At 51.9% G+C, this 141828-nt stretch overlaps 2 protein-coding genes across 4 annotated transcripts; one reads left to right on the top strand and one right to left on the bottom strand.

Moving 5' to 3' along the window:
• The first annotated feature begins 36126 nt into the window (after window positions 1-36126).
• On the top strand, window positions 36127-45407 carry MOCS2 (molybdenum cofactor synthesis 2). 2 transcript variants are annotated; one of them, XM_037038490.1, is made up of 6 exons: window positions 36127-36164; window positions 38817-38961; window positions 41460-41587; window positions 42357-42507; window positions 43278-43401; window positions 45010-45407. In XM_037038490.1, exons 2-6 carry the CDS (start codon window positions 38864-38866, stop codon window positions 45076-45078), a joined length of 570 nt encoding a protein of 189 aa, XP_036894385.1. In that variant the 5' UTR covers window positions 36127-36164; window positions 38817-38863; the 3' UTR covers window positions 45079-45407. The 2 variants fall into 2 exon arrangements, with proteins under 2 accessions (XP_036894385.1, XP_036894384.1); XM_037038489.1 differs by lacking the exon at window positions 36127-36164 and adding an exon at window positions 37411-37493.
• A 6017-nt stretch (window positions 45408-51424) lies between these two features.
• Window positions 51425-130264, bottom strand: ITGA2 (integrin subunit alpha 2). Of its 2 annotated transcripts, none has more exons than XM_037038486.1 (30): window positions 130076-130264; window positions 113931-114051; window positions 103479-103588; window positions 100855-100946; window positions 97859-97973; window positions 97558-97685; window positions 94946-95094; window positions 91862-92012; window positions 91176-91341; window positions 89256-89332; window positions 87484-87617; window positions 86504-86654; window positions 84771-84914; window positions 82729-82932; window positions 81912-82048; window positions 79598-79737; window positions 76247-76398; window positions 73316-73426; window positions 72665-72747; window positions 71893-72034; window positions 70816-70908; window positions 70144-70220; window positions 69981-70064; window positions 66309-66411; window positions 64805-64915; window positions 63818-63922; window positions 62606-62719; window positions 58992-59081; window positions 55791-55907; window positions 51425-55135 (listed from the first exon to the last, which is right to left on the bottom strand). In XM_037038486.1, the coding sequence occupies exons 1-30, from the start codon at window positions 130131-130133 to the stop codon at window positions 55055-55057; spliced, it is 3540 nt and encodes a 1179-aa protein (XP_036894381.1). In that variant the 5' UTR covers window positions 130134-130264; the 3' UTR covers window positions 51425-55054. The 2 variants fall into 2 exon arrangements, with proteins under 2 accessions (XP_036894381.1, XP_036894380.1); XM_037038485.1 differs by having other exon boundaries at window positions 86504-86649; window positions 87479-87617; window positions 130076-130263.
• Between the last annotated feature and the right edge of the window lie 11564 nt (window positions 130265-141828).

The following is a 141828-nucleotide window of genomic DNA, read 5'->3' as shown; positions in this document are numbered from 1 at the left end:
AGCGATACTGTCACGACCGATGAAACACATGGGATGCAATTGCCCTTCCGGGTCCTCAGGAACGGATTTGCCTCGCAGGAAGTGGCAAGAAGGACAGGGGACCTGGCTGCCCCCCCCCAGGGAAAGCCCTCCCCCCGCCCCTCTGGCAGTCCACGGGCATCTGGGGGGGTCGCTGGAGAAGCCCGAGGAGACCTGACTTCTGCCTTCGACTCGCCCGTGTCACAAAAGGATGAGTCCCACCTCCCATTTATCTCACTCTTGGCAAAATTCTCCAAAGGCAGATGTCACTTCCATCCCAATGCTTCCAGGCTCCTCAGGGGCTGGGCGGCCAACTCGCTTTTCCATAGGCACCTCTCAAACCTGGGAGCTGAAAACGCTGTGCAGTGGCCCGAGTGCCCGCCAGGGTGTGATTTATGAACAGGACATCACTGGTTTTGATCTGTGTGGTCACATCACGCTTTCTTTTGATTCTGAGGGGTTTCTGTGTATCTTTAAGACTGTGTCACGTGTCTTGTTTGCCTGTTCCTTCCCCTGGTCACTGCCCCATGGCACCCGGTCCAGTTGACTTCCTTCCTCTCGGTAGATTGACTGGAAGGGAATAGGACCAATGAATGTCTTTGTGGACTGTTCCTATTTCGACCTTGATTCACAGGGTCAGAGTTAACTTCCGTTTGCCTAATTTCATTCCTTTATCTCTAATTTTGTCCATCATCACATCAACTCCACATCCACCGTTTGTTTGTAGAACTCTCTGTTTCTGCTAGTTTCTAACCCCTTCAAGGAAGATATTTTGTTTTCTTCTGACAAAATTTATATCTGTTCTTCTCCCTTCCAGTGGACTGAGAAAAAAAGTGTCCTGGGAGAGGGGGAAGGGAGAGAAATATTCGATGTGAAAGACTTCTATTCTATGACCTCATCTGGACTTTCTGATTTGGACAGTGCACAGTAAAACTTGATTATTTTGGAGGGTTGAAAAGGATGTGTTTGGGGTGACTTCGCCTATGATAATCCAGTGCTTTACGAATGGGTGGAAGCCACTGCTTGTTGGCGAGGACGTCGCCGGGCTCGGAAAACCATGTGAGGCGTTGCATACACCCTTTTAGTGATGAAATAAAAGTGCCATTTAGAACATCTGAGGTTTCTCCAGAGTCCCTGTGCGCTTGCTGCAGACCCTCTCTAGTAGGCAGAGTGGGCGTCCTCTGTATCTTTAAGACCGCGTCACGTTTCTTGTCTGTTCCTCCGCGTGGTCACGGCCCCATGACTCGGGGCCCAGCCAGCTCCCATCCGCAAGGATCCGACTTTGCCCACGGCTCTGTCTCCCCGCTCTGTCCCTGATTCCAGTTCTTCGTCCTGTTCTCTGTGTCCTCAGCTGCAGCCTGTCCCTGGAGCCGCTCCAGCGTGAGGAACTGGCCAGGAGGAGCCGACCCACGAGACGGCAGGGATAGAAGAGGGATTCCTCAGTGCTCTCCAGCATTTTGGATCCGTGAGGCTGTGGCGGCAGGCAGGGCGCCAGGTCAGCCCCCAGCAGGGCCCTGGCACTCTCCTGATGGACAGTGGGTCCCTCAGATCTTCACAACAACCCCATAATGTAGACCGTCTGTACGTTAATAGATAATGAAGATTATCTATGAAATGTTTCTACTACCATGGAAACCAAGATGTCAGGGGGACACCGTGAAAAAGACGCAGAGCTGGGATTTGAACCCAGGAGCCCCTGACTCCAGGAACCCTGCCCTTCATCACAGCCAGGCACCGCGTCCCAGACCCCCTGTGGAACAAACAGCCAGGACAATGTTCCAGAGTGCCCACTGAGATGAGTGAAACGCAATCCAAGCATTCGAATTGACTGTGTCTTGTTTAAGATATTTGGAGTTCAGGGCCCTTTGAATTTAACATACACATTTCTAGTAGCTGCTATTTTTTGAGTGGTTATTACCTGCGAGGCACTGGGGCTTCCCACATATTTTCTTATTTTAAATCTCAAAGCCACCATGTAGGAAAGTAGGTACTATTACTCTTTGCACTGAAAAAAATGGAAAACAGGCAGAGCACGCTTAAATGCCTAGCCCCACACCAGAGCATTGCAGGGGGGTTTCTTATCTCCTGCACTGGACCACTCGGGGTAGAATCTGATGGCTTCCTCGGGAGTCTGTGATGGGGGCAGGTGTCATAGCGCATTGTTGCGGCATCCTCACTGAGCCCTCGTACCCACCTCGGCGGGCGGGGCTGCTCCCACCTGGTACAGCTGCAGACGCCAGGGGTGGGGGTGTTCTGTGATGCCACAGCGGGAAGTGGGAAGCCTGGGATTTGAACCCAGATCTGATCCAGTGAGTTGACGCATATGGGAAATAATCAGAAAAACAAACCACGGCCCCCGAAGTAACTTTTAAAGTTCCTCAAGGGGAGATTCCCCTCAAACCCTCCTTGTTCTCTCGGCAAGTGCGTTCATCTTGGGTGTCCTTGGGGCCCCCACTTTGCTGTAGCCCACGAGCAGGACTGATGGGCAGTGGCAGCGTCCCAGTCACTGAAAAAGTATTCGCTGGACTGGACTCTGCCTGTGGGTCCCAGGGAAGCAGCCGTGGCCTTCGGGTTTTATTTTTACCTTCCCTTTGAGGGACTCTCTGATCCCCTGGAACGTCTGACTCTGAATGGCGCACAGGTTGACTGTTGCAGGCAGCCCATTAAAATGCCTGTCACCGGCCACCTCCTCCGTCTTCCTGGAGTCCAAGAACCTTTCCACTGAGAGAGGCGTCCAGTCACCTGAGGCCGACGGATCTGCTAACACAGCCTGGCTTTTCTGGAAAGTGCCTGCAGCTGGCTCTGTGGCCTCACATGGCCACTGACCTGATGTACCCTCTGCGGGCTCCTTACAGCCCCGCAAGCCACACGCTCTGGCCGGCGTGGTGTTTGCAAACACGCCAAGTTTTTGTCTTTGCTCTTGGAAGTGGCAGACCCTTTCTGGGAATGAAAAGGACTGTGATTTTTGTTACTTGCTCCTTTTTCTTTTCTCCCTTCAGGCGAGATTTTGGACAACTTCCCTTTTTCATGTAGAAACTCCCATTTGTGGGTCTACGTTGAATCCCATTTCAGGATTCTCTGCCACATTTTCAGCCCCTTTTCCGCAGCGCAGGACATGGTCTATCGTTACAAGTTAAACAGCTGCCAACTCGACACATTTATCAAACCAGCAGGGGACCCAGTTTACCCCCCACCCCGCACCAGACCACGAATGAAGATGTTAGATCCACCGGGTTCCATTCCAACCCCACCAAGCCCTGGCTGGGCACCCTCCCCCGTCTGGGAGGCCGTCCATCACTGCTTTTGGATGGGGTACACTGGCTCGTTTTCAGCCGTGGGACGGGGCTTCCACACAAATAAATCCACTTCCAGGGAGGTTTCATACTGCAATGTATTACCTGCGATAGTACAGATGGGTTCTACTGAAGTCCTTCCTTCACGCTAATTTTGGTAATTCCTCCAAAAGAGCGATGAAGTGCACCTGAAATTACGCACAGTGTATTTTGTCTAGAGTTCTGTTCCTCTAGGCGTTCGGCAAAGCAGTTGTGGGCACCTTCGAGGAGAAAACGACACTGTTCCCCGGCACCCTGCTGTGTGTATGAGTGCTGGAAGTAGTATAGACATACATATATGCCTATACGTACATGTCTGCAAGTATATGTGCACACAGATGAGTCTACATATAAATCGGAGATGAAGTCTAGCTGAGGCAGGGTGTGTTTTGTAGTCGTGCTCACCAAGGCACAACTACAAAACAGAGAGAGCACCTAACAGGTTGTCGAGAGAGAGAGCGCTTCTGCCCCAGTCCCTGACACTACGCAGTCGTGTAGTGTCACACGACTACACGACCTAATTTAAGATGGCGGGTCTCGTAAAGCCCTGGTCTCTTCACAAAGTCCTATGAAATGAAGGTGAGTCCAAATTCTTCCCAATGTCCACCACGGCATCTAAAAGTCCGGCTGCGTACCCTTTTAATCTTCAGCATTTTTAGCCAACCAACAACGCTCCTTTGAGACAGCTGGGGGAGGCTCACAGGTCACAGCTGAGCCCTTTTCTTGCAGCCCTGGACGAGGGGCTCAGGCTTTCCTGGTGCACGAGCGGAGGAGCCTTGATTCCGGATGCAGAACACGGAGTTGAAGGCAAGGAGGCGTGGCCGTCACTGCGTGTGCAGAACAGAGGGGCCAGGTCCCGTGCCCTGGCCTGGAAGAGCCCCGCTGAGAGGGTCCCGGAGAATGAAATGGAAACTCGGTGCCTCTGCAGAGCCTCTGCAGAGCCTGTGCTTTGGAGATGAGCAGAGTTTAGAGCGAGGGGATGTCGGAAGCTCAGCTATCCAGCCTCTCCTTTTAGGAGGCCCCACACCCCGCAAGTCCCTGTGTAGGGCTCTTTCCTCTGCTGGCCAGGGAAGGGGCAGCAAGAGCAGCCTAGGAAGTGCAGCCAATCACATCGTAATACGGTGGGTGCCAGGTGGGTGCCGGAAAGACGGGGGGGCGGGTTGCTTTGTAAAGTGTACGATTGTCTAAACACCATGCTCTGTGGGCCTGAGTTCAAAGCAGAGGGGCGGTCCTAATGTCACTCTCTGCTCAGATAGGTCAGCAGGGGACGTCTCCATGCTCGGGAGGTGGTGTAGGGAGGAATGGCAGGCAGATCCACCAACCCCTCACTTCAAAACCAGAGCAGAAGACACTGTCCTTGGATTTCCATCAGGTCTTTGTTCACTATGTAAAGGCAAGAGCTTGCGGTGACCGTGACCTGCCACCCTGGTTCATCTCTCCAGGCTCAGAGTTCCGTGAAAACTAAGGTGAGTCAGACCCTGGGGGTGCAGCTTCCCGGCCCCAACCCAGAGGCAAGAGAGTTGTAAAGTTGTTTGTTCCCAAAAGCACTAAAACCAGGGAAAAGTCTGCCCTTTATTTCATTAAATGCGTGTCACTTGAAAGGCAAGTTTCCCAGAGTGAATTACGTCCACTTCTATTACCAGGAAAGTATTGCCCCGCTTTAATTAGGGCGTCCACTGCACACGGAGTAACGAGGAGTTGAAAGCGTCAAGAGTTATATGAGTACTTTGCAATCACCGGATAAAAACAGCTCCATGAATTTTCAAATGTGCTCCCTAAAAAGAGAGAAACTACCTCTCATTTCCATACAAATGCGTAACTGTATAGAAACTGGACGAGGCGAATGCTGACCAAACTATACAGTGTTTGTTTACCTTGGGGTGTAAAATTTGGGATGATTTCAACTTGCTCTTTAAACTTTTGTACACAGCTTCAACAGCCTAAGTGAAAATGCACTTTGTAATCTCAACTGGGGGAGCCAGTGTGTTCCGAGAACTGTTCATACGGAGCTACCGTGCCGGCGTCTGCAAGGCCCATGGGATCGGGGCTCCTGGCAGGTCCCCCCACTGCCCGGCCGTCCTGCCTCCTCTCCGAGGCCAGTCCCCTGCTCCTTGCTGACCCCCCTCCGAAGGGACTCTCTCTTCAATGCTCCTAATGACTTGGCCTTTCAGGAAAACCTGATGTTCTTCCATATATTCCAGTTCTCTGAACTTCGTGTGGCGCCGAAACCAGCCGGCCATGTGGTCTCTGAATATCTCCCTGCAGAATCGTCAGTCACGCGGACAAACGTTTCCCCATTCCGTGGGCACACTCCTCTTCGCTCTCACCAAACTGCATGTGCGCAGTTGTCTCTCTCTCTTTCCTCACTGTGTGGGTGAGCCCATCGGCCCCCCTGATTCTGACCACTTGGAATCCCACCGCCAGGAGTCCGAGGGCCACTGGGTGTTGGGCACAGTGCTGGGTGACAGGGACCCCATTATGGGCAAGACGCAGGGACTCACAGAAAAGGGAGAGACTATCAGGTTATGCAGTTTGCTCAGTTCGAAGGCAGACGTCGGGTGAGTGAGCCACAGCAGGAGTCCCTGCCACAGTCTGGAAGGGAAGAACGGCCTTCCAGAAGACGCAGCCTGCTTCGGACGCAGACCTGCTGAGCAAAGACGCAAAGACCTGAGGCAGCTTTTCGCGCAGGGCACACAGCCTCTGGGGCTGATGCACCCACAAGGCGGCCTTCAGGGAGTGCGGGTGAGAGAGGGTCTCCCGCACTGTGCTCCACAGAACTGTGCCTCCCAATTCACAGGCAGGAACCTGACCTTTCCTGTCAGGGTGCCTTTGAGGAAGTAACGCAGGTTAAACAAAGCCAGGGGAGGCAGGGCCCTGATCCGGTAGCATTTGAGCCTTAAGGAGAGATGCCAGAACCTTCTCCTCTTCCCCTGCCCCTTGAGGACACGGGGAGAAGGCACCATTCGCAAGCCAGGAAGAGCAGAGTGAGCCCACTAAACCCACCATCCTGCCGCCCTGACCTTGGACTTCCAGCCTCCAGAACTACGAGAGAGTGTATTTCGGCTGTATGAGCGGCCCAGCTTCCGGCACTTCATTTTGGCCGCCTGAGCCGAGGATGGCAGCAAGGGAGTCTGGACTCGATCCGTGCACCAGGGGCGTCTGGGGAACTGGACAGAGGGGTCTGGGGGCTGCAGCAGTGGTGGCGAGGGGCCGTTGGCACTGTCTGGGTAGAAGCTGAGGGTGCTGGGTGTCTTCCCCTTCACGACGTGAGGAGATGCCCCTCACCCACCAGACACTTGTGCAGGTAAAAACCCAGGGTCCCGACCTGGGGCCATGACCAGTCTCCACTGTACAGAAAACACCAAACACAATTCTGTATCTGTACAGTCTCCACTATACAGAATTCTTATAGGATTCAATACGCACTGCACTTTTCAGGAATGTCACTACCACGGAAACTGAGGGAATTTTAAAAAATTACTCGCAGCTTCAGAAAACTGTTGCCACCATTAAACCACTCTCGGAATTTGTGTTTCTGATAGGCAGCCCATGTCACCCAGCACATGTGATTGTCACACGGGTGGGGACTGAACGCAAAGGTATGTCTGTCTGTGTTATCATGCCTTTTTGCACTTTTGTGTCTAGGCATTTATTATTGGAAGTTATTATTTTATTGTAAGTTACTTTCTCTTTATCTCTCCATCAGCTAGAAAAAATGCTTTGTTTTGTTTTAAATGCGTATAGGAAGATTATATTTATCTGTACATTTTTTCTTTTTTTAAAAAATGTATTTTATTGATTATGCCATTACAGTTGTCCTATTCCCCTCTTCATTCCCCTCCACCCTGCACACCCCTCCCCCACCATGCCCCCCCATTCATTTATGTCCATGTGTCACAGGTTCTTTAGATTCTATATTTCCCATAGTATTCCTGCCCTCCCCCTGTCTATTTTCTCCTTACCATCTATGCTACTTATTTTCTGTGTCTTCTCCCCCCTTTTCCTCCTCCCACTCCCCAGTTGCTAACCCTCCACGTGATCTTCATTTCTATGGTTCGCTCCTGATCTAGCTGTCCTCTTGGTTTGCTTTTGTTTTAGGTGTGGTTGTTAATAACTGTGAGTTTGCTGTCCTTTCACTGTTCATATTTTTTATCTTCTTTTTCTTAGGTAAGTCCCTTTAACATTTCATATAATAAGGGCTTGGTGATGATGAATTCCTTGAACTTGACCTTATCGGAAAAGCACTTTATCTGCCCTTCCATTCTAAATTGAAGCTTTGCTGGATAGAACAATCTTGGATGTAGGCCACCCTCGTGAACACCTAAGGCCCCACCCCTCACACGTAACAGGTGTGAACAGACCAAAACATTGTGGCTCAAGAAGAACAGCTCAAAGCCCCAGAGCCAATACTTCTTATAAGTACCGCGCGCTAACCGATTGCGCCACTGGAGCTCCTGAGCCAATACTTCTAAGCGACCAAGAAATAGCCAACCTCTCAGATGCACAGTTCAAAACACTGGTGATCAGGATGCTCACAGAACTGGTTGATTTTAGTCACAAATTAGAGGAACAAATGAAAGCTAAACTGATTGAAATGAAGGGAAATGCACAGGAAACCAATAGTGATGGAAAAGAAACTGGGACTCAAATCAAGGGAGTGGACCAGAAGGAAGAAAAAGAATGAAGAAACAAGAATTCAAAAAAATGAGGAGAGGCTTAGGAACCTCCAAGACATCTTTAAACATATTAACATCTGAATTATAGAGGTACCAGAGGGGAAGAGGAAGACTGACAAGTGGAAAACTTATTTGAACAAATAAAGGAGAACTTCCCCAATCTGGCAAAGGCAATAGACTTCCAGGAAATCCAGGAAGCTCAGAGAGTCCCAAAGAACTTGGACACAAGAAGGAACACACCAAAGCACATCATCATTACATTAGCCAAGACTAAAATGAAGGAGAGAATCCTAGAAGCAGCAAGAGATAAGGGGACAGTCACCTACAAAGGAGTACCCATCAGACTGTCAGCGGATTTCTCAAAAGAGACCTTACATGCAAGAAGGGGCTGGAAAGAACTATTCCAAGTCATGAAATCTAAAGATGTACATTTTATTTCAAGACAATAAAAGGGACATTATGTGACATGTCCCTGGAGGGAGGGTTCCGAGTCTAGTGGGCTTCCAGGAGGTGGGGCTTTGCTCCAGTTCTGACAATGACAGATTGATTGGCATGCGCTGAATGTGATCAGTGGGTGGGCCAGGCTCACCGCCCACCTCAAGGCTCCAGCACTTGGGAGAGACAAGGACTTCGTCGCCAGGGGTGGGTGGCCAGGTGACCCATCCAGCAAGGGAGGCCTGGGGAAAGTTGGGGGTGCCAGGGACATGCTCCCCACTCCACCCTCCGACTGCATCGCCCCGGCTGCAGGTGCATGACTCTCCCTTCTCCTAAACCTGCAGCTCCTGCTGCTTCCTCTCCGCCCCCCCCACCCTCCCCCTCACCCCCACCCGCCAGCCTGGGCTGGGTTCTTCCACATGGCCCGCAGCCCCTCTGCCCTCCGGCCGCATTAAGCCTGACCCTCTGGAGGACTCCCAGCTCTGCTCCCCTTGCCTTGTCCCCCTGACCCCCCACCGTGGAAGGCTGTAAGTCCCACCCAGGCTCCAGCTTCAAGGCGAGAAGACACACAGCCCCGTCGGCCGACCTCTTTAAAGCCTTTGCAAGCGCGTCGACACACATTTAAGATGGAGTCTCATTAAGCTCCCAACGACAATTGCAAGGGAAAGAGGGTCTGCTGGGAAGAGGAAGCTCGCGGAGCTCCGCCTCTGGAAATGGACCGTGTCCTAAACACGGCCGGACTCTTTGAACGCGTATCAGTTTCCCAGATTCCTGAGCTCTTGCATCGGACCGTGGGACGCCCTCCAGAGAGATTTCACCCTCATCTGATTTTGGGAAGGTGATAAATGGAAGCTCTGGCGGTCATGCCTCGTCTAGCATGAGACACTCTGCACTGTGCTCGGGGGAGGCTGGGATGCTCCGCCCAGGCCCCACGCAGGAACGAAGGTTTACCACCCTCACTGCTGAGTGGGGTCAGGGAACAGCAGTCTGCAGCCTGCCTCCTTCAGGCAGGGAAAGAGCAGCCTCACTCGCGAGGCCTGCCACCCCCGGGTCCCGGGAGCCAACATTCAGTCTCGGGGGGCAAAGGCCTTCCTTCCCCCTGCCTCCGGATCTCTAGGAGGTGACTCCGTCTTCAGAATCTCCCAGAGGACCCGCCGAGGCCTCTAGGGGAGCCACCACCCAGCCTGGCTCTCCCTCCTGCCTGGCCCCTTCCCTTCCCTCTGCAGGATTTGACCCCAGGAGCCCTACCCAGCAGCATCCTGCCTGCCAGGGGTGGTTCCAGAGGGCACACCCTGGTCACCAAGCCAGAGTGCTCCGAGGAAGCAGATGCTGGGCTGTGACTTCGGGGCTGGCTCCCTGCCGTGGTCCCCAGCCAGGAGAAGAAGACCGGGCTGGACTCAGGGTGATGACAGGAGGAGCAGGAGCACAGGCTGGGCAAGGGACAAGGTGTCCACGTGGGGTATACAGCATTCCGCGTCCTGGTGGCGGTGCAGGCACATGGCCGGGATGGCTCTACCAGCGTGGGACAGCGGCGGCCCCGGCTCGCTGAGCTGGAATGCTTCGGCTGCTGGGGAAGGAGAGGCCGTGCCACAGTGGTCATCTTGCAAGGCAGACGCCTCCCAGACTCTGCCCAGGAAGGCCCAGAGGACACGGCACTGACTCCAGCAGTAAGGCAGGTGCAGAGACTGTGGCGCCCGCTGGTCACCATCGGTAAATGCTGCCCTCTGTAGGCAGGGATGGGTAGGCGCCCTTACAGAGCTGGGCTCCCACAGCAAAGTGAATGGCGGGACTCTCAGCCAACGTAGACCGGACGGTGCCACTTGGCCAACGGACTCGAGGTGGGCACAGTGATTGTAGTGAGGGGCAAAGGGCGAGGGGGAGAGTGCCACCCCCAGAGACTTGTAGGCGGGGCCCAAAGAACGCGGTGCTCCTGATGGGAAGTGGAATCGAGGATGGGTGGTTAAGGGCCTGGACGGTTTCTAACTCTCCTCTGACGCAGTTCTTGGCCCAGGAGCCCACTGACCAGGGAACGGGCGCCGTGGGTGACACCAGGCCCAGGGCAGGGAGGGGCTGCCCCCGCCCCTGGCTGCAGTGCGAACCGGCCATGGCACTGACCGTGTCGCTTTAAGACAGGAGACCCCAAGGTGTTAGGAGAAGGCTCCCTGGTTGGGAAAGAACCCGTGTGGAGCGTATGGAAAACTTCCATGGGAGAATCACGCCACAGACCCCTTCAGTTCCAGGGCAGAGTCATGCCATGGACAGAGTGAAACGATGCGCCTTCCCCAAACAGCTGCAGGTGTGCTATTGGGCCCTGGTGGGGACCGAGGACCTGACCGTGCGGCCTCAAAGGCCCATGTCACCAGAAGTACTCTCATGATGACTGTCAAATCCACCACGTCCCAAAGGGAAGTCAGCCCAACATCGGTCCCTCCTGGGGGAAGCAGTGCCTGCAACAGAAAGCATGGGTGGCCCAGCCGAGGAGACACAGGCTGGGACCTCCCGTGTCACCTGCCCCTGCTGCGCCTGTGCCTCACTGGGCTCACACCCCCGGGGGGGAGTCCTTAGGACCAGGACACGAAGGAGGGAAACCCCACACTCGGTCCCTGGGTAGATCGGGTTAGGGGTGTGAGTGCCAGCCGGCAGAGGACGCAGGTGCCCTGACCCTTGCCCGGCTGTGGCCTCGACCTCAGGGGTCAGGGGAGGTCATCAGAACGGACAGGGCTGCCCCCTCACACAGAAAGTGAGGTCGCCTGAGGTGTGGACACATGGGGGACGCACAGACTCACTGGCAGTGCCGCACAGTTGGCTCGGTCTCCCAGGAGCTCGGACTCGAGGAAGTTCCGAGCTGGAGACGGGTGCACAGGAAGTGTGAGCGTCTCTGTTCCGGCACGTTTCCTGTCCCCTGAAGAGCAGACCTCACAGAAGGGGCACAAAGCCATCAGGGGCTCACCGTGAGGCGGCCGGACACCTGAGCCAGATTCTGCCTCGGCCCCCAAGGCTGTCACGAGGGACACGGTGGTGGTGGGGATGGAAGCTGTGCACAGGCCCAGCAGCGTGGGGTCAGAAGGCTGAACTGACCACTCCTGTTACAGCAAAGACCGATGCTGGATCCCCAATGGACTGCTGGGTGGGTGGGCCTGGAACCTGGGAAAGAAGGGTGGGCTGGTGGAACAGCTTAGGAGCCATGGGGCCCAGAACGAGCGCCCCGAGGTGGGCCTCCATGGTGTGCACATTGTTTTAAGCTCCGGGCAGCTTTACCTGCGGGTTCAGGGGATCCTTTCCCCCCTGCCCTTCATTGCCTGGATGAGTTTGAAATGGAGTCCTTGCCCCCGAGAGATTATCAGTGATAACCTTCTCAGCCCCCTGTCTGGCAGGGCAAACATTTATTTTGCTAAACATTGGCTTTTCTTATCACCCTGCAATGGCCCTTTGAAGTCCCCAAGGTGCACGACCTCAGCCCTAGCTCAGGACGTCTCCTGCGCCCAGTTCCCCTCCTGTCTCCGATCCTCTCCTGCGTGTGGGGTCTCTGAGTGACTCATGGACGCGGTTCCCTTCACGGGCAGGTATTCAGTTTGGTGGTTTTCCCGTGCTCATCTGTCCCACGTCTGTCTGAGTCCTAGACCAGCCAGCAGAACCTCGAGGGAAGGGGGAAGTTTGTTCCCCCCACCAGCACTCCCCAGCACAGGGTTAGTGTGTTACGGGCTATGAGCAAGGGGCGAGGGTGTGGTAAGGACCAGGGAGTCGCTAAAGAATGGATCCAGGAAGAAAAACTTTAGAGGGGGGTTGAGAAGGAGCAACGGGGCAGTGAGAAGAAAAATAAATCAAGAGCCAGCTGAGGGAGGAGAGCTTCGTAAAGAAAAGGGTACAAATAGATTAAGTAACAAAGAAGGCAATTAAACAGTGTGGCTAGAGCAATTTCCAAGCAAGCTGGGGCCCAGGGGAGCTGAAGTGCAGTCGGGAGCTGGGAGGAATACAACGAGTGGGAGCTGAGTGTGAAAGCATGGCCAGTGTGGGGGACGGACTGAGAAAGCGGAACCTGGAGAGGAAGTGGTAAAAAGATCTGAAATTGTTACTATGGCAAAATGAGGAGGAAGGTCAACCATGTGTAGGCGTGAGGATCAGGAAAGCAGGGCTGAAGGCAGGCGGAGGTTCAAGTCCACAACTTTGGGCGGGCGGGCCTGGGTGGGGGCGGGGGTGGGGGAGCCAGAATGCCTTCGGCTTGGCCTAAGGATTGATATAAAAGTAAATGTCCACCTTGAGGGCAGAGATGCAGTGACACAGAGCTTTATTGGTCACCACCCTAGGCAGCCAGTGACTACAGGGCAAAGAGTCTGAAACCTTTTTATTCCTAAGAGGGGCTTTGCAGGGCAGCCTCTCCCCCGTTCCTGGGAGGAGCCTACAGACAGGAGAGGAGCAGACAGGAGGACATTGCATACTGCTGTGATTTTTAAAAAAATGGCGTTAGGGGCAAGAGAACTTCACTACATCAGGTAACAGCAGCTACTAGCCTTAGAGGAACAGGCAGGGCGCAAAGGAGCTGCCACAATGTATTTCTTTCTGGTCCACGCCGGAAGTGATGGTCTGAGACCACGTGTGGCCGCAGGACTCCTGGATGCAGTGTGCAGCTCGGCGGGGCCCCTCCTCTGGATCGCGAGGGACCGGCCCGGAAAGGAAGCCACGTTGCAGAGAGAACGTGCCCCTCGGCCAAGTGCATCTAATCCCCATCAGATTCCCCCCAAACCAATCACTGCTACTTTTATTAACTTGCGTAGGTGGATACTACTTGGCAAACTATGAAACAGTTTGTTTTCCTTTTTTAAAAAGTCAATAACACAACATCTGATTCTTTTTAACAAAAAGTTTCTTCCCTTGAATACTTTCATTACTTTTGTCTGTGGATTATAATAACCAGTTGTTATTTTCATGGAGTAACCCAACTCTTTTCTAGTTTCTGGCTCCACCTAACCGGAGCCCAGCAGACTTAAATTACATTCAAAGATGACTAGCAAGCCTTTGCCTCAGCTCGGAGCTGGGCGCGTGAGCGCGCCTCTCTGTGCATTAGCCACCGGATCTTTCACTCCACAGCCTACGTGTTGTCCTGAAGGAGAGGTTGTCCGTGTTCACGTGAAAAAAAATAGTGGAACGGGGTCCAGGAGGAGCCCCAGGGGATTCTCAAGTCATTAATTTTTGGATTAGGCCTTTACTTTGGCAACGTGTGTACAAATAAACAAGCATGATGAAATTAATTTATTGCATCAAGAGACATCTGTAATTCTGCAGTTACTCGGCAAGAAAAAATTAAACAACTTCAGCTTTGACCGTTTGTCTTGTTATTCCAGCTAAACAAACCCTGCCTTCCTAAGTCACTCGGCTCCTCTCTTCCAGCTCATAGGGAAACAAAGGGCCCCTCCATGAGCCTTTGTGTTTGTAAGTTGAATGCATATGGAAGGAACACAGGGAGGCCATCGGAGCGCCCTGGAAGGCCTGCTAGAGAGAGTTAGAGACGAACGGGGCTTCTCACGTCAGGTTGCGCTTGGGCCTCTTGCTGCGGGAGAGCCAGGGGTCAGGCTCGGCTCCTGGCCATTCTGAACTCTGGAGCCTAGGGTTTGCAGATCCCCCCTGAACGGCTTGTGGATTCTGGGGCGGTCAATTCAACAGGACAGCATTTCTGATCTTTTTCTCTTTTAATGTCCTTTCCTTTTACAAAAGGGGACACTGTGACTAAAGAAAGGAGGACGGTGCAGCCCATGGAACTGTCGTAGTGTGATGTGTCCCGGGGGGCACCCTCAGGAAAGCTGCAGGGACGACCGAAGGGCAGGGTGGCCTTGTCTGACCTGGGAAAGGTGACCAGAGGCCGGGGGGATGGCCAGTTCACTCTGGTGATTGACCAACTTCGTGCTCAAGAGCATCTGTGCGCTGTGGACTCAGAGGAGCCTTGAGATTTCTGCCAACGTCAGCAAACTTTTAACCCCCAAGCGGCTCACTGGGTACCAACACGAGCCATTGGAAGAGCAGGGAGAAGGGAGAGGCTAGGAGGAAGGTGTATGTAGGTGGTAGGATAAGGGAGGAGGAGGGAAGGGAGCCATGGGCAGAGGAAGCAGCAACCCATGGACGACGGGGAGAAAAGGCTTGCAAACCATGGATCCAGGGAGGGGTTGACATCCAAACTACACAAGGAACAGGGAACTCCACAACTCTACGGCGAAACAAAAACCAAACAAACAAAGAAACCCAAGACTCAATCTGGTTTAAAAATGAGCAAACCGCTTGAATATATTGGCTGACACACTACCAGGCAAGAGACATCTGAAAAGATGCTCCACATCACTAATCAGGAGGGGAAGTGCAAATGAAAACACCGTGAAATACTACCTCACACCTAGTAGGGTAGTCACGATCAGAATATTTAAACCCAAGTGTCGGTGAGGATGTGGTGAAAAGGAACCCGCGTGCACGAGCATTGTTAGTGAGAATATGGGTAAATTACAGAAAGTAGTACAGGTGTTCCTCAACACACCAAAAAGAGATCCACCGTCTCACCCAGCAACCCTACCTTGGGGTATTTATGCAGAGGGAACAAAATCAGTATCGGAGATACCCAATCTCCTCTGCCTGTTGTGGCATTGTTTACAGTGGCCGAGACCTGGAGACAAGCGCTTGTCAGTGGAGGAACTCGGGCTGTGAGTGTGCCACGGAGCACGGTTCAGCCTAGAGGAGAAGGAAACCCTGCTCTCCGCAGCCACGTGGGTGAGCCCGGAGGACGTTTTTGCCGAGGGAAGTGATCCAGACCCAGAAAGACTCACACTGTGCGATCTCACACGCGGAATCCTGAAAATGTCGATCAACTCGTAGCACGAACCAGGGCCTGGGGGCAGGGAAACGGGCAGGTGCTGGTCGGAGGAGCAAACTTCAGTCATAAGATGAGTGTATTCTGGGTGTCTAACGTACAGTGGTGGCTACAGCTAACCTACTTACTGTGCGCTGGGAGCCCAGTGAGTGCGCCTCAAGCGCTCTCACCTCAAATGCACACAAGCTTAGCTGTGCGAAGTGACAGGTGTGTTAATTAGCTTGATCACAGTAATCATTTTACAGTGTACACACATATGGAAACACATTGTACGTCTTAAACATACCCGTTTTTTCTTATCAACCACACCTCGACAAAGCCGGGGGAATAGGATGGTGTCGTTGTGGGTGGTACATGGTGACTTCAGGAACCCCGGTGAGCCCCGGGGCCGTAGACCTGGTGCAGGGTTTGAATGCCGGGGTATCGTTGTTACTCGCTCACTGTCGGTGAGGTGGGGTCCACAGACGAAAAGATATTTTAAGAGCGATTTTTTCCATACAAGAGCCCTTTCGTTACCAGGCGTTGTGTTGAGAGTTTTGTAGAAGTAAGTTGAATGGAGCAAGTTCCGTTTGTTAAATGCCTGCTGTGTACTGGCTGTCCAGACAGTACGGTGAGGGGCCCCACCCGGATCTGAGAGGTAAGGGGACTAACCCTCCGGGAGTCAAGAGACTTGCTCAAGTGACAGATGTCACACGAGACCTTGGCTTTGTCCTGGCTCTGGCTTCAAACCCCAGCCTCCTATCCCGCCCCCTCCAACAAGCCAACTGCCCCCACTGCAAACCAAAATGTCTGTGTCAGGTACTGAACCATTCGGCGAGGCTAGCTTTTTTTAGAAAGATTTAACCTTTAGTTATATGAAAATGTCTTCTTCACGTTATTTTCTCTCCATGGAGTGTTATTTTCTAGATTTGTTCAGGCCTTGGGTGACGACAGGGGGCGGAGTGGACAAACATGGGCCCTAAAAACAAAATCAAGGATGTCTCTTCGGCGTTGTTTGGACACGCTCGTGGTACAATGTTTGCGCTTTTATTTTATTTTAGCTTGTAGAGTTAAAATATGAAATGATACTGACTTAGAGTTCAAAATAGCTTATAACCCATCTTGCTCTAGAAAGAATTTCAGGTGACGTGAATCACAGTAAGCTAGGTATTTTTTCCTTTTCTAAAATTAAATTATCAGGGTGGCATTGCTTAATACAATTATACACAAGTATATACAAAAAGTATGTACAATTATATACGACAATACATTATGTAGACTTCTATGATACACTATTCATATATTGCATTGTCTATTTCCACCCAAAGTCAAATCCCCGTCTGTCACCATACACTTGACCCCCTACCCTTCACCTCTCACTACCCCCCACCCCACTTTCCTTCTGGGAACCACCATGCGGTCATCTGTGTCTATGAGTTTTTGCTTGTTCATTCATTTATTGCTCTCAGTTTTGTATCCCACATGTGAAGGAAGTCACATGGCTCTGGACCTTTCCTGTCTGACATATTTCGCCCCCTGAGTGCTTTTGGTCTTTCATTTCCCCTAACCACACTGTCACTCTTGGGGGCGTGGACCAGCCTCCCCCTCTCCCTTCGTCGGCAGTGCCGGGCGTCCTTCAGGCGGCGAGCAACCAACGTGTGCTGAGTGTGTTCCTGCCGGGACAGCTTGACAGGTGGACTGTGCAAGCAAGAGAGACCTCCACCGAGAAGAACCGTGCTGACTGTCCTCGGGGAGAAAGAGCGTCCTTTGGAATCAAGGCTACAGCCACCACGCACATTTCCGACTCTTCGTGGATTAGTGGATTAACCTCTGGAGTCTTTAAAGATCAATAATCACGCTGAATGGAGAACAGGTCTGTATTTTAACTCTACCCCCCACAGATATTTTCCTGGGCCAGCAGCAGTCATCACTGACCGCATCCTTACAGTGTCCCAGATGTCATTTCTGCCCTTTGATAAGAGAAACGAAGAGGCAGGTGCACCGCGGAGCCCTGGGCTCTGCTTCTACCTGCCGACAGCTTGGGGGGTGTCACGAGTAGGTTGCCTTCAGCCTCGATTCGTTTTGCTTTCTATTTGTTGACAGCTCTTGGTTTTACTTTATTCTTGCGTTCTTCTTCACTTGCGCAGGATGAGCGCTGTAATTAAAACGACGATTAAAAGTCAATGCTTTATGATCTGTCTCTACTGCTCTCTTTGTTGCCTGTGACGGTGCAAGGTGCACAGTAAAAGACCAATCAGTGATGGCGGATTGAGGGATTGATCTTCGTAACTACCCCGTGAAGCCTCAGCCCTGCAGCTCACTTGCTGGGGACTTCGGAGAACTGTATCAGCCCTCCGGCTTCCGACTTCGGCATCTGAGAAACGAAGAGACTAGAGAAAGGGATTTCTCAGGACCCTGGAGATGGCGGCGTCCTCTGGCCGACCGTGTGGTGCAGCTCAGCTCGTTACCTGTGTTTCTGCTGGGAGGTCCTGAAGTGCCTGGTTCGGCTCCATGGTGTGACGGTCAGCGATGCAGGAGGACTCCCACTGAGACCTTCGTCTCAACCGTTGGCCTTGCTACCCAACCGCCCGCATCCCATTCCTCCTCCGAGGGCTACAAGACATCGGAAATGGCATGGCCAGGATGGAGGCCCCACCCTTCTCTCTTACTGCGTCCCATACCCCGTCTCCTCAGTTCCTGTGCACGACTCCATCGTTCCGGTCTGGAGATTCATCCTCCACTCGTCACCATCCTCCCCACCCCCCACGCCTGGCCTCTGAGCAACCCCACGCCTCACCTGGGAGGCGGTTTCACCCCCTCCACTGCCGCCCCCTGCCCAAGCAGCTGTCCTCTCCTACCTGGCCATCCAAAGTCATTTGTATTTTATTTGTAATTCACAAATAAAAAAATTATCTGTTATTTACCTGTAATTTACCTGTTATTTGTATTTTACAGGCACAGATGAGTTTAGAACACAGCTTTTCCTTTTCTGCTTTTCTTAACCAGAGGCCAAATGCAGGGCACCTTGTACTGAGGGGCCTTCTGTGATGTCATAGACACTCTTCCTTCTTCAACCACTAGGGTGGGCCCAGGGGTCGGAGAACAGATTCCCTCTGGCACGCCCTCTCCCTGGCAGGGTCAAAGCTCTCAGAAACACTCCCACTTCCGCTGATGTTCAAGCCACTCTACCAAAAATGCGTTTAGCCTCCTGAAACTGCCCAGGAAACACACGAAACACCCAGCACCAACCTGACTTCAGGGGGGAACATCTACTGATCCAAACCTAAATTAGTTTGGAAGAAGTTAAACTCCTCCACAGGGGATTTCTAGACAAAGTCTGTGAAAGGGGCTACAATCGAGTGGGAAGGCTACTATGGTGAAGCTTGGGGGGGTCTGTACATTGTTCTCTAAGATGACTGATGATATTCTTGGTAACAACAGGACAAATTTTCAGCCAGGGAATTAGCAGGGTTGATAGCTGATATCCAAGCAAGTTAACATGAAAAAGAAAATGGAAAAGAACACTTGCTTATCATAAGCCCCAATAAAATACCCACCATTCCCCTCTTCTTTTTAGCAAATACTTTCAACGTGACTTTCCTTCTGGGCCTCAGTTTCATGAATTTGGTGACACGTGGTCAAAGGTGTAATGCCCTCCAGTGGTGGGGTGAATGGCCAAAGCCAGACAGGGGGGTGTTTTCCAGCTTAGATGACCCGGAGGCTCAGGAAATGGGTTCTAGGGGCCACGGGGTGAACTGGGATCGCGCTGCGGCGACGGGCGACTGGGGCTTTGCGCGTACCACTCACACGCACTGGCTGCCGTGTGCGCCGCGATGCGGAAAGCCCTCCAGGGAGCCCCTCACGCGTCTGCTTACTCTGGGACACTCGTGTCCCTTAACGAGCAATAAAGTAGTTGCTCATCATTGGCAAATGACACCGATCAACTCTATGTATGTTTGAACTCTATTTGCATATTATGTGGGAATAAATATGTCCTTTGTTGCTCCTTGCCATTGACCGTCTAAGCATACAAGTTTGGAATTCACGTTTAAGTATATGCCTAGGTGCCAGTGTTTAGATTTTTGAAGAAAAAGCATAGTTTAGATAAAAATGTCTCCCGAGTGGGGGAGTGAACAACCATTTATATCTCTTATGGAACGTGTCGTGATAGCCTGCCCACCTGCTTCGATATTTTGTTCGGCTCTCCGTAGAAAGCACGGACTACTCAGAGAATGTGCCCCCTTCCCGGGACAACCTGACTCTGGGCGACTTTTGTCCACAGGGGTTACACACCATCCCGACAGTTTACCCCAAGGGATGGGTCAAGCCTGCACAGTCTCCCCAAAACAAACGCGCGAAGATCCCAGCCAAACCGGGCCGGGAGATCTGCCTGCCAGGCCGCCGCCCTGCAGCGTCTGTCGGGCTTAGAAATCCTCAGGCTGCCCGTCTGCCCTGGACTCAAACGGCAAGAGGGCCACTTGCATTTATGTTAGAATTCGGAGGCCAGTGAGCCACTGTCGTGTGCGGAACACTGGGATGTGATGGAGTGGTGGGGAAGATTGGTAGACAGGCAGGCAGAGAGACTTCCGGATGGACAGAGGTCTCCAGAGGTCACGTTTGGTGGTATTAAATTCACCACAAAGAGAAATAACTCCTTTTAAAAACTCCTTCTCCAACTAATCTGTAGTCCCAGCGTATGAATAGAAATGGGAGGTGTCTGGGCCTCCCATGCCCTAATGAGTGCACCCTTGAGTGGGTTGGGCACAGGTCGGCACCGGAGAGTTGGCTTGTCTGTGCAGAGGGCTGCCCGGGTCTGGTTGGTACTTGCAACACGGCCTCCACACCGAGCTGTGGCGGGGACCACAGGAAAATCGAGACCGAAGGGCACGGTGCTGCATCTGCTCCGCATAAATGCTGTATTTCTCTTGGAGAAGGTTCAAATGTTTGGGAGCCCGCAGGTTTAGACTCTCAGAGACAGACGAATGAAGCTCCGGAACTTCCAGAGATAAGGAAGTGCTCAGTTCTTTCAGGGATAATTGAGAAACGTCTGTCTTATTTACAAAAGACGTGGTTATCTTCGAAGGCACACTTTGTTTGCCTTCTCCCTGCTTGCAGCCAACACACACATACTCTGCTTTCCTGGAGTTTCTTCACTCCTTCTGCCAAACTGCAGCCCAGCCTCCTTCCCAAACTATGTGCAAAACACACATCCTTCGGGGAGCTTTCTGGGCGAACTCACCAGGCTCCAGTCTCTCTCACACCATTTCTGCTGGGTTTCCTTTTTTTTTTTAAGATTCAATCATTCATTCATCGATTCATGGGACACAGGTGCCAACCCTATGCGGGGCATAGTTCTAGCACTCGGAATGTGTCGGCGGGCAAACCAAAGATTTCTTTTCTCAAAGAGCTTGTATCTCAGTCAAGAGAGGGTGATGTTGCATTTTATGTGTTACCTAACTCTGGCTGTGGCGCCCAGATCTTTGGTTGAACATTAGTCTAGATGTTTCTGCGAAGGCTGTTTTTCAGAGGAGATTCCTCAGGCTTTGAGTAAAGCAGAGTAGCCCGTGATTAGGGTGGATCCATCAAATAGGTGAAGCCCTTAGAGGCAAACCGCGAGGTTTCCTGCAGAAAGGGTTCTGTCTCCAAAGTGTCTTCAGGTTTGAGCTGTGTCCTCAGCTCTTCTGTGTGCCCACAGCCCGCCAGCCCACCCTGCTCAGACTCACCCTGCTCAGACTGCTCGCCCTGCTCAGACTCACTCACCTCTCCCATCGTGTGGGCCAAATCCTTAGAGTAAACCTCTCTCCATGCAGACACACACACACACACACACACACACACACGTATTTTATCGGCTTTGCTTTTCTGAAGAACCCTGAATAATACAGAGATACATACAATAAATAGGAAGTGTCATCATTAAGTAGGTTATATGGTATTTTGGAAGCTGATGAACACGAAAGAAAAAATTAAAAAGCAGAGCAGGAAAGGGGGCTGGGGATGTCGGGGGTGGGAATCAGCTATTTTATTCAGTGGAGGGGGCCTCCGTAAGAAGCTGGGGCTGGAGAACATGCCTGGAGACCCTGGGAGAGCCAGACAGGGGGCTTTCTGCAGACAGGGCCCTTCAGGCAGAGCGACACACTGGTGCCGAGCGAAGGCAGGAGGGTGGCATGTTCAAGGACGAGGAAGGAACCCCGTGCGGCTGGACTGAGTGGCCAGAGGCAGAGCCATAGTGATGTGGGCAGAGTGGCCGCAGGGGACCAGTGACCAGCACCCTAAGGCCACTGGGGAGAGCCACTTCAGGGTGCTCTGCAAAACTGACGGAGGCCGATGTGTGTTTTTCAACACAGTTCTTCCCGAGAACGGACCTGAGAGGCCACCAGGGACCTGTGTCAGGAAGGCGGACCCAACGGCTCTTGCTCTGTAACGACCCGCCCCACGCGCCCCTATTTCGGGGTCTGAGAACAAACACCGTTGTCTAACTCATAATTACATAGATTGGCAAATTGGAAGCCATGGTTTTTCAGAGGCTGAAGGCTGAGGAGTCGGTTCCACATCTTGATATTAATGTTTAAGTGTTTGCTTAGAAGCTACAAGCTGCGTTTCGAAGGGGTCGGCTGTAGTAAGGGGGATCTTTGCCGACATTCTGGGGGTGGTCTACCGCACAGGCCGTTTTGGATGGCCAGGTAGGAGAGGACAGCTGCTTGGGCAGGGGGCGGCAGTGGAGGGGGTGAAACCGCCTCCCAGGTGAGGCGTGCGGTTGCTCAGAAGCCAGGTGTGGGGGGTGGGGAGGATGGTGACGAGTGGAGGATGAGTCTCCAGACCGGAACGACAGAGTCGTGCACAGGAACTGAGGAGACGGGGTATGGGACGCAGTAAGAGAGAAGAGTGGGGCCTCCATCCTGGCCATGCCATTTCCGATGTCTTGTAGCCCTCGGAGGAGGAATGGGATGCGGGCTGTTGGGTAGCAAGGCCAATGGTTGAGACAAAGGTCTCAGTGGGAGTCCTCCTGCATCGCTGACCGTCACACCATGGAGCCGAACCAGGTGCTTCAGGAACGACCAGAGAGCACAGGGAAAACCCGGGGACGGAGCCCGGGTGCTGGTGCAGGGATGCTCACACCAACCCTACTGCCTCGGGCGCTGGGGGCTGAGAAGGGGAAGTGGGGGTGTGCGGAGATGCCAGACCGACACTGCAGTGCCCTGGGAGAAGGGCGCTGGGGCAGTGATGCGCCGGATGCGGCTGACAGGCCCCAGAGCGCGTTGCCAGCCAGACCGTCCGAGGACCTCTGCAAAAGCCAGCCTTGGGGCTTTCTTCCCCCTTTCTTTTCTGTCAAGTGAATGTTTCCTCCGTGGCTGTCACGGGAGTGGCAGTGGTAGAATGGCGGTGATGGGGCCACCGGCACAACTGCTAGCAGTGAGGGGGCAGGCGTAGTGTGGCCTGACCTTGGTTTCCACCTGAACCGCAGGGCAGCTGAGACACAGCCCGCGCAGCCGAGTGGAGAGCGAACAGCGAGGAGCTGGAGCGGACCCTCGCTGCCCCCCGCCCTGGACCCGGCCTTTCTCAGCACCTCCAGACATGCTTGCCAACCAGACTCAGAAGGTAACACACCCATTTTGACACACTCTTTCAGAATCGCCCCTTTTAAAAATAGAGTAATACACTTCTCATGACGTTTACGTCTAAATGTCACGTCAAGCTTTGCCCGGTGTACAGGCACAGTGTCAATGACAAACACGTCACCCTGTGGACGGCACCAACAGCGCCTTTTCCCACTCACGTTTGGCCTTCAAGCCACCTGTGTCTATTCGATATTCCTCTAAAATCTATACTAACTTCCTTCCTCATAGTGGGAAATGGTTCACCATAGTGCAAAACCATGCCTGCGGCCACACGTTTTTAAGGCCACAGTGGCCACTGGACTCCCTCGTGGGAAGAGATAAATTGGAGGTGGTGGAGGGGCACTCAGGGCGACGTCTGCAGACAGGTGCACGGGCATCGGTGGCTTTGGCTTGCGGCGCGCCACCTGCAGCTCAGTGCGGTGGGCCAAGGGCGCTCTGAAACCCTCTGAGAGGCAGGAGACAAAACCTGGCAACAATTCACACGCCCATGGCCAAACGCCACCCAACCTGGGGCTAACAAAACGATGTATAGATGAGATCTCAAAACAACGCGTGGCGGACTGGACATGTCCTCGATTTCCCCCCCTCCGTCTCTCAGCGCTAAGGTATTTTTCACATCACCGCCAGACCAACCCTATCGATTAAAGCTTCTCTCTGTGTGGTTTCTCTTCTGACAAGTCTGCAATGAGTCTCTGTTGCCTGGAAGGGCCATGAGCCACCCTCACGCCGGCAGGTTGTCTGGCTAAGGCCGCAGCCACCCCCACTGAAGAGGCTGGAAAACAGAAACTTTCCTGCTCTGCCTGTCTTTCAGCTGCAAGGAGCCACTGATGCACCTTCCGACAATGAGATACATGACTACTGGGGACCCTAAGAAAGACTTTGCCTTTCTGATAGAAAGAACATATGTGGTTTTTACTATTCTTCCTCCCTATTCCTTGTCTTGAAGGTAGATGTAATGCCTGGGGCTTCTGCATCCATCTTGCAGCTGTGAGGACACAGCTATAAGGATGCACAGTCGCCAAGAATGGCGGGGAAGAAGTAGGAAGTTCAGGCCCACGAGGCCTTGGTTCAGCCGCTGACATGCGCCCGAAGCTGCTTATTTCTTGGTCTCTTGTTCATGAAACGAGAACCGCTTCTGCGTTTTCATCAGGGTTTCTGTTTCTTGCAGATGACATTCTTGTTGATTCGGCTTGGCGTCCAAACACCTACACTATCTGATTTGAAGTTTTTCCTCCATACACACCTACCCCTTTTCTTGGGTGCCCGAGCCCTGGGTTTCAGAAAATTGTCACCAGTTTCCATCTCCCAAGCACTTCCCGGCCGTTCCCGCTTCAGTGGCTTAACCCTTGTTGCTTCCCCCACACAGAACTGCAACAACAGCCACCTCCTTTCTGGGTCTCTCGTCTGGCTCTCCAGTTTGGATGCCCAGCTCACACGTGACGTCCTCGGTCTTGCCCGAGTCTTTCTGAAGGTGATAGCGTCCTTCTCTGAATTCCTGGGGAGCTTGGCTCTGCACAGCAAAGCCCACACCAAGCCCACGAAGGGGACTATTTATGTACACACCGTCTCCTCTGCCCGAGTGTGACCCTTGACTCAAACTGGACTCGTTCCCTTTGTCATTATTTTTTCCTGGGAGAGATTGTACTTGGGTGGCCATTCACTCCCCGCCCCAATGAGTAGAGGGAATGGATCCCAAGTGTCCGATATATGAGGTGGGTTTTGAGTAACAGAACTCGAGAACTGGTGAAATGCAGAGGGCCCCCTCAATCGAGTCAATGAGCAGAGAGTTCTGTCACCGTAAAGGGACCGTACAGAGTCCCACCAATCCCAGGAAAACCGAAGTAAGGTGTTGGTGAACTGCAAGAAATGAAGAAACTCTTTGGTCTCCAGTCACATTTTTACGGCTGAGCTGTCAGGCTTTGTGAATAATTTTTGTTACATGTTGTGGGAATTAGGCACATAATTCTATATATTCTACAAGCAAAACTGGGCCCATGAAATAGTCTAATTATAAATTAAATTCTTTGTGGTTTTATTTGCATGTTTTCTTTGTATTATAACCTCATATACTTGCTTAGGAAAACACATTTCATTGTTTTTGAGTCATTTCCCCATCTTGAGTTTATTAAACTTGAATTAAAATAAATTACTCTAAAAAACAAAGCTCCATGTTCTACTTGAAAACCTTTTGAAACTAAATAGAGTTACAATTCAAAACATTAAGCAAATACAAGTCTTAAAAATGTTAAGAACTTGCCCATCTCAAACACAGAACTTTATGGCTGCGACATGGGAATCAGCTCGGCCCTGTGGTCTTTCCCAGGGGAAGCCGTTTGATTGATGCGAGGTCAGATGCCTCGGGTGAGGTAATGAATTAAACTACTCGTCCTGTGCGCAGCCCCGTCCTGTCCACTTAGGCGGCCAAGGGTGGTGGGGGGCTAAACAGCTCTGGGAGGGGAAGGAAGGCACGGCACGCGTGTGCACCAACAGACACATCTCCTGAAAGAGCGAAGGAGGGGAGGCACCTTTGGGAGGGAGCACCGCCATCCCATGCCTCTCTCTCGTCCCCCAACGTTTGTAAATAATGCATGGACAGAAGGAAAGAAGGCTCCCCAAATAAGGAAAGCCCACAAACACCCGCTAAGGCCCGCTGTCACCACCCGGTCTTGCTGAGAGCCAGCTCTCCGAAGAAACAGATCTAAACTATGGACTTTGTCGAAACGTTAAGAAATGAGGTCCTGACTGCAGACTCTGGCCCAGTCTCAGTAACAGTTGTTAGACATAATGTCCTCCTCTCGGTTGGAAACCCACCCATGGGCCTTTTGCTGGCCAAGTTCAGAGCAAATTTCTTCACGCAGGCCTGGAACCCGAGCGGTGCCTTTCTGATCTTTCGACAGTTTTCACCGAGTCAGCCTTCCTTCTTCCCAGAAAGCAAACACCCAGCCTTTGAACTTCGTGTCACTGACGTTACTCATCAGCGTGGAGGGACAGACGAGGGTAATCACGGTCTTTTAAATGGTGGCAGCTTCTTTCAAATTTGTCTCAGCAGCTCCCCAGCCTGTGGCTGTCGGTTTTCTCCTGTGATGGGAAGTTTCCTTACTTGGCTCATTCATTCATTCACTTCGATCAGCAGCTATTGACCAAGCACCTCCTATGTGCCAGGCACCGCTCCAGACTTGGGGGTTACACCAGTGGACAGCACTGAGGTGGAGTTCGCCTGCTCGTGGGAAGGGATGATTAGAAACAAGCAAGCAAAAGCAGTGTGCCAGGAAGTGGTAAGTGACACGGAAACGATCAGCAGAGTTTCTTGGGGGGGTTACTGTTTGTGCTGGGGGTGGTCAGTGGAGGCTGCTCCCAGGCTACCACTGAGCGGGGCTGGGGTGCACCGTGCAGGTATCCCGGAGGAGAGCCCTCAGGCGGAGGAAGCGGCAAGTGCGAAGGGCCCGCACCCTAGAACGCTGGAGGAAGGGCGGGGACTAACGCTGCTGGAGCAGCCCGGGCGATGCTGGGGTTCCAGGCAACGACATGACATAAGACACCGAGGGCCAGATCAGGCCCCGGTTTGTTCGTGGTGCGGCTCCGGGGCCAGCGTGTGGGTCTGACCTCGTTTCTGTACGTGCCCCAGCGTGTCCCCACCCCACCTCCTCCAAGTCGGCTTTTGTGATGCCGGCCTAGGGAGGCCGACACCGGCCTTTTGAGTCCCCAAGGCTCTTCCTCTGGGCTTCAGAGGCGTCCGCAGGAGCCCTGGGTTTGCGTCTTCCTTCTCTCGCGCGGTGTCCCTGATACCTCCGGGGTGGAGACTGCTCTTCCACCCCTTGCTCTATGTTTAAACTCTTCCTGGCCTCACCTGCGGCCCACTCGGCTGTGTGTTCACCAAGGCCGGTCTGGCTCCAGGTGGAGCTCACTGTCCCCCGGCCCCGGGCCCCTTCTCACCGAAGGGTCTGTCTGTAGCTGCTGTGTGCCCTGCGGCAAATGGCATCACCCTGGGGTCTCCAGGGCCACAGTCTTTCCTTTTAGCAGAATTTCCCCTGCCGCCCCTACCCCTCAGACCGCCTACAAAGTTCCAGTTTCCAGTCGGAGAGATGTTCTGGCCCGGAACTCATTCTGGGAGCAACAGTGATGGACAGGCCCCAAGCCTGCATGCCGTTTTCCAGTTCCGCCCACCTTCTCCCGTTACCTGTGCCAGAGGTCGCTGGCCGCTCACCCGCCTCTCAGCTTGCAGATGTTTCGTTTGGCCCGCACAGCGCTGTGGAAGAATGTTGAACAATCGCCAACACTTAAAATGATGAGCTTTATATGAAAATCTGAATTTTTCATTTCTCTGGAAACATGTCCACTGGGCAGCACGCTCACGTGGCAACGACGAGCTGGAACTCAGTGGCAGTCGCAGGGGGCGGGGAGGGGGGGGTGCGAGGGCTCTGCTTCCCCGGCCCCAGCCTGGCCGGGGCCCCTGCTGGCCGGGGCTGCCCGACATTTGAGTACAAAATCTATGGTTTCCACTCTCCTTCTATTTTCCTACCTCATTAGCCTTTCCAAAATGTTCTGGAGGGCCCCAATGCCCCTGAAGAGTTTTTAAAGATGAGACTAATCTTTCAAAATTGTACCTGAAGGTAAAAACAACACTATGTCCCAACAGACAAAAAAAAATGAGGCATAACTTTCCCGTGAGGAAGAATGACCAGTCTCTTAGATCTTTTCAAAACAAGACTCTAAGTCGATTTTAGTGAGTTGTCTAGTTTACTGTGTGCACTCTGGGTAACTGCTGGCCCCACACCTTGACCTCCGCCTTGGCCTGGCCCTCCCCCACCCCAGTCTGTGGTAGCACCACCTCCCGAAACAGGGTTTGCAGAAAGACCAACACTTCAATACAACTGTGGGCAGAGGTGCCGGCGCTGGACTTGCTGTTGCCACTTCAGACCTAACGACAGGGTCCCTGTTGCCCCCTGGTCTGTCTTCAGAGGCCTGTGTGGCGAAGGAGGGATTCTCCCACGTGTCCGCCCCCCGCCCCCCCCCCCGCCCCCGCCGCGCCCCAGCACTGAGCAGCCTCCAGTCAGTGGGGCGTGAATAGGCAGAGGTGGTATTTCCTCCAGCCACTGCCTTCGGCCGCCTCACTCACTCTCCCCTTCCTGCCTCTTCTATGACCTGCACTTGATCCCATAAATGTTCCATCACTTTGAGAGACCGAAACTCAGTTACTTTATTGCATCGATCTCACTTTTGATCTAAGTCCTTTCCTTGCCCTGTGGCCACTCTTGTGTGGCTTAGGGATGAGTCTTCCCGAGGTCCCCTCACTGAGCATTTCCCAGACCCGGAGGTCCAGCCGTCGTCCCACCCCCTTGCATTCGGTGGGCCACCACCCCACGGCCTCCTGCTCCCGGGCTCCCCTCTCCAGGAGGTCGCTACTGCGGGCAGGGCAGGCTGCCTACACCTGGCAGTGTTCTGTGGTCCCCACCTAACCCACAGTCAACTTGGCCATCTTTGCCACCAAACGGGCGTAAGGAACGTATGCCCTCTCGCCCCTGGCCCCTGCGGTCTCTCTTTAAGCGCTTTGTCTCTCACCTGCAAAGCACAGTGGCAAAGCGGCCAGCTCACTGCCCAGCGGACTCCTTCTCTCCAGGGCTCTGTCCCACCAGGGCTGCACAGCCTCGGTCCAGCTCAGAGCTCTTCTCTGGAGCATCTCTTTTGCTTGCCTCATGCGACAGCAGAATCCTCCTCTTTTCCCAGGAGAGAGAGTGGACCACCTCTTGTCTAAACCCTCCAGTTTCCTCCAGGACAAGGAACCTTCTCTCCCTGTCCCCTCCCAGTCCTTGGCCTGACACCTCGGTGCTGGGGGCTTCCCCCTGGGGAAGGTGTCTGCTGGTCTTCGGCCGCTGTCTTCAGAGGACAGGGGCAGCACACGTTCACAAGTGTTGCTCTCTGTGCTGAGCCTCAGTGCCAACTCTGGGACAGGCCTGCTCCGTGTGCCGCCACAGTGTTGTCATGGAGCCGGCTGAGTCATCAAGCGCACCGCCAGGACCAAGTGACAGACGGAGGACTCGATCCAAGGTGGCTCTGTCAGTGAGGAGGGACACCGTCCCGCTTAAGTCTGGGAAGGTCTGGCTTCAGGCTGTCCTGGCTCTGGGCTTCACTCTGGGGACCGGGTGAGACCCGGGGGTGGCAGTCTCAGGGTTCTTGGAGAGCCAGGCCAGCAGAGGCGTCGACTCCCCGGTCCCTCCAACAAAACCATGGAACGTGACTTAACTGCAGTTATTGGGTGCAGTGTTCCAGGTGGCAATCAGACCAAGTCCATTAATTGTATCCAAATCTTCTCTGCGCCTCCTGCTTCAGTCTGCTTATTTTGTAACAGGGTAGAGCCAGGAGGGGACCCCCACAGAGGGATTTGGAACGGGGTCCAGAAGAGCTTGGAGACCACCAGCTCCACACCACAGGGCCGCACAGGCCGGGAATGCCGGCTGCTGTGGCCAGTTGTGGGAGGAGCCGTAAATGGGGCTGCAGAGGAAGATGGGCGCTGGGATTTAAACGAGGTGCGGCAGCCATTGGGCATCTCTCTTTGGGGGACCCCATGTCTGTTTAGGTCTGCGTGGCTTGGGGGAGAGTCGGGACCACGCGGCTTTGGAGGTGCTCCCCTTCGCCATGTGGAGGGACCCGGGAGGACTGTGTGCATCTGTGGGGAACTTTAGTTTGTGTTATTTCAAATAAATAGTAAATTCCGTTCCTTTGCACTCATCTCTGGTATTAAGAGACGTCTTTCCTCAGGCGGCGGGCAAAACGAACCCAGTGGTTGGGCAGAAACCCCCGGAGAAAAAGGGGGGTCAGCACCTGCCCCCTGTCTGTTCTGTAACAGTTTGTCCATTACTGACAGACGTGTGTTAAGATCTCCACCTGTGATTGTGGATTTATCCACCTTTGCTTTTAGTTCTGTGGGTACTTGCTTTCTGTACTTTGAAGCCATGCTGTTTGGTACCTACTAACTGGGGTTGTTATCTCTTGAACTGAGCCTTTATCATGCTGTAATATCACTCTCCATCTCCTACCATGATCCCTGTCTTGACGTGTGCTCTGTGCTTTCTTTCTGGTTACTGCTGTTTCCTCAGAGTGTCCTTTCCCCATTCCTTTCCCTTTGTTCTGCTCGCTCTCTTCTTGAACTCCTGTTTGCGCCAGGGCTTGCAAAATGCCCTCCAAGAAGAAGCTGGAAGGAAGAGGAGGCTGCCTGCGACCTCCTGCTCCCTGGGCCCTGAGGCCTGCTGTCCGGGGTGTGACCTGACCTGCAGCGTCAATGCTCTCTGAGCAGGTCAGACTGGGTCCAGCCGCTGCACCGACGCCAGCACCGAAATCGGGCTCTCTACGGTCGCGTCCCCAAGGCTCTTCCTATTGCTGTCTCTCCCATGTTTCTCATCCTGTAGGTTTAGGCCTTTTTTCTCCCCGCACCACCATTTTGCAGGGAGAGAAGAGGTAAGCTTACCTGCCCTACCTGCCCTGTTTGGTCAGAATCCTCCTCCATGCTCTGCTGGAGCTTCCCCGAAGTGGCCTGTCTACCCCCCGACTTCCTGACCATGGTTTCCTTCGTAAGTCACCTTGACGTGATTTCTCATTTCAGGCTGTGCTGCTGGGGACCCGGGTCTGGGGAAATTGGGCTGCGATAATTGCATCTTAGGTTAAAACATATTTAGAGTCTCTAGCCACAGTTTTCAGGACTATTTAAGCTTGGTTAAATGGAGTCTGTGTTTTCCACCAGTCTCTTCTACAATGGCTTGGATGTCACTCTCCGTCGCACTGGATTTCACTGTGAGAAAGGTTCTGCGACAGGGCCTGTCCCTGTGCTCTATGCCCCGCGGGCCGTCCTCTCTGCCTGTTGCCTTTGCCGTTGACTGCCAGTGTGTTGGGATGCCGGGCATTTTAGGCTCGTTTCTTTCCCTTAGTGTTTCAAAGACCTTGACCATCATCCTCGGATGCTAAGCAATCCTGCGAGGAACTAAAGAAGTAGCTCCATTTTTAAGTAACGTTTTTATCCTCCCGGACACCTGAAGAAATTTTACCCTGAAAATTAATCAAAGACCAGGAAGTATTTCACTGTCCCTTATGAATATACCGCACCCTCGGCCTCGGCCATGTAAAGCCCTTTATTTGGGAAAATTATCTTTTGTTTTGGTTTGAAATGCATGCCCTGTTCCATGTGTTTAGATTTCTCCTCCAGCGACACAGATGATCCTTGTGCTCCTCGGTCTTTACAGCGACTCCGTGTCTACTGTGTCCTCTGTAATTGCCCACCCTCTCCTCTTTATCTGGGCTCACTGTACTTGTCCCCAGAGTTCCCTCTAGTCTACACTCACAGTTCCATGCGCAGCCACTAGCCGTAGGTGGCCATTTCAACCTCAGCTAATTAAAATTTTTTAATGCAAACTTCAGTTTCCTGATTGCACTAACCACACGCTGAGCATCCGGCTGGCACCACGGCCACTCTGTCACCGGTGCAGTTAGGGAGCACCCCAGGCCTCCTGCCAGTCCCCACCTGGGACTGCTCCCTGCCAGCCCTGCTCCGCTCCTGGTTGTACTTTGTCCCTTTCACATACATTTGTCACTTTCTTCCTTACTGGTCACACATTAATCCTCCCTACTTCCTGAGAACCTTTATTTCTAGTTTGCAGTTTATCATATCTTTGAAGTTTTATACAAATTTGGGTCCTTGTGAATTCTCCCAGAGTGTGCAGTCTGAAAATTTTCCCTTTAGTAGGGGTTTACATTCTATAGTCACGTGGTTCTCGCTATCATTTGCATACTGCAATTTTTCGCATTAGTTTTATTTAATTTTTGCTGAAATACATTTTCTCTTGTTTGCGTATATTTTGTTTTCTGTTTTACTGGTACTTAACACAAAAAGGTTTCTCCAGGCTGATTCATGCTGATTATCACGTGACTGAACGCTTCTTTGAAGAAATGTTCACCTTTTGTCCTGCTGAGCAGCATGGCCAAGGTCAGCGAACATGGCTCACGGCACACCTTGGCCCGTCTGCTGTTTTCATAAGCGATTTTCCTGACACAGCCACACTCCTTCATGGGTGGGTTGTCACGGGCTGCTTTCAGGAGGCACCAGCCGAGCCAGGTGGGACGTCTTGGGACGGCTTGGGACGTCTAAACATGTACCGTGTGGCCTTTCGCAGAAAGGCTGGCCCTGCCCTGAGGTACAGAGAAGGAGACAAGACCTGTAGCCTGGCCGAGGGTGGAAGGTGGGGCTGAGCCCCTTTAAGATCAGGAGGCCTTGGCCGGGCAGCTGTCTCTCCCTGCACCTGCCCCCGGTCAACTGTGTATTTCTGAGGGCTGGGCTTTCTGTATCTAGAAAGACTTCTGCTTCCAATGCCCTTGGGTATGATTTCCCAGATTTTTGTTTTCTTAGCTCTCTCTCTCTCTCTGAGTGAATATTAGGAGATGGGCACTGGGACCTCCCTAAAACAGCTTCGTTTTTCATTGAATAACGACCCTTGGGTGGTGTCTTTTTCTTTCTTTCTTTTTTTGGGGGTAACTAACTTGTTGTGCCTATCTTTGATTTTGCAGAAACAAAATGCTGAAGCCCAGCTTTGCTCTGCCAGCTGACACTGGAAGATGGCATATTGGCTATAGAATAAGGTCCGAGAAGAGCATGTTTACAAAAAGCCCTTGTGAGGTGAAGGATTTGCAATTGGAATGGCGGGCCACAAGGGGGAGTATTTCCTTTTACTTTCTCCGAATAAACTAAGCATACACAGTTCTTGCTTTTTTTTCTTTTTGATCGAGACGACCAGTGAATAAAATTACGTTAAGAAGAATGTGATATTTTGTAAATAATTTCATTCAATCACAAAGGTGAATCAACAATATTCTGTACACCTGCAGGGTGCCAGTCACCCCTATAAGCTGTGTGTTAGTTCACACTACACCCCATGTCTTTACAGGCCAGTTGTATAGAAAGGTGCTGGGAATTCTGGGTGATGCCTTCAAACAAGTAATTCCAAATGGGCTCATGTTGAACCAGTCTTTCAAGAAATAACTACCACATCTAGTTTCCCAAAATGAGGAGGGCAAATACCACCAAAGTCATGTTAAATGTCTTCGGATCTCACACCAGACGGTTCAAACTTCCTCAGGCAGAGATGTCTTTACTTGTCACAGATTCTGCCCCACGGCAGTACAGGGGTCCTGTGGACTGAGACCTGACGTTCAATTTCCTCTACTTTCTGGCACGGGAGCCCAGGCTTCCAGCTGCTTCAGGGAAGTCGCTGAAGCCGGGGAGCATTTCAGGAGGAATTCCTGATAATGAGCCGAAGCACAGGACCAGAAGCCTAGGACTAAATACTACTTAAGAGCTGAAAATGATGGCGGCAAATATTTGGGCAAAATAAGAAATTTATTAGCTCACATGGTTGAAAAGTCCATAGATCAAGCTTCGTTTCCTTCTCTTTTCCTGCTTGTGCCCAGGATCCTGAAACTGGCTTGGAGCGGATGCAGAATCCTGTCTTTAAAAGGCGTGGGGGGTGCGCATGTCCTCCCACTGAGAGTACTATAGAACAGCATCCAAATGGCTTTCAGGGCCCTCCGGGGTCTGTGTGTTCAGGTTCCCTGTCATCTCTTCAAAATCACCTCCCAGCCTCTCTCCCTTTTTCTTGCGTCTCAGCCACACTGGCCTCTCCTTCTTCTTCAAAGGTGCAGCGTCCTTGCCTGCCCCAAAGCCAGGTTGCTTCTCTCCAGACGCTCCGTCCCCACCCTACACATGGTGGCTCTGTCACCCCTCAGGTGTCTGCTCAGGCCAGGCCCTGTTCAGCCTTCCCTGACTCTCCCGCAGGTGCACCTGCTCCTTCCGGACTCACTCCGTCCTCAGCACCCATCACGCTGCCCTCATTCCTTGTCTAGCAGAGCAGACAGACCCATCTGTCTTCCTAACAAATGTAAGCTCCATGAGACAAGGACCTTATTTTTATAGTTCACAGATGTATCCTTGGTGCTTAAATAACAATACATATGTATAGGATAAACAAATTGCTTTAAAAATCAAGCAACACAAATTTGTTAAGAGGAAAGCAAAACTATTTTTAAATCATCTGCAATGTCACTCCCCATGTACGGTCACCATTACCATTTCAACAGTGCTACTATACCCCTTTCCTCTGTGCGTGAAGGTTGCATAGATACAGTTTTTTTTCATGCAACGACACTATACACTATTTGTCATTTTTTAGATTTCAATGTATTTGTACTTGAAGGTAACAACAAAATACCTGAAATGAAACTGAAGAAATTTGAAACCATCACATTTTTATTCAGAAGACATAGTTTTTTAGTTGCCCCTGATACATCTTTCTAAAACTAAGAAACATTGTGGAAAATATTGAGGCTTGAATCAATGTTTTGTAACTACATGTTCCAATTGGAGGCCATGTCTATTATGTTTTTACAAATATCCCAATATCCATCACATTCTATCCCATAACCGAAATCCCACGATTGATGTTTCTATTTTATATTTAAGTAAATTAAAATCTCTTTCCATTATTTATTTATTTTTTCCATTAACTTCTTTATTACTAATTTTTTTTTTTTTACTTTGCTTAGTCTCTTGATTGACTGGATCTTTGCAGAAGGAGATCTTTTCAGAAGGGCTCTTGGCTATTTTTTCTTTTTTCCAGTTGAGGCCCATCAGGCTTGACCTTTATCAGCAGCAGCCTGGCTGTATGTAATATTTGGCTCGTGCTTTTGTTCTCGGCCTTTTGTAGGCATTGCACACCGCCATGGTCTGACATTGCACGTCACAGATAAGTCCAAGGCCATTGTCATCCGTCCCATTCTTCTGTCTGAATGTGATTGGGATTATCTACCCTTGATGTTTACAAACGTTACCAGCATTAATGCTGGTGTTACTCCGTCCTTGTCAACTTTTGTTGCCCTGGGTTACAGTATCTTCAGCCTCATCCCCAGGCCTCCCTTGCAGGGGGCACCCAGCCTTAGCAAGTATTCTCCCTTCTGTGGCCTTACCATGCTGCTACCTCCCCCACCACCCCGCCCTCCAATGTGCTGCTGCGCATTCCAGCAGCTTTAGCTTGAGCCTCTCCCGAGTGAACACTTCCTCCAGCTCAGTCCTCAGGTGCGCAGCCACTTCCATGCAGCGCAACAGTATCCCTTGTATGACGCGTGGTTCCCTGAGTTAGCACTAATGCTGTGCGACAGTCTCACACCCCGGACGCTGAGCCACAAGGGGAAGGACGCTCTTTTTATACGCACATGACTGACCAGCAATTAAACCCAGAGTTCTCATCCGTAGAAAGCGGGAAGGTCGGATGGGTGGGTGCGGGCAAATTACAGGGCGGTCAGTAAACAGGGAAAGTGTAAACTGATACGCTGAGCGCTCTAAGTCTTTAAGGATCAGCAGCCGGCAGGTGGGGAAAAAAAGCGTTATTAAAGAGAAGCCTGCAGGTGAGCTGGAGGGGAAAGCCCAGCTTCCTAACGCAGGTGCTAAGCATCCAGGAGAGCCCGGTCCACTGTCCCACGCCTCGCGTCTTGTCTGCCGAGACGCGGGCACCCGGTCAGTCCTTGTCCCATCTCCGGACACCTTTAGCTCGCGTTGCCTTCGCAACCCACTAACGGATGGAAGCAAAACTATCCCGCGGCTCAAGCCGCCGGAACTGTGCCGGGTGTGGGGTGGGGGATGTGGGGTGTGAGGTGGGGGGCGGAGCTAGTTGTGTGCGGGGGAGGGGGAGGGCGCGGAGCTAGTTGTGCGCATGCCCGTGGCGGGCGGGCGGAAAGGCGGAGCCTCAGGTGCGCCTGCGCGGGCGGCGAATCTGCGTCTCCGCCTCCGCGGCGGGGATCCCGGACCCGGACCCGAGGCGGGATGGTGCGGCAGTGCCAGGTAAGGGTGACCGTCCCTCCTGGGCAGGTACGCCCCACCCCGTCCCTCTCCAACCCCGGCACCTTCCCCTTCGAGCACCCGTGCAGCTGCGATCCTTCCCGATCTCGGAGTCTGGGCCCCAGCGCTGGTCCCATCCAGTTCCCGGCGCCCGGATGCGTAAGGCACCCNGGGTGTGGGGTGTGGGGTGGGGGGTGGGGGGCGGAGCTAGTTGTGTGCGGGGGAGGAGGAGGGAGCGGAGCTAGTTGTGCGCATGCCCGTGGCGGGCGGGCGGGCGGGCGGGCAGGCGGGGCCTCAGGTGCGCCTGCGCGGGCGGCGAATCTGCGTCTCCGCCTCCGCGGCGGGGATCCCGGACCCGGGACCCGAGGCGGGATGGTGCGGCAGTGCCAGGTAAGGGTGACCGTCCCTCCTGGGCAGGTACGCCCCACCCCGTCCCTCTCCAACCCCGGCACCTTCCCCTTCGAGCACCCGTGCAGCTGCGATCCTTCCCGATCTCGGAGTCTGGGCCCCAGCGCTGGTCCCATCCAGTTCCCGGCGCCCGGATGCGTAAGGCACCCTTGACCTTTGCCCCTGTTTGAGGGTATTCGTCCGAAGACAAGTTTTATTTTAAAAAACACGCATTCTCTCTCTTTTCTTTTTTTTTCTTCCAGAGAGTGTGTACCTAGCTCACTTTATTTTATTTTCAGTTGCAGTTTACATTCAAAGTTACTTTGCATTAGTTTCAGGTCTGCAGATAGTGTTTAGGCAGTCATCTCCTTCAGCGGTCCCCAGCCTTTCTGACACCAGGGACCGGTTTTGGGGAAGACGCGGGTGGGGTGGGGGAGCGGGCAAACGACACAGGAGGCGTAGTTCAGGTGAGTTCGCTCGCGGCCGCGGGTTTTGGGGACCCCCTGATCAACTTTACAGGGTGATCCCCGCGAAAGATATACGCCCTTTTGGCATTCTTGTGACGGGCTTTCTCTGTGCATTTGCAAACCTCGGATTGTGCGGTAGAGAACAGCGCTCACCGAGGTCAGGTGGGCCCTTGCACCGGGCGATCCCTGAGATACCAGGCTGGCCGCGCAGATTCGTTCCGGGAAATGCCGGTTTAACCTGTGTCTCAATCGCACCATCTTTGGTAGGAATGTCGGCGTAGGTCCATTGCGTAACTTGGCCCTAGGCAGCTGGGTTCAGTGCAGCGCAGACTGGATTCAAAGGTCAGGTGACAGTGCGGTAGACATGTTTTTCACCTTTTTTTTTTGTCATTTACTTGACTTGTGTAATTCATCTCTTCACTTCGACACGTGTTCACTGCTAGAATTTCATGTCAGCTGAAGACCCATCTCACTGCACAGGCTCTAGCGTCAGGCTTTAGCTGCAGCACGATGATGTCTGCAAAACCAAAGAGCATTCCGAAGTTAGTGTGAATTGTGCTGCCCCCATAAACATTTTTCAAGATTGGAACTAGGAAATACAGTGACATTTTTATGGGCGACTTAATTTTCTCTAACTTACAAAATTTGTCTTCGATAAAAACCGCTGCATTTGGAAAACAAAGCTCAGCGCGGCAGCCGGTAAAGGACTCTGAGCTGCCGTGAAAGCATTCTCTGGCCCTCAGGTGGAGGTGCTGTACTTCGCCCAGAGTGCTGAAATCGCGGGGGTCCGGTCCGAGACCATTTCTGTGCTGCAGGAGATAAAAGCGTCGCAGCTGTGGAATGCGATAGAAGCGCGACACCCGGGGTAGGTCAACGAAGACGTGTTGATTAACCGTGTGTAATACTGGAAAATGCACAAATGAATAAGTGATAAAGTTAAAAACCAATTTTGATTTTCTTAATGTCAGAAGGGTCATTAGTTCTAATTTTCTGGAACTACACCGAAAATGAAAATTCTAGTATTTAAAAATGCACTACTCCTTAAGGACATTTTAAGGTATTTTACTGAAAAAAAAAACCCCAAAAACAGTGAGCTGAGATACTCCCAAAGGGACATGATTCTATGCACTTTTGTAATTTGCAAAATATTGGAAATGTAGATTTTGCATTTTTATAATGTTAAGTGAAATTGTTACAAATTCTGTTAAAAATGTGTGCTTTATACTTGAAGTCAAAATAGAAATGTCTAAGATTAAAAGAAAAATGAGAGGTAAGCCCTAGCCACTGCTGAATTTGTGTTTTGCAGTAGTTGATTTTTCCTGGTTTTGAAATTCGGTAATTTTATTGCTGTTGCTCCTACCTCGAGTTCTTTTTTGGAACAGACGATACAAGTGGACTATTCGAAGGTGATCAGGAATAGTAGTGTCATGTGAGCCCATGTAAATGTCTCACGTGTGAAAGATACTCCATGATGTTTGTTCAAAAGAAAAAACTGCCCTGGCTGGTAGATGGAGTGCCAGCCTACAAACCAAAGGGTCACCGGTTCGATTCTCAGGGCACATGCCTGGGTTGCAGGCCAGGCTCCCAGTTGGGGGTGCATGAGAGACAACTACACATTGATGTTTCTTTCCCTCTTTCTCCTTCCCCTTTCTAAAAAGAAATAAGTAAAATTTTTTACTTAAAAAGAGAAAAAAATACTTATTTTTAATTTTATATGTTTAAGTTGCTTCTAAAGTGCCCTAACAGTCAATGAATGACACGTGGTGGGATCTTTGTCCCACTTTACCTTTAACCTCTAACCTGCTGGGAGGTAGCTGGCGTGGGGGGAACTTCCAGGGTGTGCTTAGGATGCTTGTGTATTCAAAAGGGTCCTGAATGAGGAATTTTTCCTGTTTTCTTGCCTTTTTTTGGGGGGGGGGATTGGGTCTGAATGTTGTCTTCAGTCTAGTTTTTTGTTGGTTTAATTTCCCAAGACACATATCATCCAGGAAGGGGTTGTTAGCAGTTTAGTGTGTTTTTTGTGGTGAAAATCTGTGTTCTTCAGGGGTATGCCCTTTCTCTGGAGCAGATGGTACCTCTGCGTGCATTGCTTCAGGAAGTAATGTTTGTGTAGGATGTTTCATGGCAGCCAAGGCACTTGCTGTCTAACGCAGCACTGACACCTCTTGTTACGCCTGCTTCCTTCCAGGTTAGCTGATGTCAGAAACCAGGTGATCCTGGCTGTCCGTCAAGAGTATGTCGAGCTGGGGGACCAGCTCCTCCTGCTTCAGCCAGGAGACGAAGTCGCTGTCATCCCCCCCATCAGTGGAGGGTAGCGCTCTGGAGCCCACCGAGTATGTGAGATCCCATTTCCTTCCCTGGTCTTCAGGAGAGGGGCCAGCAGGTGGTGAGGCCTGCATGCAGTTCGCTTCTGCCGCTTGGTCTTTGTGAGTCTGTCGGCAGCAGTTCCCAGTTAAAGCTGCAGCCCTGTCGGTGCCAGTGGACTCACAAGTGCCACGTGTCATGCCGACATCAGCTCCCTGTAGGCAGTCGATGCCGGTTGGATGTGTTCGTCCCATTCACTTAACGCAGCCTGTCGAGGTTTCACTGTGTGCCAGGCGCCGTGTTGGGTGCTGGAGCGCTCAGGTCCCTGTTTTTCAGCGGGGGGAAACTGAGACTCAGAGAAATTGCAAAACTCGTCCGTGATCACGGAGCTAATAAGTGGCAGAGCCAGCGGAGAGCTCAGACTATTGGACTCTCTGTGTACTTTTTTATGAATGTGTTTATCAGTCTAGGTAACAGCGCTCCTGGGCAGAAATGGGGAAAAATTACAGAGCCAGGAAGGAGTAGGATCGTGTGCCTATGCCCATGTCCAGGGCCTTTGGGTCCATGTGAAGAACAGCGGTATTTTCACACCTGAGTTGCAGGTGGCCCCAGGACTCTGCCACGTCTCCGTCTTCCCAGGCAGCGCAGGCCACATCTGAGTCAGGTGACGTGTGAGCGCATCTCTTGGGACAGTCAAGAGAGACAGACAGACAGACAGAATGGGCTGACTTTACTGTTGGCCGCAGAGTAAATACCATAGAGATGATCAGTCGCTCCCAGTGAGAAACTTGGCTAGGTTAGTAGTGAAGGAAAACTGTCTCAGTTTGTTAGGGTTTTTCTCCAATATCGGGAGTAAATGTCATCCGTAGTGGTACAGCCTTGGTTGTATTAAAGGAAAGAGCAAGCCAAGGGCACCTGAGTATTTTTCCTCCCACTTCTCCCCGCCCCCTTCTGGAGCTCAGTGCCTGCAAAGTGAGTAGAGAGTGTGAAGCAAACGCCCAGCATGTCCGTGAGGCTGGAGCCTTCTGAGTCGTGCCATGCAGAAATACGAGAAGAATTCCTTGTTGGGCAGGCATCTGTCTTATTTGGGAGCTGTGGTCACCTTATCACCTGCACAGGTTTAGAAAAGTGCTATTTTGGGGGTTTGGAATTTGTTCAGAAAATGCTGGGCTACCATTGAAGTCGGCGGTGTGTGATTAGAGCTACTCTTTGGGAGGGTTAGGAAGTTTACTCAGCACCCGGTGGGTTGTTGGAGGGGGTCTGACGGGCTGGAAGTGAGTCGCTTTAGAATCCGGGTCCTCATGGAGTTGTGTTGTGGGAACATGGTGCTGTGTGAAGTTCTCAGACTGTGTTCGGGTTACCTGCCTCTCACTGCCAGAAAGGGGGCGGAGGGAGTCCAGGCGGCATGTGCAGGGGAGGAGCATCTGGCGGCAGCAGGGGTGCAGGGGTGCTCGCTTGTCCCTTCCCAGAGCTGGTGCAGATGGGGGGCAGTGCAGCCGGTTTAGGGAGGTTCCCTGGTTGGAACCAGTGTGAGTGAGCCCTCAGCTCCTGCGAGCCTTCCCTCACCCTTCTTTGCCTGTGGGCGGAGCCCCGCGGGATGTGGGGTTCACTCCAGACTGCTGGTGGCCCGTGCGCTTCCCCCTGCCTGCCCAGCCTCCGCCATCCATTCTGTCCCTTGCGCGTGGGGCTTCGAGCCTCCCCGTGGTGTCTGGGGCATGCTCGCTCTTGCCTGGCCTTTGTCATTCCCTCTGTCTCTGCTGGGCGGCCCAGGCAGGTGTCCACTCTAAGCATCAGCTCTAGAGAGAGTCCTCAGTCCTCTCACCTTACAGAGCCCGGCCCAGCCCCCGGCCCTCTCTGAGCCCTACTGGTAATGCTGTCCACCACTTGGTGTCCACCACTTGGTTTCCCTCATTCTGCAAGGGCCCCCTGAGTGTGGGGACCAAGTCTTTGTTCCCACAGTGTCGGGGGTGAGGGGGTGCCCTGCCCTTCCCTAGCGTGTACCAAACGCTGGGTGAGTGCAGAGGGGAGCTGGTGAAGGGCATGCAGTTCCTCCCTGTATTCCCTGGGTAGCTGCGCTGGGGTTGTGCCTGGTCCCTGTGGGGGGCCGCGTGTGCACTCCCCCCCCCCCCGCCGTCTTCGGATAAAGGAAGTGGCAGTGCTGGGCGCGCCGCGGGGGTAGGGTGGTCACGGGGAGGCGCCTGTGGGTGAGGGTGTCAAGGTGGGGACCGCACCCTGATGGGAGATCAGAGTGGCAGTTCCAGAGCTGGGGAGAAGTCGGCCTGTTAGCTGGATCGCGTTTTAAGTGATCACGTTAAAGGTAAATTCTCTTTTCTATCACACTTGATTCGTTTGGCATATTTGTAAATAGTACTGCTTTGCTAAAACTCGATACTGATTTTTATTATGCAGATCAAACCGTGCCTCCTGACTCAGCTCATGTAGGAAAGCTGTGCGTTGACACGCAGTCTGTAAGTTGGCGTTTTGCCCCTGTTACCACTGTTAAGGTTTATTACTGTCTCATTCCTAGGGAAGACATGAATGCAGCTGAAGAGAAATCTAAAGATATAGTCAAATTCACCACTGAGAAGCTGTCTGTCGAAGATGCCTCGCGGTTGGTGACTTCTCCGTGCTGTGGCGCTGTATCCCTGTTCGTGGGTGAGTTGGGGGAACGTCCCCATATCTGCGGATGGCCGAGGCAGCGGAGGCCGCAGAAGCTTCTGGAACTCGAAGTTCCTGAAGGATTTTCAGGGATGGAGCAGTGAGCCGTGGTGACCCGTGGTGATGAGGAGGAAGGGGCTCAGCTCTTGTTCGGTTTTAGTAAATCTTCAGATGAGCACATTACGGGCATAACCAGAGCAGGGCAGGAGTCCTTATTAGCAGAGAGAATTCTGTATTTTCCGAACACTTAGGGGAAAACGTGATGGTAATGACTTCAGGATAATCCTGGGACCATAATGTTTTCCTTCTTTTTTTTTAGTCCTCACCTGAGAACGTTTTTTCATTGCTTTTAGAGAGAAAGGAAGGGAGGGGTGGGAGAGAAACACTCATTGGTTGCCTCTCATAAGCTCCCCTCTGGGGATCAAATCCGCAACCTTTTGGTGTGCGGGACGATGCCCGACCAACCGAGCCACGCCAGCCAGGACCATAATATTTTCCTCTGAAGTACCAAATGCTTCTGGGAAAGAAATACATCCCAGTTTGCATGTGAGTCCATTAGCTTGCTTGGTTAGTGCACTTTATTTTCTTATCTTTGTGAAAAGTAGCTTTTGTTTTTCTCATCATTTTCATTTTTAGAATATTTCAAAGTGATTTTTAGACAAATTGGTATGCTCCTTGTCTATTCAAAAATAACCCTTTTGTGTTCTTTGAATGTGCAATTTTTATTATAAGGAGAAGCCTTATTTTAATTGTTTTTTCTTCTCAGGGACCACAAGAAACAACTTTGAAGGTAAACGAGTTGTTAGCTTAGAATACGAAGCCTACATTCCAATGGCAGAGAACGAAGTCCGAAGACTCTGCAGGGACCTCCGGCAGAGGTGGCCGCTCAGACATGTGGCTGTGCTCCACAGACTCGGGTGCGCCCGCCTTCGCCCGCCGAGCGGCCGCGTGTCGCTGCTGCCCGCCCTGTGTTGGCTGGGTCCCTTGAGACATGTGGGGACACGTGGGGAGCTCCTGGTGCCGGGACAGCGCCCAGGCGTGCGGAACCCCGGGGCCCGGAGTCGAATAAATAGCTGTTGCTCACGTGCGCAAGTCCTGAGGCCTTTTAACAACTGTTTTGCTGTCTGGATTCTTTATATAACAACAGCCTATTAAGAAAAACAGTTTCTAACATAAATGCCTTCGAAGTCATTAAATTAGTTTCCTTTTATGTACCATTAAGAAGAGTGGAGTTCGGGGCTTTAAAAAGAACCCAGCGACTTAGACTGTGTCTGTCATAGTTAGCTACTGAGTTATCCATGACTGTGATTTCATGAATAATTAACATTAGCGATTCCATTATGTACTGTCTGTTGCTGTTTGATATTCTAAAGTCCGTGCTGCACTCGGCACTGGGCGACCGCTTCTCCAGCATCACCCCGCACCGCACCTCGTCCGACCGAGCAGGGGCGCTGAGTCAGTGAACGGCCCTTTCCTCCCGGTGCTCGTGGCACGGGTCTGGTGGGCGGGCATGTGCTCACGGCCCCAGATGCGGCCTCCATCTGTTTTCCGATGGAGCTGGGCGTTCGGGTACGGGAGCGGTGGGTGTTAGTTCCAAGAGTGTGTCTCTGGATATTTTTTATGTGCAGTGGAGTCTCTAACTTGGGGCTTCAGAGAAGGTGGTGACCGCCCCTGTGTCTCGCCACAGCTTAGTGCCCGTGTCGGAAGTGAGCGTCGTCATCGCCGTGTCATCGGCCCACAGGGCTGCGTCCCTCGAGGCCCTGAGCTACGCCATCAACTCTTTGAAAGCCAGGGTGCCCATCTGGAAGAAGGTGCGTTAGGAATGTATCCGTTTTATGTGTGGTTTGTCTCGGGATTTTTGAGGGTCGGGGTAAGAGCACATTCGCACCATGTTTGTACTCATGGGTCTTCCTGACTATAAAGTCTCATTTTATCTGTGAAATAGGGTGTTTGCATAACAGCTTTTTTCCAAGGTTGTTTAGGCATGAAAACTATGTGCCCCCCAAGTGCGTGGCCCAGAGTCGGCCCCCGCAGGGGAAATGCCTCGTCCAGACTGTTGCCCTGGATGAGGACCCCCTGGAATGCAGGGGTCTTCTCTTTGGAGAGTGGGGGTAATGTGCAGCTCCTTAGGCGCCTGCTGAAACAGGTTCCTCTGGGCAGAGGAAAGGGTGGGGTGTCGGCTCTGCGGAGAAAGTGCATAGGGAGCACATTCAAAGATGCGTCCTGTTTCCCGTTGTATGTCCAGCCCACCCGTGAGCGCCGACAGTCCTCTGGGTCAGCAGAGCCCTCTGAGGACATGGAAAGCTGCCTCGTCTCTGCCCCGCTGCGGTGACAGGGACAGTGGGGCTGTCCTGTGCGCGCAGGCCCTCGGCTTGCCTGCGGCCATGAAGCTGTTGCAAAGCTTGGAGTGCGTGAGCCGCTTGGCCGAGTGGGGAGGCCGGAGCAGGGACCGGAGGGACAGAGCCTGTGGGGAGGCCAGCTGGACCCCGAGCCAGGGCCTGTGGGTTTGGTGGCCCTGCTTCCTGCAACAAAACCACAGCCCATTGTCGAAGGACCGGCAGGGGGTTAGTGGACGTGACGTGTGGAGGGACAGTGTCTCAGGGCAGCTTGGCCAAGGTTGCCGTGTGCCAGGCTTCCCAGTGCCCGTAGAGTTGTCACAGGTCCCTGGAGAGAGTGTGGCCAGAAAGCGCCCCAGAAGGAGTTGTGAGCCTGGGGGCAGGGGCAGAGGGACCGCCAGCCCACAGAGAGCCGATGAGGGGGCAGCCCCCCGTTATTTGGGTGCAGGTTTCAGAGGATGACTGATTTGGATTCCTTCCTGCAGAACAAGAACCGACTAGAGAGTAAGATGAGAAAGTGCTTCTTACTCCCCTGCCTTCTAGAAACTGCCTCAGTGCTTGTCTGGTTCCAGCTGTAGCCCGGGCTTAGCAGTGGGGGGCAGGAGGGAGGGAGGGTGCTCGCTTCCAGAGCAGCCCAGCCCATTGGGGACCTTCTGTAGGTGGCCCTGACTTCCCAGCTGGGGGAGCCCCCCCTTCTGCCCTTGGGGCAGCATGTTTAAGAAATGTGGGAGTGGGATGAGTGTGTGGAAGGAAAAAGTGTTTAAAACTGAACCCCCACCCGCTGTGTGTGTGACCTTGCCAGACTGTCCCCTGTGCTGTTGCCAGAACTCCAAGGGCTGTTCTGCCGGGTGGTCACCCCTTGCCTTGTTAAGGCTTCTTACCTGCTGTTTCTCCTGCTGGGCGTCCGGAGCGTCAGGAACGTGTTACTCCTCTTGCTGCTCTTGGTCCTCACGTGAATGCCCACTGCATCGCTGCAGGAGGGACGGCGTGAGGAGCTGTGATGCGCATTTGCCTTCTGTATGCAGGTGCGTCTGTGTTTATTTACATGCTTTGTTTGGAACACCTGTTTTGCTTCTGTTTTAGGAAATATATGAAGAGTCGTCATCATCCTGGAAGAGAAACAAAGAGTGTTTCTGGGCCACCAGCGAGTAACTGGCGTCGTGTTTAAAGGGCTAACGCTTACATTGGGTGAACTCGTCTCCGATCGTGTGCTCAGTTTTCTTCTGCAGAAGTCAAGCGAGTTTAGGACGAGGTCCTACGCTGGGACTAGAGACAGGACCGGCTTCGGGGGGAGTGGAAGAATGAGTTCAACGTAGGGAAGGCGTCCGTGGCAGACGGACCATTTCATGGCTACGTTCTCCTTGTCACTGGACTCACTGCCCTGTGGAGCTCGTCCCAGAACTCACCCCACCCCCCTCCCAGCCTGTGACGTCACTGTTACAGGAAGTGTCACCGGAGTGGTGGCAGGACTGGAGGGTGTACAGAGTCATTATCGGAGAGTCTCAATGTATTTTTAGAATTTCTATATTTAAAAAATCAAATAAACACATGATTAACAACATTTAAAAGCGGTATGCTTCTCTTTTTTAAAATTAAATGATAGGCCCTGGCTGGTGTGGCTCAGTGGATTGAATGCCAGCCTGTGAACCGAAGGGTCGCTGGTTCGACTCCCCAGTCAGGTCCCATGCCCGGGTTCATGCCAGGTTTACAGGCCAGGTCCCCAGTAGGGGGCACACAAGAGGCAACCGTGTATTGATGCTTCTCTCCCTCTTTCTCCTTCCTGTCCCCTCTCTCAAAATAAAAATATTTCAAGATTTTTAAATTAAACTGATAATGCTCAAAACAGGCATTTTATAATGGGAAATCTCTAGTATTTCAGAATCTGCCACTTTCCATTGCTTCCCATATCTTCTTCATCATTTTGTATCAGCACACAGATCAGCATGAAAGGGCTGTAACGTCGGGCAGACTGACGAGCACCGGGCTCGTTCGAGCTACGTTAGCTGACGCCTCAGACTTGACCCACAACCGGTCAGAAAGGAGCCGCGTGGTGGTTAATCACAGCATCTCCGGACGGGGTGCCCCCTGTCTGCCCGTGGAGCACGATCTCAGCGAAGCCGTCCGCAGACAACCTGCAAGGTCTTTATATGAAGCGGAGGCCCAGCCTCTGCGGGGTCGCCTGGGCTCTCCTCACAGCGCCTGTGCTGTAGGCCTTAGAGCCAACGGGCACTGACGTCACTTCCGGCGCTGACAGCACCCAAAATTGGCATGAGGTGCATCGGGAATAGAGGCTATCCTTTTCGACACTTAGGTTGATGGTATTTTTGCCAACATCGTTTGTTACATCCAGGGAGGTGTTTTTTACACGGGAATGCATTTTTTCAGCCCACACCAAATGCCTGTCTGCTGCCGGGACCCCCCTGGGGGTCCTGGTCCACCAACCCCACTTACCGCAGGGAAGGTCTGCATCTTGTCTTTTCCTGGGAGCGGCAGGACAGTCACACTGGCACCAGCGACCCCTGGTAAACCGGGCCCTTTCCTCTGCCTGTCCGGGGACGGGGCTGGAAGGGCCGCAGGCAGACGGAGCTCACCGACCACTCCCTTCCCCAGGGGGTGGCCCAGCCTGGTCCTGGCTGCTCTGAATCGGTGCTGCTTCCTCCTACCAAATCCCAGCCTGCCTGCCCCGGCCTTTTCCTCTAACTGTTCGGAAAGCACATGACCATGGCCTTCCTGGCCCACCGTAGCTATTCCTAATTCTGTACCCCTGTGGTTAGTTTATTATGTCACAGATGTTGACACCAGGTGTATGTGGATTTCGGGCTTTTTCCATTCCAACGTTTCCTTACAAGATCTTTATTGATGGTAATTATCTTTTTAGGAAACAAAACATTCTCCAAACGCGTTTTCAAACGGTACGGCCTCCGTGAAGGGGGCTGTCCTCTGCGTCTGGGACGCACTGTTCCGCTCCTCAGTCTCCAGTGCCATTCAGGAGCGCAGTGGGGGTGTACTGGAGTGCGGGGTGCATTGCCCTGGGTCGGAGGGGTCTCCGCCGATCCCGCTTTCTCAGGGGCGTCGGAGCTCCCTGGTGGTCGAGATACTGAGGGGCTGGAGGCGTCCTGACACGGCTCTCCCGTCTGCAGCTTGGCTGCTGGAGTGATGAGAAGAAAAATACCCCCTAAGCAGGTCGCCTGCGAGGTTTCAAAGTCCCCCTGGAACCGAGGCCGGGTGTCAGAGCCAGGTAAGCTCCCCTACGAAGTGGGATATTGAAATCACTTACATTTTAAGTACTGTTCAATAGGTAGAAAAAGGAAGGGAATTTTATCTTCTTTGATGGGAACAGCAGGTGTTCAGGGAGTGGTGTATTTTCTGATTGTGTGAGTATCGTTGTTCCTTAGATGGGCTGTCAAGGTGCATCCTCAGTGTGTTGTGAGAAGCCGGTAGTCTGGGTCTCGATCCCAGAATCCTGCGTGAAGCTCCCGGAGAATCAGAAAACAGACTCTGGGATGACTTTTGAGTTCAGCCACTTCTCCCTCCTTCTGCTGCGACCTCTGCTGTCCCAGGGCCAGCTGACCTGTCCCCTGCTCCGTCTCCCACGTAGGTCATTTCATATCCTAGGGACCTCCTGGTAGCTAATCACATCCGGGACTGAGAGTCCTCACCTGGCCTCCAGCCCCCCTGATCCACTGCACCCCACCTGCCCTCTGACCTCCTCTTGCTCAGGCTCCCAGCTGGTATGTGGAGGCTGCTTCTGCCGTAGGCCTGTTACCAAACAGAGGTCCGAGGGGTGGCAATATTTGGCCCACCCAGGGACACCAAAAACTGCTACAGAACAGCAACGGCCCCTCCCAAGGACAGTGTACTAATACCTACTGGGCTCGTCTGTCCGCTGCCAGAGGAAAGACATCTCTCAATGCCAGAGATTTGTGAAAAGGAAAGGAAAGGTTAATTTAAAGCTGTACAGACTGAAAGTAGTGACCTAACATCTTCATTAAAATACTAGAGTTTTTTCTGGATACCATCAGAGGCCCACAGTGCTTCCTTCTCCCCCTGCCCTAATTCGGGGTACCGTATCTCAGGAAAAGAAGCACACGTCCGTGTTTCAGGCCCCCAGCACCATCAACTGTGTTGCCGCCCGGGCAGGATCTCTAGTTAATCCAAAGCCATGTGGCACCTTCTCATGGTCCACTGGCGAGAGTCCTTTCCCCCTTCTTCCAGGCAAAGCCTCTCCTGCTTTCTAGACCACGTGGCAAAAGGGAGCACCCCAAAGTCGAGTGGGCCTCCTCTACCAGAGCTGCAGGGGTCTGCACTCTGCCAAAACCACGTGGTTCTTTCCTTCACGTGGCTGCAAGGGTCCCCTTTCTGGCCGAAAGCGTGTGATTCTCCTCCAATGGCTGCTGGGTCTGGGTTTAAATCCCCACACCGGTCCTCCTTTGCAGCCCCATTTCCGACTCCTCCCACAATCGGCTACACCTGCCAGGACTCCCATATCCTCCCAGCTTTACTGGGCGGCCGTAGTGAGTCTAGGCAGGCGTGGCCCCCATGGCGTGGAGCCAGTCAACTCCAAGTTCTCATGCAGGTGCTCTAACCAGGGGGTGTTGCCTCCCAATTACATCCTGGTGGAAGTCACTCCCTTCTCCCTGGCTCAAAGCAAGGCCACAGCTATTTAACATATCTATGAAACCAGTTAAAGGCTATAGATATGTTAAGTGACCATTCTAGAAGTCATCTGCAAAACCGTTGTTATCCAAAACAGCTCTCAATGACGCTGCTCTATGTGTCCCTTTCCCCAACTGACACCTGTTTGGGGGGTGGGTAAGGGGTCAGGACATCTTATATGTCTTTCTAATATTTCCTGGACACCTTGATCTCTGGACCCCATTCCAAATCCCTTTTTGGGGCCCCCCTCTTGGCTGTGCCCTGTTACGGGACCTCCCCCTGTCTTTGGAGAATGCCCTCCCTCCAGGTATTCCCAGTCGGCTCCCCAGAGGGCCTCCTCGGGGATCCTGCCACCCTACTCTTCCGCACTCTGTTCTGCTGCTTCCCGCTGCCTGCCAGCCGGCGTGCTTCGCCTGTCAGTTCATCTCCATCACGAGGCTCCATCTCGTCACTGAACTCCCCGAAGTCAGGGCTTCTGCCTCGGTCACCACAGTGAGCACATGGACTCCAAAGCACTGCTGGGCCCTGACCTGTGTGGCTCAGTGGGTTGGGCATCATCTGGAAAAGCAAAAGGCCGCCAGTTCGATTCCCAGTCAGGACACATACTTGGGTTGGGCCTGGGGCCTGGATCCTGGTTGGGGTGTGTGTGAGAGGCAACCAATCGATGTGTCCCTCCCTTCTCTCAATCTAAAGTGAAATAAATAAAACCTCTAAAAAACAAAAGGCACTGTTGATGATTTGTGCCCCAGATGCCACGCCCCAGTCTTGTGTAGCAGCACCCTTTCCAGGTACATGCCTGGACCGGGCTAAATGAACAGGTGGGCGGGGGCAGCCTTTCTCGCCCACCCCCTCCCTGCTCCCGTCCTGTGGTGGCAGCGCCGAGTCACTGAGCGCCAGGCACCAGGCAGCCCTCCCGGAGGGCAGACCCCAGGATGTTTCGTCCCCTGGCTGTTCTGCACCACGCTGCAGAGAGCGCGGGGCTGCGAACAGCTTTCAAGTTGGTGTTTCATTGTCTTTGGGTAAATACCCAGAAGTGGGATTGCCGAGTCATAGGGCAGCTTCATTTCAAGTTTGTGAGGACCCTCCACATTGGTTTCCACAGTGGCTACACCGGTCTGCACTCCCACCAACAGGGCATGGGGGTCCCCTTTCTCCACATCCTCTCCAGCACTTATTGTTTGTGGATTTACTGATGGGAACCATTCTGACAGGTGTGCGGTGTTATCTCATTGTGGTTTAATTTGCATGTCTCCGATGATTAGTGATGTTGAGCACCTTTTCACAGGCCTGTTGGCCACCTGTCCAACCTCTTTGGAAAAATGTTAAGTCCCCTGTCCAGTTTTTAATCATGTTTTGTTTTTGATATTAAGATGTGTAAACTCTTTTTATATTTTGGATGGTAACCTCTTACTAGATGTATGATTTTAGCTAAATGAAACAAGTCAGAGAAAAAGAAATACAGTGGGATCTCACACGTGGAATTTAAAAAACAGACTCATAGATGCAGGAAACAAACTAGCGGTCACCGGAACAGAGAGTGGTTAGGGGTGGGTGGATTCAGAGCTATAGATTCCCAGCTGTGCGTGTCACGGGGATGTAAAGTACAGCACCGGGAATATGTTGTATAGTGACAGATGGTGGTATCTGGAGTTAGGCAGTGATGATTTGTGTGATGTAGTTAGGTAGCTCTCCCAGCAGGGGGCAGTAGAGCCTGGGCTACAGTAAGAGCAATGCAAGTCAGATTTTAGTCGGTTACTTTTATTTTGCACAAGGCCAGAAAGTGCGGTGTGGTTATTAGCTATTTATTTTTAAAGTTAGGTTGGAGTGACTGTCAGTGAAAATTAGTCCCTGATTTTGAATAAGATGGTTTTCAATCTTTGATTGGTGTCCTAACTTAGGATATCAAAGGGTTATGGTGCAGTGAGAGCTTTCAAAAATGCTCTTTGTAGTTTTAAAAATGATGCGGAATAAGACAAGGAATTAATTTTAGAAAAATGGATAAATATCAGATAGTTCTCCAGTTGGGACAGAGTGGCAGCTTTAACGGAAGGCATTGGCAGCCCCTCTGGCCTCTGTGACAGAACCACCAGAAACTAATCTTCCTTTGGTCCGGAGGAGTCATGTGTTCATGCACAGCACACACCAGACACAGCCCCGGTGGGGTGCGCAGTGGGTCGCCCTAGGGACTCCATGCCTCGGCAGGGGCGGGAAGGGGTGGGAGAGGCCGCCCCACACGGGATGTCCGTGCGTGATGTAAACGGCGACTCATCATCCCGATGACGGCCAGTCTGTGAGCCTGAGATGCATCTTGTGCCACAGCCCCAGCACCTCCAACCCTTAAACACAAAGTTGAAGCCCTCCTGCCTGCTCCTGAAATGAGAAAACACAACCATGCCGATGGCTGTTCTCGCAGGTCGCGGCTGTTTGGCTGCCTTATTTTTCCTCTCGACTTTATTCCAAGCCCACGTTTTCCAGAGATAAGCTGTGCTACCGAGTGGGGCTTCTCACACTTGATCATAATAGGATTTACTTGAATGCAATAGGAATTATCCAAGTGATCGGGGATCCTGTTAAACTTCGGTTTGCACACAATAGTTCTGGGTGGCACCTGAGACTGCCCTTTGTAACTAGCAACCTGAGGAGCGAGGCTTGGCACCTGGACGCTGAGCTCTGTGGGCGGCTCAGGTCCCTAGGGAACACCTGGCCCCCGGCCCGTGGTGGGAGGGGGGATCCAGCCCCTCCCTTCTGCTGAGTGGAGCATGCGTGCTGAGGCAGGCGAGGACGTAAGACCAATAGAGCGAAATACAGAAGCCGTAAAATTCCGAATCCCACGGAAGTAGCATCATTCTCAAAACCACTTTAATGGTATCCAGGAACATGGTGTGGAAAGCGTGGTTCACAATTAGATTTCGCTTTTCCGCCCGTGCCCCGCACCTGAGCAGGAGAAAGGCCCTGAAGTCATTCTTGCTGATCACTCCTCCAGTTCCATTTTTATTTCTCAGAAATCAAGTGAACTCCACAGTTTCATGTACAAACACGCATACATTCGTTTTCATATTTTTGGTGGAGAGAAAAAACAAAAACTAGTCAATCAAAAACAATATACTTATTACATCCTACCTCACGTTTACACATTACGTCTGAAGGAACGTACCCAAGACAATGTGTCTTTTAAAAATATACAATTCTAATACAGCTGTGCAATATATACATTTATATAGCCTTTCTCTTCCAAAATGAATCAGGCACACATGAAATCATCTTTTTATATTTACACAATGGCTACATTTTCATTCTTTCAGTTGCCAAGTAGTTGACAGTTTAATGTATTTCAAACTTCACCCCATGTTTGCATTTACCGCACGAAGGTCAGTGTTTCAGATGGACTGCAGTGGGTCCGTGAAGGCCGTCGTCCTCACCTGTCGTGTGTGTAAGTATTTCCTGTGTGCAAACTGAAACAGCAAAGACGGACCAAGGAGATTCCTTGGAGGAATCCTGGTGTCTGTCAAATAATGTCTTAATTTATGAGATTTTCCTACTTGAATTTATTGCTGCGTATTGGAATAAATACAGTATAAAATTATACCTCTTGTAATAATGTTTAGTATAATCACTTGTGTGATTAGGATTCTTTAATTTTCATTTTCTTCACTCTTCACAGTTCATAGGTAATTCTGACTATTTAATGAAAACAGTGCCAGCTGGAAGGAAAATTCTGCCAGAAGTTCTCAGGTCGCTGCTGAAACGGACCACGCCAGTGTCGCCCCTCTGCAGTTAGTTCCTTCCCAAACTGCTTTCAAAGGGAGGAGCGTGCGGCAGCTCCGTTGTCAGCACGTGGGACAAACCTGTCGGAAGGCCATTTACCAAAGGCACCCTCGAAAAGGGCGTCTTTCAAGTCCCGCACTCTGCTTAGTTTCAAAACGGCAGTGTGGCTAAAGAGGAACACAAACTTCTTTTTCAGCAATTGAAACATTTCTCCGAGGAAGCCTCACTTCTGCGTCCAAGCGCCCAAGCGACACTCCCGTGCAGAGAGAGCGGCAGCGTGGACCTCAGCAGTCCCTCTGGGCAGAGGCAGTGCGCTTAGGCCATGCGTCACAGGCGCAGTGAGTCACAGTCGGGGTGCTTCTGCCTCCTGGGAGGTGGACACCGTGCCTCGAGACAGTTCTTGATGGTCACGACCACGGGGGAAGAGTGGTCCCAGCGTGTGGTGGGGAGAGGCCTGGAACGGCACTCAATGTCCCGAGAGGCCCAGGCCAGCCCATGGGAAAGGGTTACTCGGCTCCACCCACGCGCCAGTAGCGCCTCCCCCAGAGAGGCGGATGTGGTGTGAGATGGTGCAGACCTGCGCTCATTCACTTCGTTTATGGGAGTCACGCTGCTTGGTGGAAACGGTGCCGCGAGCGCAGCTCCCCGAGCGCAGCTCCCCGACTGGGGCTGGCCTGAGCTCCGGCTGCTGGGCACACGTGACCGACCTCGGCCCAGTGCTTACACCAGGGGGCGAGGCCAAGGCCACTGAGTCTTTGTCCAGCACGTGTATATACATACAGAAGTTACACAGTTCATAAACATTCTTTATCAGCTTAATGACCAGTTTCTTCCCTCAAATTTGTAAATAAAAAATACCTTGCAATGAAACAGGTTTCATCCAAACTGCTGTCAGAAAAACTGGGCTCTGGCTCGCTAGCTAGAGAGCACCATGGTGGGAGGGCTACAAACCCTGGCCTTCTGTGGCTGTTCTTATCTTCTTTGTTTCAGCAAATACAAAGAAATTATTAAGCCGTACACAGCTGCGACTGCCGAGGCAGGGGCCCGGCCAGGAGCACACAGGGAAGCACCTGCCACCCTCCGACTTCTTTTTGAAGCCAGACCTTGGAGGAGGGACTACGTGTGTTACAGGACATCCAGACCCCGGACTTTTAGAGCCAAGAGTGTCCCCATTGGGCCCCGACACCGTCTTCCCACCTCACCACGAGGACACTGACGTCCACAGAGGTGATGTGACTGGTCCCAAGTGTCCGTTCTGCAGTTGGACCTGGCACTGCCCCCACTGCTTTGCCCACGACCTCCTCCCCAGCCCCTCCCTGCAAGAACAGGTGCACTCAGAACCAGGAAAGAAGGTGCAGAGGAGGAGCGGGGGTGGGCCTCAAGGAGGTCCACTTGCCCGCACCGATGGGGGGCTTCTTCAACCAGGGGCTCCTGGGCCTCGTCCCCACCCAAGTAAGGAAGAGTCTCAGGCCTGGGGGTCCGAGAATCTAGCTTGTGAGCAAACGTGCCTAAGTGACAGCAGCCACTGTGGAAATACAGGTCCCCAGAACAAGACAGCACAGAGGTGCTCTGGCTAGTTCAAGGGCGCCGACCTGTCTCTGTACCTCCTGGCAAAGGGCCGAGCCGACATTCTGCTTTGCCTGCTTCGTGCCGCCTGACATTCCAGCCGCCAGAAATTCACTTGGGCTGTAGGTCCTGCTTGTGTAGCACTCAATGAAAAGAGCTCCCCCAAGTTCACCGGGTGTGTGAGTGGAACAGACAGGGCCTCCTCCTCACCCCGGATGCAGAGCTGCTGCCCGAGGGAGACGGATATTTGGACACAAGCAGAGGAAGGTGGGCCACCACGGACCCCTGGAGAGGAGGCAGGTTCAGGAGCTGCTAGAAGACGGGGCTCCTGGGGTCCAGTGTGGAAGGTGGTGACATGCCAGAGATGTGACCCCCTTTTAAAAATTCACAAGGTCCCTACCAGCCAGCCAGCCAGCCAGCCAGGGCAGCCAGTGTGAACACCAGCTGCTCTCCTATGGACCATAAATGTTGCCGCAACTCTGTGCTTTGGCCTCTCAGCTCCATCCGCCCACTGGACCGGAGACGCCCCCTGCTGGAGGCTCGTGCTGTCCAAGGTTTTCCTGAGTACATCACAGCAAGAAAGCCAGGAGAGGGGGCAGCCGGGGGTGATGACAGCAAATTTTACCTCGTTTGTCCAAAAATTTTCCCGTAAACTCTGTGACAACTTCAGGTAAGCAGCGTAGGTTGAAGACTGTTGGGTTTTTCCCCCCCAAACATCAATATCTGAGCAATTATCTCTCTACACCAAATCTACCTTTTTTTGTTGCTTAAAAACAATCATTTTACACAATTGGGTCTTCCCCCCTCTTCCCCCCAAAGTCTAAGAAAGGTTACATTTTTCTTTAAGACATGTCAGGTTTGAGAGCATTTCGCCTTTCTGACACAATGCACATTATAACGTAAACTCTGGACCAGCAGATAAAGATCACTTTTCCATATAAAATAACCCCCACCCGCACCTCCCAGTTCCTTGTTTCCAAACTGACCTGCAGTTTTCTTAAAATAAAATATCAGGCCAGTTCACCTATTGTTTTACAAAACACTGGGATTTTTTTTTTTTTTTAAATCCACGCCAACAGCAGACCCTGGCTGGGAGGCTGTCTGGTTCACGGCAGGTTCTCGGCAGGTTCATGGTGGGTGATCAGCTGTTGAGTTCTGTGGTCTCATCAACCTCATCTGGGTTTTTGGCCATTTTTTCGTATTTTCGTTTGAAGAAGCCAAGCTGTGGGACAATGTTGTGACAGTGTTACCATCTCTGGCTGGTTCTGGGCGGGGCCTCGGGCCCCCTTCGCTGCCACTTGTCCTAAAGTGAGAACCGCTGGGGCTCTGGACAGGGTGGTGTGCGGACCATCTGGGCATCAGCCCTTCGGGGGAGAAACTCACTCCCGAGAGGTGCACTGACCTACATCGACGGCAGCGTTTCAGGCTGCATTTGTCTGTGGTTAAACAAGACCTTCAGGGGTCCGCATGAAAGGAAGGTGGGGGGGTAGGCTGTGGACAGGACCAAGGGATGAAACCCCTCCTTGTTGCTTTCAAGGGGTGGGAGACTGCACACAGCCAGCACAGCCTTTTCCTTGTGATGGGGGGGGCCCAAATGAAGCGTAAGGTTGCTGTTTGATCAGGAAATTCAAGACCGAGGTCCTCAGGAGCCCTGTATATTTCTTAAAGATTTTATTTATTTATCTTTAAAGAGAGGAGAAAGACATCAGTGTGTGGTTGCCTCTTGTGTACCCCTCACTGGGGACCTTGGCCCCAGGCATGCGCCCTGACCGGGAATCGAACCTGTGACCCTCTGGTTTGCAGGCTGGCACTCAGTCCACTGAGCCACACCAGCCAGGGCAGGGGCCCCATATTTTTAAATAAGAAACCTTTCTTACCTTCCATAAAATCGCAACCAGAGCTAATAGCAACAGGATTCCAGCAATTACACTTCCCACTATGACTCCGGTTGGGACTTCGGCTTTCTCATGGGGCTTCATGATCGTAAGGGGAATCTGCAAATATACACACACAACAGCTGAGTTAACCCGTGCCAGCCCCCCAGAAAGATGGCTCCGCCAATCCCCCAATTTCGTAAATGGCGGTCACGTGACTTGCACAGGATTGTGTTCTTCGATCAAACACGGTGCAGGACGACTTCTAGACACACTGCCCCTGCAAAGCGCAGGCAAGGAACGGACGCTTTCTGGTTCCCTCCCTGTAACTGCATCCGTAGTAGCAGACGCGCCATCTCTGAGGACGTGGGACGCATTCCTTATTTATGAAGCAGAATGTCCGTGTCTCGCACACGGTTTTATCGCCAAGTGAAAGCATCAGGAGCCCAGTCCTGGGAGGGAGTCAAAGGCCTGTGATGAAGCCACAGACACAGCCCCTTGGAGGCGGCTCCCAACTTACCTCCCACTCACGCTGACCTGGTTCGTGCTGTTAAAAATAGGAGGACTATCTCAGGGCTCAGGTTGTCCTTTACAGCGATGAGATTGTCCTTGAGGCGACCTCTGATTCCTATGGCCGCTTCCCAGCAGTCTCTGTGACTTTGTAACGGAATGACTACCCTTTCTTTCACTTTTAATGGTAAAACCGTGTAGTCGATTTCTTTTAATTGTAGAAAGAATGACAACCACTTCCTCCATAAAGCATTGGGTTGGCCAAAAAGTCTGTATGGTTTTTCCCATAAAATAAAAGACACATTTTTCATTTTCACCAAAAACTTTATTGATTTGGATATTTTGAGTACGTCAGCTATCTCCTGTGTGGTAAAGCATTGATTGTTCTCAATTAGTGTCTTGATTTGATTGCTATCCACTCCAACTGGTCTGCTGACCTTGAAGTATTGTCAGCGAGAAATCTCTAGCACAAAACTTCGCACATCACTTTTGACATGTTCAATAAGTCACAGCGCCTTTTCCATACACTGCATTCATCTTTTTTGTATTTCAGTTGTGTTTTCACCTTTCTTGAAATAATAAAGTCTAAATGCTGAAAAGGTTGCATATCTTCTTTCATCTTCCATATTAAAATGGCTTCACATGCCCTGGCTGGTGTGGTTCAGTGGATTGAGTGCCATACCGGTTCAAATCCCAGTCAGGGCAGATGCCTGGGTTATGGGCAAGGTCCCCAGTTGGGGGCATGTGAAAGCCAACTGATTGATGTTTCTCTCTTTCCCTTCTCGTCTCTAACAATAAATAAATGAATCTTTAAAAAATGGCTGCATAAAAGTGCACCAATTTTGATAGGTTTTTAAAAATGCATACTAAATATGACAGCTATCACAATACAATGTAACAAAATTGTTTCAAATGAAGTTAAAAACAACTGAGTGCTTCTAGAGCCATCTTACAGATAAAACCAAACGACATTTTTGGCCAACCCAACATATTGCAAAGAGCTACAAGGGGACAAAGCCTAATTTATTTCCTTGCTTATACCCTGAATTAATAAGCATTTACTTGCTTATAGCCTTGTATCTTCAAGAGCTAAAATGAGGCTTTGTAAATTTGCGAGTGCAGCCATGCACTCACGCAGTCCACGCACTCACGCGGCTGCTTTCTGGCAGTCACGCTCCACTGCCCTCTACTCCCGAACCCCGCAGTCTGGGGTCCGCGGAGCCACAGGGGTCAGGGGTCCGTGAGTGTGAAGTTTTTGTATCAGATTTGTAAATGGGCCTGGGATTCAACCAAATGTAAGAGTCACATATTTACCTACAGGCATATGTTGATTTATTATTTGGGTTCCAAACATCATTTAAAAACTTATCTAATTTTCACTTGGATGCAAAGACTATTTTCACAGACACAACAATGTAGCAGCTAGCTCCTGTTATTTATCAGTATTGCTCAGAGAAAACCAGGGAAAGAAACATTTCCCACAGGGTTCCTTAAAATTGTTAATTTGAAGTTTCACTTGATACATTTATTCAAAACTGCTTTCAAAAAAAAAGAAAGAAAGAAAAGAAAGAAAACTTCAGCAAAGGCCCAGGCATTATCTGGACACCACATTTTTCTAAAATGAACTTTAAAAGTCTCTATGGTGCTTTCCCCCGAGTCTAAGTTCATAGCCCTTTGAACTTGAGGATGACGTTTCCTTTGGTTCTATTTCTGATTCTCCACACCCCCTGCCTCTGCTGCAGAGAGGGCGGGGTCCGCCGTGGGGGGGTCCAGGGACAGAAGAGCGGTCTCTGAGGCGTGGAGTCCCCTTCCCTGCCCTGAGAGTGGGACACCCCTGCTGTGACCCCCATGCTCAGGCAGTGAGAGGCCCAGGGCTCACAGGACACTGGCTCTGTCCTCAAGGTCACAGGCTGCAGCAGGGAACTGACGCCCAGCTGGTCTTGGGGGAGAGTCTGGAACTGCCGTCCAATTTCTAACAAAAGCTCTGGGAGGAAAGTGCCTGGGGCTGTGCCAGCAGAGAGCCGGGCGGGGCGCCGGGCAGGGCACCCTGCTGTCTCCGAACACGGAATCTTCTAGCCGGAGTTCCAGGGTGAGGGGGATGTGCCCCGGCCGCTCTCCGAACAGCGGGCCTTTGTTTTCTCCCAAAGTGCATTTCTTTGTGAAACTTTTGTTAATCAAGGGGAGCATTTAGAGTTTTCTAGACTGTCAGCCCTCATGAATGGACATTTCACTCAGTGTCAGTAAGAAGGCATACTGCTAAAAAAGAAAAAGAAGCCCTCTACTAAATGCCTTATTTATTCAGCGTGCTTCAGCACTTCTCTCTAAAAAATACTCTGCCAGATGCTTCAGGGAAGCAAGACTTGGATTTCAGGGGCGACGATCTGGGCCCTTCCGTGTGAGCACAGGAGAGGAAGGAGGGCTGGGGGTGCCGGTCCGGGCAGGGAGAAGGCAGCCACAGCAGCGGGGGTCCCGTGGGCTGTGCCTTGCACAGGACACTCCGCCTGACCCAGCTCTGTCCACGTGGGGGCAGGGAGGTGGGCCAGGAGCAAACACCCTTGCCCACAGCTCAACGTAATAAACACCGAGTGGTCAGCGATTCAGTAGCCGACGCTGTGCACCTGCAGGTGAGAAGCAGCCCTGCTCTGAGTTCTCAGAAGTGGACCCCGCGGCCCTGGGAGGGGCGGAAGCGCTCACCGTGACACCGTTGTCCTCGATCACGTACACCTGCGGGTTGTAGGTGTCGATTTCTGCAGAGGCCGTCAGCTGTATGGTCTGGAAAGTTGACTGCAACACAGAGCAGAGGACACGTGTCATCCCAGCAGAGGTTCAGGCATGAAGCTCGGCGCGTTTACGATTTATTAATCTCCCCGTGGAACGTTAACAGGAACAAAGACCAACGTGCAGACTCGAGACACTCAGTGTCCGGAACCGGTGACAGGAGACAGACCATATGGCGAGTACCCCGGGACTTCCACGTGCAGGTGGCGGGTCTGCGTAGCAAATGAACCCCAGACTCCCCAGGTCGAGGCCACACATCTCTCCCAATGATGGCGACCTTCAAACGGCGCTGCACAGCGTTTGGAAGCGAAGTTTTTAACACGGGAAAAACTTAGGTTGGCAACACGAGGGGGAAATCACAAACCGTTGTTTTTAGAGAGACAGACTCATACAGACAGAGGACAGACTGACGGTTGCCCGAGGGGAGGGGTGGGGAGACTGGGCGACAAGGGGAAGGGACTGAGAACTGCAAACCGGCAGTAACAGGTCAGGCACGAAGACGTAAAGTGCAGGGCAGGGGACACAGTCAGAATCATCGTGGTCACTCTGCGTGGTGCCCGGCAGGGGTGGGGGTGTCAGGGAGCCCCTTTGTAAAGTGCCTGACTGTCCACCCACTGTGCTGTGCACCTGGAATAATACCAAATAACACTGCAGGTCAACCGAGACTGGAAAATTTTAAAAAAGCACACTCGATTTTTTAACCTATTTCCTTCAGTAAGGGATATGACGAAGCAGGAGGTCAGATTAAAAAGAAACAGAACTGTGCTTTTTGTGTGCACGTGTGTAAAACAGTGCTGCTCCACAGGACACTTGAACTTGACCAGGCTCGTCCGCAGCAGACGACCCCCGAGCGTGTCATGTACGTAACAGGGCTCCTCATTTCAGATTTCCTAATCCGAGCGTTGCTACCAAAAAACACAGGACTCAGGGCAGGCCTGTAGAAAGCACATATATTTTATGCGGGTGTTTCTAGTAACCTCATGTAAACTAATTTAGCGTGCCTCCCTGGGTCTGTGGTAGAAAGATACATCTGTTTTCCACCAGCTACATTATCGGTGTGAACAGTCTTCTCTCTCTGATGAAACACAGGCCCGAGGCTTACTCTGAAGCGGAACGCGGTGCCCGGTTTGAGAAGCATCGCCACGTGCCCTGGCTCTGGGGACTCGGCTTTCCCGGTTACGAGGGCCCGGGACGCAACGTGCTCCACGATGGGTGTGGCTTGCTGAACTCTACCCGGGAGCCAGAAGAAGAGAGTGCACATCCAAAAAGTGAGCAATACATTTCCTTTCCACTAGCTCAGTGTCTGATTAGTCTTTCTCATTTTCTCAACATGGAAGATTGCATCAGAAACTAACTCTGATCCCCAGTCTCTGGAACAAATCTCACTGGGGGCACATGAGGGTATGGGTGCCCTGGCCGGGGAGCTCAGATCGGAGAGCAACATCCCGATAAGCCAAGGAGGCGGGTTTGATCTCCAGTCAGGGCACATACAAGAAAAAAAAAACAATGAATGCATCGATAAGTGGAACAATAGATCAATGACTCTCTCTCTCTCAAAATCAATTTTAAAAAGGGTATCGATAATGGTTTAATTAAAAAAAAAACACGGTTAAGTAAATGCTGGTTTCATAGTCCCTACAGACTAAGAATGAAAGAATCCCCTTACAAGACTGATAACCTGCCCTCCCACGCCAGGCCCCCTGCATGAGCACCAGGACTTCTGCAGGGCTAGCAAGCTGTGCCGGGGCGCATCCCACGCACACCCGAGACCAGCGTTCGGCAAGGGTTGGCGTCCACATGGCGGTCGACGGCGCCACCAGTTCGGAGGACCACTTGGTCACTGGGTGGGGAGATTCCTTGTCATAGTACCTCAATTTGCAGCGCATCAGAAGGGGGGGCGCACACTAACGGTCCTGATGCAGGAAATGAGGTCCATGTTTACACGGAGAGCAGCCCTTGGCCTCGGAAAGGGCTGCAAACGCGGTGGAGACACACATCTGCCTGACCTCCGAGCAGGGGCCCACCCAGGACGACAACTCTCAGGGTCGTCTCTCAGTTAAACCATCATCGTAACCACGCTGAAAAAGCCTCGATATTACACTTCTTCGGAGCGTTGCTTCCAGAAATGAAACTTTTTTTTTCTGAAAACCTTTGCACAGATACTTTGAAAAGTCTGACAGTTAAAATGCTGTGGCTTTAGATAAACTCAACAAAAACCCGATGGTTTTTACAGAGTCGGCATGACTGCATCGGATTGGCAGCACCTGGGGCCCTTCCTAGCCGCGACGGCGCTGCAATGGAACACGGGGTCCTCCGTCCAGGGAGCCCCGAGCCAGTCAGTGAAACCGAGCACCGACCTCGGCAGCTGGGACGGGTGGTATGAAGAAGGGCGGGCTTCGCATCTGGCAGGATTTGGGGGCTCCCGAGGCTTGAGAGCAGATGCAAGTAACCAGAAAGCGAAATAAAGGGAAGGAAGCGAGAGGAAGCCCCACTTCTCAGTCCACCGCCCCCCCTTTTCCCTGCTTTTCACGATTCCTTTTTCTATTATATCTTTATCCAAGAATGTTGCTTATATTTTGGTTCCAGGGACAAGTGTTTTGGGCGTGTGGTTCTCTAATCAGACACAAAACTCCACAGCTGGGCATGGGGTTTGTTGGAGAGACCGTGAAAATGGTTAGAAAATAGGGAGTAGATCTGGTGGGTAAGCGCCTTCAGGACGGATTTGTTAATAAAAAAGAAACCCGCCAGGAGCCACAAGGCCCCCTGGAGGCCTCAGACTAATTTCTGGGTTGCTGCCTCCATCAGAGACACTTTCGCAGTCCCACTCCAGGAGCCTGTCTTCTTCCTAGTTTTCGTCCCAGACTCAACTCCTGGCCCCCAGTCCTCTGCTGAAAGCAGATAGCACTAAGGTTCCTCCTGCCAAGTGGAAAAACACACTGACATTGTTTTGGCACTTCCTTCAAATCTTTTGTGAAATTGAAATGACTTAAAAACTTGTGTGCGCCCCGGGCTTCCTCCAGGGGAAGGGTGGATCAGGAGAAGCGAGCGGCACCTGCTCCAGCGCAGAGAGGGATCCTTCCCTGTGTCAGACTCATCCACTGGGCAGCCTGAGACCCGCCCGACAGCGGGCTGGGCTTTCTAGGAAGAGGGCAGAGTCGTGTGCACTTGGACGGGGGTGGAGGTGGGGTGCAGCCGAGGAGGGGGGAAGGCAGGCGTGTCAGGAGCACGGGGAGCGAGACTAGGCAGGGCCACCCCCCCCTGCAGCCAGGGGCAGCAGAGGGCGCCTTTGCATGGCACCCCGAGGTGTGTGGGGCTGGCGTGCAGTCTGGGAGGGGGGTGCTCCATGGGCACCGTGGGCACTCCAGGCCCGGCCAGACTGGACGAGCTCTGGAAAGAGAGGCGGCACCCAGCTTCTGGGTGAAACTGCTCTGGCCTCCGTGGGTGCTGCTCACATCGGCCAGAGGCGGGAACTTCTCGACAACGAAGCCTGAGGATTCAGTGACCCACCCAGTAAGAAAACCGAAACTCACTGCAGCGAAAGTCCCATTCCAGATCCTGGTGGACACGTTGAGGAAGTACTCAGTCTTGACCTGTGGGTCCCTCAGCCAGCAAGTGACATTCTGACAGGAGGCGGTCCTGCAGTTCTTAAGGGTGGGGTCACAGGGGGGAACAGAGAGGGTCAGTGCTGGCTTTGAAAAAAAGTCACACGTTCACAGAGAAGGACAGGGTGGACACAGGGAAGCAGGCAATCTCGTGAGTGATCTGTGGTTAAAGCTCTTTACTCTGCCCCCGACTGGACCGGCCCCCCCTCTGCCTGGCCGTCCGCATCTGCACGGAAACACAGCTGGGCGACAGCTGTGGCCACGTGGAGGGAAGTCCACCACCCCTGCTTAGTGACGGCTGCTGACGCCCTACAACAACTAACCCGTGCTGATCGACAATGTACTAAGTAAGCAAACTACTGAGGATACAGACACCTCAAAAGGCAACACAACTCGGTGACTGAACACAACTGACAAAGATGCATTCCTCAGAGTTCAAGAAAACGGATCGGGAAAAAATGCACTGCTCTGGTGTGGGGGTTTGGATGGTGGGAGGTTGTGCCTATGTGGGGTAAGGGGGAGGTGGGAAATTTCTGTATTTTCCACTCAGTTTCGCTAAAAGTGCTGTAAAAAACAGACTGTTTTAAACTGGCATACTGGCCTATAAAAAGGTAGCATCGTCCACTTATGCCCCAGCACTGACACGTACGCACACGTGCACCAGCGCTGACACGTGGGGAAGAGGCTGTTCATGAACCATCCAGGGGTCAGCCGTGACATTTCCCAAGAACTTCAGTTTCTTTGTCGGCCTTTCTGCTGTCATGTTTGGTTTGTGTGTTTCCACATAGCAGTTGACATTGTTACAAAATCAAAGCGTGTTCCCCAGAATAAGGGAAATGCTGAGATGAGTCTCTACTGGGAATTTTTACACATTAGATTTCAACTACATTTATAGTCCTTGTACTATAATGACTTTAAAAGGAAACTATTTCATCCTCTTTTCCCACTTCCTCCACGCACCATGAAATAAAACAGTTTGATCTAGCCTTGAGTGTGTTTCTAACCCTTGACGCACGCTGGCCACCAAAGGCCGAATCGGAATCTCTGAATGGGGGTGGGGGTAGAAATAAGTGCCTGTTTCCAGACACATCGAGCAATGACACCCCGAGGGAAGCTGTCACCATGTTAACCGGTCCTCACCAATTCTTTTACGTGCCGGAAATTTTCACTCTTGAAAGACACAGGAGAAGATGTCCGTCCTATTTTCAGTGGATTTATTTTGGCATCACAGCTGATGTCACCGGCCTACGAGAAAGGACACCCAGTTGGTCTCAGGAAGCAAAACAGTGTATGAGGTTCCTTTCCACCTGGGAGGAAGTCCCACTGTCACACGGGGGACGGGGGGCCCTCAGGCTAGCCTCACTGCGGAGCTGGCCACACTTCTCGCATCGCTCCTGCAGACAGGGACGCACTCAGATGCTGCGGACCTGACTTGCCGGGCGCTGCTGGATCTCACTGGTGCCGAGACAAACTTGCAGTGACAATGACTGTGAGTGCCTTCATCAGGGTTCCCTCCAGTGGTTTAGGATTTTGACACGAGAACCAGCTCCATAAGTGCCAGGGGACAGTGGGGGCCAATGTCAGAGCAGGTCACAGCCCCCTGGGGGGCTTCAAACACAGACACAGGCACTAGAGCCGTAGCCAGAGAGATGCCAGGTTGGCTGCAGGTGGGGGGGGGCGCAGCCTGGGCACCACTGGCATCTGAAAAGTGACCTCACGAGTCACTTTTGGCACAAGTGGCCAGGCTGAGGACTCCAGGTAGAAACTCCAGCTACTAATGGTGGCCAGGAGACAACATGTCCCCCTGCGCGGGTTCAGCCTGTCACCTCCCGGCTGACTAAGCTGTCCCCGGCCAGGGCTCTGACAGAGGTGACTCTCCCCCTGGCCACGGTGGGGCTTCAGGAACCACTTCGGCACCCTAGACTCGGATGTCTGTTTTCTTGTACCGACCCCCTGCTTCCAGCATGCAACTGTGTTTCGTGAACTGGCACTCAGGGTACAGGGGTCACCTTCCTCGTTTCCTGTCTACGATGGTTGGCCGAGATCACAAACTCCCCCCCCCCTCCCGGCGTGAGAGCTCCCGTGTTGTTGAAGGAGCACATTGTCCCAGGCCATTGTGGCCCTCACCTGATCGGTGTGGATGCCCGTCAGGTACAGCAGCGGGTTCTTTGCTTGGGTGTGCTGGGGGATGTGGATGGTGACGGACGCCATGCTTACCGGAATACTTCCCATGGCCACCTGCAAAGTACAGAAGGAAACTGTCTGGTTTTTTTTTGGAAAAATCTTGACATCTACAGTCTGAACTGGTGAATAATGTGTGACTTAGAAGACAGTTAAAAACATCCGCCATCTGTGGCGTTGGGCTGCCAGGGCGTGAGGCAGCCCCCGACACCGATGGGCAGTGTGGCCCCGGGCAGGGCGCCGGGCCCCTGCACGCCTCCCTCGTCCCCAGAAATAAAGATGATCAACAACTCAGGTGGGGGCACAGGTGGAATGCCCCTTCTCATTGGTGGGCAGTCTGTCCGCTTTGGCCAGTGCTTGTGTCCTGATGGTTGTTAAGCACTTTACTTACTTTTTAAATTTAATCTTAATGTATTTTTCCCATTGCCATTTAGTCCCCTTATGCCCTCCTCCCCCACAAGCACCCCACTGCTGTCCACGGGCGACACCCAGGGGACTAGCAATATTAACCGACCCCCCCCTGCCGTGGGGTCACGTGGGCCAATGCAGGCAAAGCACCGGATACAGATTCGTGTTACATCCCTGACTGCTGCCTCACTGTTACCGCTGACTGACTGACGGGTTCATTACAGAGGCAGGTGCCAGACGCCACGCGTGTTCTGTGAATTCCAGTACCTGGATCACAAATCAAGACTTGCTTAAAGATTTTTTTCTTAAGTCACCAAATGGCAGGGTTGCAACCATTTAACAGACTAGTATGAAATGTACAAAAGGAAACGGTACAGATTCGAGGGGGTAGACGAACTTCCTTTTTACTTTCCGAAGTTTCTGTGATTTATGTTATAAAATAGCTACTTTCAGATATAAATTTCTCTGTACATAATTGATAATAATCTTTAGATTAATGATTGCATATACTAAGAGACAATACAACGGATTTTACGATATTTTTAGACACCACCGAGCTGACTACAAAACGCACAGCTGCACACAAACAGTAAGTTCTCGACAGCGCGGTCCCGAAGGGCACCCGGCGCACCGATCCTATTTCGGACGCTTCCGCCCACACTAACGCCATCGCACCAACGTTCCGTTGGGTAACATTGAACGTTTTCTTTCATAACACATCCATGACCCCTCCCCCGGGGCACATGACCCCTCGTAGAGCCCGGAACCTCACATCGGTGGCCCATCTCAGGGACTCTCGGAGTATGGCCGCTGGGCCCACCATCAGGGTGGCCCAGAGCTTGTCACAAATGCACACTTTAGGCCCGTTGCACCTCGGGCCCAGGGGCCCGCGCTTGGGCAAGTCCCCCCACCACGATCCCACGTGTGCTTGAGTCAGAAACCGCCAATATGTTTCAACTTCTTTTTCCTTTCTTCTCTTCCTGGCCTGAGTTTATTCTTTCCCCTCCTCCTGACTTCCCATCCCCGTGACCGGTGCACTGACCTTAATGGAGAAGGTGAAGCTGGGACCAATATCTTCAAAACTGCGCACCACCGTGGGGACGTTCCCATCTGGTGACACTTCATAGAAATTTATGTTGGTCGACCTGTCATAAAGCCAGATATTTTAGTTTCATTGTTCTTCTTGAAACTTAGTGTTTCTCTCACTTAAATGTCTCTAGCACATGCTACAAGCAAACTAGTTTACATTTAGGCACAAAAACATGAGCTGGAAACACATGCGTATCACGCACTTGTGGTCCAGCGCCCATCCCTGAGGCTGAACCGCATTCTTCTCAAAGCCCCTTCCTGGGCTTCCCGCTGGGAGTGTCTGTGCTGTGCATTGGTCAGTTGTGCGGCCTCCCAAGTAGGTACAGCCGTCGTTGCTTTAGGACTGATGGGCGACTCTTCTCTAGGTGGCCGTTACCCGGACCAGGTGTTCATGGAGTGGACAGCTGGTCCCTGCGGAGCGGACGGGTGGATTTCCTGGCAGAGGCTCCCCCACCAAGTGCGGTGGGGACAAGGCGGCAGAGCGCTGGCCGTCGCCCCCGCCCTCCTCTTCCTGGACGCCCGTGAGGCAGGAACAACCTCCTTCTTGCTGGTCCTCCTTCCCCTCCTTCTCTAGTTCCAGAACAACACCAGTGCTTCTTGGCCGAGTCGGGTCGGCCAGTCTGATTCTGTCAGTGCAGAGACCACCCTTCAGTGGCCCACCCAGAGGTTCTGAGACGAGACCGAGAGGCACCGGACTGACCTGACCTCTCTGCTGGGCGTTGCCAGCTGCAGTGATGACCGGGCCCGGGGAGCCCCGCAGGACCGGTCACTTCTGGGGCTGTGAGGCTGGATTCCAGGGTGGCTTTGTGGGGGAGGGGGCAGGGAGCTGGGGGAGAGGCTGAGAAGCAGTATTTATTCCCACCACATAATCTATCCTAATTATAGGATGTTGATTATATTTCCTAAAAAAATTAGGATGGTTTGTGAGATAGAAATGTTTGATTTCTTTTCTGAAAACACTGCCTTTTTCTTCTTTAAACCCCCTTTAGAAAAAACACTTTTCCAAATTCTCAGAAGGAAAATACCTCGTAGGGAGTCCTAAGTAAATATGGTATTTGTCATGGTCCCGTGTGTGAGAGGAACGAAGACCCCCCAGCCTTCCAGTGGGTTGGGGGCGCTGCTGGGGCAGTGACGCGGGAAGCTGGCTGCCGGTGCCAGACACCCCCCACCGAGGTCTTTGTGGGGCCCCACGGACACCCCTTTCTAGGTTCATTAGTGGCTCTGCGTTTGCATTTTGACGAGACCCAACATTCGCCCATCAGTTACCTAGGTTTTCCTGAGTCACTTAAGTGTTGGTCAGTGTATTCATAATAGCAGTTAACTGTATGGGGGGCGGGGGGGATTCTGTTTCAGAAATCATTGAATTTCTGAAATTCACAATTCTAGGTTTCACAGTTATGGTGAAATTGTGAAATTTCTACCACCATCTGTTCCCACCCATCGCATTTGTACAACAGAGCTGCCCATTTACACGGTACTAACGTGGTTGTTAAAGGTTACCCTCAACCACGGGGAAGGTTTTTTCCCCAGAAAGCTTGCACAGGTATTTGTTTAAAAATTTTTTCCCTCCAGCATTGCTTGTGATGATTAAGCAAAATGAAAATGCAAGTATCTCATTAACATTAAGTTGGTTACATAAATTACAATCTGGCCAGAAACAGGATGAGCTGGAGCTGTGTGTCCTGATACAGATTTCTCTCAGATTGTATAAAAGCCAGGCCCAGAAAAGCCCTGTCATTCCACCTGGGCAAACAGCATGGGTGTGTGTGAGATGCTCAGGTCAGCAGAACAAACGGTGTCTGGGAGGTGGCCTTAAACAGCCGGGTCAGGCACCTACGGGGCGGGTGGAGGCGGGCGGGAGAGGTCATTTCATTTTCCATTGTGTGGCTTTCTCGAAGGTTTGGGTTTTCCATCTGTGCACATTTAATGTCTTTGTTTTAAACAAATAAAAAGGAATTATCTGGGTGGTAGGATCAAGAGCCACATTAGCTTTATTCTTCATAATTCTTCCTATTCGTTTTTTAAACTGTGTGATATTTTTCAAAGAAGATCAGAATATCTTAGATTCCAACCTACCATCACAAAAATACAAAACTAAGATAGAGTGAAGCACCACTCAAATCTTATACTTATTCCATCGTAAAATACCTGAAAAAACTTCTCATGGTAGAGAGTGGAGCCGTACAAGGACTGTATTAAGGAAAAGCATTTAGGCCCTGGCCTGGCGGCTCAGGTCGTGAGTTCGATTCCTGGTCAGGGCGTACAAGAGGCCACCGGTTGACAATTCTCCCTCACACCGATGTTGCTCTCTCTCTCTAGTATCAATAACTGTGTCCTCGGGTGAAGATTAAAAAAGAAACAGAAACAGTATCCATCTAGGGAGGAAAGAAAACTTCGAGTAATGTGTCCCATCCATCACCCCGGCTGCTCGCGTCCTCAGTTCCTCCTCTGGCAGTCAAGGGGCGTCCGGACTCTGTGGCTGCTGATTAGTTTTTCAGGGACGGCGACTTGGACTGCACTTCGTTTCTGCTTTTATGCTTGCGACTCGCCTGGTACAGAAGCATTCTTTTCTCCTTTGCTCATGCATCTCAGGCTTAGGCATACTTTCCTCACTGTTTTTGCCCAGGGATCTGCAGGAGACCTCCACACCCCCCACTTTCAGGGGCTGCAGTGATGTGGGAGTTGGAGAATTCCTGTCTCCGGACACCTGGCAGCCTGGCTTTTCGGGCACACGCCGCTGCATGCCGTCCACGGTCACCGATCTGTGCTGGGAGGCAGTCTCGCCAGGAAGAGTACCCGGGTCTCGAGGCGAGGAGGTGGGTGTCCCCTGTGGCCCTTGTCCCTGCACAGCTGTGCCCCAGAGTGTCTGCCTCCAGGAAACCGCCTCGCTTCTAAGCAGGAGTGAAGGTGACGACGTCAACCTGCTAGCTCCAGTGGTGTTTACGTGTCACTCACATCTCAAGACACCTGTCCCCCCTGAACGGTTCATGAAGAGCAGGAACACCAGCCCCATTCTGCACCACGCTCTCGAGTTCTCCCGCTCAGGGCCAGCAAGAAAGGGAAGCAGAGCGTCTTCTCATGGGTGATTTCCTTTGGAAAAGGCCATATTTTTTTCCTCTTGGTTGGAAGAGACCCTTTGTCTGTGAGGTCAGCAGTTTTCTACCCAGAACTTAATTATTTCTGTGACTAGATTCAGTATCTGTGGACCGACTATGTGCATAGCACTGTGCTCGGGGCTTCAGCACCCGGGAACAGGGACATCGCTGGGGACCTCGTGTGGACAGGAGGAAAGGGGCCTGGAGAACGTGGCGGGAACTCTCGGCCCGAGCTCTGCTTTGACATCCCGGGCAGTTTGCAGCCTGTCTGGGGGCAAGGGGGGTTTCCCCTGGCCTGCACCAGAACGGTTGTCCCCTGTCTTTCTGGTGTCATTCTGGTCAAAAACCTGCAGTGCCTCTGGGCTCCCCGAGGGGCCAGGATGTCCCCGGGCTTCTGTCTGAGTTGACAAGGGAAAAGCATTTCAACCCCCTGCTCCAGTTAACAAACAGCCTCCAGAGGACCTGTGGAGTCCCCAAGCCAAAAGCCAGTGTGGCCCCAGTGGCCGCAGGCTGCCCGTGGAGGCCCCTACCTCGTTATGTGAATGTCGGCATCGTACAGCAGAGGGATTTTGAAGCCGACCAAATTGTCCACCGTGTTTGCCTCGTCGCTTTCGCTACGGAAACAAGCACCAGGGAATGACTCAGAGAGAAATTTTAGAAAAGCCACCCACTGAATACTTCCTTATGTTTTACCTTAAGGCTTGGAAACTGACGGCCGCCTGATTCTGAAGGTTTTGGAGATTGAAGTCAAAGTTGATAGTAAACGTCACCTGCACAGGAAAGCAAAACTCATCCGTGAGCGATGCGCCGTACTCAGGCCAACACGAAAAACAGGTCTCCCACGGAAGTGGAGTCCCTCCAGTTTCATTCAGAATTTCATCTACCGCAAGCTTTCAAATTGGTAGTAGCTGTGAGTACCTGTCCACGTTGCTTCATGCCTCACCTGCAGACTTGCAAAGACTGAGCTTTCCACTGACACGGACCAGGGCTCCCATCTCGGGCACGTCCACATGTCCGAATTCGGAAGCTTTTGTGTGGATGTGAAATCTGCTCATCTGGGGTCAGCAAAGGACCGCTGGACCCCGGGGAGCGGCCCTGGGACCAATGCTGGTCAACGTGTGCATCGAAAAAGACCTTCCCGTGTGGTGTGTGTGTTTTGGAAGGAACTGCCTGGGGGGAATCTCACTTTTTTTTAGTAACTTAAGAAAAATTTCAGATTTTAAACTCTTCCTCTAAATAGGTCACTGGTTATGTCGTGATGCCTGTGAAATGGTGGTCCCTCGCAAGGAGGATGGCATGTCGGGGTGTTAGCGCTTGTGCCACGGAGGGGCTGGCATGGGTTTGAGGAGGAAACACAAGCTGTACCTGTTGGTCTGGCTTCAGTGCTGGGTAGCCTACGTCGCAGGCCACAGACTTCTGAGAGGACGCAACCTGGCACGTGACTTCTGTCCCATCCCCCTACACGAGAGCAGGAGACAAAGAGCCGTTAGTGGATGACACATGTGTGCTCGCACACCCATGCTGGAGGAAGTGCAGGCCACGTGGGCGTGTCAGCAGCAAGATCGGTCCATACCAGAGTAAGCTATTGTCCCCCAGGGCCCGGAAATCGGGTCGTGTCCAGGTGGCTAGGATGCTATCCTCATGGCTAAGCAGAACACCCAACAGCCAAAGGGTTCACTTTCCCCGAAGACAAGCATAGCTCTTATGTTTCCTAAGCACGCAGGAACTTTAATTCAACATTCGGAAAGGCTGGCTTTAATGTGTACCTTTCTCCTAAGAGATATGAACTTGGTCGTTTCACGAGAAAAAAACCAAGATCGTAGGCTGGTGTTTGTTTATATTTTAAATAATCTAAAGACTCTTTTTTAGCCTCCTTTCCTTTCCTCTGTAAAGTAAAAAGCTGTCATTTTGCACAGGAAACTGAAACACCGAAGTCAGAACAGGTTGGGAATACTGGATCTATTCAGTCCACACTGACTTTAAACTGGGTGAGATGCTTTCAGAATTCCTTTGTCAGGCAGGTAGCTAATTCGGAAAATCTTAGCTTTTCTCCCCTCTCCCTTTCAAAGTTCGGTGGCCGAGGAGGGGCCAGGGAGCATTCGTGGTCAAGTGTGCTCCTGGAATAGTGATCAGGCCGACACGATTAGGTGACCTGGCAGGAATGTGTCATCCTGGCAGCCGCAGCACCGTGGCTGAGCCGTGGGACTCCGACTGCCTGGAGTGAGTGCAGCCCCACCCAGCGGCCGTGCCACGCAGGTGGCCAGGGGTTACACCAGACCACAGCCACGTGGCAAGTCTCGGGGCAGAGGGAACGCTGCCCAGACTGTGTGGCGGAACGAGCCTAGACACAGAGCCGGGCTGGTCCCCATGGGGTTTAACTCACCAGGAGCCACCCAGTCAGGACTGACAAGGGACCCCGGGAACATGGATGCCACCACCTACCGGCATGGACATGGAAGCAAAAAACAAGTTCTCTGAGAAATCCACCACCAGCCTGGTGTTGTATGCACTTTCCTTCTTGTTTTTCAGCGTTACCGAGAAGGTCAGCCTTCTGTTTTGGTTGCTGACAATGAAGGATTGTCCTCTGTTAAAAGAGGAAGAAGGGGAAAAGTCACTGAGGGGAAGAGGGGGCTGGTATTCACACACTTCGTTCATTTCCAAAACAAACTCTTCCGATTTATTTTGAATACTGAGAAAATTGCTTAATAATAAACTATATCATTGCGAAATGATGCTCACAATAAATAAGATGCTATTGAGCTTTCTGCTTTGCTTCCTTTAATGACACTGCAGGAAAAGGAACCATCTAAAAATAGATGGTTTAATACCTCTTATTGTCTTACATCTAAATAATGGCAGAAATTGAGATTTAGATGTTAAAGGTTATGAATATTTCTTTTGTAAAAAAGTCTCCATAAACATTCACTTGAATAATACAAATGCATGTGTCTTTTATTTCTACATTTTACACTGAACTTAATTTTTTTAAAGATTTTATTTACTTACTTTTAAGGAAAGGGGAAGGGAGGGAGAAAAAGAGGGAGAAAAACACCAATTAGTTGTCTCTCACATGCTCCCAACCGAGGACCTGGCCCACAGCCCAGGCATGTCCCCTGACCTGGAACTGAACCAGCGACCTTGGGTTCCCGGGATGACGCCCAACCCACTGAGCCACACCAGCCAGGGCTGCGCTGCGCTTCAAAGGAAGACTTACTGAGCAGTTGGCACCTGTTGGACCGTGAGCACTAGGTCAGAGATACACACTCCATCCTCTCCGCAGTCCTTATGGAAAGGGACCTGCAAGGGAGAACAGTCCCAGACACATGCACGTGAGGACACACAGGGTATGCGTGTATGGCACAGCATGTATGGCATCACGCCATACATCACGCCATCACACAAGGCTCAGAACCACACCAAACTGAACAGTCTTAGGAAGATATATATGCGTTTAGCAACATGAGAAAGAAAAGCAATGATCAATGCCAAATCCAAGGAGATGACTTCCCCAGGGAGCAAGAGGAATGTGGGTCTGCCAGGCATGGGGAGTCCTGCAGATAACAGCTGTGAGTAGGGCTTCACTTTCTAAAGTGTTTGCGTTATTGCTCTGTATTTCTTTAACGCATATCTACAGAACCCCTCCAGTGGGCCGGGCGTGGCTCACCAGGCTCAGGAGGAACAGGGCAGAGACCAAGGAGGACAAAAATCTCAGCCTCCATGGAAGTCATGTGCTTTACACACAACCAATTGTATTTCATTCAGAAGATTAATAATATAAAGGCTACTGTCCTAAGTATGTGTCAAGCAGCCACAAGCTTCGCAAAGCTCAGTTGGAGTGAACTTGAGGCTGGGTGACCTCACTTACGCTGAAGACCTTGGCGGTCTCGGAGTAGGCTTCGAGGGCGGGGCTGGAGCCTGGGGTTGCCAGGCTGATGTTCACGCACAGGTCCAAGGGGCTGACGATGTCCGAGGGCTCCTAAACACACATGTGCATGCACACAAACACAGAGTCAGGTGATTAGCACACGGAAGCTTTAAAACAGGGGTGTCTGACCTTTTGGCATCTCTGGGCCACACTGGAAGAAGAGTTGTCTTGGGCCACACATCAATATACTATGACATGTCATCACAGAAGAATCTCATAATATTTTAAGTAAATTTATGATTTTGTGCTGGGCCACATTCACAGCCATCCTGGGCTGCAGGTGACCTGCGGGCCACAGGTTGGACATCCTCTACTTTAGAACAAGAAAATGGCCACAGTCTTGTTGCGAGTTTTCAAGACTCTGGCTTCTTCCCTTCTGCCCTAATCCCATTCTCCACCTCCCCACCACTAAGAAACCTAAAGACTCGGGTTCAGTAAAGATTAGAAGCAGCCATTCTTGGTTAATCCTCAGGAATCTCATCACATGAGCAGAGGGGACCATGGACACTTAGAGGGTATGTCCAGTTTTAATGCTCAGAAGACCCCTGTGTCAGTGTCTGGCTCTCAGGTGGTCGGCTCTGGCCTTTCCACTCCTGTGGCCAAGGCCTGGGCCTCCCTAGGCGTCCTGAGCAAACCTTGGGAAGGGAAGGCAATGGCCTCAGAGGGACGGTGCTCAGGATGATGGGGGAGGTTCCCTTCCTCAGTCAGAACCTAACTCTGCTCTGCAAGGCCCGATCTGGGGTGTGCCCACACCCGGAACCAAGCCCCCCAACTCTAGTTCATGTACATGGGTCATAAGTTCTTTAGCTTCTACATTTCCCACACTACTCTTGCCCTCCCCCTGTCTATTTTCTCCCCACAGTCTATGCTACTTATTCTCCGTACCTTCTCCCCCCTTCTCCTCCTCCCACTCCCCTGTTGCTAACCCTCTATGTGATCTCCATTTCTGTGGCTCCGCTCCTGATCTAGCTGTCTGCTTAGTTTCCTTTTGTTTTAGGTGTGGTTGTTATTAACTGTGAGTTTGCTGTCCTTTCGTTGTTTATATTTTTTTATCTTTTTTTCTTAGATAAGTCCCTTTAACATTTCATACAGTAAGGGCTTGGTGATGATGAACTCGTTTAACTTGACCTTATCTGAGAAGAACTTTATCTGCCCTTCCATTCTAAATTAGAGCTTTGCTGGATAGAGCAATCTTGAATGTAGGTCCTTGTCTTTCATCATTTGGAATACTTCTTTCCAGCCCCTTCTTGCCTGCAAGGTGTCTTTTGAGAAACCTAACTGTCCAGCTGACTTGCACAGGTAAGATGCTGTACGTCTCAGCCTGTAGTCACGAAGCCAGCGCCACCCGGTGCACCCTCTGCGCCTGGCCTTCAGTGTAGGGGTGGGGGCTGCCCGTGTTGCCTGGGCCACTGGTTTCTGCGGCATCCTGCCTAACAAAACATGTGAAAATGCCCAAACGGGGCTGCGAGGGCCGTCGAGCAATCCCCTCACAAACACACTCCCCGTCCTGGTCAGGAGAGAACCAGGCTCCGAAGGGCCAGAGCGAGACCGGACTTCGCCTCTTCCAGAGGGGTGAGCGCTTGTTACCAGCTCTGCTGATGGCGGGGACTGCTCCTGTCCCCAGCCCTTTGGAGGCCCAACTCCATGGAAACACTTCGTCACCTGGCTCAGGCCTGGCACGCACGATGGACCTCAGACTTGTATTGGTATCAAATACGGCGACTGCTGAAACACTGTCTCCAAGTGACAGAAACAGCCTGCAGCTTCTGAAAGCTTCTCACACGAGAAGGAACGTAGTCTCCGTGTGAACAACGGCTGGGCCGTCTCGTTCCCCGACTACAGGTGATGTGTTTCATCGGAGCCACCCGTCAGCTCAGGGAGGGCAGAGAATGGAAACCAGCCTGTTTCCCCTTAAGCGACCGATACAACTGGCCCCGAACGACAGAAAGGCCCAGACCTCCGCAGACGAGAAACCTCTCACTGGCACAACGCACAACTGAGGCTGAAGCACCCGCTGTATGTGCTTCTGGCTCTGTACTTGGCGTCTCTTGCCATGTGGCCCGTGCATGATCTACCTACACTGGAAATAATACCTGGAGGTGCCCCCGAAGCCTGCACATTCCTTGACCTTCAGCCCCCACATTTCTGGGGGTGAGGCCCCAGAATACACATTGCCTGAAAGTTTCCTTGGCAATGCTCATGCATCTTAATACTCTTGACAACCCCATTTTAGAAAAGTTCTTAAACGGCTCTTTCAAAAATGGTTTCCTGAGTAAATTACACTCTCAAACAATTATGTGGTTTCCAGGGGGAACTATGTATATAATTCATAAAATAAGTTTCCTGTTGGAAGTTTTCTCCTCTTGAAAAAGCATTTTCCTATTTGGGAGATTCTGAATCCATTTGCATGAGAGTAACTGACCTGAGATTAGGGCCAATCGTTTCAACCCGAAACGCTACCACCCGTCACCTTCGTTAATGAAATCCAATCATGGAACAACAGTTGAAATCATTCTTGTCAGCACCTTGAAAATGAAGACAATTTTTCCGCGATAGGAAAAATGTCAAAATAAAACTTATGGTCACCCAAACCTCCCTGTTAAATATCTAATGAAGCACTCTGTCCCGATGTCTTTAAGAACCTTCTATTTAGCCCTGTTTAGCATCCCAAATGAAATTTAATGCTACTAACTGATTAATAATGGAGTGTGACCGTGATACAAGCAAAGGAGATACGCCCCCTGTTCCTAGAACAGAAAAGCTTTCATTAGAAAAACAGGCCTTTTCTGACTCATCAGTTTCCGCTGTAGCTGGTCCTCGGAGATCAGACGGGAGGGGAAGTGAGAGAAAGGGAAGACGCCGAGGCCTCACCTGTATGTTGATGATGAACTTGGAGCAAGTCTGTGCTTGACGGATGACCACATTCTGCTGCAGGGCCCTCTCGTTGTTTTCCTTGAACAAGCCCCTGGGGGTGACTCTGGACGAGTACAGGTCTGCGTCAATTGTGACGTTATATGTAATGGCTATGGTAAAAATCATAAAAAATATCATTACAGACTTTTTCAAAGGAAAAAGCATCCCAGTCTTATCGTGTCTTCCTGGGTGAAGGACAAGAACATATAAAAATGGCGATTCTAGCTCTGGTGACGTATGTGACTATGGATACAGAGAAGTGTGGTTCAAAGAGACGTGGCGGGAGCGGGGCAAAGTCACGTGGAACAGCCACCACCTGCTGGTGACGTTGGCGGGGTCATCCCCTCACACTCTGGTTTCCAAACGTCACTCGGAACACGACAGCACGAAAAGGAGAGAAGCCGTTGCTGAGTGCCCACCATGGAACACGTTCTTACTTACGTGTTACCTTATCCAAGTTTCACAGTACGCTGGGAAGGGGGCCTCATTCTCCTAGTTTCCAGACAACGAACAGAACGAAAGAGGCGAATAATCCACCTCAGTTCACACAGCGAGGGCACGAGCCGATATAAAATCGGGTGATTCAGAGGCCAGAGCCCAGGCTCCCGCCGTCGCTGCAGGTGCGAGGGTTCACTGCTACTTGAGGAGGAGCTGAGGTGTCGCAGGGGGGCGTGCGTGGTGCTTTCCTGGGGAAGGCACGCAGCCTGGCAGTGAGGCGGTTCCAGTCCGACAGGCTTGGTCGGTGTCCCCACTCTGCCTTTACGAGCGGTGTGAGTGCAGGCAGTGTGTTAAACCTCTTTGAGCCTCCACTGCCTCATCAATAGAACAGATAACAGCACCAACCCATGGAAGAGGAAATGGGAAACCGATATGATAAAAACTGATGTCCGAAGCCAATGTCTAGCCCTGGCTGGTGTGGCTTAATGGATTGAGCACCAGCCTGAGAACCAAAGGGTCGCTGGTTCAATTCCCAGTCAGGGCACGTGCCTGGGTTCTGGGCCAGGTCCCCAGTGAGAAGCGCACAAGAGGCAACCGCACACTGATGTTTCTCTCAGTCTCTTTCTCCCTCCCTTCCCCTCTCTGAAAATAAATAAATACATTATTTTAAAAAAGAAGCCAGTGCCTAAACTATCACCAACTGAAGTCTGCTGACCGCACACTAAAATCAAGCGAGATCCGGCACTGTGTGTCGCTTCCCCTGGGGTTACTCGCTCTCATTTTATTACTGTCAGTATTTTAAAGGCTGAGCAGACTTCCGAAAATGTTAACTATAGATGTTACCTTTAGAATATCTACCAGAAATGTTGAATGATTTTTCTTGATCCAATGACTTTAGAAGGTCAGCAAAGAGGGATAGAACATGAAAGAGTCAAATGAACTAAAAACAGGTGGTAAAAATAACGCAAAGGAAAAGCAATGATGAGGCGGTGACTGTAGCTAGGACCAAGTTAGTAGACACGATGCCACTGTTCTGGTTTTTCCTAGCAGCTTGGTAAAGGTGGTGCGGAGTCTGAAATAACTTTCTATTTCACTAACCTTAAACCTGCAGTGTGAACCTGATGCAACAAATAACAGAGGTCCTGTGCTTCACAGATCCACACGTTAAGGTTGTGAAGATGGGAGTCACATCGTACATACTGCACGTCTGTGTGCACCTGGTGGCATCAGGGAAGGGGGACAGGCGCCCAATAAATAGTGGGACACCCAGAGACGCCAGACTGTGCGCAGAAGAGAGGAAATCCTCCGAGGGCAGGGACCCTTCTCCCGCCAGGAGAGGGGACCAGCTGGCCATTTCCACCACCTGACATTTTCCAAATAAATCTTTGAGATGGACTCTTCCTCCTATACTGAGATATCACTGACTTGTGAGAAACACTGTGTACATTTAAGGTGCAGAGGGTGGTGATCCGTATCCATGTATATTGCAAAACAGTCGGCACCGTAAGTGTAACCCACACACCCATCACCTCGCAGTCACGACTTCATTTTCTGTGGGAATTGTCACGCAGACAACGACAACAGTATTGTTGAGTACAGGCACCAGACTATCTGTTACTTCGGGCCACTCGGCGTGCACACAGTTGTGCAGGTGGGTGTGCAGGCAGAGCTGGGTCGGTGCTTGAGTGTGAAAGGAACGTGCCAGATGAGTGTGAAAATGGGGCAGTATGGAAAGTGTGCCAAGAAGTGAACCGGACCGCTGCTTCCCGTTCCCAGCCTCCACGCCGACAAACAGCCTGCTTCTCTATTTGCAGTCTTTACGCTCGTTTGTTTGTTTACCGTGGAGTGAAACACCTGCAGGAATACCGGTTCCTAGAGTTGAGAGCCTGAGACGGGTGCAGAGAGACCAGAACCCACGGGGCAGCGGCAGCAGCAAAGAAGGTCACCTAACCGAGTGTGAAGCCGACTGCTGTGCGTGGCAGGTGCTAAGACGCCGCGGCGGGTGGGGGGGGGGGATGAGGGGGTGGCGTGGCGGTGAGGAAAGACATGAGAGAGGAGGCGGACCCCAGCCAGGCCCCGGAAGATGCCTCGGCCAGTACCAGAGATGACGCCAGTTCCTGCTGACAAGTGCCCACAGGTTTCCTCCCTGTCCCTGGCTGAGAACATGTCTCAGGCTTCTACTCGTTTCTCTGGGTTTAGAAAACAGAAGACACTGGGCGAGAACTATGTATTCTTTTGTGTGACTGTCACCATTCCATGCTCACGGATTCCCGAAGAGTAAGGCTGATGTCTGGTACGCACACGGACACCTCTACCCGGACCATTGCACAGAGGCCCACAGGGGCACCTCCCTGCACCCGGGCCGCAGAAAGGGGGAGTGGGGCGAGACCAGTTTTCACGGAGGGGCCTGGGGGGAGAGAGACACCCAAGGGGTACAGTTGGGAGTCCCCGTGACTATGGCATAGAGACTGCAGCTCCATGCAGCAGATCGTCACCTGTGGAGATGACGGAGGAAGGTCACTCAGGGGTGGCCAACCTTTTGGCCTCTTGGGCCACACATTAAATACACAAACACGAACAAAAACCGAGGAGCCAGAAAACAAGAGGTTTTAAGTAAATTTACAGTTTTGTGTTGGGCCGCCTGCACAGCCATCCCGGGCCACGTGGGGCCCACGGGCTGCAGGATGGACCCCCCGGAAAGCGTCCCGCCCGGTTAGCCCCTCCCAGGCACCATGCGTGTGTGGCAACTGAAGTGTCTGCAAGTAAAACCCCTATTTCTTTTGGCCTGCAAACTCAAAGCGCAGGTCGCACTCAGGACTAAAGGCCTTCAAGCGAAGCTGCCTCCACGCAGGTTATTTCGAGTCCACTCACCCACTTGGCTGTCCTGCTCAGGGGGCCTGAACTTGGCGCTGAAGCAGAGCCCCACGTGCACCTCGGCGTTCTTGTTGGACAAGGAGATTTTCTCTGGTGTGAATGAAGCCTCTATAGACACATCAGCAATACTTTGCGACCTGAAAGATGCAGCAGAAACAGGTAAACGGGCGTGTTGCTGAGGGCCACACAGGGGACCAGGGCCACCGATTCCCAATTATTCTCTCCACCACTGTCTCGGCGCTTCAGCAGTATTTTATATTGAAAGCTCTAAGACGGTGGAGGGATCATGTGTTTTGTTTTGTTTGTTTTTATCCTCACCCAAGGACACTTTTAGAGACAGGGGAAGGTTGGGGGGGAGGGTAGGAGTGGGGGAGGGGGGGAGAGAGAGAGAGAGAGAGAGACTGAGATATGTGAGAAACATCGACTGACTGCCTCCCGTCCGTACCCTGACTCTAGATCAAACCCGTAACCTAGGTAAGTGCCCTGACTAGGAACTGAACCCGCAACCTTTTGGTGCATGGGATGATGCTCCAACCAACCGGGCCACACCGGCCAGGGCCACCTGGGCAAGGTGCTCCACCCATGAGCTCTCTGAAGGGCTCCATACACACGGCCCTATTGCTTCTACAACACACCTATGTACCGGGCAGGACAGACGTCATGGCCACTTAGCAGTGGAGAGTCTGAGACACAAAGACGTGTGTAACTTCAATGAGTGACAGGTAGCGAGAAATAGTGGCACGTGAGCTGTGAAAGCCCGTGGCATCCTCATCGCGTGCCCGGTGGGATTTCTCCTTCACCATGGCGACGACCCCTTTAATGATTTACAAAGCAACAAGCAGACATTGATAATTTCCCTGTTCCTAAACGGACTCCAAGAAGCCAGAGAAAACATTTTCTTTTAATTTCAGGGTGTGAGTCCATTGAAAAGTTATTTTGATAGTTTCTCACGTATCTATTAGGCCCCTGGAAAGCAGTCAGAAAGTGTCTCGTGAGCGATGCAGCCTGTCCACACGCCTGCTCAGTCTGCAGTGTCTGAGTGGGGGCGGAGGGGGGGGTCGGGTTCTCGTCCTCAGGTCCTGGGATCCGAGCACTCGTCCCAGTAGGAATGGCATCCATTGAAATTACTTTGTACACTTGTCTTTTAAAAATTATTCTCAGGAAGTCACCCAGAAAAACCAGCCTCCACACCTTATGAGAATGAGACCACAAAATGCCATTGACCTAGCTTGACTGAACTTCAATAAATTGATTTCATGCGTCTTGACTGTTTTAAAGAATCAAAGTCACCTTCCATGAGAAAGGCTCGGCCACCACTGGCAACATGAGCGAAAGCGCCAGAGCAGAGGGACGGGAGCCCACCCTGGTGGCCACAGGGTGACGTCCACTGGAGGTGTGAGTCCTTATTGCTTAACGTCAGTCACATGATTATGTTATCACACCTTGCATTTTCCAATGCTATGCTACCCTTAACCGATTTAACGGATTTTATTCAGTAAACATTTTCCTGTTTTTGAAGTCTTAAACGTGAACCTGGAGTTTCGTTTTTCCACGTACAGATTTCATTAAAACAATGCATTTTGTGCTGTAAAACCACAGTGAGACCCTGTAAACAGCATCATCACACTGAGAAACGACACGACAGCCTGGGTGCTGTTTTGTTCCTCGGGTACTTGGACGCCGAATGCACGTTTTTCAACAGACACAAGTGAGCGATCCCCAGGGGTTCTCGATCAAGCTCTCGGTTTCTCTCTGATTCCCTTTCCTCACCAGCCCCACAGGTTTATTTTCGTCCTTGAATCACACGGCCTCTGAATCCCTCATTGTCCCTGCTCCTCAGCTCCTCCGGAGTTCACGGAGAGGTCACTAGACCCACATAAGGGCTTCTGGTTGGTGACTAATAATTCTGAAAGGTGCCTCTTAACCACGCGAGAAGCAGCACTCCTCTCATGTGGTCTGAGCACCCAGAGTGTCTAGGCCACTCCCCGGAGGCTGCCCAGAGGCAGTGGGCGGAGTGAGATTGGGCTGCTGGGGGATCTCAGAGACCCGGGTACCGTTTCCCGGGCTTTGTCTGTGCTGTGCTTGCCTCCCTGCACACAGAGAGAAGAGGCACCGGACGCTGCTGTGGAGCAAGTGGTTTCTATCCCCCACCGGGGGAAATGCACACCCTCCTCTATGCCAACCACAACACCCCAGTGTCCCAGCATCTCGGACAGTGCATGTGGTCTTCCCGAGAGACTGGCACAGCGGTCTGCCTGCTTCTCAGGCCTGGTGTCACCCGCCGCTGCTCGCCTGGCTCTCCCCGACTCACCAGAGCTGAACCACGCGCCCGAAGGCGCCCACGGACACATCGGTGATGGAGTCCCCATTGAGATCTCCGTGGCCATCCAAGGACCTGCCGAAGAACTGCAGAGGGCTCCGGAAGGCTCTGTCAGATCCCAGGATTTTCTGAAGAACACATGTGACATGAAATTACGGGATGCAGAAACTGAGACGGACAGTCCCTCACCTTCTCTACACGGCCACGCCCAGGGGGCCTCGGTCTCTGTAAAATCCCACCCATTTTTCAGGCTCTCCTTATCTGATCCTTTTTTCATTCCCAAAGCCACATTTTCATCAATGAAACAGCATGACTCGTTTAACATAAAATCACAAACCGGCACGATGTGGTGGAGGAACAGCAACTTGGGAAGGAGCCAATCAAGTTCAAGTCCCGAGTCCAATCCGACCTTCCTTCCCTCAGGACTCTACTCCAAGGTGCTTCCCCTCCCCCTTTGAAACACCTGATACCTCCGGTCCCCAAACGCTTATTCCCTGTTTCACTGAAAGTATTCCTTCCCATTGATTACTATCTGGAACTCTTTATCTTATTTATCTTATTTTTCCTCTGTCTTGTCCACAAGAGTGGACCAGTAAGATCCACGAAGAGCAGACGTTTGCCTGGGTCTCTGCAGCACCTGCAAAGCCTAGGACAGTCCTGACCCCTGGTAGGAGCTCACTGAGCAGTGACCGAACGAGGGGATAAGCTGTAAGATGAGATGAGTGGAGCGGAGGGTCCAAGTAATTCCCTGTTGCACTGGCACCAGATACCAGAGTGCGAACGCGTCACCACGAACCGCACGCCTCACCTGGGAGCACTTCGTACGGATGGTGCCCTCGTGGCCGTTGTAGATGTACACGGCGCCGGAGTTGTGGTTTTCCAGAGGCGCCCCGACAATCACATCGTTAAGGCCGTCCATGTTGACGTCCGAGAGAGCCGCGATGGCCGAGCCGAACCGAGCATTTTCAACGCCCTCAGGGCCTTCCAGAAACTGGTGCCAATTCAAAACACCCTTGCAGAGGGAAAAGGGCCAGATTTAAGGCAACCTGACAGCGTTTGCAATGAAAATCTATAGCAAAGGACGGCTGAGCCGATTTGCAAACTGGTAAATGTGGCTTGTAAACCTTGAACTCAAAATTCCCCAAACATGATAACAATTTCAAGTAATAATTTTTATAACTGAGGCCATAGGATGTGGGGTCATAAATCAAGGTGAAAGGAGGGAATTCTCCTTAGCAACACAACCTACCTAAAGTATCCATTCCTTTATTTCCTTTCCCTCTCAATATAAACATCTTTACTAGTTTCTAAACCTCTTGATTTAAAATTTTTCTGGTGAAAATGGAATGTTCTGGATAAAAGTAAGGTACAGGCAAAATAAAATACAGTATCTTCACTTAGACCTTTACATAAAACTTACTGAACAATGGCATCATTATACTGGTATAGGAAGTGAACAAAGAGATTGCTAATATACATTATAGGAAACACTAAATAATCCCACCCAAAGGAAATCCATTTCCTTGTAAAAGACACAGATGTTGCTACAGGTTTTGAAATCACAAATGGAAACGTGTCACAACTTCATAAGCAAAGCAACACTGGTCACCATGGAAGTGGGTCAGTGCTGATTCTTTCTCCCCGCCCCCCCGTCATCCTCTAGAAATCGGTTTGCTGCCAAGTTTGAGAAGGAACTGGATCGTCTCCCCTTCAGTGGTTAGTGATAATTCAGAATGGCCGACGAGCGAGAAATATTTAAGAAACTGAGATCCAGTCCATTTTCAACCAAGTAGATACGCCCTTTCTTTACTAGACACTCAACTATACACTCTCTATATTCTTTTTTGTTTTTTAAAAAATATTTTATTTATTTATCTTTTAGAGGGGAAGGGAAGGAGAGAGGAAGAGAAACATCAATGTGTGGTTGCTTCTCATGCATCCCCTGCTGGGAACTGGCCTGCAACCCAGGCATGTGCCCTGACTGGGAATCGAACCGCAATCCTCTGGTTCGCAGGCCCGCACTCAATCCACTGAGCTACACCAGCCAGGGCTATACTCTCTATATTCTTTAGAATGTTCTTAATTGCTTCTGCTCAAGGTAATTTTACATTAATTTAAGTAAGTCGGGGCAAAACATCACCCCAACCAACACGGCATTTACTGTAGCAACAGCAGCTCCTCTTCCCCCCCACCTTTCTCTAGGTCATCAAATTTTCTACGTCACGGTCCTTACGTGGATGGACGTAGAGAGGTGTGTCTTCGAGTTGGAAAAACTGTTCTTCCATGTTAGAAAATGCTGAGTTTTATGTGCAAGGACTGGAAAGTTCAAGAGTTGAACATACACCTAAATGTTACACTAAGCAATGGAATCTCCTGCCTAAACAAATGCAGAAGGCGTCCCAGATTATATGGAGGTTTCCAGAGTGCCTGGCATAATCTGCCCAATTCAGGTAAGAAGTTAGTAAGATTACTTCGAGCTGTTATCATTGTTTCTTTACGGCAAAGAAGAATAATTGGGTAAGATACTTGGAAAATACACAGAGGTTTGTGTGCGTGCATGTGCGTGTACTTAAAAATGATACCTACTTACAACGACTTCATTTGTATCAGAGAATACCTAGTCAAAGACCTCCTGTGGAAAATGCCCGTGCACAATATGTTAAGTTCTAGATTCATGTAATTTTAAAAATTATAACTAAATGGTGACATTCTCACAATGAAGAAATATAATCCACACATGAAAATCATTATTTAGAGATAATAGATTCTCTTTAGGTAAATGCAAACGTGCAGATGAACTCCTCTTTACCAAAGCGAACACGAACAAAGCCAGCACAGGGACTTTGTTACCTTGGTGACGGTGAACAGATAGACGCGCCCCTCCTCCTTCTTCAGGCTGTTCATGTACGTGGGCGCACCCACCAGGAGCACGTCCGTCACGCCGTCTCCATCTACATCCACCGAACACAGCACGCTGCCGAAATACGAGCCGATCTGGAGCGAGAAAGCACAGCAAGCTCAGGACTCCTGGGGCCCACACAGTCCTAATATCACGCTGACCTTGTACTTCCTCATTTGACAAGTGCAAAGTGGGCGTTTACTCCTGGGAAAGTGCTAGAGATGGAAAGCATCCCCTTCTCTCAGGCCGCATCGTCGTCACATGCTTGGCCCTTAAACCTCAGGGTATACACAAACCACCAAGAAAATGCTTGTAAAAATACAGATTCCTGAGACCCATTTCTAGGGATTCTGAGGCAATGCCTGGGATGTGATTCCCGAAAGCAGTATGCTTATAACCCCTCCAGGTGTTTCTGATGCTGGTGGGTCAAAGGCCACACTTGGCAGACACAGCAGGTGTGTTCCGGAGAAAAGGGGGAGCGAATGCCTCGCTTCCACGCAAAAAGGTCTTCGAATAGAGGAGAGGACCGAGTAGCGTGTGGCCGGATTGCAGGGGGTCGGGAAGGCTCCGGAAGATCAAGTATTGCAGGCATGGCGTCCTCAAAGACGCCAAGGGGTTTTCCGAGTGGAGAGGGGCAGGGACATGTGCGTGAGGTTGGTGTCCCTGGCCTGATCGGGGACAGGAGCGTCATCCCTGGACAGGTTGGGATGGGGCAGTTAGAGGGAGAGAAAGCGAAAGGAGACAGGGAATCGGAATGCTCATCCCATTGGGCCGTGTTGGGCACATGCCCGGGGAACAGCTCTGAAGCGTTTGGAAACAGGTAAGAAGTGATTTCTTCTGTAACACTTTCGTGGTTTTTTTTTTCTTCAAAATAAAATCACCCTTTTACAAAATACTAAAGAGGAGGGGAAAGCATGTGACCACAACTGGTCTGTGGTCAAGGAAGTTGAAGACTCAGGTCTCCCGAGTCCAGGAAAATCCAGAGAGACCGTGGGATTGGAGTCACTCCCACAGCAGAGAAATCTGAGCAGGTCGCTTTCTCCCACGCGGGGAGAACATTTCCGGGGGCCGTCGGAGACCACGATGCGCATAGGTGCCTGGGCCACGGGTCCAAGCGGCTCAGGAAGGAAATGGGAGTCTGTCTGTCTGCTCACCTCCGCTCCCACGGGCCACGCCCGAGACAGTCGGGGCCATTTACTATGAAACTGTCACACATCAGGGGAAAGTGGCCGAGAGTCACTTTCAGTGAGCTCAGAGTGACAAGACCCCACTCCCTTCTCATTATTTCTCCTCCAAACCCTCGGCCCCTGGCAGGGGCTTGCCTACAAACCGGCGGCTAGGTGCCCGTTGTTGTGGCTAAATGGTGCCCGGCATTCTTAATCCGGGGGTTGAAAATGTGGAGTGGCGAGTAGACAAACGTCGCAGGCTGTGAGGCCGGCTGGGACTGGATTTGAATGGCACCCGTGAAAGCTACGTGACCTGGGAAGCTAGTCGACCTCACGGAGCCTGTCAAGAGGAAGCGGCAGGTGTCCGCGCCGCCGGGAAGACTTCAGGGACGTTTCGCGTGAACGCAGATGGCAGAGTCACAGGGCAGGCCCTCAGGGAGCGCTAGTCTCCCTTCCCACCGCCTGCCCACCTGCCCCAGCTCTGCCCCGTGTCACCTGCTAAATGACGGACTCTTTACCTGGTCGCCTCTGTGAGCCTGAACAACGGTGACATTGCCACTCTCACTGACACGGTAGAGCACGATCTGGCCAGTGTAATTTGCCCGGGGAGCACCTGCGACGAAGTGGACGCCCTTTCCAGTAGAGATGGCGGCCACAGAGTAACCTAGGAGAGACGGAGTCACAGGGTAGTAGGTGGCCCGGACGGGCTCCGCTGGCAGAGGCGGCCAGAGGCCCCTTGCGAGAGCTGTGAGGCGCAGCTCCGTGTCCCGAGCCTGCCACCCAGGGCACGTCCAGCTGTTTCTAAGATGAACTGTGCCTGCACTTTGACCCACGGCACTGCCCTGCGCAGGCAGGACATCGGACCCCAGGTTGTGGGTTGCCCCCCCCACCAGCCACTCGCGCACCTGGCCCACACGACGTTTCTCTAACAAGTCACCAAATGGGTAGAAAAGGGAAGGTGCAGAGTGGGGAGAAGACAGGCTTGGGGGTCGGACGGTCCCACTCCCAGCGCTGGGTCTGTCACCTTGAGGCAAATTCGTAAGCTCGTGGGCGCTCAGAGACACAATGGGGACAGTGAGACCCCCTCCAAGGGCCACTGGAAGGGCTTAAATGTCCGTGTAAATTTCTGTTGACAGCCCAGGCGCTGCCCCAAAGTAAGTGTTCAAAACCAGAGGCAGTCTATCCTGGGAACAGGAGACTGAGGACTCCGAATTTTTGTACGACCGTCACCAGCTGTGTTGGCTTTTAGAGACCACTTCCACTTTGGAGACAACAGGAACACCACCACCCGGAGAGCCGGAAGAGACCAGCGAGTGTAATACGGGGTTCGTTAAGGGGTTATGGGCAAAGGTCTGGTTGGGGACACAAAGACTGTGTAGTAAAAGAATAAGTAGGTGACAGTTAAGGGCCTGCTGAATTGACCCTGAGACCCCACGGGAGGCTCGTTGAAGGGAAGGGGGTCAGGCTGCGGAGCCCGGGCTGCCATGCCTCACCTAAGTAGGAACTGTGGTTTCTATCTTGCAGAATCTCCTCGAAGGCTTCCTTAGGGAAGATCAGACGTCCGTGAGACGTCTGCTGAACCACAGTTCCGCTCCAGTCATAGGCGCCGACGGCACCCAGCATCAGAACGTCCTAAAACAATGGAAAAAGAAAGATGGAAACAAATCTCCTTCAAAGCATAAGAACTCAGCCTAGGCAGAACGCTGAAATCAACTGTCTAGGGTTAAGGAAAACCTAAGCACGATGAAGTGGTCACACAACTGTCTGTGATCTATCAGAGGTGCCTTTGTGCTGGAAAAGGAGCCTTCCCATGGCCATGCTCCCTCGGCTTGACTCGGTATCACGCACCCTATAGACAAAGCTTTGTAATACGCGATAATCAGGAGGGGCGCACAGCCCTACTCAGACCTCCACTGGAAGTCACAGGTTTGCAAGGGCCGAAGTTGAGCGCCTCTGGGAAGGAGTCAGCGCAGAGCCTCTGGTCCCAGGGGTTCACAGAGAAGCTCGCGGTGGGGTGCAAGGCAGCTCGAGAAACAGGAAACGCTCCGCATCATCTCTCTCCTGTCCCGTCTACTTGAAAACAGCACAGCTACACAAGCCACCCTCAGTCCTGACCAGTGTGGCTCGGTTGGTCGCAGCATCATCCCGTAAACCGAAAAGTGGCCGGTGGGACTCCTGGTCAGGGCACATGCCTGGGCTGTGGGTTTGCTCTTCGGTCCAGCCTCGTACAAGAGGCGACGAGTCAGCGTTTCTCTCTCACATCAGTGTTTCCCTCCCTTTCTTCCCCCCTCACTTCCTCTCTCTCTAAAAACAAACAAACAAACAAATAAAATCTTTTTTTAAAAGGGTGCCCGTAGCTGTGACAGCCCATCTAATGTCAGGGAACTGCCACGGGCCAGCCCCGGTGGCGGCGGGTGGAGGACACCGGCTAGCTGGCCAGATTGCACCCTGCCCTGAATAGTCGAACCTGTGGGTCCTCGCAGAACACGGGGGTGGTCGGGATGGGATTTATTATTTCTAAATTTTTGATCTTACACATCAGGAAACATTTTGAATTGAAAAATACGAGCCACTAAAAAATAGCAAATCGGGAAATGCTGGATTTGAGACCAGGAGACCATGAAACCATGTGAATGACCATCGAAAATCCAGGACTTGGAATCGGGAATGGCAAAGAACCTCAGGGAGAGGCCAAAGCCTTCAGGAGTTCGTGTTAAGAGTTCTCTGTTGAGGGAAGACCCGTGACTTTTACGAGTATCTCTAAAGACTGGTCACCCAGAAGGAGAAAACGGGCTGTGTTTCCGATCCAGTCCTCGGAGTGCGCGCTGCCCCTGCGTATTTCGAGGCATCCCTTCCTCCCGCCACGGCTCCCTCACGGCCAGAGCAGACCTGCACTCAGAGGCCTGGGAGATGGATGTTTCCGAGAACAGCCTTCCCTGAGCTAAGAAGATGTCCCCCCCATGCTTTCCTAACTCCTTCCCTGTCCAACTGTTTCCTGTCTCCGCTCTTACAGGGAGACACGACAACTCAACAAGGACGCTGGCAACAGAGACAGTGGCTTTAACCAACTTTTTCACTAGTTAATTGGTCCAAAGGAAATTCCTGCCAAAGGAAAGTCCGCAGCACAAAAAAGCTCAAGGACTCTGACTGGGAGTCATAACTGTTGGTCCCCAGGCGGCTGTTTTCCCGTGGGAGGGGCACGGCTGCCATGCCCACAAGTGTCGGGGGTCTAACGACGCCGCGGCAGGAAGTTACACACGATATACACACGTTTTCAGGAGCGTAATCCGCGCTGAATCCCACTTGGGACATTTCCATCTGGAACTTTTCTCCTCCTTGAACAGTGCCTGGGAAGCAGCAGTTTCCAGAATTAGATGGCTGTCATCAATTCTGAATCGATTCTTCAATCACACACGCACACACGCACACACACACCCCTGAGGTGCTGAGGTTCGCCCACAGAGCCGGCGGGTCGGAGAAAGCACTAAGGACGTGCTCCAGCAGACATGGAAATCCTCAGTATTTCCTCGGCAGACCCTCAAGTTGTCATTACTCTTGATTATGTAGAACACACTTATTGACATGAAGTGTCAGACGGCAAAGAACACTCAATATAGAGGATGGAGGAGATACAAACTGAGCCGATGGCCTTTTCAAAAAGAGCCTATCGTTACTAACTAAGAAACTCTTTGCATTTTTAACTTTAAATATTGGTACTAACATTTAGCTTTTAAATATTGGAATTAAAAAGTGCGTGCCCATCTCAGGTGTCAGGTGATGTGCAGTGCCCACGATGCTGACAGGTGGGGGCGGTCAGCCTGCAGGGTCCGGCAGTCAAGGCTGAGCAGGAATGTACCCCCGCCCCCCGGGGAGTTCAACCCAGTCCAACACATGCGGTGCCTCCAACTCAGCCCTAGGAGACTCAATTAGTATCGTTTCCACACATCGTGGTCACGATGGGTCTCATTATCCTTGCAAAAATGGAGCTGAATTCCTGGAGAGCCATTTTTATAGCGAGGAGACCAACTGTACCCCACGACTCAGGCGCTTATTTAGAAGATGTGATAATTGACACGGCATGAGTAGGGAGAATTCTCAGCACAGTGACGCAGCATTGTCCCCAACCTCGTCCAAGCAGTTAACACACATACTCATTTGTAGCGAGCTTTTAGACGGCATTAAGATTGTTCACACTCACACCACCACAGAAGAACAAAATTACGATAATAGGCAGCCAAATAACTTCATTCCAGGGCACGTGAGAGCTTGACAATGATTTAAACAATTCTGGAGCCCCATGGGACATTTAAGAAGCAACAAGACTTTTTGGATAGAACTTTCCAGTGGATAATTAGGAGACTAAGATACAACTGAGGAACGAATACTGAGTCGATCCAACTCCCTTGGACCTGGTTTCAGAAGCAGCACTCATTACATAGCAGGTGCTCAATAAAATACACTTTTTACTGTCAGTAGTTGTTTGGGGTCACCATCAGGAGCCAGGTTTGGGGTCGTAGGGGCCTTCTTCCCAACTGGAGTGTGTGTCCCAGTCATGCACACAAGTGACATCTGGAACATGGGCCATTTCTGCAGTGGCTGGACCTTCCAAGGCCGTCAGTGCACTACCGTCGATCGGACAGATGCTCCCTTGAAGCCCTAACTACTGACAATCTGCACTGTATTTTTCTAATTTTAAAAGTATACATGTTTATAAACAAACTCAAAAATTTGTGAAATCAGGTAACATGGTGTAAAAAAGTAAAACTTTTTACAATTATAAAAACACCAATGCCAAAAGGTAAAACTATTTACAATTATAATGGATGTTACTAAATTGCCTCCTAAACGTTATAGAATTTGTAACTTCATCAATAGTCTATGAGCTTCTTGCTTCTCCATAATCTGTCCAAAATTAAACATTACTAATCTCTGTTATCTTTTAAACACCAAGTCACAGGGATTTAATTTATGCTTTTAAATAATTGGGAATATGTTCTTATGTTCCTTGGTTATTTGTAGTTCACCTTGTATAAGATACTTATTCACGATGTTTGCCTATTTTGCTCACTGACTTAAGAGTTCTTCTCATATGAGGCACACACGTTACCATTTACAGAGCCAGCATGCGTCAAACACCGAGAATTCCTGGAAGGAGTGTTCGGAAGGAAGCCGTGGGAGGATTCCTTTTACCTTCGATGCTGAAAATGTGCTCTCCTATCGTCGCCGCCTTCTCCAGTAGGCCTGCCTCGTCAGACACGTTGAAAAAGTATCTTTCGGTTGGAATACTGGCAATGGCTTTAATTTCTTTTATTAAGTTTTTCGTATCAAGGGCATTTCTGTTTAAGTACCCTAGAACCTTGAAAACAGAGGGAGAGGAGAAAATGGCCATTGTCACTGTGCTTCAACATCCCCCGCAGCACCCTCTGGGCGATTTCTGACCATCACTGGCCCTCTGGACAAGGGAACCCCCACCGCCCTCATTGACGGGACCACCAGCAGCAAGAAGCAGAAACAGGTTAAAAAATTTCTTTTAAGCTTTGCGAGCCGATGAGAAAGGCAGTCTTGGGAAGTGATGTTACAAAGGAACGCGTACCCACCAAGGGAAAGCTAACTAAAAGGAAACGCACTCAGCCCTGGCCGGTGTGGCTCAGTTGGCTGGAACGTTGTCCATAAACCAAATGGTCGCCAGTTCAATTCCCAGTCAGGGTACATGCCTGGGATGCGGGCTCAATCCCTGGTCAGGGCACATACAGGAGGCAACCGATCATTGTTTCTCTCTCACATCGGTAGGTTTCTCTCTCCCGCTCCCTTTCCCTTTCTCTAAAGTCAACCAGCATGCCCCCAGGGGGGCGGGGGATGCAGAGAAAGGCACTTACCGCTATGCCAAACCTCAGTATGTCGTACTCGTTACACTGCTCGATGACGTCTTTCAACATGGAGCCGTCGTGCGACTCACCGTCGGTCACGACCACCATGACCCTGGTAGCGCCTGGCCGTCCCCCCGCCTCCGGCGCGTAAGCGAAGTCCCTGGGGCAGATAGGATTAAAGACTCACCACAGGCACAGGACGTTAAAACGTGCGCCTCTTCTTGGAAACAGACACACAAAACCACTCTGAGCCCAGCCTATGGTGACCAAGGCCTTCCCTCCGCGTCAGCCTGGAGACACGCCAAGGGACACCCTACTGGCAGCTTGCAGAGGAACATAAACACGTGACTCTTGCTAGGCCACAGAAAGAATTTCCATGGGTTCCATGGTGTGTGTTACGTGTGTACACACGTGTACTTACATCAGGAACCCTTAGAATTACCTTCGGATAAAATTAAATTCATTAATACTACTCCACATCAAAAATACTCAAAGTTGTCATAAATTTTCCTCATTGAATCTGAATTTACTTTTTCAATGAGTTTTTTTTAAAAACAGGCATATGCGGTAAAAAGCATTTGGAAAGACAGACAATGAAAACCTGACACTGAGCTCCCGTCCTGAAAGTGCTCACTAGTTTCATGTCGTGGGTCCTAGAAAATGTTCTGTCTCGATGGATATGGGCCAGCCACCCCCAAAACCGGGGGTGTCCAACCCCCTGGCGTCTCTGCGTTGCACTGGAGGAAGAGTTGTCTCGGGCCACACTTAAATGCAGTGGGACACTTAGTCACAAAAAGTCTCAACGTGTTTTACATAAATTGACGGCTTTGTGCTGGGCTGCATGTGGCCCACAGGCCGCAGGTCGGACACCCCTGCACGGGGTGCGGTCGGTAGGGTAGCACATCTTTTTGATAGACTCCTTTCCCTCCGTCAGCACGAGGGACGCCCTTGCTCCTTCTCTCTCGCTGCGGGACGGTTCAGCGTTGGGAGGTGTCCCAGCTGTGGAGCCAATTCCCCGTTTCCGGGCGGGTAGGCCATTTTGAAATAGCACTGTAATAAATGCCCTTGTGTATCTGGGTTTGCCTTTCAAACATACCTGCACAGTAAGGTAACTGGAACGAAGTGTATGTACAGTTCCAATTTTGACAGGTAATGCCAAATGGACCTTCAAAACTTTCAAGTGATTTATATTACCATGAACATACAATACATTTCTCTACCTCCTTTCCTTAACAATGAAGATTGTTAAACCTTTAAATTTGGGGCATTCTGAGAAGTGGCAAATAATACATAGTTTTGGTTTCAATATGTATTTTTATTATGAAGGAATAATGAGAATTTTATATGTTTATTATCCATTTGCATTTTTCTCTAGGAACTGTTTTATATTTTTTATATTTGTATTTGTATTTGTATTTTTTATATTTATATTTGTATTTTAAAATACACCATATTTTTTGGTGTATTCATCATTTTCTTAGTGACTAGTAAGATATTTTGTTAATAAAGAAAATTACCCTTTGTCACATATATTGTAAGTAATTTCAACTTATTGATCTTTTGAACTTTAATGGTATTACTTCTGCACAGAAATTTTATATTTTGATATAATCAAGTCCATTAACTTTTGAGTGGCTTTCTTATATTTGACACAGTATTTCAAAAGAACTTCTTAACTCTTGGCCCCTTTTTAAGTCACTCACGATCCTTCACAGTCCTCTGAGGCCCAAAGAGAGTCACCAGTTGATAGAAGCAGTGACTGAAATGTAGTGCCCACGCAGGAAGAAGGAGCAGAGATGAGGAAATCGGCACAGAAATGGGGACGCGGTGACTGATGGGATGTGTGGCCTACAGCGGCACGGAAGGAACAGACTGCATCATCGAGTTCTCTGTCTCCATGCCTGGAGGAAGGGGCGGGCCATGAATGCAAATGACAGAAGACGGAGCAGGGGCAGGAGACAGAATCAGGCCCATAGTTCAGGAGGCCCGGATTTGAAAAGCAAGCCCACTCTGTGGATAAAGTGAAGCAGCGTCAGCTGGCTGCTTTGTGCGCGCCGGCAGGGTGCTGAGCTGACCGCGTAGCCGCGCGGTGACCCGCACGGGGCTGGGGCACGGGGGTGGGGCACGGGGCTGGGGCACGGGGCTGGGGCACCGGGGTGGGCGCAGGGCCTCAGAGAAAAGCCCTGGAGAAACAGAGGGCTCTGTCAAGCGTAGGAAACACAGGACAAGGAGCCAGTGTAGGGGCAAAACTGCCGACAAAAAGTTGGCGGGGATTCAACAAAAAGTTGGCGGGGATTCCAGACGTTTGTGGGGTCCTGGCAACAGGGCAGGAAGCAGTGGGTTCTCGTCATTGTCAAATGTCCAGGGAAGAGAAAGGACCAGGTTCGAGGCAGGACTGCTGTGTGGACGGGTGGCGAAGGGCCCCTTCTACCTCCCTGCCTGGTGGCAGGGCCCATGCGCTTCAAGGAGGTGGAGGGAGGAAGTCCAGACACTCGAGGAATGAATAGTGATGGAAGGGAAAGAATGCATAACAAGAGGCAAAAGGCAGGAGGTAGGTTTAAGGGGAGGTGAGTGCATTGTTCTCATTTATTTTTTAACAGCAGGACAGCATCCAGCACGTTTGTAAAGGTGTCTGATGGAAACAGAGAGAAGGTGAAGCCCGACGGTGCAGAGAAAGCAGTCTGAGCTGAGGATGAGGGTGCTTCCCAGAGGTAAAGTCACACTGCCTGGAGGGTGACGAGCGTCCGAGTCCATTCCATTGGATCCGAGTCTTAGGTGGTCAACGCTGGAGACTCGAGGGCCCTCCTTCATCTGCATGAAGCCCTCCCTGCGCTCCAGTTGCCGGTGGCTTTGATAATTTGAGATTGCTCCACTTTACATAAGGTCTTTTCATTTCATTACGTTATGCCATGTAGAATATCTTATTAAAAAGTCCTAGAAATCAAGGATTTTTAAACTTCATTTCCTACTGCCTTCTCAAAGTGTTTCAGTTACAGGACATTTAAACTTTCTTCTTCACTATCTCTGATTTAAGTGTGGGTACCAGGTATCTTATTTTTCTTTGTCTTTTGGCCTACTGGCTTCATGACTCACCTTGCATATTGAATGGCTTTGAAGGTATTTGTGAGGTCCCCACCATTCTGGGACGTCTGCGACGTTGCTGCTATCATTTTGGCCTTGGATTTAAAAGTGTTCAGGTTAAACACGACTCTTGGCTTGTTGGCATACTGAATGAGCGCCACCTGCAAGGGAGCAGACGTTGACTGAAGGTTGTAAACTAAGTCATGAATCGTTCCTATCTGATCAATATCATAAAAAATTGAAAGCTCATTTAGACAAGGGCCGATAGCTTCAGAGAATTATTTTCAGCCTTGTTTGTAAGCACAGGCGTTTTCCTTCCGACGAGGTAAGTTCTTTGTTAGAGGCTGTAAGCGTGAAGCGGCAGCCCTTCCAGACGAGCGAGATGATGCGCTGTTGTGTGTGGTTTGGTTCTCGAGAGCAATAGCTGTAAAATTTTAAGCACTGCCCTATAATATTATAATATAGATAAATAGTAGAATAAAGTTAATAACAGAAAGAAAAAATGATACAAATTTTCTAATTAACAATGGATGTCAACGTGAGCAGCCATATATGGAAGATGATACGCCGATACAGGATAATATACAGCAAGCAGAGAATGGGAGTTCAAGACAATCGATTATGGCTACTAAGCAATGCACTCAATTTGGATGTATTTATCGCGCTGGATTTCCTCTCATCACCCATGTGAGGGGCAAAGACGCTGCCTTTGCACTTGGGACAAATGCCGTTGGAGAGAGTCTGATCAGGGAGGACGGGGAGGAGGAAGAACTTCTGGACCCCACGCTCGGCACGTAACCCTGACCCTTTACCTCACGAGGGCCAAACCCTTCCGCTGCTGTCCTGCTCTCGGCCCCGGCAGCGCCCCCTGTGCCAGGGAGTGGGGCTCCCAGCGCCGGGAGGGCAGTGACGGGTCAGGGTCACGGGGTGAAGGAAGGCGGAGGGCAGAGCCAGGACCTCCAAGCCCCATCAGCTCCTCCCAATGGATGGCGAAAACATGAAACTACCAGACCCCTCTCTCCAGGGGACATTGTAAGGCTGGAGAGGGAGGGAAAGACCGAAAAGGACGCTGAGGCTTTCAAAGTCTAATGGGGGAGTGGATGGCGGCTCGTCCCATGAACGGCCCCAGAACGTCGTGTGGGAACAGGGAAGGCCGGACAGAGGACGCGAGGAGACGCCATGCAGCAGGACCTAGGGTAAGGGCACGTCTGGGTGATAAGAACAGTAAAACCACCTCTGGAGAGGAGAAGAGGCATCAGGGTGGGAAGACGAGAAAGGCCTTGGACGCCACACAAGCAACTCATACATCAAACAGGCCACGTTACGGGGTAATCCACTCGGAGACGGAGAAGACAGCAGATGTACATGGAAGCTTCCCTTTCAAGGGCTGTGAACAGGAACGCTCCCTGGAAACCAGGGCCACACATTGTCTTACTTCACAGAAGTTTCTGCTAAAAGCCCACAGTGAAACCCTCACAGTCTTGGGAGTATAATCTCTTCTTGGGATGGAGAAACAAGGTCAATGGGGAAAAAGTCTAACAATTTTTTAAAGCCTTTATTTATTTATTTTTGGAGAGAGAGGGTGGGTGGGAGAAAGAGAGGAAGAGAAACATAGATGTATGTTGCCTCTCACATGCCCCATACTGGGGACCTGGCTTGCAACCCAGGCATGTGCCCTGACTGGGAATCGAACCAGCTACCCTATGGTTCACAGCCCTCGCTCAATCCACTGAACCACACCAGCCAGGGCACAACTTTTTATGACAATGCATAAAAAGGCCGAAAAACAAACTTCAATACAGACGACTGAAAGGCATTTAGTGGAAAACATCCCGATACTTGTCAGCCACACCAGAGATTGGTGGCAGCCCAAGGACACGCACGGTGACACTGGGAACTGGCTCCTGCTGAGAGCGGGTCAATGCGCTTCCACAACCAGGACGACCCCTGGAATGGCACAGCCAAGGAGGAAACAAAAAACCCAAAACTTAAAAAAGGACCGTGACTCAGTTTAACAGAAGCGTGAAGCTTCCTGCTCGTGAGTTCTGGTTGCCCACCTCAAAGGGCAGAAAAGCCAAGTAAAGACTCCTCAAAACATGGAGAAACGCTCGACACTATTGAAAAGACCCGCCCTGTATAAGAAGGAGGGTAGACTAGAATTTAGTAAAAGACTACAAAATAAATAGCAGAATTATGCTGTGCACAGACTTATTTATAAAAATACCAGAATTCAAGGAAAATTGTTTAGCAGCAAGGAATAAATGAAAGAAATTTATTATTAGTCCAGTGGGTATAATAAAATCATATTGGATTTTAAAACATATTAATAAATTCATGAGTTAGGGGAAGGAAAAACAAGCCACGGAAGAGGATTAAAGAGGATTAAAATGTTCTATCCCTTATCTGATGCCTGTTCCAGAACTAGAAATCCAAGTTCAAAGACCAGCACTGGGCAAAGTCACAGACAGAATAACTTGAGTACAGGCTTTGTTTAACTCTCAGGATCACCATTCAATGCAGCGAACACGGGGATGTGACAAATGCAAATGTTAAGACCTCATATCCAACCCCATTTCCCCGGGGGTAAAGCTGGGTTAATCTATGTATTTGTACTACGTCCATACCTGTGTCTTTGTGGGGCCTATATCCAGGCCTTGTACGAACTTTTCCAAGAAGTTTTTCACTGCCTCCCAGGGGTAGATGCTGTTTGACTCATCACACACCACCACGACATCTATGTAGGATGTGCAGGCTGCCGGGCAGAGACGGAAGAAACCGAGTTGCGTGGGTCGGTCAGAATCCGCACCGTGTGCACACGGGACTGAGCCACACGGCGGTGAGGGCTTGGGCGCCACGCCGATAAATGTCCCCCCACCCCCTTTGGTGCAGGGCGTCGCCCAGACCCTCCGCACCTTCTTCACTTACTCTGCACGGCCGGGGAGAAGCTGGCCGAGCGCTGGAAGTCGGGGCTGACGTCCGAGCACACGCCTGTTGTGTAATACTGGCTCCCGCACTGCTGAGCAAACAGGGGGCCGCACGTCTTCAAAAGAAGGGGGACAAGGACAGAGCGTGGGAGACGGCTCCGTCCGGGAAACCCAGCCATGGCCTCCGTTCTTCTGCGCACTAGGGGTCGCCACCCTTGAAACGAACAGGTCACCAATGCCTCTGAGGGACAGTGTGCTGGGCAGACGGAAGGGAGGGCGGGTGGGGGTGTGCTGGGCCGGATAGCAGGCTTGGGGAAGAGGGGCTCTGAGACCGTCAGGGATGGGGGTCAGCGTAGGGGGAGCCCACAGGTCACCCAGCACACTGGGGAGAGGGGGTGCTTTTGTTCCAGGGGACGCCCAGGAGGACAGGAAGTGCAACATTCACTTCCTGTCACTTGGTTGCCTGTGTCTCAGGTGCTTCCCATGCAAAATGAACATCAGCACGCCTCCTGTTCGTTTAAGGTGGTTTTGAAGAATAAATGGGTCTGTAGGTATAAAACACCTAGAAGGGTGCTGGGTAAACAGCAAGTCGCATGGAATTGTCAGCGCTGTTATTCGTGAACACCCTTCCATGGGGTCTATTCAGCAGAAACCATAAACTCCCACACCCCCAAGGGCCAGGCAGGAGACCTGGAAAAGCACTGGGGGGCAGGTAAAGGCAGCAAGGTGAGCGAGGAATCAGGCTCCTCTGGCCCCGCTCAGGGGCCGCCAGATCCCCCGAATCCTCAAGGAGAGTCGGAGGGGACAAATTGTGTGTGAAAGTTCACTGTTTAAAAAAAAAAAACCACTCCATGCTAAGCAAACACAGATGGGGTTCATGAACGGCCAGTTTGAAATTTCGCTGGAGAGCATTTCTCCGAGGACCACAGAGCCCCTGGTTTCCACGCTCTGAGGCCTCGGTGCTTGCGGCTGGCACATCGCGAGTCTCTCCACCAGCCCAGTCCCGAGCCCTCCCTGCTCCGCGCTCCTCGCGTGCCAAGGACTCCTGATGCGATCCCCCGGGAAATATCAGGTTAATATTAAAGTCATTAGATGTAAAAGGAAAAAACTGGTCAGAGAACTTCAGTCGGGATCTTAAAAAGCACCTACAACGTTTACTGTCGAGCTGTCGACTAATTATTAAAACTGAACAGCAGGGTGTGGACTTGCAAAAGGCGATTGGAAGAGCAAGAGGAAATTCACTGGGCCCGGTTTAATTGCTGGTGGCGTGAAAGAGAGGGCAACAGCTGCAGTCGTTTTTCATGCTCAGTCAGTGAAGAAGGCCAGGCTTTCCCCGCAGAACTGGTTCATCTCGCCAATTAGGGGAAGTCATAACTGAGGCGTTTGGCCCTTCACCAAGTCGCAGATACCAAGGACTGATTCCTGTACCCTCACCCCCGAGCTGATGGTTCTAATCACCTTGAAAAAAATAACTCACGAAGTATTCAAAAAAATTTTTTTTAAAGCAATGGAAAACAGCATTAAGAAGTTGAAATCAGGCTGTGCCAATTGTTAATGCCAGAATGACATTCTTGCTGTAAGCCCAGAATTTAAGCAGGTTCCAAAAAAATGTGATGATTGTCAGTGTTTTCCACATAATTCTTAAGAGTATCTTAAGATTTTTGATCTCTTAGGTATAGAAAGAAAACTGGCTTTTTTCTTTCTCCTTTTTTTCTCTCTCTCTCTCCTGCCCTCCCCTCCCTTCCTCTCTGCTGCACGACTAAATGAATCTCTCGAATTCTCTCACAGTTTTATTTCACTCTGTCTGAAGTTACAGGTTAAAAAGTTTTGAAGCACATTCTGTGTGAAATCCTTGTGTGTCCATATATTTCTCTTCCTGAATGTATTCAATTTTAAAGATAATCAAGCAGAAAAAAAAGACGAAGGCCATCCTACGATAAGGACTTAAGCACAAGCATGAAGGTTCCTCACTACCTCCATCTACGCATGGATGCAACGCGCGTTATATAAGCCACGCCCGATTCACCTAGTGGCCCAGAGTCTGTCTGAATGCTAACACCTGCCAGAGAAAGTAGAAGGACGTGGCTCAGAACCGAAGATATTTTTAGGAAAGTGCAGGTATACCCGTAGGCTTTTAGGTTAGCAAGTCACAGCTATAGTGAACGTAAAGGCAAGCTTTCTAAGCCTGTACAATACAACCAGGACAGGCCTGTAAGAGCTGATGGGAACGGGAAACACAGCTGGGCTTTATTCGCCCTGAAACTTTCTTTTGCCAGTGTGCAACGGCTTTGTTTTTTTTTTAAACAGTCAAATCTTTTCAACAATTTTCTGTATCTCTTTGTTAGTTCTAAGCTCAGAAATTCTTCTCTCTTTCAGAAAACTCCCACTTTTTTCTATTGGCGTACATCCACCCTCTAACTCCCATGGAGGTGGATTTGGAGGTGAGGGTCACTAACCCCCTGACTGGCCCAGGCCACCTGCTAAGCAAGGCATTCTGTCCCACTGATCTGCGATGTCTTTTCTCAGCATTCTAGAAAGCACCTGGGAGTAAACACTAACGTGAGATAAAATGAGGCCGAGCCTTCACTAATATCAAATCAGCCAAAGCTTACAGGCAATGATTATGAACAACAGCGCGCTTAGCTTTGCACCCTCGGGTGGGAATCAGCAGCACCTAGCTCGAGTCCCCGGGAAGGAGGCCTGCCTGTGGCCTGGAGCTCCGATGCTGTCAACAAAGGCCGGGCACCCTTTCCAAGGGCAAAGAATCCGGGTTCCTCTCGCTCCCCCTTTCCACAACATTCTGTGGCAGGAACTTTGCTGAGTGTCTTAAGGAGCCGCCCCATCCATAGGCTGTCACTGCACAGGGGACAGCCAGGTGGCATGACCGATCAGCAAGCAAGCTCCTGAACCTCCAGCTCTCTATGACAGGCGGGCCGGTGAGAGACACTGACTTGGTCCCTCCTGGAGAAGCGGGGGATCTGAACAGGAAACACTCACGAGAAATCCTCCGGTCCCCACGTTCCTGGTGAGTGTCAAGCCAAGGCTCATGTTGGTTTTCATCTCGGTGACATTGGGGATGCTTATGGAAGCTGTCAAAGGGGAAAAAAAATAAATAGTGACTATTTCCATACTTATTTGAAGTTGTTTTTTAAAAACATCCATGCACACTCAGGTGTATTTGTAGTGTTGAATTTCGTGTCACAGAGCCAGACACTCAGGTAGAAGGTCAAGTGCGGAGAAACCAGAGGCCTTTAGGGATCGCTGCTCACCTGCCTATGGGAGGTGCATGTGAGTAACATGCAGGTGTCTGTTACCGTAGGGGGTGGGGGCTGGAGCTGGAAAAATGGCTTGGCCTTTAAATTTAACGTTGGTGAAGTGCCAGCCAAACAAAGCACAGCCCAGGACACTGTTTGACCTCCAGTTTGCCACCCCTACTTTTCTCAAGGTCACGATGACTCTATCTAATGCTTCATCCTGGATCAGGAAGAACACCCGTGACGTGCTGTGAGATCTGAGGTAGACTCTGGCTCACAGCAACAGCGAGTGAGTTTGAAAAGGAAACCTTGAGACCGGTCCTGTCGAATAATACACACGTCTCTCCAACCCCCACCCTGCCACCGAACCAGCACCGTCCCCCACCCTGGGCTCATCCACTCTTATGGGACCCTGTAGCTCTCCTCCACGACATCCCTGACTCGTGCCACTGTCCCTCAGCCCTCACGTCCCAGGGCGACTGATTCAAAGCTCGACTGTCCTGCTCAAGCCTCCAAACCCAGCCCAGGTCCCTGTCTGTGCACGACGTGTCCCCTGCAGAAAAGACGATCACACTCGAACTGCAAGCTCCTCCCCTGTTCACTGAAGGGGGCTCCAGGACCCCGAGGACCCTGCTTTGCTGGGTTTCTAGAGAGAGAAGTGCTCTCTCTGGGGCTCACTTCCCAGCATCCTTAGTTCCACCCAAGTACTCTGCTCTCCACTCATAGTCACCCCCTTCTTACCGTCTCCTTCCCCTCTCCCAACACACAGGATCATCTTTTCATTAAAAAGATCTTTTCTTAACCCCGCTACCCCATCGGACTGTTTTCCCAACTCTCCTCACCACTCAGCTTGTGCAAACTGAAGTCCCTGTTGGCCACACACCTGCCCCTCCACACTTCGCTACCTACGTTTCCCGTCAACCCTGTCAGCTTATCCTCCAGACAAGAAAGGTGCAAAATAGGATGACATGGAATGCAGGAAGAAAAATAATACAACTTCTATGTGTACGTTTTTATTCTTTTAAATGTGGCACTTTTATTTAGGAAGATAATGTGCCAGTGCATGTATATAATTAAAAACAATTATATACAAAGTGTTCAAAAGTTAGAGGTAATAGCAATACGAGGGGTAATAGAATAAGACCTTTGAGCACCCACGTCGCGTACATGTTTTTATTACTCAGACGTGTCATGTGTGTTTTCACCATGGTGAGTGTTGACGATGCCTGAAGAGCCCTGACCGCGATCCCCCACACGCGCCCTAAATAGGACAACCACCTGCATTCAGTGGTCATGCCCTCCACCTCCAGCGTTTGACACGATTGACACTCGACCCACTTCACTGAAAATGGGCTTACTGCGTCCCCACGACCTGCCAGACACTGTGCGGGACACCGCGCAGACAGAGGTGTGTCAGAGCTCTCCTGCCTGTGCCCGAGTCCTGGTCCGGCTTCGAGTCCCTCCTTCCCCTGGATTCCCACAGCGCTGCGTCTCCCTGACCCGCACCTCAGTTCTGAACGGCTCCGACTCCCCACTGCCCGCCCTTCTGAATGGTGAGAAGGACCAGCGTGAGTAATTTTCACTGGCATGAGGAAGTGAAGCATGACTCACGGAGGTTTTCAGTCGCTTTGGGGAACTTTGTGCATTCATAGAAAGCATCTGAGATGTGAGTGGGAAACAGCAATTGCAAACGTTACAGGTACTTCCCAGCCGTGAACACTTTTACTAGAACGACATCATGCGGACACAGCCCCTCCGAGGTCAGTCCTAGGACGGACATGGCTACACCTCGTGGTTTGTCTGAGGAGAGAGGTGTGCGCAGCCTCAGATTTCTGTCCATAATCAGCAGAATAACCCTAACCATCGGGGGGAATTGGTTCACACTCTGGCAGGGGTGGAGGGCCCGGGGGGCCATGGGTCCCCCACACATTGTATCACATCGGGACTTCAAAGCATGTTGGAAATTTGGATGAAGCCAGGCCCCATATAAGTGCAAAAAAGAAACACAGGCAGCCCTGCCTGGTGCAGCTCAGGGGGTTGGGCGTTGTCCCCAGAACCAAAAGGTCCCTAGTTTCATTTCCCAGTGCGGGCACAGGCCTGGGTTACAGACCAGGTCCCTGGTTGGGGTGCACACAGAGGCAACTGATTGATGGTCCCCTTGCACATCAGTGTTTCTCTCTTCCTTCCCCTCTCTCTAAAAATAAATAAATACATAAAATCCTTTAAAAAAAGAAATATAGGCCAAAAAAACTGTCTGAATTTCTTTCAGAGAGAACTATGGTTGGATTTGCTATTATTTTTCAATCGCGTCTGTCACAAGTCAGCTTTTGTTATCTGTAAAAAATCGCGTTGCTCATGAGAACTTACTTTGCAAATTGAGCTTCTCGCAGGTCTCAGCGGGCCGACTGACAGGACATCTGTACACGTCCCCCATCCGGTTCTCAGGGAAGCCGCCCCAGGGGGAGCCAACCAGCAACCTGAACACAGGATTTTTTTTTCATTAGACCTGAAATGGTAGCTATGTTTCTTCAAGGGAAAACTGACCACAAAACAGTGGGAAAACACATCCACCGCAATTTCAATGTGTACTTAGTGGACAGTTCTTATTTGTTCAGCTATAATTGGACCTGTTCCCCCAACCCCAACCCTTTCCTCTTTGCTGATCCCGAGGCTGTCTGGCCCCAGCTCCCTGGGAGGTCTCCCTGACGCAGAGCTGACCGAGGGAAGCATGGCGCAAGCCAGCACCGTCAGCCAAGAATGTCATCTTTTAGTGTCTAGTAGCTATATCGATAAAATAAAAAGCCACACATGACATTAAATAATACACTTTAACCCAGTATACCCAAACTAGCATTACTGATGAGTTATTTGACATTCGAGTTGTTCTGCAGAAAGTCTTCGAAATTCACGGTGTACTTCGTACTTAGCGCACGTATCCGTACGGACGGGGAACGTTTCGAGTGCTAGTGGCCAGTGGCTCTCCTGTGGACAGTCCCACCCTAAAGAAGGGACCGGTGTCAAAACCAAAGGCAGAACCCCTATTTGTCAAGTGCTCTCTGTGCCCTAAGAACTTTCATGCTATTTAGGGAGGAGAGGAGTTCTCTAAATGGCTTTGTGTGTATGGTTTCTATAAGTGGATCCTTAGCAAAAAAAAAAAAAATACAGAGCAGCTATGTTTACAGCCAGAACACAGGATACGGCATCCGCAGCTGGCGCTCACCCTCGGGCTGGTTTCACTTCCCTCGGAGCGTCACCAGCTAGAGCCCACGCCTTCCCCACTGAACCGTGCACCCCGCACTTGGCACCCTGCATGGCAGCGCAGACTGGAAGAGTCCGTGTCACCATCTAACTGCTAGAAACTAGAGCAGAGAAGTTACCCAGCAGCTCCAGTTACCAAGGAAGAACCTTCGATTCAGCGTTTCTTTGTTGGTCAAAGTTGGGAAGGATTAGATTGTGTACCCACGATGCTTACATTCCTTCAGGATCCCTGCGAATAAATACTTTATCGTTATCAGTGGAACAGCAAGAGCCCCAGGCTACGTGCCGGAGTAAATCAGAGAGGGTGCGGGCACACTTCTGTTTAGGGAACACAGTGAATCTGCTTAAAATACTCGGCAATGCAAACAGCGATCATACAAATGAATGAGAAGATGTGAAAATGGTCACAGGATAAGGGCGGGTGTCAGCATTCTTAGCCAGGGGACAGGGGACACACACAGATCATTCTGAGAGGCAGTTCATGGCTCAGAAATACCTTTCTCCACTTATTCATCTTATAGAATTATTCTCTAATATTCCACAGAGCACTCTTGAATACTATAATTCAATTAACGTTGATTAAGGTTAGAGCTGAAAGAGTTTTCTTCTCCTGAGCATAGCACTTAGCACAACTCACCTGTTAAAAGGTTAGCTGTAGACAGGATTACAATGGCACTGGGCGTGTGGGTGAGGTTTTGACAAAGAAATCTAAATGCTGGCTGTGGGTGAGACTCAGCATTCCCCGGAGTGAAGGGAGAGGCCAGCCTGCAAGTGCGGTTCATGCCGAGCTCATGTCCTTCCCACGCACCGCGCCTCGGAGGCGAGGAAACTTCGGAGAACTCTGTGCTGTGAAACCACCCTTCAGCTTCATCTGCTCAAGCCCTTGGCCTTCATCCCACAGGGGGCCTGCCACCACGACCTCTGTGACTTTTGTGGGTTGGACACGTCTCAAGCATGAGCAAGACAGGAGATAGAAGGCCCCCGGCGCCCACCTCCCATGCACCTCCCCAAAACACTGCGTTCAACTCAGGCACATCCAACGAAGCCCCTCCGCCCAGTCAGAGGGTCTCTGGCTTCTAAACCTCCTCACAGTCTGTGTCCTGCCTGGTAAGGTCCTACGCTTTCGTTAAGTCTGCCATTAGGCACCACCGCCTCCAGGAAGTCCCCCGGCTCTTCTGCATGTGGGCAAGGGGGCCTCGCTGGGGCCTCCACACCGAGCCTCTCCCTGCGTCCAGCGCTTGCCCTGTCCCTGCCTGCCTACTGACCCTGTCCGAGAGAGGGAGGGCGGGGGAGCAAGACCGGGGCTTGGGCAGTGGTGCCCAGGAGAGAGAGGGAGGGCGCGGGAGCAAGACCGGGGCTTGGGCAGCGGTGCCGAGGAACTGCCAGTGGACGAACGAACAAACAACAAAGCAAATGAATGCAGAAAGGAGCGGATGATGCCACGCTAGTATTTAAAAGGACTCTGTTGGCTGAGGAAAAGCTAAGTAGAAAAAATATTTTTGGCATTATTTATGTATTTATCCTCACCTGAGAACACTTCGTTGCTTTGAGAGAAAGGGGAAGGATGAGAGAGAAACATCCATTGGTTGCCTCCTGCACACACCGGACCTGGGATCAGAAGTGCCCTGGCCAGGAATCGAACCTGCGACTTCTCAGTCGCAAAACAATACTCTAAGCAACCAAGCCATACCAGCCAGGACTTTTAGCTTTAAGACAAAATTTTTTGAATGAAAACTGTCATTCTGTTCTCACTGTCGGAGTTAATTTTAAAAGAAATGAGAGGTAAACCCAACTGAGCCGAGAGGAAAGTGCACCCCACCCCCGGCTGTCCTGCTGGCTGCCCCCCACTGCTCCACACGTCGGGTCTGCGCCAGGGCTGGCCGGGGAGTCTGCAGGGGGCAAACAGCACCTTCCAAAAGAAGCAACAGGGGGAAGGGCTGCTCTGCCCCAGGGCCTGCTGGGAGTGGGTGTTAATTCCAGCAAATCTTAGGAAACCGGGCACCGGGCACGAGGCCTTCCTAGCACGATCTAGTTCCGTGTGTACACAGCTGGTGAGAGCCACGTGTAACCGGTTCCAAAGCCCAAACGCTTCGCCCTCTGTCGTTTCCCCTTCCTCCTCAGAGCGACAGGGCCTGGCGCGGGCCCAGACTGGGAAAACTATGCGAACAGCTGGGCGGCATTCCAGAACCTTCTAGGAGCTGAAACACAGGGCTGTGGCCATGTGCTCCGGGAGACACACCGGCCCAGTTTATCCCGTGGAGCCCGTCCACCCTGGGTGGGGGGCAGGCCCTGCTGGCCGCATGCAGGGAGGAGTGGGGGATGTCCGACAGACCAGGCGTGGTCAGGCCATTCCCCTTCCATCTCCCACGGCCCAGAGGAACCCACCGAGGGGCAAAGGTTGTGTTTCTCATCTAAAACTGACCCACATGCCCCTCAGAGCTTTCGGCAGGGAAGCGGCACCACTGGCTACCTGTTCTCTCGATGACAACGCTCCACGGCCACGTGCTGCTTCCTGCTGACTAGGCATCTCCTGGGCACAGCCCCCCTTGTGGAGGCGTCGGGGTGCCGACCAGGAGAGAAAGGCGGATTCCGGTCAGTCTGTGCCACATCATGGCGAGATTTGAAAGGTCTCACAATTCTCTCAAAGAGCCCACGTAGATCTGCCAGAAATGAGCCATTTACTGCTCTCTTTACTATTTTTATTGCTTTAGAGAGAGGGGAGGAGGGGGAGGAGACAGAGCGAAACACTGATGTGAGACAGGGACATCAGGCGGCTCCCTCCCCTGTGTGTCCTGACCGGGGACCAAACCTGCAACCCAGGCACATGCCCTGACCAGGAACTGAACCCGTGACCTTTTGCTTTGCGGGACGACACCCAACCCACTGAGCCACACCAGTCGGGGCTATATCATGCCATTTAAACTCTTAACACAAAACACTAGGGTACAGTGAACAACCAGACCATTTTGGTGACCGGCGAGGAACAACAAGGGGTCCTCGTCACACGGTCTTCAAATGTCGGGACCCAGGCCGGTCAGTAGCCTGCAGGTCATGCCAGTGACCACAGAGGGAGTTCCCCAAACCACGTCCTCCTCCTTTACTGGCACGATCCCCTCGGCACTTCCACGCAGGGGCCTGATGTCTGCAGTGACTAGTCCGACAGAACTGCGACATTCTTAAATCAATCAGGAGGAGGAGGAGGCTGGTATGTTCATCCATAAATATTGTGGTCGACTGTAGCAGGAGAAGCCACATTCGGAGAGGAGGTGGCGAAGGTGGCGATGGGGCGCGGGAGTGGGTGACCACGCAAAATGAGTCAGGGTCTCTCCTGAGCCACGGACCCCACCTCATCGCGAGTGGACAAACGCATAATGGTGTGTGCCAAGTCTCTGACGACACAGGAGCCCAAGGCATGAACTTCTCTCCTCCCACAGTGAAAGTGGGAGCCCCTCTGAGACCACTTAAAATAACACTCGCTGTCCAATTATCCCATGGCAAAATAGCGATTATGTAGTGTTCCCAAACAGAGCCAATTTGCCCACCTCCACTGGAATCCAAAATTCCTCCTTCAGCTGGTAAACAGTACTTATGGTGCCCTAGGTCGCTTCCAACCCACAATCCAGGGGCGGTCCTAAATACCTGCCTTCGGTCTGCAAGCCTCCAAGCTCTCCAAGCGTTCCTTCAATACTGGCGATTTTTCTGCGGACTATTGACAGCCATCAAGAGTAGGTCAAAGCCCGTCTTCTTTGACTCAGCAAACGCTTGCAGAGATTTTATGGGCTGACATCTTGCACAACTCCAGGGGGCACCCTCCCACAAAAATGGTGAGCCCTGGCCGTGGGCAGGGTACAGCCTGGGAGGCTGTGCCCGGGGTCAGACCTACCAGGGGCCCGACTGGGGTCAAAGCCCTGGGGGTAAGGAGCCGGTCAGAGGGCTCCAGCCTCGGGGAGCTTACGTTCCAGTGGGGGAGAGAGAGAACAAATTTAATTGGTGAGTAATGCACGGGGTGATGCTGATCAGCGCCCCATGGAAAACTGAGCAGGATGGAGCTAGGAGTGTGGGGCATTGGGATTCTTACGAGAATGGTCGGGAACTGAGGAAGAGCTGTCCAGGCTGAGGCTGGGCCGGTGTGGGGGCCAGGGGACTCACGGGTGGGGGATGCGGTCAGGTGGGAGGTGGGGCGAGGACTCCGCGCCCCTCTGAGTGGGATGAGAAGGCCCTCGGAGGGGTCGGAGGGGTCGGGGCAGAGTGGTGATGGGATCGGACACATTCTAGAAGGACGTGAAGGCTGCTCTCTTGAGGACGACTACCTCGGAGCAAAGGTCAGATGCTCAATAACCTGGGCAGCGGTGGTGGAAGGTGGGGTGGTTCCTTAAAATAAGGGGAGGTCGTCCTTATTGTATGTATATTTTGAAGGTAAGGCCATCAGGAGGTTAGGGTTTAAATTTTAAGAAAAAAACGAAGAGTCAGGGAAAGTAGCCGACATCAGATAAGGAGGGAGCCAGCTATCCTTGGAGCAGCATTTAAGTCAGAGGGCCTGGGGGTGGGGGGTGCTGTCAGACACCCAGGGGTATTTGAGGTGGGGTTAGAGCCCATTGTTCACCGAGCCCGCACGGCCGTGAGAGACATCAGAGCCTGTAGCACATGAGCACTGTTTCTCGGACAGTGCCGTTCCAAGCCCCTGACAACATGAAGGACTGGCGGGTGCCCCAGGGTGACCGGCCTCCTGACTGTCATCTGGAAGGGACTTTCGGAGCAAAGAGTTCACCTGGGAGGACCCTGAGTCTCCGGGAAGGAGGGAGGCAGGTAGAGAGAGGTCATTTTCAGCGCTGGGTTGGGAAACATCGCTGCTATAAACGTAGTACCTAAACTCCTGGGTGCTCGCTGCGAGGCGTAGCTCAGCCTGGCTGCACCACCTGGGGCCTCTCTGGCGCCGGCTGGCTTCCTCCACAGCCAGCGGGACAGTGGCCCCCCCCCACCCCCCGGCTGCCAGCCCGAGCCCCATCGCAGCTGCTCCTCAGAGGCTCGCTGCTGTCTCTCGGGATCAGCTTTGGTGCTGGAAGCAAAGGAATCGATAAGAGCAGACTCGGTTACCAGCACTCCTCCGGCGGGCAGCTTTCCTGAAGTGAGAGCCAAAAGCCGAAACACTGAGTTTAAAGCCCGAGGCCGCATCAATCCAGCATTCCTGGGCCCCGGTGGGGAGAGGAGAAATGACTTGGAAGCCAGCACGTGTTTAGAAATCAAAGCCCGTGCGCAGTGCCTTTCCACCAGGTGCTTTGGCAGACGGTCGTTTTGTCAAGGCTGCGAACTGGGAGAGGGACCGGGTTTACCAGCTGCTATCTGTTCACCAGCTCGGTTTATGGGCATGAACCCCTGGGACCCTCACAGATGCTCTGTGAGGTCAGGAGCTGTCGCTAGCCCGGTTCTCCGGCAACGAAGCCGAGCCCTGAACCTCAGCGCTTCTGCTCCGAATCCTCGAGTCTTCCTTTTGCACCGGCTCCGCTCAGGCCTCTTCCAGGGAGAGGGGCTCAGTCTTCCCACCACGTGGGCTGGGAACAAAGGGGTCAATGGTTCCCCCGGGGCCACACCACAGTCCCCAGGTAAGATGGAAACGGCTCAGACACCTGGCCACCAGGAAGGTGGGGATGTGTCGACCCCATTCACTTTGTACATGAATTTTATTCCAGAAACGGACATCCAGGGGTTAACAGGGAGTAAAGCTCAGTGTGGTCAGACAAGCGAGGGAGGCAAGGAGGTGCCCGAAGGTCGATGAAGGTCTCCCCTCAGACCCGTGGGGCAGCAGCCCTCTCCCACACGGGGCACGGGAGACGGGCGTATGTGTGTTCCCAGGTGTCTCACAAAGAAGTGCTCAGGGCGGGGCCCGGAGAAGCCAGGCAGAGCAGGGGACGTGTCACGTGCCCTTTCTCCTGCAGACTTTTAGTGATGAGGAATGACACAGCCATGGAAACAATGTAACCACAAAGGCTATTTTCACTTAGTGGGAAAAAAGACAACTACAGTGTGACGGATGGAGCTGAGTGTGACGGGTGTAGCTGAGTGTGACGGATGGAGCTGAGTGTGACGGGTGTAGCTGAGTGTGACGGGTGTAGCTGAGTGTGACGGATGGAGCTGAGTGTGATGGGTGTAGCTGAGTGTGACGGATAGCTGAGTGTGACGGATGTGGCTGAGTCACCGCCGCAGTCGTCCACGGGGGCAGGAAGGCTCCTGGTTCCACTTATCCTGCCCCTACCACTGGACCAGGGAAAGTTGCTGTTGGCGGAAGACACACCTATTCATTCTACGGCAAAAGCGTTATGATTACTGATAAAAACATTGAGTTTTTTAGGCTTACAGTCAAAGCACAAGACTATCTTACAGCCAGATTTCTAATACTTTGGCATGATAAAAACATTGGACTAAGTTAAAAGTTAGGGCCAGTGCTTGTTCCTTCCTGCCTGCTGACACCCCCCCAAAAGCCTTCCCCTCCTTCTCATGGGGTGGGGGAGCTCACACCCGCTGGTGGTTGAGCCCAGGCTTTAGGGAGGAAGACCATGGCAGGCCCCACTCTGCACCCCACCAGAAAGCTCTGCCCTGGGGGTGAGGGCAGGGGGCCCGCCAGTGAGTTAACCGTGGTGCCTCGGTTCCTGACCGCCACGGTCTTGAGTTTACACAACTCTCAGGGATGTCCTGACAAGGCCAAGGTGTGACTTAGGAATGTCTGGTGTCCCTTGACTTGACCTCACGCACACCGGAATCTCACCACAAACCGCTAACGTATCGGCCTTTGAACAAAGTTCTGCATGCTAGAGGGAACCCCGAAGACAGGTAGGGGGTGGGGTGCCTCTCACTCTTCCCAGGCCTCTGCCTGCTGGCTCCCTGTCACCTCGTTGTCCCTTTTGGTTGCACCCAACTTCCCACGTGCAGTGTGGCCCACGGCTGAGTTTCCTAACATCCTCGACAGGCTCATCATCTCTAATCCATCTCCCATGGATGGCGAGTCTCTCCCTTAGAGGGAGCCTGTCCCGGGAAAACTGTTTCCTACAAAGAATAGCCTCAAGCTGGTGGCAGGCTGTCCCCGGCCAGGCCGCGCCCAGCGAGGTGGCAGGCTGTCCCTGGCCAGGCCGCGCCCAGCGAGGTGGCAGGCTGTCCCCGGCCAGGCCGCGCCCAGTGAACAGACCGTCACGGTGCATCTGAAGGTCTCGTTCGGCTCCTGCGTCCGCCTCTCTCTGGCGCACACTTGATAGTGCTCCCTGGGTGAGTCATTTGGAAACAGGACTTCCCCTCGGTCACTCAACAAATGATTATTGGTCCCCTGCTCTACGCCAGATGGCACTTTTGGTGTAGTTTGGAGGACACACAAGTGAACGAGACAATGTCCCTGTACCCAGAGGCTGGGAAGAAGACAGATCAGGAGCAGCCAAGGACATAAAGACTGTTTCAGAGACCGGTGACAGCCCTACAGAAACCCCATCGGCACGAAGCCCTGCAGAGTGACCAGGAGGGCGGTCAGCGCTCCTTCACACAGACAGGAGACCCCGGAGCCGAGACAAGGATGCGAACCCGCCAGCCACGGGGAGGCCTTGGGCAGACCCTTCCTTCCAGGACAGAAGCTTGTGCACAAGCTTCGAGCAGGAATGACCTTGTGTGCTCGGGACAAGAGCCAGAATCCTGGGAGCTCCAGGAACAAGGGTGAAGGTGTCAAACAGGAGACGGGAGTGGCCGATGGAGACCAGCCCGAGAAGTGTCCTTTAAGGAGGGTGAGCTCATTCTAATTGCTGTGGACAGCCACCGAGGGGTTTAATACTGGAACCGCCTTACAAAGTTCGCCCTGGCCACAGCGAGGGGAGTAAAGAGGGTTAGAAGGGTGGCAGGGGGTGGCTGAGAAGCTGCCACCACGGTACCCGCAAGGCTCTCAGTGACAGACGCGCTGCGATCCTATCTATTTTGGTGGTCGGATCAACAGGACTGGCTCGTGGATGGAACGAGGGGGAGGGGAGAGGAAGAGGGAGTCAAGGGTCTTCAGCCTCATCAGCTGCAGAAATACCTGCAGAAAATACCTGCAGAAAATCAGGTATTGTTCTCTCTTGGTTAAGTTTGACATGGGCATGTGTCAGGCATTGAGGTGGAGCTGTCTGGCGCGGGCCTCTGCAGTTCGGGGAGGAAGCAGGGGAGCCCACGTACAACTGGGGGTCATTAGCACGTCTGCCTGCTGGGTTCCCAGGTCACACCACGCACTCTAGGGCCTCCTTACAGTCTACGATTCTTACAGGAAATTAGATACTAGTTAGAGATTCTTTCTCTTTCTCTCACACCCCAAATGATGACAGTGCGGCTGCTTTTGGGTTTGCAACCAAACTGCTCTCGTCCTTCGGGACGACTGACAAACTCCCCGCACACACACTGCTCCCCAAGTCTCCGGAGCCACTCTGCCCTCCCCAAGGGTACCAGTCCCCCATCACAGACAGCCGTGCTCTGAAATGGGAATAATCTGTACTCTGTTTCTTTGAATTTATTTTTTTAGAACATCAAACATAAGTTCACACAGGGAAACACAGGCTATAAATGACAGCTCTCATCTGACAAGCCCCTTAGTCACTGCAAAGAGCTGTAAAGGACCCAGGACTCGAAGCTCCAGGTGAGTCTGGAGCCGCCCCGGCCGCAGGGGGTGAGGCTGCACTGGCAGGATGCCGTCCACCAGGGGGCACCCGCTCCGGCAGGAGAGGACCTGCCGCCCTTCTGCCCACTGACACCTTTCAGGGCGATCTGGGTTTATGGTCATACTTCACGCGAAACAAACCAGCAATGGGGGTGTATCTTTCCATATCCACGAAGCCGGCTGTGTATGCGGCGACACAAAAGGAGGTTTAAGGTTTTTCGTATGGAAAATAATACAACTAATAAATAATAACGCAAGAGTAAACTGTTTTGCATATGTACAACTATACACCTACTTTTGCCCAGCCAGTATAAATGCAAGCATGGTTTATAAATGTGGCCATTACTCAGCACTGAAAAACTTAGGGCACTTTTGGGAGAAAACTGAAAGATGTTCAATGCACGGAGAGGTACCTCTGTGACTTTTGCATACGTGTCTGGGAGGACCTTCACCGTGGAAGGCAGGGCAGACTGACTTAGAATGAAACCAGCAGACAAAGCCGTGCAGAAGGAGAAAACCTAGAGAACAATTCTGTCATCTAGACCATTGGCCCAGTGGCACCACTGACCAGCTAAACAGTCATGACGCTCATTAGTTATCAATTCACAGAGAAGGAAATACAGACAAATCTACCCTCTAATAAATGGTCAGAACTGGTGTTATGAAATTTGCTATGGAATATTTAGAGAAACTTTTCTATTCAGGTTTTTAGAAACTAGGACTGCGCCATCCCATGAATTACCCGTCGGAGTTATCAACTCTCAAAGAAAAACCCTTCATTTAAAAATATCTGTGGCCTACTCATCAATAATACATTCATGCTCCAACTTCAACAAGCGATTGAAGTTGAATATTAAACATACTTAGTGTTTTCATTGCAATAACAGAGAAGAGATCACCCTTACCAGTTGCCCGTTGGATTTACAAACTGCTGCACTGTGTAACCGAACTGTTCACTCGAAGGACCGGAAAATATCTTCGCCTCCAGGAGACCCACATTGTAGGCTGTACAGCAATTTAAAATGCCTGGTAGGAAAAATAAAAACATACCCCATATTTACAATGTGGGAATGTACATTTTGAATATAATTCTCAATGTCCACTTTAAAAACAACATATTTGACACAGTCGTTCTCCTTATCAGTTTACCAAGAAACAGTAGCTACTGTTTTGGGCACTTATCTGGGGGCGGGCATCATGCTTCAGACTTGACATGTGTGACTCATGGTCTCATCACCCTCGGGCGCAGCCCTAAGACGAGTTTGCTAATGTCTTAACTGCTTCCTGGAGAAGCCTGAGGTCCCTGGAGAAAGCGCCACTCAAGGGTGGAGGGTGATAAGGGAGACAATAGGATTTGAGCACAGGGCTGTCTGGTTTTGAAGGGCTGTCTCATTTTGAAGAGCTGAAACTTTTCAACCCCATTATCACCTCTAGGGATTTTTAAGTGACTTCAGTCCTATTGGTCCCTTCTGGCAAAAAAAAAAAAAAAAAGACTGAGCCACCCGAGGGCAGGGTCTGGAGGCGGCTCCTATTTCTGGGGAATCTCTGGAAGACGGTGGCCTGGCCATTGTGAAATGTCTGTTGAATGAGTGCGGCTGACCCTGTCAGAGGAGGGAGCAGTCCCCTCGCCTGGACGGCCGTGTGACTTCCTTGCAGCAGGGGTCATTGTGCGGGGGCCAAAGTGCAGGGAGAATGGACACTGCTCTTCGGCTCAGGTGGGAACGGTCAAAAGTGGTTGTGCTTTTGGACACTTCTTTCTGAACGTTCTGGACACGATCATTTTCAAAAACAAAGACCAAGAAGGGTATAGCCTTAATAGACATTTTTGAAAAAAACCTCTTTCTATGGAAAGAGAAGGAGAGGAGAGAGGAGAGTGATTCCGGCTCCCTGGGTACCAAGACCTGTTTATGCTGGCTGCCCTCCACCCTGCCCTTGCCCCTGCCCTTCATCAGGAAAAAGAAGGGTGCCTGGATCTTGAGGTTCTGTCGAGACAGGTCTCTGCTTCCTGCCACAGAGGTCACTGTTTAGCTTTGCAGACACCGAAGGCAGAGTGAACTCCGTAAAACTGACATCAAAGTCGCATCCGTATGTGTTTTCACAAGGGGGCAGCCCACTCTCCGGCCAGCACTCACGTGCACGCTGCACCCTGAGTCGGTGAGTCGGGCACAGAAAGCGAAGAGCACAGGGCCACCCTCCGCTGCGCCGGCGCTCTGGAGCCCGTGCCGTCCAGGGCTCCGAAGGAGCGACGCGGTCACCAGTGCCCCTGAAGATGCTTTGGGGGCAGAGAGGAGCTCTCTCTCTAGGTGCCCAAATCATTCATTTTACCCAGGATCTGTTCTCTCCAGAGGGCACAGCCCATTCCTGGTTAGAAGCTCCCAGGAAGAGAACAAATGACACCTCCGAAATACTCGGTGGGGAAACCCACACGGGTGCACACATGCAAACTCTCTCCCTGCCGCCTGCTGCTCCGACGCACCACCGCTCACTTCGAGTTCCCTGAGACAGAGACAGACACTGACTGGCCGTTCCGTTACTGGTGCATTTACAGGTGCTTCTTGTACACACGTGACTGGAGATGGAACCCACAACAACCTTGGTGTATCGGGACGACACTCTAACCGACTACCAACTCAGAGTGATCATTTGAGGAAATAAAACGCAAAAAAACAAAATAAGCAAATACAGCAGCCAATTAAGCAAAGAACTAGACCAAGCACTCAGAAAACTGGCGTTTCCAGTGAGCAGTTTGACATGCCCCCATTGTGTGGACTCGAAAGTGCTATTGCAATGTGTCACCAGTCACCTAGCACACTGGTAAAGCTTGGGGAGGTGATGTCGAACCGCTCCCCCACTTCGTAATGTCTAGTGCTGGAAGACCACGTGACTGTGTGTACGATGACATCATTTCCCTCGTGAATTAGACCCCAGTGGACCAGGTCATGACATGCAATCACGATGGGGTTCATGGTATTGTCTGGCGGTTAAATTTTATGTTCTGATATATGTGTGCATATAGTGTGTGTATATATATGTCTATATATATATATGTACTCACGTATGTGTCTGTATATAATCTAACACACATATAGTACAAACTCTGTGGTCAAACCTGACCCTTCAGCCCGAGGCGGCCGCACTTCTGCGGAGAGCACAATCCTGGACGCCCAGCGGGTCTGCTGGGCGTGTGGTGGGGTCCGTGCCGCCAGACTGGAGAGGTCTCCCCAGGCCTCCCCTGGACACGATGCCACGTCCCCTGTGGGCCTCGCTGAGACAAGGCCTCACACACCAGGAACGCCACGCCCAGGCTGAGCCGCAAAACACTGCCCACCCACACCTGGCCTCCTTGGCACACAGCGGCCCGACGTGAGTCTTTTTATAGGCACTCTGAGAATTTTTTTGTAATTTGGATAGGCTGACATTTTCTGGAGTCATTAACTACTGTCTTTTATCTCTTTCCTCCTGCATTTTATCACATTCAGCAAGGAAAAATGTGAATATTTTGCTTGGAAATCTGCTAAATATCTAAGTTCGTTGCTTGAAAGCTCCCCTTCCCACTTGTCTGGGGGACACAGTGAGGCCACAGCTTCTGCCGTGTTGTAGCCGGGACCCCTCTCCTCCAGTTTCCAATAACACGGTCTGCACGAAGCTCTGAGCCTCCCCCAGAGGCAGCTTCAGCATTCACGAGTCTCCTGACAGTCTCCAGGGGAGATCTCCAAAGGGGCGATATTCACAGATTGGGGGGGCCAGGACATAGAGCTGTCTTTCAGGGGGAGCGCCATCCAATCTGCACTCCTCAGAGTGTGTTTGCAGTCTGCAGCCTCCGGGGACAACAGCCCCGCCCTCCAGGACACAGCCCAGGCTGTGACTTCATGCTGGGACAGAAATAGCAGGCCCCCCAAGGGCAGTGCCCCTCTCCTGCGACTTGCCCCTGTCCACGTGGACCCCTGCACGTCGCCCCCTTGTGGGGGCACAAAGAGAATGAACAGACCACTGGGATCTGGGTAATAAAGCCCTTCGTCGCCGACTCAGGGGCCTCGTGTCTGTTCACACCCACGAAGTGGTGAGGGGCTCGTGCGTGAGCTCGTGCACAGGGGACACCCAAGGCCAGGCCTGACAGTGGACAGCAAAACCCTCTGCAGTCTGCACATTGGGGACTGGGTGACAGCGAACGTGGACACTTCCTGGGAGCTTGGAGGAATCATGGGAGGGCATTATATTCTCCTGCAAGGGTGGCATAGGGACTTGAACAAACCTCATTTCAATTTTAAGAAGCAGAGAGACTCCAGCTGACATCTAGGTAACAATTTGCTGCTCGAGGGTTTGTTGGCACCGTTTTCCTCACCTGCACGTGCCACTGCCTTGACAATCCCCGTGTTCATACCGAGAAATAGGTGCACCCCTTCTGTGCCCAGAAACGAACCCATTTATTTATACATTATCACGCCAACGGGAGTGTCGTGGATGCGTTGCATCCCTCCCAAATGCATACGTTGGGACCCTACCTCCTAATGTGACTGAAGACAGGGCCTTTAAGGAGGTTAAAGAGGTCATCAGGTGGGCCCCTCACCTGAGAGCACGGGCATCTGAATTCGAAGCTGGAGCAGCAATGCGGTGCAGTGCAACCGTGTGCAGCTGAGGGGGGCGCCCAAATAGGGAGTTGGAATGGGGTCCAGAACTCAAGGTGTCCAGGAAATATTAGAAAGACATATAAGATGTCCTCACTGCCCCCCATCAGGTGTGAGTTGGGGAAGGGACACGTGGAGCAGGGCCACTGAGAGCTGTTTTGCATAGCAACAGTTTTGCAGCTAACCTCTGGCATGGTCATTTAACATCTCTATAACCTTTAACTGGTTGCATAGATATGATAAATAGCTGTGGTCATGCTCTGAGCCAGGGGGATGGAAGTGACTTCCCCCCAAGGTGTAACTGGGGGCAGGTCTCCCAGATTACAGCACCTGTGTGAGAGCTTGGAGATGACTGGTTCCACAACATGGGGCCACACCTGCCACGACTCACTGTGGCCGCCCAGTAAAGCTGGGAGGATACGGGAGTGCTGGCAAGTGTAGCCGATTGTGGGAGGAGTAGGACGGAAATGGGGCTGCAGAGGAAGATTGGTGCCGGGATTCAAATCCCAGACTCGGCAGCCACGTGAGAGAGGACCACGTGGCTGTGGCAGTGAGGAGAGAGCCACACTTCTGGCAGAATAGGGACCCCCGCAGCTTTAGTAGGGGGAACCGACATGTGGCTGTACCAGAGAATCACCACTCAGTTTGTCCAGAGTGGCAACCCCCACAGCTCTAGTGGAGGAAAGAACCATGTGGTTTGGGCCAGAGTGCTGACCCCTGCAGCTTCGGTAGAAGAGGACCACATGGCTTTGGGGCGCTCCCTCTGGCTGCGTGGCCTGGGAAGCAGGAGAGACTTTGCCTGGAAAATGGGTACAAAGAACTCTTGCCAGTACACCGTGAGAAGGTGCCACAGGGCTTTGGAGTAACTAAAGATCCTGCCTGGACGGCGACATAGCTGACGATGCCAGTGGCCTGGAAACACGGACGTGTGCTTCTTTTCCTGAGTTATGGTACCCAGAATTAGGGCAGGGGGAGAAGGAAGAACTGTGGGCCTCTGAGGGTATCCTAAAGGACTTTGATATTTTAATGAAGACGGTAGGTCACTACTTTAAGTTTGTATAGCATGAACTAAACCTTTCCTTTCCTTCTCACAAATCTCTGGCATTGAGAGACGTCTTTCCTCTAGGGTGGCGGACACAACGAACCTTGACCCCTTTTGTTCTGTAGCGGCAGGACAGGCCAGGTGAGCGCAGTAGGAGGTCACAGCCTACAGGCCGGGAAGAGAGACCTCACCAGGAACCCACCCAATGGCCCTTTTCCGGAACCGTCGTTTCCGGGGCCGGGAGAAATGAATTTCAGTGGTCAAAGCCAGCACGCGGTACATGGTGTCTTGTTCAGGCAGCTCCAGCAGATGACGTGGGGAGCCATCAGACCACAGCAGAAAATTTCAACGTACCACTCCGAGTTTCAGAGAGAATTCTGCCGCCTGGGGAACAGAGCTGTGGGCTAGTGCCAGTCACATCACTAAAGGCGTGTGCTAAAGGCCAGGTGGCATGGCGTTTTGGTGATGAAGCAAGTGCACCCAGGCTGGAGGGCCGGGGCACGGGGGCACGTGAGTTGAGGCCCTGCGCCACCGCTGCCTCGCAGGCCATGACCGATGACCACAGCAGGAGGCGCTGCAGTCGCTTCTGAAGCCCAACTGCTATGCAACGCTGCGCTTCGTAGGCATTCGGCAGGTTCCTTTGTTATCAGGACGCTGGACGGGGAGCAGCTCCCTGGCACACTCACGGTGTCCCCATGCCCCAGAGGACTGGGGGACCCGAAGGGACGGCAGCCCCTCCATGTGTCACTTCCTCCCCCAGTTCCACCCCTGGGAGCAGAAAGCAGCACTTGCGCACCAAGCGAGGCGGTGGCTGCTGAGTGCCTTGCTGAGTAATAGCGAGACCTGCCTCACACGCCCGAGACCCGGTGTGAAGCAACAGGCAAACGGCAGTCAGCGTTTCCTCTATGATGGCTCTGTGCACAGGACACCTCTCCGTGGGCTTTTGGTCGCTGACCCCACTGTGGTCAGACAAAGCCTGGAAAAGCCCCCGCCCAGCGCCTAGCAAACAATGAGCACTTCATGAAAACTCTTTGTTCTGTCTCTCACTCTTAGTCACCGTGCTCCTGAGGACAGCCTGCTTCTTGGGAAACAGTGAAGGGCACAGCACCCTCAGCCCCGAGCCTGCAGAGAGGGGTCACTGTTCTGGCTGCGCCTGTGTGCAGCACACCGAGGGAGGCAAGGAAACCTTATCAGCTCACAGACCCCCCAGGAAGCCACAGCGGCAGGAAGCTGGGTCACTCTGAACCTGACTTGGAAACTAAGAAAATAGCCCTGAAACTCGACAGCGCAGCTAATCATTACCCAGAATGTGCACGGCCCCGGAAACCAGTCACGGGCCACCTCATATCGCGGGGACACACACGGGGTCGCAGGAACTCCCGTCCCAGGGCATTGTCTCTGCTGGAAGGACGGCCCTGCCGACCTCCTGCAGGAAGCTGCTCAGAAAACACAAAAAGGCCACAGACCTTGAAATGACAGGCTCCTGGGAATGACCACCCGGGCGGCCCAGATCTGAGCTCTGGGAGGCTGGCTGCAGAGCTTTACAGAACAGGGCAAACCCCACAGCCCAGAAGGGCCCTTGCAACCGCCAACGCTGCAGGAATGCAGTGGGGTGGCCTTCCCCTTGCTTTCACTGAGAAAGAAAAACGCCATTTGTCTTTGAGTTTTTTTTGTTGAGTGTCAGGAAGGACCAAGGTGCTACCCCTCTCCTCCACAGGTGACGTGAGGGACGGGAAGCAGGGCTCCGAGGGGCCGCCCCGAACCCCAAGCTGCATCTCACACTCTCCTCCCACCTAAGATGGGCACCCCAGCGGTCCCTCTGAAATGAATGATGATGACACGAAAGAACCCAGTTCAGGGATTTTTAAAAAATAACATGGCATACGCACTCACTGTGAGCAGCCCCTGGGGAAGAAGGGACAGGCCTCTTCGGTCAAAGACAGTGTTAGAAGAAGTGCCCAAGGGCAGCCTGCAAGGATGCAGACAGTGAGGCGGAGCCCTGGCCTTGAGTCATTTCCAAAGCCGGTCACTACAAAAATGAGGCCTGTGCCAGGTGATCTCCTGCAGGTCCCTCTAGGCCCAAATTCTACAGCATCCTCATTTACAAAGAGTTTTCAAAACATAGGCATTTCCAAATGGTAACAGAATGTGTACCCTGCTGAATAGGAAGGAGACTTAAAATAAATAGAAGCACCACCTCACAACCACCAAACTATAAAAAGTGTCTTAGAGCTATGAACAGTAAATTAAAGTATAATGTTGGAGAAATTGGTAAATCCACATATTACCGATGGCTGCATCGTTCAATATGCTTCAGGAATAAAAAGTCCCCTATAGTTTTGACCCAGTAATGCCTCTTCTGGAAATCACCCAAAAGGAAAGGAAAGGCAAGGAAAAGCAAAGCAAAGCCTTCTTGTACAGGGGTATTTATAGCCACCTTATTTACAGTAGGGGGAAAAGACCCAGAGGAAACCACGACACAATAGCGACCATGCACAGCAGGATGCACGAATGTGAAGTCACAAATCCGAGGCCCCCGAGGAAGAGCACACACAAAAGATAGCAGGTGGGAACCAGCAAACCACGTATTTTCATGTAAATGGTGAGTATGTCTGTGAAAAAATGACACACATCAGCATATCCAAGCAAAGAAATACAAAGATTTCTTCAGTTATGATGAATATTTAGCCTGTGCCATTTTTTCTATAAAATATTAAAATACCCTGCTTTGCAAAGAAACATTCCTATAAACTGAAATTAGTAATCCAGTTCAGTGTTTTTTGTAGGGTAGAATTCAAATTTGAATGCTAGTTGATTTTTATTTTAACATATTTTTCAGTAGTCGTTTTCTGGGCCCTTACTGTATGCTAGGTCCTGGGAAGAGCCGGTGAGAGTGTAGAGAGGACCCGGTGGAAGAGCGAAGCCGCAGAGGAGTTACGGCACTTCTTTCTGAGAACAGGAAAGGGTTCGGAATGGGAAGGGGGGAAACAGGCCTGCCCTGTCCTGCACTTCCATCCGCCTCATCAGCTGTCCATCCTGCTCTCAAGTTATACATGTTAAAGGCAAGGGAGAAACTTTTCAAAAGCAAACAGACTCTGTCAAGTGAAAAAAAAACAGCCGGAAGAATGTTATAGCGAATTCGGGTAAACCTGCCAACGGTGTCTGCACACACCCCCGGGAGGAGGTGGGGTGAACTGCAGCTGGGTGTTCATGCACAGGGCGCTCCCTGCAGCGGCGGCCCGGGAGCAGTCACACGTGTCCCTGGCAGTCACCATTCAGTCCGCAAAGCGCCGTCCGGCACAAGCGAAGGAGACCTGGGCCCTGTCTTTTCTGAGTCTGCCGTTGGGAGGAGTTAGAGCCCAGGACACAGGCGGCTGACACCGAAGGGGACGAGAGCCACCAAAGAGTCCACGCGAGCAGTCGCCTAAACTGGGTTCAGGGATGGGAAGCCTTGCTGGATGCGTGAGCCCCCATGAGACTGAGACCCGAGCGAGGACAGAGTAGGGGACGGGGGCTGACGTGCGTTTCAGAGAGAACTCGGGCCAAGGGGAGGGACTGTGGTGCTGGACCCTGAAAGGGGGTGAGGGTGGTATCACCCTTGAAGTGTCAACAAAACAGCAAGGATACAATGACACTAATATACTGAAGTCTGATTATTTGGGGCAGAAGTTAAATACTGCAATAATAAAGGGATTTCTTAACTGCTGCGTGCTCTGGTGTGATTGTTGGCGTCCGCCCGGGCTTCCTACGTGGAAGTGCTCGCCCCGCAGATGACGGTATTAGGAAGTGGGGCCTGTGGGAGGGGCTTAGGCTTCGCCCTCGTGGAAGGGATTATTAGCGCCTTATGCACGAGGGTCCAGAGGGTCCCGCAGCCCCTTCCACCCTGTGAGGACAGAGAAAAAGGGTGCCGGTGACCGTGACCCGGGAAGAGGGCTCTCACCAGGAGATGACCACACAGGCAGCCCGATCTTGGACTTCCCAGCACCCAGAGTTGTGAGAAGCCAATTTCTGTGTTTATAAGCTACCCAGTTACGGTAATTTGTCGTAACAGTCCAAATGGACTAAAACACTATAACATCCGCATGAATTACTTATTTGATCGCCTTTTTATTCCGGCTGTGTATTCCAGTCTTGTGCTGAAAGGAAACCCACAAAGCTCACACACAAGGATCCCAATTTCCAGAGCTGAGTTCTAATACTGTCCCCCGGGGACAGCATTAATAAAGACCCAAACACTGCACCGATCGTCCTGAAATTCCATGCACTAGCACTAAGAACCTCGTTCTGGAGAGGTCATTCGATCCGGCAGGCTCCGTTCAGCGTCCTGACAGTGTTCTAACAAGTGTTCTGGGAGCTACGTGCACGCAGGCCCGAGGGGACCGTAAACGACCGGGGACCGAGTTTTCAGAATGAGCGGCCCAGAAGCCAGCCTGCTTTCCCACATGGTATCCATGGAAATGGGGTCGTGCCTGCACAGAGACAGACAAAGGCCACCGTCAAATGAATCGGGAGGTGGCAGCTGCCCAGGTCCAAGGCACCCGCAGGCGCAGTTGCTCTGCTCTGCTCTTCAAAGCAGGACACAGAGCAATCTCTCACGGGGACGACACAGCGCCCGCCACTCTGTCCTCCCCGCTGCCCGGTGCTGACCGCATCTGCACAAGCCTTCCGGCGACCGGGGCTGACATGCGGCTTCTGCAGGGAAAGCTGTGTGGAGTCAGCCACCCCACAGGCATTTCCACGGGCAAAACCACAGGGTTTCTACGAGCTGTTGGGCACCAGGACAGACGACTCTCTCGAACGAAGAAAAATACATCTGAACCTGACTCACAGCCCCCGTACTCCACGGGCCGGAAAAGATGAGCGAGCTGTGCAGTTCCAGCTCGTGCTGCTTAGTAAACGCCATTCACTCGTGCACGTCAGTGGGCGTGGACTGGGTACAACACTCGGGTATAAGCGCTTTGGACTCGTTTGAACTTCAACAACACGACGGATAGATGCTCATTTCTTCTCTAATGTATACGATCAGTGAAAGTGGTTGAGAACATCTGAAAACACCGCAGAGTTACACCCAGAACACAAGGCTTTATGCTTTTACTAACAGAAACTTCCGAAGCCGACGCCGATTCTCTCAGCCACACGGGACTATGATTTCTAAGCAGATTATCCTGAGGATCTGCCCCATTCCAGACAGAAGTGAAGAATCGAACATGGACTGGAGAACCGTCAGTGCACAGCTCTAGACCATTTGGATTTGGGGAAATCTGACCAAAGCGCTGACGTGAACTGAACTGCCAGAACCGGAATACTGTTGTTACAGGTCACACAGCCCATAGGCAGCACTGAACTCATGCAACACAACTGCCTCAGGGTGGTAGGTGCGTTGGGAAACTCGACTGTGTGCACCGCCCAACCGGGTGCCGCCCCGGAGAGCAGGGGGCACCTGGCCCGCACTCCCTGCGCTGTCGCCGTTCCTAGGCCTGGGCCAAGCCCGCCCTCCCGCCATCCCTGCTGTCCTCTCTGTTTCACGGCCCGGCCTTCCTCTGCCTCCCGTCAAAGGCGCGGCTGCGGCTGTGGCCATTACCTGCACGTCCATAGCCCCCACCCCTCAATGGGCGCACTCAACCAAAACTGAAACGAGAACCCACTCTTCTCTCAGTGGCCTTGGTGCCTTCAGTGCGGCCTCTCCACGCAGCCCACCACCCTCCCTGCTGCCGGGGGATCTGCCTGAGAGGCCGAGCTGATGGTGTCCCTTCAGGACCTTGCCACCAACTCTCAGGATAAAGCCAGGCTCCTTAGCGCGGTTCACAGGCCCGTCGAGGTGGTGCCCGCTCACGTCTCAGCCTCCGCCCTCTGTGAATCCCTCGAGCCATGTGCCCCGTGCAGAAGGGCCCTCCCCTTCCCTAGGCAAGCATCCCAAACCCCTGGCTGAGGGACAAGGGACACACGCGTCCTACTTGTGGTCACGGGGCTCTGTATCTGACAGCACCACACCAGCATTGCCAGCCCTGGCCAAAGGGGGCGCCGGGCCCTGCCACCCCTGAGGTCCTTCACAGCAGACGGGAAGGGTAATTACTCTTTCCCGACCCAGTGAAGGCCTCTCTGGACACTTCACGCTCAAATGCATCCCCGTGGTTTTCTCTGTCCTCCAAACTCGACATGTACTTTCGAACCACTCACTGGCAATTAATTACAGGTGACCCTATGGCATCTATTACGATATGGAAACTCTTCACAGGTCTCCATGCTACAGGCATAAACAATACAACATAATAAAAACAACCTACAATTTAAATTAGAAGATTTTTAAGACACCATGAGAGAAGATGGCTGTAAATTTCAAGAATTCTGAAACTGGAAAGACGGCCTGCATTCATTCTGTCTTCCCCCAGGACAGTGGACTGGCTTCAACCGCAGACCAGCTAACACCACGGCTGCAGCAGGGTCACTGTAGCTGCTCCGAGCTTCGTGTCTGGATCTGACAATATGTTTCCTAAAAGCGCCTCTTAGCAACGGAAAAGTTTTCCCCAGTCCCGGAGCAGATCCCCCTCCACGTCTCATTGGCCCAAACTGCATTACAGGCCTGTGTCTAAATCAGACCCTGTGAGAGGTACAGGATCTGACCCCCGGGACTGCCTTGTCCAATCACTGGGCAGTGTCCTGGGCAGTGTCCCCTGATCTCCTGGCTGAGGGGGCGGGGTTAACCCAACAACCGGACTCCGCTAGAAAGGAGGATGGCCAGACACAGCGCTGGCCAGGACTCCATCAGGGCTGAGCCAGCGTCCTTCCCCCGTATCTGCGCTTGTTCTCCGGTGGACCAAAGCCTCTCTGACCGAGTTCCCCGTCGCCTTCGGTTCCACACTGGGCCAGCCCACTGCCCGACAGAAAGCAGTCACTGCATAAAAATTTGCTCCGACCCCAGGTGCTGGGGTTCCCGTGGCCAGGTCAGCAGAGCGGCTGCGGACCATTTGGGGACTCCCTTCCGCCCACAGCACCTACAGTTGTCTCGGGTTTGTGGTGACAAGATTCTTCTCTCCAGAGAGCGGCTCTTCTGTGCGTTCCTCACGGTAAACCATCAGTCACCATAACAGATGAAACAAACACGCACACCGCAGCACCCGGCACATCGCGATGTGACCATCACGGTGCTTCTTCCTCTTTTGTGCTGAACCTTCCAGCAGTACCTCCCGCAGGGCTGACGGCCAGGACTGCAGCTGGGGACTTTAGTGGTGACATTTACCTAATGTCAGGGTGACACTTTGGGGACCAAATATTTTTTGAAAATCTTTCTTTTGAAATTATTTTTATTGATTTGAGAGAGAGAAAGAGAGAGACATCGATTTGTGGTTCCACTTCATTGGTTGTTTCTTGGATGCGCCCTGACCAGGGATCGAACCCACAACCTTGGCCTATGGGGACAGTGCTCTAACCAACTGAGCTACCCGGCCAGGGCTGACAGTCTTTATTTTTGACACGCCGACGGAATGTGTCTTTATTTTGCGGAATGTCTAAAATTCTGTCCTGAGAAGCTCATTTCTTTACAGTAACAGACTTCCCCCTTTGGACCTGCCCACAGCAGCTAGCTCGGGGAGACGGCAGCAGTCAGCACCCACTTTGGGGGGGATTCACTCAGAGTGACACACCCACCGCCCCCTGGTATTGAAATCTGTCTAGGCGGCCACCTTGCACGAGGTGGTCCAGGCAACACCGGCACTTCAGTCGGCCAGGGCCTGGGGGCACGGTGCTAACGCTTCAGCAGTTACTTCCACACCTGGCTGCACGTCAGAAACCTGTGAGTAACTGTTTCTAAATACGAAATCCTGCACCCCGATCCGTTCATTTAAACCAAACAGAGGCCCGTGAACCAGCGTTGAAGAGAGCAAAGCTTAGCGAGGTTGGGCAGGGGTAGCTGGGGGGCCATGAGGCGGGGGGTGACTTCATCAGAGGGTGGTCTGGGGTTTGGGGGAGGTCCCAGACATGAGAGATGGCCTCAGAATTTCCTTTTAGTTACAGAAGAAGAACTTCCGCGTTTGATCATTTTGCTTGGGGCTCTTTCTTTTAACAGGAGGAAGGTGAGTGGCAAAGGCCTGAGAGAAGGGGGAGAAGGCGCCGAGGCAGGGAAGGCAGGGGACAGTCCGGAAAGTGAGCTCACACTAAGTACGGGAGGATGGGCTGCAGGCAGGTCGCAGGCGGCGTGTGAGGGGTGCACCTGTGGCCGTGGGGGCGCTGTGTGTGAGCAGGGCGGGCGTGGTAGAGGAAAGGCTGAACAGGCTCGCTGCTGCGGCCAGATGGCAGAGAGCTTTCTCTGAAGCTGCCAAGAAATTCGGACTTTACCCCACGCAAGACAGGGAGCCACCGGACATCTGAAGCAAGGGAGCGACTGGATACAGACCAGTTTTAGAAAGACAACATTGGGCTGTGAGGAGACTGCGCCGGAGGGATAAGAGACAAACACAGGAAAACCAGTGCAAAACTACAGTAGTTCACACACACACACACACACACACACGCACAGTAACCCAGGGCCTGACGTGGATGCTACAGCACAGGTCACCTGGGCTGGGGAAAGGGGACGGAACTTGGAGGCTGGAGATGGGCCACGAGGCTAAGAACAAGGCAAAGGCCCCTCCCTCTTCAGTGTCTGCACAGAAGGCTGCCTTCAAGCCACAGGGGACCACAGAAGAGCGGGGTTCAGAGGACAGGTGCTGACTTCCGCGGGGGGCAGGTTGAGTCTGACCCTCTCACAGAACCTCCAGGGGGAGACGCTGGGGCGGAGGGAGACGCTGCTGGGGGTCTGCGCAGAAGCCTGGGCGGGACACTGGCTTGCACTGGGACTGGCCCGGGGAGAACGGGCGGGATGGAGAGGAAAATCCAGGATGGAGCCTTGCAAACGGCACCCAGGGCAGAGCCAAACGCAAAGGCCAGTGGAGGAGACTAAGAAGGAACAGCCAGGAAGGTCAGAGAAAAAAAGGCGGGGGGTGGGGGGGGACAGGAGCCAGCGGTGGGGGCGCTTTCAGGAGCAAAGCGCTGCCAGACCGGGCATTGAAAGGCCTTGCTCACGGGGAGAGCAGTAGGAGTAGCCCGAGGGGAAGTGAGGGAGAGGGTTGGAGAATAGTTTGTGGTGGGCACCAGAGACCCAGAGCCCAGAGGAAACAGTGTGGGGGGCGACCTCTCAAGTTTCACAGCGACAGTTCCCTCGCCCCTCTACACCTGTTAGTACTGGGGATTGTCTAGGCCTCTGTGGTCTTTCTCCTCCATCCCTGACCGGCTGACTGCCGTCTCGGTGCAAGCACTTAGACAGGGCCAAATGGGCGGAGGGTGAGAACTCGGAAACCAAAGTACAAGAACTGCTTTTCCTAAATACTGGGAAGAAGGGTTACGGAAAGTGAACCTGAATCTGGGCTAAAAATGACAGTTTGGGGTCTTATGTTTCTCTAGTGATTAGCACATACGCCAGAGAGAAGGCAGGATGTATAAACACTTACAGACATACGTCACTAACATTTCAATTTCTGGGATGTATTTAGGTTACACAATTGACACGCACACAGTTTGTAAACAACCATGGGCATGTGCAGCGGTCATGCACCCTCAACAATTTTTTACAGACTGGAGAAGGCCACACACAATTTTGGCCATCACTGACCTAGAGATTTCGGTTATTCACATTAATCTTGGATACCCGGGGGGGGGCCGGGGGGCCCCCAAACATTGCTGCTTCCCTAGGAACCTCCACTGGAGTCACGATGGTGGAGTTTCGTCGTGACCATCCTGGATCAGGAGGACACCTGTTTCTTGGGGATGCAAACAGCTGGGGCCCAGGGAAGGGGCAGCCACCCAGGGTTTGGCGGCGCCACTGTGCACCTCTGCTCGCTGGCACGGAGCTGTCCTCACGAAGGCCTGGACTCCGGGTTCAACCTCTGTGCCCGCCTTCACGCCTCGAAGCAACGCATTCCTCGCTTCAGTGTTGTGTCAGAGACAAGCCCCGACTCCTCCCCGGAGAGGAGAAAACGATGTTATGTTTCCATAGCTTCGGTTAATAATGGGTAATTAGAGAGGCCGAAAAGCTTGGAATGAAGTGTCTATTAGCCCTCGGGAAGGTTGTTGTGTTGCAGGGCCTAGTTTCCCACGTGAAGCCAACTTTACCCCAAACCCCCGGGTCAGGGCTGCCGGTCCCTCCGAACACTCCCTGGGGGTAGGGGCGGGGGCGAGTGCCTGCACAGGAGACTCAGGTTAAAAGGGAAATCCGATGGTGCCTGTCTGCTGCCTGTGGGAACGATGTGACTCTCTCTCTGCTCTCTCCGGCCTCAGAAACTGCTCCAGGGTCACAGGGATTAGGTTTCTTCTGCAGTAAGGAACAGCCACTAGGTAGGTGCCTCAGGGGAGGGCAGTTTACGGAATATTTTCGTTAACTTCTTTGTAAAACATTTGGAAATCAGAGACCATATATTTGTATTGAGGGCTGATTAAACTCCAAAATACAAACGTGACGACCCCCCCCCCCCCTCTCCTCAAGTAAAGTAAAATCATTCAAGTTCATCCTGGGCTGTGCAGAAAGTCTGGAGAAAGTGCTTTGGTGCGCGCCAGTGGGGAGGTGGCCCTGCGGCCCGGCACCCCAGCACCCCCAGCCTCACCTCCCTGCCCGGGGGCAAAAGGAGTCCGGCCAGGCGTAGGCCCCCACTCGCCGCCCTGCAGTGGGAGCTGCCGCGACCTCAGTTCTCCTGCTGTGACGCCAAGATCAAGAAAGTGGAAAGAACTTTTCCTGGCCCGAGTTTACATTCGTTGAACGGGCAACGTTAGGAACAATAAGAGGAAGGCAGGAGGGAAGGAAGAAGTCTCCTCTGCCAAGTACCTAAGAGGCGCTTGGTTTTTCTGTGCCCTGTGTCAAGAAACACCAGTCTGCATCCTGAAGAAGTGGGGGTCCCAGCACGGGCTTGGGGTGAAAATCAGCACCTGCGGCGCCGGGTTTCCTCAAAGACACAGGCGCGGCTCTGAGGAGACACAGACTCAGCCCAGGAGCTGAGTCCCGAGACCCACGGAACCCCGGCCCGGGCCCGGCGCAGGCACCTGTCTCTGCCGGGCTGCCAGACTCGCTCTCCGGGCACCCACTCACGCCCACTGTCTGTGCACAGGCGGGTGCCTGCGCGCGTGTCTGAAATCAGAGCTCGCACGGACTTGACTTTGGAGGGTGCTTAACAGACGGCGAATCCCTCCTTGGTGGGGACACCAGGCAGGGCATTGTGGGTGAAAGCCTCCGCACCCGGCCTCGCCTCGGCTGGCTAGGAGCCGGGGTCCACGTGCAGCTGCAGCAGGGACGCGCGCTGCCTGCGCCCGGTCCCCGGGACCCGACCCCCGGCCGCCCCTGCGGAGCACAGCCCCTGCTTACCCTGGACGAACAGCAGCGCCAACCGCCACAGCGGGGTCCCCGCGGCTCGCAGCCGCATCCTGCGCCTGCCCGGGGAGCTGTAACTGCTCGGGGACAGCAGAGGGACCCGAGAACCGCTCCACTCGCCAGAGGCCGTCCGGAGGGCTGGGCTCCCTGCCCGGGCGAGCGCAGAGAAAAGTCTCCGGGCAGCTCCGGGGGCGCCAAAGCCCGCCCCGGCCCGCCCCTCGCCTCCGCTAACACGGATGTGCCCTCCCCGCCCGGCCCCGCCCCGCCCCGCCGCCCGGCCTGCGGGCCGCACCTGGGCCCCACGCCCCCGGAAACCGCACCTTCGCTCCACGCCAAGGCCCCAGCCCGGGCGTCCGGAAACCCTGGGGAAGCGGCCGGTGCAGACGGCACCCGGCCCCAGGCAGATGAGACGGGTGACAAACCAGCCTGTCCTCACCCCGCCCCCGGCAGCTGGACGCCTGCCCGCCCACCCTCCGGAGACCCCGATCCCCGGAGACTCCCGGATCCCCGGGACAACCTGGCCCTTCTGCAGCCCTTGGCGGCTCCTGGCGGGGACAGGGACTCGTGGGGGCTGCGCAGTGTGCCGCTTCCCTGCCTTGCCCAAGTGGGCGGAGGAGCTGACAAAAATAAGCCTGGAACGACCAGGTTGGAAAGAAAGCTTGCTCCCAAGCTGTGATTATCCTAGGTGACATTTAAGCGAGACCTGCTGTAGGAGCGTTGTGTGCGTGTGAGAGCGTGTGAGACCCTCATTCGCTGCTCTTCTCCAAGGTAATACAGAGCTGACTGCACTGCTGAGTGTGAGCAATTTACTGGTAGACGCAGGGAGCTGAGCCCAGGCCGAACCCGTGACCCTTCCTCCTCACCCAACGACACCTCGATCATTTTACTTGCTTGCATCGTGCCTGTCTCTTATCTGGAAAGAGAACATTCTATGACCACATGTGGCATTTTTACATACCAACCTAGGAAGTAATAGGATATTCGCTTTTCTTTAAACTTGACTTTTCCTCCAAAGATTCCTCCACAAATTCCCAGCTATAGCCAAAGCTCGAATTTTTCCAGTGACTACTTTTGGGAAGCAAGCATTTTAATAAGTTGAACTTAAGGCATTATTGTCACCATTCGAACTCTTTGTGGAGCGGGAAGGGATGCTTAGGGCACTGTCACTGAAAGCCGAGTCGTTGATTCAGGGTGGAAAGAGCTTCATTAGTCCGTGAAAAGCAAACGCTCCCTTTCACGGCCAGGGCAGGAGTCTCAAATTTTTAAAGTCTTAAATTGGTACTGGTCAAATATTACTGCTTCTAATTATGACCATAAACTCTGTACCTTTGAACCCAAAATGGGGAGCCTTCAGTTCTTTCCTGTCTTCTTATCTGTCTGACTAACTCTGCTTACTAATCCTGACAAATGCCGGTGGGCCTATTTTCTGACCTGTCCTTGCCACTCACCGGCTTACTAAGGCCTCTGATCGGCCTGAGAGCTCCCCAGTGGCCCCCCCACCCCACCCTCCCACCCCCCACCCCTCCGGTGGCTGCTCACTAACCCCGCACCACGCCCAGGCTCCTTTCTTGCAGGAAGTCAGCCAGGTTTCAGGGAGAGGGAAAGGTCCCCTCCCTGGGCTCACCGGAGCGTGAGTGTGTGCTCCCAGCAGACTGTTTAGGGGGCAGGAGAGCTCCTTCTTGCCAATCAGGAATCGGAGCTTTGTCTTTGGGTACTGGGGACGACAATGCACCCTTTTTTGCTTTTGGGCTCAGAACTGGACAAGTGAGCATTTTGCAGGCATGGGGACAAAAGAAATCAGGAGTTAGATTTTTTTCATAGCAGACAAACATTTCAAATTTCAGGAAACAGATCACTGACTCCTGCTGCACATTAACTTTAAGAGTGTGAAGGGTTCTGGAGATAAAAGTTTGAGAAGGCCTGCTTTAAAATTCCTAGGCGCTGTCTTGCCTCAGTCCCACTGAGCCGGACCCCACATACCGGGCAGGAAATAAGAGGGTCAAGTGAAGGCGTGGCAAACTCTTTGGTCTCAGGAGCTCTTTACTCTCTTAAAATTATTGGGAACCTCTTGGGTGAATGTATTTAAAATGCATTATATATACATGCGTAGATATAATATTATTCAACCAGAGAAAGAAGAAAATCCTGCCATTTACGGTAACGTGAATGAACCCCGGAGGACGTCATGCTGAGTAGAAGAAGGCAGAGAGACAAGTGCCACACGATCTTACCGACCTGTGGAGTCTACAAAAGTCTGCTCATGGTGCAGACAGTGGCAGGGTGACAAGCTGGGGCTAGCAGCGGGAGACTGCGAGATGCTGGTCTCGGGGAATGGGCTTTCAGCTGTAAGATTTGTGAGTTCTGGGAGTCCCACGCACAATGCGGTGACTATTGCTAGTAATGCTGTGCTATATACTTGAAATTTGCAAGGGGAGTAAATCCTAAGGGGCCTCACCACACACACACACACATACACACACACATACACATGCAGTAACTATGTGAGGTGGCAGATGCGTTCAGTAGCCTGATTGTGGTACACACTTCACATGTATGTGTGTATCAACCCGTCACTTTGTACATTCTTAATATGTAAACTTTTTAATTGTCAGGTTACAACTCAAAATGGCTGGAAAAATATTGAGGATCCCATAGAACTTTTGTTTATGTGGATTATTTCTACCAATGCTTAGCCAATAAGAAATTAAAACAGATAAATTTTCCAATATTTATGTGTTAATTCCTTAAAATAACAATAAGGCTATTACGTGTTAACATAAAAACATGTTTTACGTAAAATAACTTTATTTCCCAAAATAAAAAAGTCACGAGAAGAATTACATTTTTTGCCAATCTTTCAAATGCCTGCCTAGAAATAAACACTTGTATTTTCAGATCTGCTTCTGCATTCAGTCTGTTATGGTCTGTAGTTTCAATGAAACTACGTGACTTATTCTGGTATCGTACAGATGCATAATCAGAAAAACGAGACATAATTGTGGATCTCTGGACCCAGCCGCCAGAATCTTAAGAATCTGTGTGAAGTCCTTAATGGGGTTCAGTCACCTAGACCACCCAGATGGATACAAGCACCCACTGATCTCTCAAGGCTGAGTCCCTGATGAGGCTCCTGGCGGGGGAACGGGGGCAGAAGGTACATTGGAAGACAGGAAACAATAAGGACCCTCTGATTGCCTGGGCTGATGAGTAGTGAGTAGTGACATCTTCTTGATGACCCCCCAACATCTGCTGCATCAAAATTCATTGGCCTATTGAGCACTTTAAATAGGTCTTTTACCCATACAAGAGTGTGTCCCTCTGTGTATTGGTCATTTGGATAATATCGGTTTACCATGTTTCGCAGATCTTCCAATTGTTGCTACTTTCAGGACACAATACCAAAAAAGCCACATCACTGCCCATCTTTTCAGAAAAGTCTTCCCATGTGGGGGTACGGTCCAGCTCGTGCTGGCGGAAACACTCTTTCCAAAGCTCTCCTTCTCGTTAGAAACCTTGAACCTTGTCGTCGGCAACACATGCTATTGGTTGTTTTGTTCTAAATGAAAAGCCCACTCTGTTCCTTTTTGAGAAATGCTTGTCAAATACATCACAGTTCTCCTTCTAAAATGCAGAGTCAATCTGCTGAACATCCCTCCAGGTCTGCAGGACGGAGTTCGAGTGCCTGAGCATTTAAACCCCGGGTGAACCCTGACCTGGCCCTGCAGTCTCTGTCCACTCCCTCCTCCTGTGTGCACCGTACTCAGGCCAGATTCCCCTGACTGACTACACCGCCCCTTCTTCTCTGCTAATCTCTCTGCTATGTTTATGCCTAGAATGCCTTTCTCCGTTCTCTCCATTTCTTAAAAGGCTCCATTCTAGTTTTATTTCATCTGCCAACTTTTCCTATTCCCTTTACTCAGAACCAGTTTTTTTTCTTTCTTGGCTCCTGACTCTTACAGTTTAAGAGAATCTTATTTTTATATGAATTATGGTATGACTTGAGTTTAATTATAAGTGTGTGCTCCGCTTCTCACTTAAATGCTGGATCTCTGGCAGCTTACGTGTTTCTATCACAAGAGTTTCGTCCTGTACCTGGCAAATGAGTTGCTAACAATAGTTACTAAGGTGAAACAAATTTTGTGGTAGTCCCATACGCCTCTCCCCAGACCTTAGAAGGGCAGTGAATGTGAAGTTCCATGTCAGTCCTGGAAATTTTGAAATGAAGTAACCAGGGGACTTCTCAAACGTTACCCGGTACATTGATGATGACAAAGCTGAGTGACTCGCAGGACCCATTGTGCCTGACTCACCCACAGGTCTCTGGCACCGGTGGAGTTGCGTCCGGTCCAAAAATGGAAGAGAAACTCTTTTTCCAGGTTGGAACACCTGGCAATATTATCAATGTAAAAACAAACAAAGCAAGGAAACAAGAGTAGAATCTGTCGCCCAGCTCCCTGGCCTCGTTCACACAGCACACGTTCTGCCCATCCTTGCCCACCAGCCCTGCTAGGGCTGATTGATGGTCCTTACTGGTTGCTGTTGTCCTCACTACCTGCAGGGCAGACATGCAAGCAATCTGCCTGTTCTGCCCATGGGTCACACTGAGTTTCCCACGATTCCCTCCAGAACTCACTGACTCGGGCAACCCTGCCTCCCGGGGTTGTGGACCGACCCGCCCGAGCCAGATCCATCAGAGTTTCTCCCAGAGCTGTGTAGTTGAGGGGTGGAGAGAGGAGAGTCTTTGCTGACCACATGGACTAGAAGGTCAAGCTCACTTGGGGCCATTTTCCTTAAGGAGCACAGAAAGTGCCACTTTGCAGCTTTTCATATAAAACAGAGATGCAGAGAGAAGACACGGAGGTGCTGAGGCATGTGTGAGGGAGGGAGGGAGGGAAGGGGAGAGAGGGAGGGGGGAGGGGCGAGCTTGCTTTCCCGTTGATCTTTTCCCGTGTTCTGTTTTCAGCCCTTTGTGAGATCTGACTGCACTTCCTACCCTTCACTTCCACAAAATGCCCCTGTGTCGCCCTAACATTTTCCCTTTTTCTTTTCATCTAGCTCAAGTAGGTTATTATCCTTTGCAGTAGCTTACCTTTAAGACATATAAAGTTCTGCTGTGGGCAATCCTTGAGGAAAAAGAACATGCCTCATTAACTTCTCTTACTCACAGCCCCTAAAACAGGGCCCGACACAGCGTGGATGTTCAATAAATGTTTGTCTCCCTGGTGCATAAGTGCATTTGCGCAAATAATGGCCGACATCGTAATTTAATAAGCCGGCCCAGAGGAAAGCAGAAGTCAAGAAGTTTGTCTCTCACAGCACGGAAAAGCGCAGTGAAGGGGAAACATTGTTCACACGTACTTCAGATTTTGTTTTGGTAAGAAATGTGTCATGTGAGGGACCAAGCCAGCGGGTATGGCTCTTGTTATTTTCCTTCCCTGGAAAACTTACATGGTTCAGCTAGAGATCAGTTATTTTTCAAGGGGAGAAAAATCAATGTAATGCAAACTGACCAAAGTCAAAGACTCTGAAATGAAAGGGTATGAGGACACATGTAAAGAACTACAGATCAACAAATCTATTAGCGTGCAATCAATTTATTAGTGACCATTCTTATGGAAGAAAATGGGACTGGGTGGCGTGGGAGTGCAAGGCAAAGTTCCTGGGCAAAGCGGGGTGGCCAGCCCCCCGGGGGGCCTGAGGCCCAGTGGCCGAGAGCCAAGAGTGCACCAAGCCCCCCAGAGAGAGAGAGAGCGAGTCCTTTGTTCTGAGGACTTACATAGTTGGTGGAATAGGAGAAATAAAGTTAGATATTGACTAACGGGTAAATGTGATGCTCGCTCTCCCGGGGGAATGTGACTACCCAAACTCAGGTATGTGTGGGGGTCTGTTAGCCCGAATCCATCTCTTGCTCCAGACTCCATTTGTTCATCTTGTTGTAAAACAAATATGTGACAGTTAATTAAAATTGGGGCACTTTCCAAAGTTATTGATGGGCTTTTTCTGTAAGCACCAGGGACTCCTTCATAAAACAGATCGCGACCAGAGGTAGACAATGAACCAAAGCTGTGTTGTGAGCTTCTTTTTGGGGCACCGGGGACCCTCTCCCGCATTCCAGGCCCTGGGGTGAAAGCACAAATTCAAGGCCTTCTTTCCCAGACGGTGGAAATGCCACAGAATTTCAAGGACTTTTCTTCTTTCTTGCTAACACAGTGTTTCTTGCGATGTTGGAACACCTGGCGATGTTATCAGACCAGGCTCAGGACTATGAAGTTAGCGTGTAAGACATGTCTCCTTCCTCCTCCCTGCCTCGGTTTACTGTTTATTGTACCTAAGTGGTAAAAGGTGTTTCCTGGCAACCAGGATGCCAGGCGCTGGCAAGTCACAGCTGTGCAGCCTCGGGGCGGGGGGGGGGGGGCTGCCTCCTGCCTCAGGCATTTCAGAGCCCCCCAAGACGTGAATTACAGCCTGGTCTCAGGGACCTGAAGTGCAGACAGGAAAGACAAGAGCCCGGTTCCCTCCGTACACCGTCAGGAGCTGGTGTGGGGTCTTGGCCTCCCCTTCCAGTGAGTCCCACTCCATCCTCCTCTCTGCAGACCCACTTCCTCACTAACCACTCACCGTTTCCCCTGCCACAGAACTTGACCTCGCCTGTGCCTCTGGGTTTCCAGGGCCTGATTCTCAGTACTGTCTTCTTTAGTTTGACACACTCATAAGATCACTTGCAATGAAAGATATTTTTTCTTAAAGTTCTCTGCCAAGAACATACAATGTTTGATTACCTGGGTAGCTTCTATTCGTTTCTGAAGCTAAGACCCCTCCCATCTCCTTTCCCAATGGCTTTGCAGCGTGAGGTTCAGTGCTTCCTGTGAGTGGCACCAGCCCGTTTTATCCGAACTAATTTCCATTGCACGATTTAAATGAGCGCCTGCCCTTTTAGATGGAAATGCACTTCAAGTGTTTAACATCAAAAAGTCAAATGGAGCCAATTTTGCCATTAGGACCCATTTGACTGGCAGGCCCCGGAGTGAGTTTTGTTTACACATCAAAAGAATGAAATCAGTGAAGATGGCAGAGCCCCCAAAGATTCTGAACTTACACGCCTTGGCAGCAGCCTCGGTCTTCACCGCCATCTGAATCTCTTCTGCTCTGCTGTTTCCCCTTATGCCAGATGGAAAGCTGGGGCGGGGTGGGGGGGCGGGGGGGCTTCTTTTCCTGGCTCGCAAACATCGGTCTGTTCCGTGGGTTTCTAGTATTTGTCTCTAAGTCTCCTGCGTGATTCTCTTCCACACTCCCTACCTCTCTCGCTCTCGGATTCTTATCATTTCCAATATGATCCTCCACTTAAATTAATTGGAAAATCTTGCAATGACTTCACTTCTGTCATTCACTCACTCAACACAAGTCTGTTTCCCACTCCCTGTGGTCAGTCAGACTTGAGCAGAGCAAGGACGTGGCCAGACAGGAGACGTGGCCAGACAGGAGACGTCCCCAAGGCAGAAAGCCCCTGGTGCCTACCAAGGGGCAAAATGGGGAAAACAAGGACCTCGCCCCAGGGGTAACCTTTGCTCTGGGAGCATTTCTCTGGTGGGCCCGTGGGACCCATCCCTGACCTTTCCTCCCCTGGCACGTTGCCAGTCGAGTGGGTTAGACCCCCCCTAGAGGGAGAATAAACAAGGGACCAGAGAATGTCCCTTAAGTATGAAGCCCCTAGGACAATGAAGTTCTGACCAGCATCAGACACATCTAGGCCTCTGTTGTGTTTTAGCTCCAGGCCCAGAAAAGCAGCAAAACCAGACCAGCAACACCTCGGTGGACCTCAGGCCCAGCTGCAGGGACTGAGGAGGAGCCCTGCCCTGGAGCCGGCCAATCAGTGGAGACCGTGGGGACACACCTGGAGGACTGATGAATATTCTATTGAATCCTCAGCGGGACCTTCCCTGAAATCCCCTCCCTTAAAAGCCCTAGGGATGGAGGACCCAGGATGCCCTCCCTCTTTGGTGCCTGAGCCTTTCAAGTCCCTCCCCACTCCCCTCCCAGGTGCATCATTGCCTTTACCCTCCTGTCTCGCAAGTTCCAAGGGTCCTTCCTTTGCCTCCTGAACTTGCTTCCTGAGCTCATTTCTTCGACCGCTCACGTGTGCCTCCCTGACTTAAGTAAGCTTCCTCTTAGAGTTTGAATCTTGACTCTGAATTCTTTCCTTGTTTTTTTTTTGGTTATTATTTTTTATTGTTGCTAAATTAGGGTTGTCCCACCTTTGTCTCCATTGCTCTCCCCTGCCCCGCCCACCCCTCCACAGTCAATCCCCACCCCATTGTCCTTGCCTACCAGTCTTCTATTCATGTTCCTTGACTTGACCCTTCCCCTTCTCCCCTCCCATCCCCCTCCCCTCTGGTCACCATCAGTTTGTTTGTGAATTCTTTCTTAGCCGGAAGTCGAGTTCCAAGGTTGCTGAACCAGGTCCAGCCTGACCCCACTGGTCTAACACCTGGTGCCATTCTGGCCACCAACACAACCAGGTGCAAAGACAGGGTTGGCCTGCTCTGTTCCTGCTCTGTGGCAGGAACCAGTGTGTTAACTGGCTGTACTCAGCGAGCTTGAAGTCGTCACCAAACATCGCCTTAGGTGTCTGGCCCCAGCTGAAATCGTGAGGCAACAGAACAGAGTTCAGTTGCGGAAGTTCAGTCTGATGTCTGCCGTTCAAAGGCAGAAAACATCCGTGAGGCCCATTTTCTTTAGATTCAGTACAAACCTTTACAAAAGCACCATTACATGGAAGGTGGCTTATGCCATCAAAAACCTCTAGATCTGAAGGTTAATTGAGATGTTTTAAAGTTCAAATTTGAGGGAACCTAACATTTTTATAGCCCTTAAAACCATACATTTCCACGGTAGGCTGTGGAGTACGGATGAGACTCCACTCACGCAAGCGCCCAGGCGATCTCCGTTACTCCTCCCGCCTGCACACGTGAGGCTGTGGACCCCTGGGAGTGAGTTCCTTTGTTCGGAGGCCGAGGCTCAGACTCGCGACCTCCTATCAGTCCTGGCTGAGGCGGGCGAGCTCTCCACACCCCCTACCCNCCCCCCCCCCCCCCCCCCCCCCCCCCCCCCCCCCCCCCCGCGCAGGCTAGGCCCCGCCCATCTCCCCTGCCGGGGACTCGGAGCTGGGGCCAGGCCTCTGGGCCTCTGCCTTCCTACCAGGGGCTGCCCCGCCCCTCAGGGCCTCCTCCTCTCAGCTCTGGGCTTTTGGCCTTTTCAGTCTCCTGGGACATGTAAACTAATCACCAAATTCGGCAGTACACCCCAAAATACATTTTTTGCTGCTCTGAAAAAAAGGTATAATTTTTCAAATTTACTTTCATTGTATTTTCCCCATTATTATTTGTGCCCCTTATGCCCTCCTCCCACCCCCTTGCAATTCCTACACTGTTGTCTATGGCTGCGAGTCCTTTTTCCATTTTACTCCGTCCCCCTGGCCCTCACCTCCCGCCCCTAACAGCTGTCAGCCTGCTCTCTTATCTATGAGTGAGTCTCTACTTTGCTTGTAAGTTCGTCTGGTCATTAGATTCCACCCATAGGTGAGATCGAATGGCCTTTGTCTTTCTCTGACTGGCTTATTTCACTTAGCATAGCGTTCTCCAGGTCCACCCATGCTGTCACAAAGGGTAAAATTTTCTTTTTTTCGGCCAAGTAGTATTCTAAACAGGTATCATTTTGATTCATTCACACCAAATGGCTACTGCTGTGTCGGCTATTGACAGTCCAAGGGGACAGAGGTCAGTGGTCCGGCTGGAGCTCCCTGTCCCGAGGGGTTCCCTGGAAGGCTTGCTCACGCCCCTGCTCCATCTGTGACCAAGGGAGAGTGTAGCCACCCCCTGCCCCTCCGGGGACGAATTCCCGCAGCCAGGGAAGCTGGAGGTCACGGGGCGTTCGGACACGGTCAGGGTGGTGTGACCGTGCAGTCACAGAGCGCTCACGTAGGTCACCACATTACATGCAGAAGCACTGCTTCCTCCTGGCCCTTGGCTCTGTTTCAAAACCTGGCTCCGAATTTTCCCTCCATGTTTCCCTGCAGTTTGCCTTCTGTTCTTTTCCACTCTCCGCCTTCTCCTCCCCAGCTACCTCACTCCACATGACCCGTGTGACTAACTCTCAGCTCCAGCCCTGCCTGGAGCCCTACCACATATTGCTATAGATTTTTAAATTTGAGATTTTAATAGTGACTGCATTTGTTTTGCCTTTAACAGCTACAATGAGGTATAATTGACACACAATAAATTGTATATAGTTAAGTTATACAATTTGATGTCTTGACATTTCCTACTTTGAAAAAAAATTAAAATAATATGAAAATATTTTTAAGAGCACACACGTGGTTGTGTTGGAGTGTGTGAGTGTGTGCTCACACAGGCATGCGTGTGTGAGTCGGACTGGAGGGCAGGGAGGAGGCACTGTCAGGAGGCGAGCTAATTTGAGGGTGAAGGTGAAGGCGGAGTCGGCGGGGAGCTTGTTGGGCTGACCCACACATGTGCCTGAGCTGTGAACCTTCCAGGGAAGGACTTGCCCCTGGCAGAGAGTGGACGCGTGGAACGTTAGTCCGAGGAGCAGAACTGTTCACGGGGCAAGGTTACTTTGAGTGAAGCAAGTCGTCAACTCTAAGTCCCAGGGGGTAAACATTAAAATAATTGCAGAGCAAAATGGTGACATGGTAGCATCCCTCCGGGGTGAAGTGAGAGATGGTGCTGTGTGTTGGTGAGATTGTAACACTGTGGAAGGCAGAGAGCTCCTTCATTTCGGCAAATATTCCTGGGACAGGAACCTGAGGGACCAGCTGCAAGAGCGAGCCCCCTGGAAGGGTTCACAACATGCCGCCCCGGAATATGCCCCTTGGACCTTAAGATTCTTTGGAACTAAAGACCATGAGAAGAAGGAGACACAAGAAAACCGCTCTGCCTTCTCCTCTCCACCAGGACGGGCAGGACAGCAGGGGACCCTCAGAGGCAGCTCTAGGCTCTTGCCAGCCTCAACAGGGCACCCACGGAGTCTGCAGAACAACCCATACTGACTAGCCCTTTCCTTCTGTTGCTTTGCTCGTGTCCTCACTGTTCAGAGTTGGCTGCCCCTAAAAGCCTAAACCACGTTGCTTTGTCATGTCATTTCCCCAGAAATGACTGCTCTTTGTTCAGACGCTGAGTAAGCAGCAGGTAGCAGCCGCCCCTTCTGCCGAAGGAGGTCGAGGGGGTGTGACCGCCAGCTGGTCCTGGAGATGGACCTGGGCACCTGGAGGCTCCTCGCCCCAAGGGTCCTTGGAACGCCTGTCACTCAAGCTGTTTGTAAGGACTCGTCCTCAAGAGAGTGAGTTGTCCTTGAAACCCTATGGACGGTAAACGGGACTGAGCCCTGTTCAGCCTCCAAACGGACTGTTACGATTCCCGCAGGCAGGTGCGGGGGCATGCTCACCTCACGGAGCCCAAGACCAGCCTCGTGGACGTCCCCTCCCTCTCACATCGGCCCCTGCCCATCCGGGGTGGCCTGCCTCTCCCTTGAGCCTCTCCCTGCCCTCCGTGTAGGGGGGCAGCTTGCAAACCAATGCTCCAGTTGCCCCTGCGTATGCTCGCTGCGCGCATGAATAAGCCCCTGTTTGTTTTCACCGTATTCTTCTGTCTCTTATTTTTCTCCCCGACACTGCCAAGCATGTTCAAGTGATCCGTCCCCAGAACAGCGGGCCCAGTGACCCAGGCACCATGCTG

This window comes from Sturnira hondurensis, unplaced genomic scaffold, assembly GCF_014824575.4.
Source record: "Sturnira hondurensis isolate 20B ecotype Veracruz unplaced genomic scaffold, ASM1482457v3 Scaffold0024400, whole genome shotgun sequence".
Lineage (NCBI taxonomy): Eukaryota > Metazoa > Chordata > Mammalia > Chiroptera > Phyllostomidae > Sturnira > Sturnira hondurensis.
The sequence above is the reverse complement of the archived record's forward strand: the minus strand, read 5'-3'. Positions and strand labels throughout refer to the sequence as shown.

Bases quoted from the DNA above. Each gene is read 5' to 3' on its own strand.
- MOCS2 (XM_037038490.1), top strand. From the start codon at position 38,864: ATGTCGAGCTGGGGGACCAGCTCCTCCTGCTTCAGCCAGGAGACGAAG. The intron at 41,588-42,356 runs GTGAGTTGGGGG...TTTTCTTCTCAG, and splicing joins CGCTGTATCCCTGTTCGTGG to GGACCACAAGAAACAACTTT. The intron at 42,508-43,277 runs GTGCGCCCGCCT...GTCTCGCCACAG, and splicing joins GCTGTGCTCCACAGACTCGG to CTTAGTGCCCGTGTCGGAAG.
- ITGA2 (XM_037038486.1), bottom strand. From the start codon at position 130,133: ATGCGGCTGCGAGCCGCGGGGACCCCGCTGTGGCGGTTGGCGCTGCTG. The intron at 86,655-87,483 runs CTTAGGTGAGGC...GACTCCGTCTCT, and splicing joins GATAGAAACCACAGTTCCTA to CCTAGGTTACTCTGTGGCCG. The intron at 79,738-81,911 runs GTGAGTCGGGGA...TGCATCTTTCAG, and splicing joins GGGCGCGTGGTTCAGCTCTG to GTCGCAAAGTATTGCTGATG.